The sequence below is a fragment of the Buteo buteo genome, chromosome 4, assembly GCF_964188355.1.
Source record: "Buteo buteo chromosome 4, bButBut1.hap1.1, whole genome shotgun sequence".
NCBI lineage: Eukaryota > Metazoa > Chordata > Aves > Accipitriformes > Accipitridae > Buteo > Buteo buteo.
Window position 1 is genome coordinate 63931039 of NC_134174.1, and position 144179 is coordinate 64075217.

Sequence of the window (144179 nt, forward strand, 5' to 3'; positions counted from 1 at the left end):
CCGGCGGGACCCGGGCCCGGTGGCGCAGAGGGGTCCCGAGGGGCCGGGGTGGGACGGCGCGGCAGCGGCTCCGGCTCGGCAGCGCCACGGGGGCGGGGAAGGGAGGGAGGGAGGGGAAATCCCCAGGATCCCCCGGCCCCCGCGTGGGGACACACGGCGTTAGTCAGCGGGACCCTCCCCCCGTGCCGTGTCAGCCCGGCGGTAGCGCCCGCTCCTCGCTTCCCGCGCAGCCGACGGGACGCGGCGCCTCCGTGAGGGGCGGGCGGGCGGCCGCTGAGGCGGGGGTCGGGGGGGGGGTGTGGGATGGAGGGACCCGGGCTGCACCTCGCGGGGCTCTGCGCGGTGGCCGCCCTCCCTCAGGGCGGCGGGGCGGGCTGCCGGCGGGCGGCGTGAAGGCGGTCGGAGTTGCCCCGGATGCCCCCTCCCGGCCCTCCCGCCCCGCGCGGGGAATGAGAGGCGGCGCCGCGGGGCTGCCGGAGCCCGCCGGGACCCACCATGCGGGAGCTGGCGATCGAGATCGGCATACGGGTCCTGCTCTTCGGGGTCTTCGTGTGAGTACCCGCCGGACAGCGGCAGGGGAGGTGGAGGCGAGGCGGGGGGGGGGGGGGGGACGCGGCTCCAGCGGGTGACCGCCGACACCGCCTCAACTTTCCTTCGTCGCCCGCGGCCGCTCTGGCGCCCGAGTCTTTCCTGACAACCGGGCGCGGATCGCCGGGCCGGGGGAGTGCGGGGTGAGGCGGGGTTGGGGGCGCGGGCTGACGGCGGTTAACCGCCCCGCAGCCCCTGAGGGAGAGCCACCCGCCGGCGGGCTCGGGCGGTGAGGCGGGCGAGCCCCCCCCCGGGCCCTCTCAGGAGCCCGGAGCGAGGCGGGGAGCGCTGCCGCCGTTCCGCCGTCCGGGGTTGGGGAAGGAATTTTTCCCCGGGGTGAGTCGTTGCAAGGAGCAGCGGGGAGCCCCCCTCTCTGCCCTGGGATTTTGCCGAAGACCCGCGGGAAAATTTATTTGTCGGAGAAACTACTGTTTGCGAGAGAAGCGTGCAAAAAGCAAGCAAGCAACCAAAAAAAACCCCAACCAAACCCCAACCCAAAACCTGCTGCTGGTTTCGTTTGGACGATTATAGTTCCTGCCGTAAGGTCTCGTCTGCCGAGGCTGTAAACGCACCTCAACAGCTGGCTTGCAGCAGCGGGAACCCGCAGTGGGTGAGCTCTGGGGCAGGGACCCTCGGTGGGAGAGCTCCGGCTTGGAGCCGAGGAAGGACCTCAGGCTCAACGTGAGATGTAATGGATCGCAGCCGGGTTTGAGAAGCATATCTGCACGCTGGTGGGTGGGAAGGAAAGTCATGACAGTCGGGTTGCCGAAAGATGTGCAGCTATCGCTGCAGGAACACTCTTTCTTTTTGCCTTCTTTAGGAGGAGGCTGTTAGGTTTTATTTTGCTCTGTGTACTCCAGGCAGGCTCCCCCCTTTCTTTTCAGGGCTGTACCTGTTTCTTCTTCCTGGCAGTTTGTGTTCTCCACGCATTTGAACAATGAAAAGTTCCACTCTTCATATAAGTTTGCATTTCAGTTGCTTAACGTTTGAGTATTCTCAATCTTTGTGATCTCTGGGCAGTATCACAGAAACTGGATCGATTCTGATACTGTTTACTTGTTTGTCTACTTAACGATGGATGCTGTTGGTCGCAGGTGCAGGCAGTAATAGTACAGGGCATCTATTAAGCCGTGATACTGACTTACAGCTGGTGATACTGGGATGCTTTGATGCCATTCCTTTTTGATCCTGTCATGGTTAATGAATAACTTGCACGATTTACTGGTATTTGAGTTTTTTCTGGGTGCTCATTTTGCTTGAATATTGATGCAAATCTTTTGATTTGCAACATGTTTGGTAAGTGTAATCCACTTTATTTTAGGATAAACTTTGATAGCTTCAAAAACCTGTAAGGTACCTTTGATACCTTTCAGTTCAGTTGCATCTTACTTTGAAAGTAGACCTGTTCCTCTCAGCAGAACTCTTTTCTGGAATATATGGAATTAAAAGGTGAGCAAAGACCTCAGAATCTGATGCTGCATCAGAACCTTTCTGTTCATTGTGATTGTCTGTGTAATTCATCACTTGCACCCTCCAGTAAGAGATCTCTTCATATAGCTTATTACCATGTAATGTAATCATGACCCATTATAAGTAGTAATTTCTTGGTTATGCTTGTTTTCTGTCTTCATTTCCTCTTTTAAAAGATTCTGTAATTTTCACTATTCTTTATGCTGTTGTTCTAAAATCATCTGAGGGGTGGCTGAAGGAAAAGCTTTTGGTAGAGTTGCCATAATGGCAAATGCCTGTGCAAGCACTTCTCACATTTTCAGATAGCTCAGCTCCTGCCTTCTTGGAATTCTGCGGAATAATTTTGACACTGTAATAGGTCATTTAGAGCAGTCATTGACATCTAAAAGTACTGAACACCACAGTGTTCTAAATCCAGGCTGGTGCTTAGTTTCATGAAGAACTGCACTTTATTTGCCTGTAATGGTTGCAAGAATATAATCTCTAGGTAGACCAGAAGAATAATTTTTGTCTTCAGATAATCTTAACACCAAAGTAATCTTTTGCTATAGAAATAGTATTCAATATTTGTCTTAGTTTTTCTAAAGAGGCAATTATAAAAGTTTCAAAATCTGAGTGTTTTAGGGGCTTAAATACTGTGTTTTCTGTGGTTTTGTAGGCAGAAGGGTAAGGATTTTTATGGAGTGTTGAGTTGACTGAAATATCTCTTCAACAATGAACAATTACTGGTGGATTTGGAAGCCCTGGAACTGGAATCCATGCAGCAGCAACGTAAGGTCTACTGCAGAACCTATTTCTAGGAATGAAAAGGATGTACAGTTCCCACCTCCCTTGGAAAGGAATGCCATTAACATCAATGATTTGAGGCTAGTAGGTCTGAGATTATCTCTGTTGTGAATGCCAGCTGTGACATAGAAACTTGCCCACCAGGAACTGGACTGAAAAGAATTAGTTCATTCTGAAAAGGTATTGATGGCTTTGGGTCACTATCTGCCTTTGTAGTGTTAAAAGTCTGACCTTGAAGGTAATGGTTCCATAGCTGTTTGCCAATCATGAACCATCTGTGCCTCCCAGATGTCTCTTTATCTTCAGCCTACTGATTAATATAACTCAGAGTAATATACTGGCATATTTTGTACCATAAAATGCAAAAGAAAAAGGTGCATATTCCATGTTGTAGTTTAGCTTGGTGATAAATGTCATTTCATAAAAATGGAGGTGTGAAAACTTATGTTGATGATTGCTGAAATTGAATGTATTGCCAATTTGAATGTATTTTACAGCAACAACAGCCATATTTTCTATACTTAAGACTGGCAACCTTTTTTCCCCCCCAGTTACCATAATTAACAACTTTAGTCATCCCACCAAAGGCAAAAATCTATACTTGTTATTTAAGATCTCTTCTATCATGCAAATGAACACAAGTAATAATACACTTTTTTGATGGTTGTGTATTGGTTTGGATGAATTCAACAGACATTCAGGGAGGATAATGATGACAACTGACTCACTTCTAGATGTTGTGTTCTTAGCAATTAAAGACTGGTTTAGGTATTGAAATTAAGCAACTCAAGCTCCTGTGTGTTCACAAAGATCTGTGCTGAAGGGCATTTTAGCCCTTAGGATTTACTACTGTTGAAGGAAGGATTAGTTAGGAGAGATTTATTAGAACTAGAGCTGCCTGAAATTCAGAAGCAGGAGTTGAAAAAAAACCAAACCCAACAACAAAACCCAAACACAACTGTTGGCAGTCAAAAACATGCTTGATGCACACTGTACTGGAAAGGTAAATAGATGTTCTTTTAGTACCTTCAGCAAAATAGCTCTCGAGACACAAGTTACAAACTGTAAGGAGAATAGTGATATTTCTGTTCTGCCCTACAATTTTTCCCAGTTCCTTAACATCAACAAATTCATTTTTTTTTTAGTTTTCAAAATATTTAGCCTTACACCTTTTGACTGGGCTGAATGATCCTAATGAGTGTAGGTGGTTTGCTACTTACTAGGCAAAGAACATTCTCATGCTATAATTTGACCATTACATTGTTACTGCATTATGCAGTTTCAATTATTGTTTCAATTAAACCTTGACTTTAATCAATTCTCACTTCGTATTTTTTGTTTGTTTAGTTTTTTATTTATTAAGATATATCTGATTACAGAACTGGATTTTTTTAAAGTGACATTTTTCATGTAAGGTCTCAGAAGTAGAAATGGTCTGTTGTTTAATATAACAACTGTTAGCGTGTATATGTTTATAGAAGAAATGAAACACTAACTTGAAGAATGATTGAATTAGAGTCTTGCATCTCTGTTTTCTTCATTTTGTACTTATTCCTATGATCTGGAGCATCTTAAGACGCCTGATTAATGCTAAAGCATGTTACACGTGGCCAGTCTTTCAGCTGCTCCACATGGGCAGTGGCATTTGTCGCTTACTGAATGCTTGATGAAAGCAAATTGTTTTGACTGGTTTGGTTTTATCGAGTTAAGGCAATTGTAAAAAGATCTGTGAGCAAGTCTGGTATTTGTACACAGGAGTGATGCCCTTAAAACAAAGTTCTTCATCTGTCCTAAAAATTCGTTGAGTGGTAGCTGAGAGTGTGCCTGTAATTGCCAGTAGGGATGTCTTAGTTTCTTAGGAAAATACGTGTTGTTCTGCTTTAGGTGTCTCCTACAAGGAAAACTTTTTCATCTGTTTCAGAAGTTTTAGAAGACCACATCATTGTCTTGGTAGGAAGATAGAAGAATTTGCATGTGTTGTAGTATATTTAGCCCAATGACTTGTCAACAGCATATCGCTGATGTTTCTAGAGCTGTCTAATTGATTTAAAAGACAGTCTTTCAAGGATTGCTTCATCAAACCTTGAGCTCTTCAGTGAGTGTGATGTGATTAAAATATAAATGTCATTCAGAGTAATTGGATATCTTCCCTACAGCGCAGTCTCATTAGCAGCCTCCCTTGGGAATAAATGTTTATCTGCAGGCTAACATACATATATATTACACACATGTGAGTGTACAGTATTGACTAATGCTGACATCTTTAATGAGTGCGCCATGTTTGGACTCTGGTTTAAGTAAATAAAAGCTGATTCTGTGCATGTTGGGTTTCTTACAAGTTTACAATATTAAGATTTTAATGAAGTTATGAATATGCATGAAATTATTTAGTGTGGAAAGCTCTTTCAAGTAGCTTTCTTTGTCATGGGTTGTGATCTTCTGGATATTCTGCATATGTTGCCTTCATAAATGATACTATGTATTGTCTTGTTAACACAGACAGAAAATCAATTAGCTGAGGAAATTCCACAATGCTGCACTCTGCTTTACTTTTCTCACAGTTCGCACTTGCCTTTTCTCTGTCATATCTACCAGATTTTTGGAGGATACACTGAGCTGAGCATCATGAGCAGTCAGAGATCTGTAGGTAATATCAGCAAAATGGTATTGAGAAGAAATCGCCACTCTGAGACGTTAAGATTTATTTCCTAATGCTGACACAGATGCTGCCAAATTACACAAATCAGTTGGACCAAGATTTCAAAGCACCTTTTAAGCCTAGTCTCTCTAGCTGAACATTTCAAAGCGAAGTAGGTATTTGGCCACATGAGCTTCTTAGTCTTTCTGTGTCCTACATACTCAATTTGTGTCCTACATTCTCGATTTAAGTATCCCGTAATTCTGACTTTGTTTAGAACCTGATTTTTGGCTTCTGATCTTGAAAGTCTTGGACTTCATTCCTCTGTACCCTAATTTCTCATCAAGAAAGGGAGAGTAATACTTCTTTTTCTCACCCTTTGTTCATTTAAGTGATAAATTCTTTGTTGTGAGGTATGTGGACAGTAGCCAAACTCATTGAATGTTGAATATGCTTGGAGCTTTTTCAGTGTTAGTTTCACAAATAGTAATGATAATAGGAAGTGAGAACATCATGTTTGATTACTAAGCTGTTTAAAAATAGGTACTGTAGTGTAAACCATAATTTTGATGATACTAAAATGAGGGAAAGATTTAGTTTCGTGGCCCAGGTGGAAGTCTAGTTCACTGAGTAGGGTTAATGAACAGTTAAGGGAAAGCCCTGCTATAAAAAAAACCTTAGCCTCTCTGGTGCTTAGGATCTGAGAACATATATCAAAGGTTGCATATTGAGCTCCAGTGGCAAGCAACAGACTTGTTCCAGTGCTCAGCAGTCTGTTATACCTTTGAAGTGATGGAAGAATTAGAATGCCATGGAGCTTCTGTAGCTCGGTGAATGCAGCTGATACATCACAAAGTAACCCGAATTTTAACTTTGCTCAGCTCTGCATCCTTGAGAGGTTACTGCAAAAACAGAAGGCCATAAATACCTATTATACCTTGTGTAATATGAAGCACACAACAAAACGGCTGTGTGCCTGTCCTAATATCTATGAAATATCACCAAGCTAACAGAGACACTTGGTACTTGCTGTTCCACTGAGCTGAAGCTTCTGTTTCCACTCTTTTCTTATTTTATTTATTGAAACTAGGGTAGGATTTTACTGACTTAGATAACAGCTATTCAGGAGAAAGTGCGCCTGAATTTTGTTCAGACTTTGGTCTGTGCAAAAGATAGACTATTTTACAGCCTGTTGTATCAATACTTTTAGATTGTGGAACTAAGTTTATTTCATTTGTCTTCCCTGAGTTCCGGGGCAGGGAACGGGGATTTAAAGGCAGGAATTCTAATTGTCCTGTTAATAAGATGAGATTTACAGTTGATGTCCATGGCTAAACTCACAGCTGAACACATGCTAAAAAAGGATGTTATTGTAAACGCCAAAGCATCTGCTCCAGATTTTTGAGGAGTAAATGGTGACTTTGTGTCTCTTCTCATTGAATCCTATTTACTCGCTGACTTTGGCAGTTTGTATTTATCTTCTCCCAGCCCTGATTGAGGATGTTTTCTAGTGAGAATGCTACTAAGACTGACAGGTTTTTTTGTGAGGGAAACTTCTCTTCAAAACAATTGATTCTTATACTTTGATGTAAGCACAGTCAAGCTGTGGCAAAACTGTGTTTCTTATGGCAAAGACTTTTTATTAAAGTACATTCTTATTGCTGAGAATACATTCGTAGCTGGTACGGTAAACCAAGATATTTATAGTCTCCCAATCTGTTGGTGACTTTGAAAAGTGAGTACTCGGAAATAGTTGGCAGAATTATTGATGCTAAAAGTGAACTAAGGATTACACTTAGTGTTCCTTGTAACTTTTTCTGTAGTAAGCACTGTACTGGTACTGAACAGGGGATGTTTGAGTGCCATATCTATATTGACAAGAATTAGTGGACAAAGAGAGAAAGCTAAAGATAACACATATGTCCCTAGTTAAAGTACTGGTTGTGATCCACTAATGAACATCAGGCACTTACACTTGAATGATTAAAGAAAGCTTCACTGATTCCTGAGTAACTGCTTTCAGGTGATCCAATTAGATTGTCTTCATAGAAGAGACAAAGGTGTCATCAGATGTGGCCCTTGAACTAAGCTTTTCACCCTTATATGGGTTTTAAGGTACTTTCCGTTCATGTTTTTCCCTTGCCTTGTAAATGGTAAATTTGTGATCATTGGACCACAAGTCATTGCTGTGCAAGAAACTCTGACTGATCTATATGATTCTGCAGAAAACTAGATTAGGAAAGTTTCTTTGTTGTGAATCAGGTTCCTACAGTCACTGTATATTGTATTTGTTTATTTGTCTGCATTACAAAACACTTTTAGCTTTTACTATCCAAATGGCTAAATATTTTCCTTGTTAAAACACCACTGAATTTAAATTAAAATAGCATATAGATAAAATGCAGTAAGTGGGAATTGTTTTGCTATAAGCTAGAGTAATAGGGTTTACAAGTGGTGCTTTCGTAAGTGACTGATTAAGATTACTTATGTACGTGAATTTCAGAGAGTTGGGGAGGAGTGAGAAAGATGGTGAGAGGGGTATAGAAAACACCTTTTCTGAGAAAAGATAGAAATAATTGAACTGTTTAATCTAGAAATCTGGGAGACATGGCAGTGATCTTCACATGTAAGCAGCTGCTATAAAGATGTATGAAGAAGGCAAGCTGCTCTTCATGTCTTTGGGAAATGTACAGAAAGGAAAGATTTTTAAACTTGTAGCAAGGGAAACTTAGGCTGAGTGTGGGGAAATACAACCTAATTGTAAGGACCTTTGAGTGCTGTGATAGGTTGCCTGAGGCATATGTAGAATCTCCACTGATGGAAATTTTAAAAAGCAACTTACACAAAAGTATCTTGGGAGTATTTTACATAAAGTTTTGCTTTGCTGCACGGCTGCGAGGAGACAGACTAGCTGGCCTTGTAAGCTGGCAAAAATCAGCTTAGTAGACTGAGCTTTATACTGCCTGAGAGTGTCCCGGTGTGCAGGGGAAAGTTGAAAGCCACTAAAGCAAAATTTCTTGTAAGAGATTTTTGGCTCATCTTGATGGCTAGAAAAGGAATCGGTGTTAACCAATTCAAAGTTACTTGGAGAATACTTCAGCCAAGACTGAGCAGATCCCTGAGGTAATCCCTTCTGGCTGGAGGATAGCGCCATGCCAGTTACCACATTCTAAATATTCTGCACTGATGAGATTGTGGGGGAAATGAAATCCTAAGTTAGGTGAAATGTTTCACTGTGCAATCTTGCAGTTCAACATTTTACTCTCTTTTGAGTGAAAAGTTTTACTACTTCTTTAGAATTTATAATGGAAGTGTAAATGTCAGCTCAGAAATATTTCAACTTTGAAGGATTTGTGGCACCCTGCCAAGTGTTGTGAAGCCTTGCAAATCAAAAACAACAGAGGAGAGTATCATTTGATATAAAGTGTTATATTTTCATTAGCTGCCAATTTTCACTAATGGGAGAACAGATCTAATAGCCTGACTGTACTCTCATAGCCTGCAGAGAGGCCATTAATAATTCCATTCATCTAGCGTCCAAGATGCTTTACAGGCGTGTGACTATTGCTATTGGACTTTAGTGAGTGCTACTAAATGCTAAAAGTGATGTTCCTATTCCCCATTACTATATCTTTATAGCTTTTTTTTAAAAAAAAAAATCCTTATTAATGCTCTGGAACATGTAGTTATTCACACAAGTGTTTTTGGATTGAGTGATTTTAATATAGTTGGATTTGATTGTGAATATCATTATGCAGGTCTCTTATTCCCAGAGAATAATGAAGTCGTTGCATTCAGCAACTACGAAGGAAAAACTGGAACAAAATAGCATGCAAATTTGTATTACATGTAGTAAATAACTTGGCCAAAAAAAGTGTCTCTTTATTAATACTGAAGTGTTTTACTTAAAAATGTGCATTTTTAAATGCATTTTTTATTAAAATTAGTTTAATGGATGCTGAAACAAAATATTTCACTTCAGTTTGGGTTAAAATGATACATCCCTGCTTGACCAAAAGTTGTTTTAATTTCAAATAAAGAAACTCTTGATTGAGCCTTCTAGATTGGGCCATAGAATTTCTCCCCTCTGTCACTTCCTTACCAGCTCCGGAGTTTTTAGTCCGAAAAAACGGTCTGAGAATGTGTTTTGGCACTTAGCTCTAGTTGTGGAAAATTTGTTTGATGCTACTTAATCCTCACTTTTATTCAGGTACACCATTATGTGGTGATAGGCTTCACTGCCATACAGGTCCTCTTTCAAGATCATGTCTCTGTCTATCCATCATATGTTTAAAGGGAACATTGGTGCATAGTGAATGGGATACAAATCATAAATGTTCACATAATAAACATTCTAGACTAAATATTACTTGGCAGCAAATTATCAAGTTGTGTTCATATTATTAAAATTCAGGTTCTGGCGAAAAGCTGAGTGAGTGAGAAAGCAAATTTCTTGTGTAGAAGTGGTAGGTTTTTGATATGGGGCTTTTGAAGAGGTTGGGTGGGTGGCAGTGGCTGAAGGGAGACAAGAGCCTGCAGCATGGAGGAACATATTAATGTGTTGCAGACACTGCTCCTGAATAAGCTGCTAGGGCCAAGCTGACGCTTCCAACTAAACCTTGTTCCAAGCAAGATCTTAAAGAGCTATCTCAGGAGGGAAAGGGGTGGAGAAGCTTTGAAGTAACAGTGAACTCCAAAGGACTTCTGGAGAAGGAGTGATGCAAGGACAGAAATAACTGAGAGGGAGAGCTTTGGTCACTAAGAGAAACTCAGCATCTTTGTGACTTTAATCCCTGACTTTCATTTCGGGTCCAAACCTATAGTCAATAGGAGTGTGGCACACAGGTATGAAAACAGAAGAAGCTTTATCAGACTACTCAGCTCAGTCAAACTGCTATGCAGCTAGGATAGTTGTCAGAGGAACTGTTGAGAGTTGTTTGGCTGAAAACAGCTTGAGATGTAATAAAAACAAGCATTAAAAAACATAAAAAGCAAAATTTTGACTGTCCGTAGTGTGTTTTCATTCATTATTGATATGTGCTTAGGTGATTTAAGCCTGTAATATGAATTCTGTTTTTCACTTTAGAATAATGTACAACTACCAACTTTGAAACTTCTAAGGGCTACATCAATGTTCATATACTGATGATTTCCTCTCTAATCCCTCCTCCCCAAACACACACACACATGAAAATGGCTTTTGTGAAATAGCTTACATTATAGGGTATATTTAATAAAAATAGAGCAGAGAGGCAACAATTAATACTATAAATCATGCTTCTTATTAACTAAAATGAGAGATAATGCAATGAAAACAGTAGCCAATAGTTTTCTCTTTGTTGGTATCTGTTATTTCTGTAAGACTATCACTGTTGATTATCTCTGTTACAGTAGTGCAGCTGTACTGGATTGCCTTAAGTATTGTACATTGACATAGTAAGTAGCAGCTCTGACCTGCTTGCCTTGTGCTTGAAGTGCACCACTGCTCCATGTGAGCAGGGATCATGAGAACTGAACTGCTTCAAGAGCAGCTAACTGCCAAAACAAATATCTTTTTGTTTCAGAATGGTGTATTTTGTATTCTGCTGACCAGTAAGCAAAAGATGCAAAGATCACCTTCAATATTAGGTCAAAGAAAGTTTTGAAAATGTAAACCAAGCCAAAATATGTCCATTTGACTCACTTTGCAGTGTTTTTTTCCTGTGTCCGTATAGCCACTCTTATCTCCTGCTCTTCTGTTCAAAGCTGCAATGCAGCATGACCAACTGTTCCCTCTTTGTTCCTTTCACTTTGCTCATTTCCAAATATTCTGCTTCTGTAAGAAATGATGATGAAAAGGTTGTATCTAAGCTAGTTAAGTAGTTTAATGCCTGTATACCTATTTTTATTCTCATTAAATGGGAGTTTTCTAGATTCAGTCACTTCATTCTGGCAATTGATACTCAGTGATACTTGGTGCTACTTGCATTCAAAGTGCTCAGCCCATGAGCAAGGAGAATATATGGATTGGAAGTTTTTGGATTCTTTCAGGCGCAGAAGAACAACTGGCTAGCTATGTCAATTGCTTGTTCTTGTGCTGTTCGTGCATGCGCAGATAATCCTTTCCCTTTCCTCTTAGGTTTAGTATGACTGAAATAATGTCACAGGAAGGAAATGGTTTACCCAGAGAGTTCAAATGCCAGGGACTGAGAAAACAGTAGAGGGTATAATTTAGGTACTAAGGCAACTAACATTAGGTTCTAAAACTCCAGGCTATTCTCTTTTTTTCAGCATTGTGAAGAGATTGCTGGTTCACTATTTCATATTAGGTGTTCTAAGAACATTTGCCTATTATTTACATATTATTTCATAAGCTGCAGGACTCCTGTTATGAATCTACATTGTTGTTAGTTCAAAATCTGAGCTTTTAAATGAGCCCAGACTCCCCAGCTGTTGCCTCCTTGCTGATTCATTTAATTCATATTGTTTCTTGAATTTGGACCAAACAAGGAAGAAAAAAATTGAGCAGAGGGTTTGGGTCTGATTTTAACCTCTTTCTATTCATATGTATATTCCATGTGGGTAAATGCAGCTCAAGTCAAGCGCTGTAGCAGACTTGAGCCTAATCTCAGGTACAACTGATGAAGCCTTTATAAATACAACCCCAGATGCTATATCAGAGAAGGGTCCAGTGGCTCAGTAATCATTGAGAGACGCTGACTGGCACATACTCCATCATCTAGTTAGACATATTCTGTTTGAAGAACATCTCGCATCATGGTTGGCTTCGTTGGCCCAGTAATAGTACAGCTCACCCTGACTGGGGTGCAAGGAGAGTAAAGAGGGTGGCCATTCATCTTTGGAAGAATCATACCCCAATATATATTTGTCACATCAGTGGATATATGAGGCAAATCTGGGAAACCTGCTAGTAAGACTGAAAAAAAATACTGGAAACTCTCCTCTTTCAGCACATCTGGGAAATATGACAGCCATGGTAATATGTATATTTTTAAAACTGCATCAGAATTTATTTTCAATCCCTTCTTAATCAAAATGATTTCTCATATATCTGAAGGGCTAATGTGGGCATATGTGCTAATTAAATGTCACACTGCAATTGCTAGATAATTTAAAATATTCAGAAATATTTTACATCAAGTGATACTGACTCATCTGAAGCCAAACCTACCCTTGAGAACCAGTTCTCTACTTGCCAGTGACATTAAATAAAAAAAACCCAAACAAACAAAAATATTGCCCCTGCCTTTTGCCCTTATCAGTCCCATGATTTAATTCCATTGACTTTTGGCTCCTCTCTACATAAAAGTGCACCCACAGAATTAAAAGTGGGGAAAGCTGTATGCATTCAGATTAGATTATCAAATGTTATCAGGAAGTGGTATGAAGGTTTTGTTTCTAGCTTCTTAAAAATACAGAAATGTAAAAAATTCTATCAGCGTGCACTATTCCCAGAGCTGTATTGGACATTGAATAGGGACTGAATGAGACAATCTTCTTGCAACATTTTTCTTACCATTTACTTTCTGCCAGTATTCCTCTCAGTCTTCGTAAATACTTGTGCCTGCAAACAGAAGGTTACTGCATGTGAAGAGAGGCATCAGATCTTCTCATTTCTATAGCAATAAAAACAGCTTCTGAATTATCTTTGTAGGGTGTTCCTGGTGAATATTAACTACCCTGTCTCCTGCAGGACACTCAAACCCAATAAAGCTCCATATTTGGATTATAGATTATTAATCAGAAGCGGTAGGTGTATACACTGCATGGCATTGTATGGGGAAGTAAAAGTATTTAGCTGTTAAAAAGGTAGAGATAATTTATTGATACAGCTACTTTTGTATCTTTTAGTGTGAATGTAAATTAATGAATTGGTTAGAGTGCAGTTACAAGATGATGGTTATAATAACGTTTCCATCAAAGCCTATGAAGAACCAATAAAACGTTATTTTCTGTTCTGATGTACATGCTTCTTATGCAATCAATATCTATTGCAATATAAATTCTAATATGTTTTAGAATTTAACTCTTTGCTTTTGATTTCCATAGAGAAGTTAAAGCTTTTGCTTTCCTACTTGAATGCTTGTCAGCAGTGCATACTTGGCAAATGTGAATACCAGCGCAGTTAATGAGCAAACTACAGCATTAGGAGTCTTGCTTTGATACTGATACTGATGCTTGCTGGAATGAATTGCCCTACCTTGTCTTGTAAAACAGTCGCAGAAAACATCAAATCTCTTGATACCCAGTGTTATGCCTTAACTATAGGGAAAGTTCCTCTTTCTATCAAAACTAGAGTTTATATTATTGAAGTTATATTTTTAATTCATGTCAGCTTCTTCCTTGGTGAAAGTACAGTTCACCATTAATAATTGGGCCTTGGTCATATTTTTTTGTACCCCAATACATAATTCCCGTCTTGATGGGTGAGGAACTGTAGATTTCTCAAATTACTTTAGAAATTAAATGACTTGGAATTCTTTCCTTATGCCAACCTCTGTGCTAACACAAAGCTATCTCATCATGCTAATATGCATAGACAGCAGCATTTCAGAAACTGAGCTCCTCCAACTCTGTGATGAGCAGAATGACGGTGATAAACCACAGGCATTGTTTCTCATCTCGCCTCATCACTATCCTGTCTGCTTCAGTTCTGTTAATTTTGCATTCCAGGCACAGACCATTTCAAGCTTTTAATATTTTGTCTGTCTTTGCAGGAGTTCCTAAAATAACCACTAAAAAGTGATATTTTTTTCCTTAAAATTACCTATAGGGAATAAACAAGATTAGGTTTTCTCATGGCATGAGAATAAGTTATTCTCTCCAGGTATATCAAATAACATGACATGAATACTTTTGCCACTATTAATATGTTTCAGAATGGGTAAGTTGGGAGTGTTGGATCCAAATGTGAGTAAAGGTGGTGCGCATAAGCGGTGTTCAACGCAATGTACCCAGCCAGTGTAAGCACTGGGCTCCTTCTGTTTAGCCTGTGTCACTTGTTGGAAACCCCTAAAGCAAATTCTTTCAGAATATAATTTTCTTATCTCCACAGCTGTTGTGCCCTGTGATGTGTTCTGCTTTATGGCTCTTCATTCAAAATGTGACTGCAAATCTGTTGCGTGAGAAGCTCTGAGTTATGTATTGTGTATATATTCTGTAATTAGGCCAACCTACACAGAGCCCTACCAATTTCAGCATCACTGATGCTGCTCACAACTCTGCAGGTTTAGTGTTAGGACAACTGATTGCACAATTTAACATGGCAGGTACACTACAAAAGCTTTTACTACTAGATTTGAGACCCAGTTTGGAGAATACTCAAGGAAGTAGCCATGTAAGAAAGTGCACAATGGAGTTCCAGTAGCACAGTTACAGCTAACCTGTTTCTGTGGAGAGGCAGTGGTGAGTTTGCTCACACCGAGTTCTGCAGTCAGGGAATGGTGTTCAGAGCCAAACTTTGTTTTCCACAAGCCCTCAGAGGTGATTTATAAGAGAGGTTTATGAACACCTGCTCTCTCTTCATTACTTGTTCTAATGAGGAATTGCATCCGAAGCCATTTTAGGATCAGATCTGCTTATCAACAGATGAAGCTTAGGAAAGAGGAGGGTTGGTCATTAGGTATCTGGTATAAAAGACTGAGTATCACAGTCACAAGTTCATGTTCATTCTCTTCTGGTGCTTTGTTATGCCATGTGTACTCCTCTGTCCTGTCTTAGTTATTGTCACTTGATACTTGGGACAAGCCTTGTCTTCAAGAGACCAGGCAAGAGGCAAAAAACCCCAACCCTCCCGCCCTCCCCAACACCCCCCCCCCCCCCCCGTACGTCCTTTAGTTGATGCTCAAAACCAGGAAGCAATCCCTAACCTTCCAACGTGCTGTGAACTCTTCTGACGAAGCAGATATCAAAGTCCCCTAGACTGCCAGACCCAAAGCCCCTGTGTGATTTCATATGGTTACTCGCTGAAAATGCAGCTGTTGGCCAGTGGCAGTCCTTGTAAGGCTAGTAAGTGCTTCTGAGGTGAATGCTAGTCATGATTTCATTGCTGGTAGCTTCTATCTTGCTCTAACAGGACACAACGATACAATACTAATGCTGGGCACATCTGTCCTATTCCTGTCCTGTTCTTGTTGCTAGTTTGGGAACATACTTTTCTACTCTTAATATTTAAAGGTTTCTACCTTACCAGCTTTGCCAGTGAAGTACTGCTTATTGCTCTTTCTCTGATCTTAGCAACTTCCAAATGTCATTGCTGCTTGATTTCATGCTGCTGAATGCCAGGGAACGGTAGCTACTGTAAGCAGTTTTTAAAACAATAAGGTGAGGTGCTAAACAATACCCTGCTGTTACTTAGGGGGGATGGAAACCATGGTGGAAGCACAGGTCAAAGACTATGTGAGGATATTTATGCAATGTTTGATTCATTCACTACCATTGAATGGCTTCATAAAAAAAAAATATTAGTCCGTATTATCACAAAACTCCTGTGTACTTTTACCTGGATCAGTCTGTGATGTGGTGCTTGCATAAAAATTATCTTAAAGGGATACATGCTGTTAAATGGAAATGAAGTTAATGTGACCAGAAAGTGCTTGTGTCCTCAGACATTTTTATTTAGTGTAGTGTTGTAGGCAGTAATGTTGGGGTGTCCAAAGCAACCTCAGGCACTTGGGCACCTGTTCCCCACTGATGTTTTTAATGGAATTAGGGTTCCTGTTTCCCTTTGGTTGCTTTGAAGGTCACAGTTAAAGGCTCTTGAAGTTAATGGAAGTCCTTTTATGTCTTAAATATATGTTATCAGGCTGAAGTATTCAAAATATTGCTTGTTAAACTGTTAAAAATGTTGGATGAATATGTAAACATGCAGAAAATGTAAGGCCAAAAAGCTAATACTAAAATTTCATGTACTAATACAAAGTAAGCTTCCTAAGTTGCCCACCTGCTACCATGGGATGTTATATGATTGAGCTTGTATTTTCAGCCATAATAGAAAATGTCTGGGAACTAGTTTTCTTTATCCAAGGACTACATTCATTTCTAATAACATCTAGTCCTTTAAACAAGCTTGTGCTAGCTTATGAATAGTAATAGACTGTACTTTTGGTTAGGGTGAAGGAACATAAATCACTAAGTGTCAGGCAGCTTAGAAACCAGTATGTCCTCATGATTGTTTAATAGGGAATTGCCTTCAACCTAGTGAAATCTCGTATCCAGTCACTGATCGGTGATGCTTCAAAAAAAGAAGAGAATTGTTCTCTTATGAGTCTTGGCATAAAAATTTAATTAGCAGCTGAGCTCTTTCTGAAGATGGAAAAAAAAAAGTGATTTCTTTTTATATAGTCACTTTCCTTTAATGGTTTACTTAGTATTTCTGGATTGTTCACACAGACAAGATCTGCCTTCTACATCTATCTTTTTTACTCCTTTTTTTTTTTCATTATGTTTCAGCATATTTGAACACTGTTCTTGGAAGACATTCAGAATGCAAGTCAGAGGAAGAAGTGGTTACATAATCAGATTTAATATGTGGTGGATACAAAACTGCTGTTAAATAAAATAATACTTATAATAATTATTACCGTCATTGATAGATTTGTTGAAATGAATCTTTCTTTAGAAGAGTACAAAGATAGTGAGTATATACCAATCAGAAAATCGGTCCTCAATTGGAATCAGATACTATTTATGTTGTTTTAGTTTCATCTCTTTAGCATGTGTTATTTTGTCTTTAAAGGAATTAAATCTTATGACTTAGCACGCATTTGTAGTGTCATAGTATGATTCATGTGAGAACTATGAATTTGATTTTTGTTTAATTTCTCAGATTTAAACAACTATACTTTAATCATAGTTTTCTTACATTACAAGGAGGCAGGAAACAAAAGACCAAGAGCCTCAAACCTTTAACTCTGTTGGCATTTGCTTATAATGTCAAACATCTTAATGTCAAATTAATCAAATCTCTGGTCTAATATGACATGTTTTCCAAAAGTGCGCTGGTGCACAGATATACTCTGATCACCTTGAAGCATAAATGTTTGTTTATTGTTTGCTTTTTGCACTTAGTAGAAATGCTTCAAGGCCTAGATATGTCAAAGAATGTGTCTCTGCTTTGGGAACTGCCTCAAAACAGTCAGACCAGCAGATACCTGAGGGAGTATGTCAGAAAAGACGTGACTGCCTGAAAGATGTAGTCATTGAAACTCAGCTGGCTTCTTTAACTTCTTGTATGCCCAGACATGCACGTGCTTCTCTATTTATTTATGTTTAGATGACAGCAGTGAAGTACCTCCTGGCCATGGATCTGGTATATATCTTCATAACAAATGTTAAGTCCTGAACAGTATAGCTGTGAACTTTGCTGTTCAAGTCTCCCAGGTGACACATGTTGGATGTCATACCCAGCCCTGTGACTTGGCAGCTGAACTCTTTTAATGAGCAGTTAACTGCTTCTAGTTGCCGTCAATGTCTTTGAAGACTGAAGGTAAAAATAATATACTTTAGGACTCTCAGTTGAAATTTGGAAACAAAGTTGCTTGCATTGTCTAGAAATCAGCCTTTATTTTTCTAGTTGAAGAGAAAAACTGTAAAATGAATTTTTGAGGTGTTTTATTTCCTGGAAATGGTCATCTTTAGAAATGTTTCCCTCTTTCATGTTTTGCACAAGCCATTGTTTTTTAAAATTGTTTAAAAAAGATTTAAATTTTCATTCTGAAAACAGTGAAACAAAGTGTTTGACACTTCTGAAATTCACCTTGCACCTTCTTTGGAGAGCAGGGTCAGACTCTGGGTTTGAAGAAGCTGAGTATGATAGTAAACATCCTTGCAATACCAGACTCCTTAAGTTTCCAGAAGAATCTGGTTGTCCACGTAGGTCAGTAAGGGAAACATAACTACTGGTACAAGTGACAAGAGTGTGTTTTACATGTTTGGTCCTCAGATTTTGTTGTTTTTCTTTAGGAAGAAGAGGTTGGTTGGGCTCTTTGGAGTAGACAGAGTGTTTGTACCTTCTCTCTAGTGGGAGTCAGGTAAAGGGGTTCAGTAGTAGTCGTGTGCTGGGGGCGTGGGAGACTGTAGCTAATGCAGAGATCATAGACTACAGTGAGAAAACAAAGAACAGGAGGTCAGCCCTCAGAAGGGGTAAAAAGAAGGATTTTCTAAGACCCAGAAGACCGGATAAGGCTTGCTGCTGTTTAGGAAACCACTGACTTGGCTAGATTTGAGGTCTCATCTTCACAAGGGGGAGTTGCATATATATGGTTTAATTTTACTCTGCTTTACAAATTGCTTTGAGATTTTTCTGTTACAAAGTAAATTGTTATAGCTGTTACTTGTATAAACCCTGGTTTTGGAGGAGTTTAAAGGCCTTGGCTTTGGGAAATTTACAGTAAAAAAAGCTTTGGGTCACTACACATCTGTATTCTGGCTCCATGGGCTTACCTAGTAAGGCCAATCTGCAGAAAACTGGTCCCTGTGTCTTCTCTCAGCAGCTATTCTTTCAGTCCTAGTAAACTAGCCCTGAAATGAGTAAAGTGAAGGCAAATTTCCCAGGAAGTCTGATATGACTTCAAAGCTAGGAAGAGTTAAAGGACTCTGCAGAAAAAGGAGTATGATTTAACCGAAGAGAGACAATTTATGTAGTCCTAAAAAGCTTTTGAAACTTACTACAAACATCACAGTTCCTGCTTCCTCTTTGTTGCTGGACAGAAGATACCCACACAAATAATTTAATTTCTATATAACAATGTAACCGTAACATTTTATTTTGATGCTCTTCATTTCAAAATAACATAATTACAAAACTGTGGGGTTTTTTTGGTTGGTTGGTTGGTTGGTTTGTTTAAGAGAGCTAAATGACTTAAGAATGAAATTAAAACAGTCAGTTTTGGTAGAATGAGACATTTCTGCTAGAGCTGGATTCTTCTTAAGCTTGACAGCCAAATCAGAATACTGGCAATCTGAAAAAATAAAAAATGTGTTTCTACAAGCCCATCCTGTTTTAGGAGTAAGTCTCTTTTTGAAATATTCTCTAAAGTTATCTGTTCTTTCTATCAGTAGAAGTAATTGTCTGGGCTGCTTCTTTCTCCCTGCTTTGTGATCCTGCAAATACAACTGTCATACTTCAAAGTTTGGATCTTGACATTTTGTATTCGATATCTGGTATATAATTTCTTCAGTGTAAAATACCTGCTACGTGATTTTTCTAATCCCACAATATTCTTTGCACGCTTTTCCCACAAAAAAGAAAATGACAATTTATTCTCCTGTCCTGGTTGCAGCTGGGATAGAGTTAATTTTCTTCTTAGTAGCTGGTACAGTGTGTTTTGGATTTAGTGTGAGAATAAAGTTGATAACACACTGATGTTTTAGTTGTTGCTAAGTAGCGCTTATCCTAATTTAAGGATTTTTCAGTTTCCCGTGCTCTGCCAATGAGCAGGTGTACAAGAAGCCAGGAGGGAGCATAGACAGGACAGGTGACGCAAACTAGGCAAAGGGATATTCCATACCATAGTACATCATGCTCAGTATATAAACTGGGGGGAGTTGGCTTGGAGGGGTGGATCGCTGCTCGGACATCTGTCAGCAGGTGGTGAGTGATTGCATTGTGCATCACTTGTTTTTTCTTGGGTTTTATTTTTTTATTATATTCCTTTTCATTACAATTATTATATTTTATTATTATTGTTGTTAGTATTACATTTTATTTTACTTTAGTTATTAAATCGTTCTTATCTCAAGCCACGAGTTTTACTTTTTTTCTGATTCTCCTCCCCATCCCACTGGGAGGTGGGCGTGAGCGAGCAGCTGCGTGGTGCCTAATTGCTGGCTGGGCTTAAACTATGAAATCTCCACAGTAACTTCATGGAACTTTTATAAAGTTGTAGAATATAGACTTTTAACAATCATTTTCCTAAGGGTATATTTATGAAGGTTGTATTGCTAGAAAGCAGTGAGGTAGAATAGTAATGTTTTATAAGGATAATTCATGCATGCTATATCATAATTAACTTTGGGGGAAGTTTTAAATCAGCAGGACTGTTTTGGGTTTTTTGGTCATCCTTTCAAATTGTGAAAAAATTGCATCTTAAATTGTTATTTTCAGTTTTACAGAATTTTTGGATCCATTCCAGCGGGTTATCCAGCCAGAAGAGATCTGGCTGTATAAAAATCCTTTGGTGCAATCAGACAACATACCTACGCGTCTTATGTTTGTAAGTACTAAATTTTTATTGGTCATTTGATGGCTGTAAACTAAGTACACTTTCATTTGATTAGCAGTAGGAAATTTTTCAGAAGTATAGGATGTTCCTTTAATTCTAATGACAATTTTTTTCCAAACTGGGGATGTCCAAAATGGCAAAATGTAGGAAATCATGGGGAGTTTGTAAAAAGCAGCATTACCAGGTGACTGAATTTATGAATGTTGATTTTTACAGTTTAAGATTTAAGCTAGTGTTAACTTAAAGGGATGCTAGAGTAGTGATTAGAGAAGCTTTTTGAATTAGCTGGTTGGGTGACCTGGCAAAACCTTGCCATGCTCTTATTAGGTTAAGTGCTTAAATTTTGAAATCCAATTTGTTTTAGGCGTGTTAGACACTAAGATATTTGCCTCCAAATCCCTCTTTTTTTTTTTTTTTTTTTTTTCCCCTATGTAGACAAAACCTTTGTTTTAGCTTCTGCCAACAAGCATACAAAATATATCACAGAGCTGCCCTGCTGTCACTGTTCTTCTGGCTCTCCCCAGCACAGCTCATGTTGACCTGCAGACTGGCTGTCTGACTTTGATGGTTTGTCTGGTTATCAAAATTCATGGTTTTGATAACCTTCACTAGGTTATCAAATTATCATAATAAGCTGCATATATAACTATAAGAGTGCAGTATAGACCACTACAGAAATGCTAAGAAATTATGGGTATAGTTAAGGCTATTAAAAAAAGTAGGTCAATCTTTACAAAGTTTCGTCAGTCAAAGTGTAGATTTTGCAGGAATGGGCATGGCAGATGAGGTCAGATCCTAGTACGCTTACATCAAAGCATCTTTTCCTGTGTCTTCAGTGAAGCCAGGATTTTACTTTTTAGATTAAGGCTTGAATTCAGGATAAATGCAAATCAGCTATGTAATTTGTTTTCAATGTTTTTTTTTTTTTAAAGGTTCAGGCCTTCAGTTACAGAAACTTTTTTATTAAGTAAGGAACACTTGAAGGCGCTTCCTATTTATGAGGCAACAATATATCCCAGCCTTCTATGACAGAGGCTGAAGGCCTGGTTTTAAATTCACCAATATATTGTTTATATTGCATTAAGAAGAAACTCTATTAAGGGCTTTTTCAGCCCGGATGGGTTTTCACCCAATATATGTTTTTCCTGAAATGCAAGGCAGCTGTGTAAAACAAAAAAAACAAACCCCAAACCCCAAAGTTAAATTGTTGTGCTAGGAAAGACTGAGTTTAATTCTGCCATTTTTCCTTATGCTGAGCATTACCTTGCTACATGGTTTCTCTGAACCATGTTTATAACTGAAGAGTTCAAAAACTAATAGTGTATCATCATACAGGGGTTTGCTGCAGTGGTGAAACTATTTTTGAAACCAGTTGGGATCATCATTGGTCCATCCTCTGTTCTCTAGGCAGTAGCCACAGAGAAGCACAATCCTGGGATATGTGTAGTACATTTCCCTGTTAACCACTTCCCCTAGAACCAGCTTTTGGTATACTTCATGGCAGGTGGAACTTCCAGGCAGCTCTGAGTCAGTAACGTTTGTATATTCTGTGTTCTCATTCTGGCTCAGACCATTAACATGTCAGTAACTCAGTGAACAGCTTCTTAAATTAAGAAACATACAGAATTTCTAAATGTTTTTTCTTATTTCTTTAATTAAAAAGAAGAAAAATCCAACTTTAGCATTGATCACAAGCTTTCATTATGTAAAGAATTTCTTGCCACTAGTGTTGTACTCTGATCTGAAACATATGGCTGTGGCTTACTAGAAAGCAATCTCTAGGAATTTATGAACTGCTGGATTATTTTATATGCTGAGAGATTTGAATTCAAGAGAAATGTTGTGAATACTCCAAACCCAGGTTCAAATTAGACAAAGCTGACTTCTGCATGGGTAGCAAGTAAGCCACAAGGACTGGAAAGACATGAGCCTTGTTCTGTCTCTATCAGTGGATATTCCTTGTCTTAGAAAGCATAAGGTACTGTCAGCTTCTCTTGAATGCATGGAAGTATGTGGGAGTCCCTATAACTTTGGCATATCTCTGGCTCGCCAGGATGAATAATGAACGAGAGGGATTTTGTCCATGTTTCACAAAAGCAAGGCAATGTTGGAATGTTTCACTGCTGGAAAAGAAAACATACTGAAATGTATCTGAGGAGAGTATTGCTCATTAGACTGTTGCCAAATCTGTTATGGATATGAGCCATACAGAATCTTTTTGCAAAATAAAGAAAAAGGAGTCTTTAGCAAGCCAAACTTTCTTTATATGTACATTTTGCTGCAGAATAAAAACCACCTTTCAGCTCATGCTTTTGTGTAAGGAACAGCAATGTACTGCACACAGGAATAGTTGTTCATCTCTCTCAAAAATCCATATGCTTGTGAAATATGAGGAAATCTGCAGTTTTACCAGATTTCTGAAGATTGATTGTGAAGTAGTTTGGAACAAGCTGCCACTTGAATTCTATTCTTTGTTGATATTTTCTTCTGCTCCTGCTTGTTCAAAAGATTTCTAACTCTATTAAACCACCACTATAAGCCTGTCAGCCTGGCTATATTTCTACATGTTCTTCAACAGTAGAATGCAGATATCTTTCTTCTTTTCTTTCCTGGTGGCAATCCTTACTTTTTAGAATGAAACTAATAATTCTAGGTTTTGCTTTAACCTTTTTTTTAATTTCACTTTTTGTTTCTGAAAGCAGAAATTAAACTATTGCTGAGGATAGAGAGAAGTGAACATTTCTGGAGCAGTAACGTGACACTGGCACCCTGACTTGAATCTCACACACACTGTAGACAGAAGGGAGTTTTAAGTGGAAATGGTGCATCTTTTTTGCACCAAACCTCGTGCCTGCCTTTCTAGATGTAAAAAAGGGGATCAGACTCCGAACTGTGTTTTAATCTGCATGGCTCACTGAGTTAGATAATATTTTGCAGATGCAGGTGAGGGGAATGTGGACCAAGATGTCCTACCAAAATAACAAGTATAGTACATTTTCTTGTTGTTCCCTACTCAGATGTTCTAAAAGCATAAAGCGAGGACTGGGATTAATCTGTATTATAAAAAGAAGAGAGTCACATGTCTTTTGTCATAACGTGTCTGTCCTGCCTGTTTTTTATTTCAGTGGGGCTGTTTAAGAAGTAAGGCACTGTTCAGCCTCAGTAAAGATAGTATAATCTTACTTAAGCCATGGCACCCCTTGTGCCATATACAGCTTAATTTTTGCCTTGTTTAAAAAACCCCAGTAATTTTCACTTCAAGAGAATAAATGCTTTTGAAAGACCTTGATTTGTTTTTGAACAAATGTGATGGTGAGCAGGTTTGTAGATTCCAGAAAAGAGTTGGTTAACTTAGACTGGAACCAGCAAGAAGCATAAGTGGACATCCTTACCTACAAGTTGCCTTTTACCTCTGCAATTGGAGGTCTGAGACAGAAGGGATGATGGAAGGACCAGCTGGGAATCAAGTCATAGTTTCTATGGTGAGCCACTAATGAAAAACTCCCTGGCATTGTGCTTGGGAGAAACCGATGTGTCTCTCTGGAGAAAGACAATAAATACCTGCTCTGGGAGGACAGACTGCACAAAGTAGGATGCTTTTTGGATAACTGGCACATTTACAGTACATCATCAACCATAGTCCAAATTACTCTGTGACAATGGAGATGCTGTTTGTGGAAATCAAGTGTGTGCACTGATGTGCAGATGCCATTTCAGATTCCTTGTAGGAGGAATCCTGTCCTACAGCACTGACAATAAAAGAATATGTTCTGCTTAATCAATGAGTATACTTGTGGATGTTCAGGTGTTGTTTTTCTGGTTTTGAATAAAATCAAGCAGTTTGCTCCACATCCAAACACTTGTAAATGAAAGAATCATAAAAACATGATCTTCTCAATGCTTTCAAGAATGAGAGTTAAAATGTCAGGAAGTTGGTGTTGGAGTCTGTTATGTTGAATAGGGTCTCACTGAGAGCATAGCCTGGATTGGGCTGCCTTCTGGAGTAATGCTTAGTGTGGAAAAAATGTACAAGATCTGTATGGATCAGTGTATGAATTTTGTGGACCTTATAGACTGTTGCTTTTTCATTTATGAAGCTGACATTTTAAATGCAGCTCCAGGCAATAACAAATCAATTATAACCCACAGTTATATTGCAATTTTAATGTATTCATTGCCCTGTAGTTGCAAAGACAAATCATCCCACTTTGCTTAAGGTCAGGAGTTTGACAAAGATCATTCAGCCTTCCAGTTTAAATGGAGCTAACTGGAACTAATTATTAATCAGTTGGACTGAAAAAGAATGGATGCTCTCACACATGATATTTTTTATCTCTTACAGGCAATTTCGTTCCTTACGCCACTAGCAGTCATTTTTGTGGTGAAAATAATCCGGCGAACAGACAAGACTGAAATTAAAGAGGCTTTCTTAGGTAATATATGCCATACTTCAAGACGGAAAATGTGTGGTAGCTCTCAGAGATTGATTCCAATTGTAGTCTAAGCCTTGAAGAAAACCCGTCTCCGTTACAGTCCATTACAGTAGTTTTCAGTGCAGTTATAGTTGCAAGCCATCTCACAAAAGCCTTTGTTTTTATGTATGTTTCTAAATGTACAAATTCTATGCCTTAATTCCACAATCTAGCTAGCATGGGCCAGAATTCGATCAGCAAAGACAAGACCATCTGAGAGACTGTTCAGATGTATATTTTTTTATCAAAGCCAATCTATTACTTACCTCTTATTTATACTTGCAGCTATTCTAAATTAAGGGTTTGACTGGAAAGTCCTGTGAGACTCAGCTGCTTAGTGTAGGAAATTACTCGTCTTATTGTTTTCTCTGACCTTCTCCTGGAGTTTACTGTTCCCCATCGCAAAATCCGTGTTCATGGCTCAGCTTTTCTAATCACAAGCTGGTGTTTCATCTTAAACTGCCAGTGGAATTAGATGTGCACTTAATCCTGGACTGTGAACTGCTATGGCTGTGTTATGGCTGAAGTCTAATTACAGTTGTAGGCAGCAACTTCAAGCAGAGGAGCAGGCATACAATGGGGATGGTAAGTCTTAAACTATTCCAGCTAATTCTGCCTGCGCTTATCTTTTGAAATCTTTTACTGATATATCCCCAGATCCTTTTTATATGGATATTGCCAGAGACCAAAATTGACTAAAGCACTTTCATTGGCAGATGATACTGTGAAGCACTAAGAAGTGCAAATGTTTTTGTTGGCAGTATGCTTGAAACATGCCTAATTCTGAAATTCTGTTTTACTGGCTAATTTACACTTTAATTTATTGGCTCTTAGATCGTAAGGTCAAACTGATACTCAGCCTTGCCTTAGCTAGATAGGATGTAAATGGCACTATGTATCTGCCTTTGAAGATTTCTTTTGGATAAGGCTGGGTTCCCATAGCTTGTTCTTTCTTCAGTTTCTCTAGCACAAGTGTGAAAAGATCCTGGTTTTGTTTTGGCTGCTCCCAGTCATTTGTATTAAGTTCTGAAATGTCCCATAGTGATATTTTACTGACAATTCCATTCGGTAGAAATAACTCTGATTCACAAAATGCGTACAGTCAGAGTTCTGAGTTTCACTTTCTGTTGTTTAAGAAGGAAAGGACCTTTGGATTAGTTTCTCCATCACTTATTCTTACCTTTTTGTTCTAAGGAGATGTTCATTTTTTCTGCTGTTCTTGGCTTCTGTTATGATTCCCTCTATATTGTCCAGGAGAAAACTTGCCAGCTTCCCAAGTATTGTCCTTGCTACCCAGACTTTAAGGAAACCCAAGCCTGATGTTCTGTTCTACAGGGTATCCCTGTTCAGTATGTGCCATAAGTGTTGAACTTCTTGTGGCTTATTTATGTTCAAGTGTACCATATATTAATATGATTCAGTATGTTAATGTGTCTGGTGATGTGAAGCTGATGTGAGGATTTATTAACTGTGGTGGAGCTTTGCTGATTTGCTGAGATCTGGCACATAATGTTCATAATGAATGATTAGGAAGTGCCTCAAAAGGTGAATTTCTTTAGGCATCATACATAGAAGAGTTCAAAGGTTAACAGGATGTAAAAATACTTTGCCCCTCATATAGCCATTAATATAAAGAAGGTGATTCAGTGCATGTAGGGTAAGGAGTAGTTAGCTTCCAAATGTAGGTGCCCTTATTCCTTCCCCTGGAAGTGCCTACATCTCTCTAATGACTAGATTATATGACTTTTGGTGGGCAGTATGAATCTTGCCTAAAGGAAACAAATTGCATTTGCTCTCATTTTGTTCACCAGCTTACATTCAGTCATTTGATACTTGGATTGCCATTGTAAGGAATATGCAACAGTGAAAGCATGGTTCAGTCAGATATGCAATCAACAATCAAGACAAAGCTCAGTGAAAAGAGTAAACTTTACCATGTGTGTCAGAAAGCAGGTATCTCTACACCTCCCGTTCTTTAAAAAGGAAATGTAGTGCTGTAACATTGCTGGTCATGTGCATTTGACTTTGTGGAAAATTTCAGTTCACTGTGGAATTACTATAAATAACTGAGAGAAAACGATTGAGAAGAAAAAGAGAGCATGGGATTGAATGGTCACTGTGAACATAGGTGTTGAAAGTGGAAGACCTTTTGAACAATATCAGTGTGTCTAGGATTGACTTGTTCTTTTATTTTTGCTGGCAGCTATTGGTATAGTCTGAGAAAACCTTTGTTTTTGCTTTGATGGAGGACCTCTTTTTTTTTTTTTAACTTAAAGAAAAATAGATCCTATAGCACACACATTTTTATGATCTATAATATCCTTAGGCAATGGTTTTATGGAGACAGGATGTGTGCTGCTGAAGTGCAGCATCTGGGGCAGCAGTCCAATGAGAAAAGAACTTGTGTAGCTGTCATAATCAAAAGTTATATTACTATGACTATTCTGCTGGAAATCAGACATTTGCCTGATAGTTTTTCTTCTTAAGGGAAGTAAAATTCAGTGGCTCTTGTGTTGTTACAGGGAGCTACAGTGTGAACTGCAACATTAAATCAGTTTTAATCTAAAAGGAGTGTATGCACTGGGTCCAAGTGCCACTGAAGTCAATGCAGAGATCTCCACATGTAGATGAGGAGGTTCATCTGTAGATGAGGTTCTTTGGAAAGTCTAGGGACTCGGCACGCAAGTACAAATAAAAAAAATGATTCAGTCATACCTCGTATGACAGTTCCTGTTTATTACTCCAATTTTATTAAGAAAATTGGTTAATCCTGGGAGCAGATGTAAGGGGAAGATTTCAAGATTGTTAGTCAAAACACCTACATCCTTTTGAAATAAAAATAAATTTAAAAAAAATCATCCGATTCTAGTTTTAGCCAAAAGGCAACTCTTTAGCGTGAAAGTGGACTGTTTAATTGTGTCATACATATACATATTTATATACATACATAAACACACACATACACTCATGCATGTATATATATATTACGTATAGGTCTATACAGGAATTCTCCTTGACCCAAACAGCATAAGATTTTCATCTAGTAAACTGTACAACTGATAAACACAGTACATGATTCTCTAATAATTGTTTTCATCTGATGATTTATGCCTGTGCAAATGGCATGATGGGAAAACTTGCTTTGTGTAAGGAAATAAGATTTCTCAAGAGTAAAAGCAGAACAAAGTCATGTGATTATTATGATGCTCTGGGGTCTGCCCTTAGTCTGGGTAATAACAAAAACAGTAGGCTGCAAAGATCATTCAGTTTACACTCCAGTAAAGGTTTCAGTCTGTAAATCAAATGCTGTAATGCTGCAATTTATAGCTTGGTATTTAAGTTATTATTGTTCTGTTTTTTTTTCATTCTGTTTTGTAGCTGTTTCCTTGGCTCTGGCTCTGAATGGTGTCTGCACAAATACTATTAAATTAATAGTGGGAAGGTAAGTCTTGTCATGTTATAAAAGATAGCTTTAACTGTTAAGAGAAATGAAGACAGATTGACAAATACAATACACCTTAATAAAAAGATAGCTGCTGCTCCAAAGCACATTGAATTAGAACAGCCCCCTGTGAAGCTGTCCTTTCCCTGGTGCAGGTGTTGCAGTACTTCATTATGTGACATCCAGCTGTGGTACAAATCTACGCCCTTGTGTTTTGTTACTTGTTTGACCAGTTGGCGGATCCAGACAAACAAGGGGTTTGAAAGGAAAGGTGTGAGCTGAAATCAGTTCATTAAGTTGGCAATACGGAAGGAAGAGTCACAGCATGGGGCAGTTCAGATGCCAATGCCCCTGGTCTGCAAATAGAAATCAATTGAGTCTCTATATAACGCAGTGCAAGCATTTTGTGTGAAGCATATTACTGAATGTGGTATTTCCAGGTAATATCAAGGTCCATGGCAGAACAAATCTTGGAGCTAAGCAGTAAGTGGAGGCCTAGGTAGGCCATTTTTTTAGGGAAGCATAAATTTGAATGAAGGGTTCAGAAAAATACTAGCAAACAAACCTCTCTGGAAGATGATTTTTATTATTTTTTTTTAGGTATTTTTTGGATCATTATCAAAAGTTTGAATAATTTCAGCTGAAAAATATATATTTAACTTGAATTCATAACACTATTTAATAGAGTCCAATGCTGCATTTGTTGTTCACCTGTTTTGCAGCTTTGAGGAAGCAGTATTTGTGCTTGGTTTCTGATGAACCCTCTCTGCTACAGTACCGATCCCCTGACAATAATGGCACTTGGCACTTATTTTAAGAGTGCTTTTGAAATATAATTAAGAATGTCTGCACCATCTTCAGGCAGACATGAGCTCATTTTGCCTGCATTCCAAGCCAACTAGTTGCTCTGTCAGCTTGCCTCTGAATCTGTGGTCATTTGCCTTGCTTCTCTATATGGTTTATTAGCTCAGGATCAGTATGACACCAGTCAAACCTACATGCTGTCATTCAGCTCAGAGCAGGGTCAAAAGGAAACTCAGAGGTTTATTCAACACACTTAGAGAGTCAGCGTCAAGGCTGGCATTAGAATTTGGTGGTTGTTTTGGTGCCAATCTTGTAGCATAAGTTGTAGTCCTGTTCTCAGCTAGGTGTGTCGGTAAGACTTGTACAACTTTGTGGGGTTGCTACGCTGCTTTCCTCTGGCACTGGAAGTGCTGTGCAAGATTGATTGCTTTAGGCAAGAGTAACCCTGCATGTTTGTTTTCAGAGACAGCTCCCACTTGCATGCTGCACTGGAAGCTTCCCCGAGAAAGCCTGCCTGCCAAAAAAGTGACCTTAAACTGAGACACATGCTTCAGTGGTGGACTTGGCAGTGTTAGGTTTACTGTTGGACTCTTTGATCTTAAGGGTCTTTTCTAACCTACATGATTCTATGATTTCTGTTGCTGTGTTAAGGCAGGAGGGAATGAACTCTGTATATAATAAGCAGTAAATGTAATAATCACTTTGAGGTTTATTTGTTACTACAGCTTTTATATTTTTAATATCCATGGTGTTTTTTGTAGACCGCGTCCCGATTTCTTTTACCGCTGCTTTCCAGATGGAGTAATGAACTCTGAAATGCACTGCACAGGTGATCCAGATCTGGTGTCTGAAGGCAGAAAAAGCTTTCCGAGTATCCACTCTTCCTGTAAGTTCATTTAAATGCAGTGCCTCTTTTGTAAAAAGCTGTCCTACCTGTGTTTTCCAATTGCTCTTTTTTTGTTAGATCATGAACCTGATTTTTGCGGGAGGGGCCTGGTCTTCTGTGTTAGGTCACCACCCCCAGAAATTTCCTTCTGGAAATAAAATTGTGAGCCTGTGACCATTCCTTATCTTGAGAATCACCTGACTTCACTGAGAGCCATAGCAGGACTTTCAGTAGAGTGAAGCAGTGTTCAAGGTTAAAGAAAACAGTGTGGTTCTGAGGGGGTATCTGTTCCCTAATGCAGACCTCTGTATGCAACCTTTGTCTATATAGTAAATACTTATTTTGTTACATTCCATTGAAGTATTAAATGTGACAAGGCATGTTTGACCTGCATAGTTTTGAGAAGATCTAGTTAGTATCTTTTAAGTACTAGATCTATTAAACCAAAGTTCAAGTCACAAAGACAGTTCAACTGCTTTTATCATTAAGGTTTCTTCGTGGGAGGCTGTATGGTTGAAGGTGGAAGGGGTAGAAAGGAATTCAGTGAGATCAGGTTGCATAATTTGATGCTGTTCATCCTAATGAGTTGGGTACAAAGTGAGGTTCAAGAAGTCCCTATAGCACTAGAAGCTATTGTAATATGCCCGTAGAAGGATTATTCTTTCATTCCCTGTTTTCTTACTCTTTTGACAGTATCCACTGCTGGCTGTGGCTAAAGAAGGGATCCTTGTCTGTGTAGACCTTGATTCTGAGGGGTTCTTATACTTCCATGTTCAGATATCTACTGCCACTAGACTGCTTTGCTTGGGGCACAGGCAGGAGTAAATAGTAGCTCTATTCCCACCTCAAGCAGGCAGAGGAGAATAGATAGAATGTCCTTACTTTTCTGTCAGCAGGACAGCACAGAGGTAGCATCTAATGGGGGAATGGGTGTATCAATAGTATCTTATTTAGAGGAAGAGGTGGCAGGAAACAGAGGTAAATTTGGCACAGTTTGGGGTTTCTGTGGTTTCTTGTCTGCTCCTAGGACAGCACAGTCACTTGTGACTCCATTTGGCTTTGAGGTGGTCCTCAATCTAGGTCTGATGGTTCAATCAGTTACTGCTAGCCTATGCTGTACCCTGACAGACGTTTAGGTGGCTTTATGAAAACTTGTATGTCTGATTTAATTAGTTGTATTAACTCAGATGTTTACAAAGATTCCTTTCTTTGTCTTGAGGAGCTGACTTCTAGAGTGTTTTATGTCAAGTGTCTAATAAAACTTCTTTTCATCTGTAAGATAACTTGATTACTGTGAGCTTTTTGGTTTTTTTTCTCCCGTATTGTTTGTTGCCTTGTGCTGTTCTGTTTCTGAGAACTGCCAATTGAGTATCAGTAAGTCATATCTCTGGAATTTGTTCTTCTGCTCTTTTTTTAAAGTAATAACTTCAGATTGTCTAATTGTGCAGAATTATATATTGCAAACAAGTTGGGTAATGAGATGAATGAAATTCTGAGCTGATCTTGCTCCCTTTTTTTTGTTTGAGTCCCAGAAACAGATAAGGGAGTAGTAGATGTTTGTGGATATGTTACAAGCTTTATAGTCCTAAATAATAAACCAACTTAGCTGTCTCAAATTTTGTTTATAAGCCTCAATTACATTAAAGAGGCAATAGCAGAATATATCATATGCAGTTTAGTACAAATGGTATTTATTGCTATTTGTAGTCTGTCTTCAGATCTAGCTGTCACACTTAATTGCTGTCCTCTAGGTTAAGTATTTTGTCAACGTATAACAACAAAGGCTTAAAGTAAGTGCATGCATACACTGATGTACTAGAATTTACAGAGTAGCCCACAGCAAGTGTTATAGTTGGTCGCTTTCCTTTACTAAAATACAACGGTTTACTCAGAGGCTACAAAGTGTGAGTTGCAGAAGAGACCCATGTGTTTTTGGTGTTGCACAGGCTAGAAACACTGTATGTGTAGCATGCTCTGCTTAGCTCTGGCACACATACTAGTTCTCTCACCGAGACTACTTGTCGCACAACAAAGTGCTTTGTTCCTGTGCCAGTGGGGCAGCCATGGAATGCATATTAGGGTTTTAATTTTAACCAGTATTGGTTTTATAAGCACTGAGTTATGTTACTGCAGCTCACACAAAATTCAGTTGGAGCAGAATGATGGCCCAGTGTATTTAGATCAAAATTATGAGAACAGCTTTCTCCATCACTGACTAATAAAATATTAGCATGTGGCTGAGTTGGCTATATTTCCCACTACAAAGCCTTTTATTACAATGTGATAAGAATGAAAAGATATTATATGTGCAGTAATTTTTATCTGTTGGTAAGTGTATGCTAGAGTGAGGCAATTCTACAGCTGCTTGAAGTAGTTAGCTGTTTGAAGACTGATGTTATAATATCTAAGTCTCTGACAAGACTGTGTTTTGAAGCCTTAAAATCCATACATATTTTAGTCTCATGATGGAGAAGAAAACCATTTTGATTTGATAATCTTACAATGCTAACCTCTGCTCCTTCTGTGTAACAAAATTACTTAGATAACCAGGATTGTCAGTATTATTTTATCAAGAATAGTTCATAGTTTTGATAATAAATTTAGTTTCTTGCTGTTACTTTATCCCCAATAGACTGAAGAGTGAAAAGCAAAAAATATTGTGGGAAATATATTATACTATCTTCCTGGACCTATGAAGCAATGAGGATTTTGAGGATATAATAATTTGGAAATTTTGCTATAATTCTACATTTTCAGTATTTTGTTTTGTGTAATGTATGAACTATACCTCCTCTACCTCCCACTCCCTGTGAAACATTATTCTCTTATCTCAGTTTTAAAAACCTGTCCTTCCTGCCTTCTTAACACGTAGGTAATTGTGAACTTTCCTTCCATAAACTCAGTCCAAAATTTTTTCTTGGCTCCTTTCTCCCTTCCTTCAGCATAAGATTGCTACTAGGTAAAATGAAGGAGTTCTATTCTTCAGATTACTGTCATCCTTTCTCTGTTTGTTGTGGAATTCGTGAAGAAGCACCAAGAAGAGGTTTTTTGTTTCTGTTACTGTTTGTGGGTTTGGTTTGTTTTTTTTCTTTCTTTCTATTTTCATGGCTATGGAAATATAAATGGGGAGGATGAGAGTTGACATAAACTATAGTACCTCTTTTGGAATGATAGTTACAAGTAGCCCACTACAGTTTGGTATTTTCTATTTCACTTGAACACATGAAAAAAATAAATCACTAGTAAAAGCTGCCAGGCAGCTCATAAAGAGAGGTTAGAAGCTTCAGTCAAGAGCCATTTTCATCTTCAAAACAGTTTTTCTTAGGGCATTCCTTGGACAGGTTGTCAATCAAAAGCTTTGTAATACCAGGATCTAAAACCTCATCCATGCAAAATGAGGCCTTTAACAAGAAGGTCTGTGGTGCTGTGAGTGTTGTGCTATAAGAACATAGTGCAGGGATGTATAACAAGAGTGACAGTACTGACACCCCCAGATGGCCTGACCTGACCTTGCGTACTCAATAAAAATGTTGTGAACTACCTGTCTTCCACTGTGACAGTCAACTTGTGCCCTGAAGGAGAGTGTGTTCTCCTTATTAGAGCACAGATTATTTTCTTGTCTTAAATTACCATGTCTTTCATCTCCCTGTGCCAAAGAGTGCGTGTAATACAAATAAGAAAAATGTATGGAGCACAAACCGTTTTGTAAAGCCAAAAAGTGACTTGCAGATAGATGCAAACTATAGCTGCCTGAATAGCTGAGGCATTTTGTACCAAATCAGAACAGGAGGTTGACCCACATGAGGACGGTGTGGTTGTTACTACCTTCTCTGAACGAGGAGTAGAACTCTACCTGAAGTGGCTGCTGAAAACATACTTTGAGCTGGCATACCTCATTCAAGGCTGCTGTCCCCCAGCTCTGTCTTTTGCTGTCCTTTTCTGGAAAGACTGTTGAAGTTAGGTGACCTCTGTTGATAACTTTTTGTAACAGCAACTTGAGTTTAGAATCTACAAGCACAAGCTGACATTCAATGACTCCGTTGAAATTCACCCAGTAGCGCATGTTCTACTGGATCAAAGGAGTCCCTGGACCTTCTGGATTGTTTGGAGCGTATTTTGCCTCTTTTTCAGTTGAGCCAGTACATCTTGTTTGAGGGAACCAACATTTTGGGGTGGGGAGCCAAGACTCCTGCCTGGGTCCAGTAGCTCAGATGTGTTCCTGAGTCCCAGGTTTACATGTAGCTATTCTGACTAAAATGCTTCCAAAATGTAGGTCTATTTTTCCATATTTAGTATTTCCATGGTTTTATAATCCATTGCAATTTTATGCTATTTAAAGCTACTACCTGTGAAGATGCAGCTTCTCTATGTCCATACTTGAATGAAAGTATGTCCATGAAAGAATGATGTTTATTAAGATCATAAATGCAGCATTTCTTCCTCCTGCCTGTGTCCTTCCTGTGTGTCTTCTGTAGAGTCATCTTACAGAGAGCCTTCAGGCAGCTTGCCTTGGAGGTACCTCATGGCATCCTAACCTCCCAAGATTTGTGTAGTAAGCACACATACTCTTCAGGGTTTGTTCTGGATGTACTTTGCAAGCTTGTTATCCAAATAATAAGCAAGTCTCAAACATGGCCCTGAGAATAGTGGGAGTTCTGAGCCAGTTATACCATCTGACAGTGCTGACCGTAGTAAGGACTGGAGGAATTCAGCCATCTCTGTGGTGAGCTTCTAAAGAAATTTTTTATTGTGTTTGGTGAAGTGTGATGGGAACTGCCCTTTGCAGTTTTTTTTGTTTGTTTTTTTTTTTTTGCATAGACTCCCCTCTTAAACCTCCTTCCTGATGTGCAGCAGAAGTGAGAATATACTGTTTCCTCAGGTCACTCCTTGCAGTTGCTGGAAAGTAGATAATGCAACTGCTGATGGACTGATAAAAGACCCTTCACTGTTTTTTCTCTCCTTGCAGCAAGATTCAAACAGCAGCAGCAAGCAACAGATAAAAAACCAATCATGAACAACCAAATGGATACAGACAATAATTTAGTGTATTTAATGAAACAAATGGAACAAATTATGCAGAAATCAGTATAAACCTTTTATTGTCTGGAATTAATAAGTGTAATGATTGCCCAACACCCCAGCTGGTGAAAAATGTCATGTATGAGTAAAGAGTATTTAACTGAATGCAACACATGAAAACTCATTGACAAGAGGAAAAATATGGTGGATGAACACAGAACAGTTAATTGGGTAAGCCACATGCATAGCTGGTAGTTGAAAAGATCACTGAATTTGCAGGCATACATTATACTAATGGGATGGATATAAAGGCTTTTTGTTATTGATTGCTTCCTTTTTATCTCATGACTGATGTAATTTAGACATTTGTGTCAGGCTGACAAGATCTTTCCACAAACAAAATATGAACCTAGAATCCTGTAGTGTTATTTATCTGAAATCAATAACATCTAACTTAGAGTTGTTGTTGAAAAGTTATCATCATGCAGAAGCCTCTTGTTAAGTTTAATTATTGCCCAATGTGTTATTGTGCAGAGAAAATGCATGGTAAATAAATGTTTATAATACCAGGTTTAGATCCAGTTGAGCAATTCCAGGTAGACCAGATATTCAGTGATTAAAAACTTGAAAAGAAATTGGAAGGATTCTTTTCAATATCAGTTGTTTGCTACTTTAAGTAGCTTTATGCATTTGCCAGTTCAAGGGAGATTTCACAATGTGCCATTCTTTATATAGGCTACAAGCAGCAAGTACTTTATTGTCTGGTATTTATGTGGACAGAGAGGTCTGAGTTTATTTGGTGACAAAATTTGGAATTTTTATGATTACCGTGGGATCCTGAGGGAGAAAGTCAGCTTTATAGTCCCTGTTTTAGTCTTAAATTACCACTGTTATAATCAGGTAAATATCTTTGTTTAGAAACTATATCTAAATTTCTTCAGGGAACTTGTTCAGCCTACAAACCATCAGGTTTTTTTCATGCACTAGGAAGACTGATTCTATGTGTGAATAGAAGACTGTATGTCAAGTACGTGTTTAATTAAGGTGCCAGAAATATTGAGCATGTTTTCCATATGAGAGCTCACATTTCTGTAAAGGATATAGGGTTCATGAGTTGCTGCTTACATTTGTTGCAAAGGAAGAAGGGAGAAGCATACCCTGGGACCTATAAAGAGTTCTGGGAGAGGTGCACACAGTGACAATACCAGATGTAGCTGTTCTCCCTAATTCAGTCATACATTATAATTTTAAGAGATAAGTCCAGAGTTCAGCTGCATACCAGTTAAAATTCGGTTCTTTTCCTAAGCACAGGGAAATGTTTTAAAATACATGAAGTGATTAACATGGCCATTCCTTGATTATATAGGAGATTAAACCTTTACTTTCCAGGAGTGGGAGCTATAAAAAGTTAAGTTTATTTGTTGTCTGTCTCTCGTTACATAGTAAACAGTCTTCCAGATCTTTGGCAGGTGTCTATCACAAGGATACTGGGGTGGATGGAAGATGCACAGCAAGTCACTCATCACAGTTGGTTAGAACTTCCATTCACAAAGAACGATGACTTGTTTGAACCACACCAGTGCTTTATCAGCTGGTGCTGACTTTGGTTTTAAACCCCCCTGTGTTCTTACTCTATTAATTGAAGCAGCAAAAGATGCATGTTCAAATCCAGTAGTTTTACAAGTGGAACACATGAACTGCAGGAGATCTGTAGCTGATACACTATGATTATGCTGCTAGAAGAAGTGGTGGTCATGACAGAGAGGCAGAGGAGAAGAAAAGGATATGACCAGTAAGGTAGCTGTGATGTTGCCCTATCACCAGTCAGGTGGCTGTAAGTAGGGGGAGAATTAAAGGGGCAAATTCTCTTTTCGCTTTATGCTCCTGGTAACGTTACAAATATAAACTAGTTCTATCAAATGTTGCGGGTTGTTTCTTTTTTTTTTTTTTCCCCTGTTTTGAACAGTAGAGCTCAGTTAAACTCTTGAACCCTTAATATGCAAAAAATGTTCAGATTTTGCATATGAAGTTTGGGATTATTTGCTATCCTCTGTTTTTGGAAGGTTTGGTCTGGAAGCAACGTACACTGAAATCTTACAGAATTCAGTCTGGAAACAGACTTTGTCTTTCAGGTCCACACAGATTCATAGACACTGAAGATGGAAAAGACTTCTTGTATCATTTACAGTATCAGTTCATTGCTAAATACAGATGTTTCACGACAAATTAAAAAAGTTATTTTTTATATTAATTTTAAGCGTCTTACAGAGTAGGATTTTCCTGCAGCTTAAAATTAGGCTAGTTATTATATGGTTTGTGAATTCAGTCTAGGATAAATACCTCTCTCTGATCTAATCTTGAGCCACCTAATTGGACATTTCTTTTCTGAGCTTGGTGCCTCATTTCAAATTGCTCTGAATTCATCATGTCAGTATGATTCTCGTCTATTAAGCTACAGTTTAATATTACAGTTTACTATGTGTTCCAATAATTTGTTGCATAATTTTTTTTTTCTGTCATGCTAACTTCATTTTCTGTACTTATATATATCATTGGTAGCACATTTGCTTTTTTCTCACCAAGTGTGCTAATAAGGAGTTCAGGAGATAATTCTTTGGGCTACTGCACTGTGAAACTCTCCAGGTATCGAAAACATTGGAAGACAGCTGATCATGTCTGAAAGAAGTATGTGGTAGAACTAGATACAGTGAGGAGGAGGAGGGAGGGATGCATGGTGTCCTGGAATGAGCAGCAGTATGTGAGAAGTTATGTTTTCCCTTGGTTCTTGCGCTGTTCTTGGGGACTGGTGCAAGGAGAGCTGACTGCCAGCTAATACAAGGACCAAGATGATGCTTTAGGAGCTGTCAGAGTATCCCTGATACTCTCTTTTAAAGCCTGTTTCTACATTTCTTGGCAAGTGATATAGAGTGATCATCAGTGCATGTTGTAATTATACATGCTGTAAATTGCCTATGTAAAGGTAAGCTTAGATGTGGTGTTCCTGTCAGATAGTGTCACTTGTGGAATATCCTATGAAGAACAAGTGTTTGAAGACAAATAGATGCCCTGTAAAATAGAAGCTATCACAATATATACTCTAGTCTTCTGAAAATTCCATAAGGCGCTCTATAATGCAAAGCAAAGAAATGAATTTGAGGATGCATTTAAAATCTAGCAATTTTAGAAGTGGAGCAAATGAACTGAAGCAGATTTCCGTTCCTTAGGTCTGAAATCTTTGAAAGGCTGGCCTTAGTGTCCAGTAGAATTTTACTTTTTCTGATTTATTTAACAAAAGAGACTGTCAGTTACAAATAGTTTAATTCCTACTGCCAAAAAATAATTTTATGTAAGATCCTTTGAAGGATCTTTATGGAAAAAGCTACAGTTTTGCAGTGAACAGATGGAGTCTTTGACCAAGAATGAACACCTATCTATTTTACTGGATGTTGTTAGACTATTTCTATTCTGACTGGTCATTGATTTAAAGCACCATTTACCAGGACTGCAGGTGGAGGAGTCGAGCATGCTTTGTGTGTATGATGAAGGAAGACTAGTGGGCAGTTTAGGGAATGAAGAGGTGGAAACTGAGAGATACTACAAAAGACAGGAAAAACAGCTATTAAGGAAAGCATGTTTTAGAAGCACAAATTTATAGAAATCTAAGTCTTGTTCCATTGCTCTCTGAAATTAATTTCCCTAAGCTCTTAGCTGTGAAGATTTTGGCTTAAAATATGAATCCAGATCATCTTCCGAAGTTGGTGATACCAAGTTTTGGGTACAGAGCTCTAAATGAGAGGGAGAAGGACCTGACCCGTGGCATGTTAACTGAGTCTTTGATCCAGAATTCATCTGGCTGAACGAGGACAGACCAACAGCAAGCAAAAAAGTGCTGCAAAAGTATTATGTGTTTATGTTAATATAGTTTAATGAGTGAGCCTTCACCCGTTGCCAAAACTGGGTCAACTTCCTGATTAGATCTGACCTTAAATGTTTGCTTATGTTCATATGTTACTTACCAGAGCAGTAAGTAGATATAAAAATTAAGGGAAGCGGACACCACTGAGCTGGCAGTCAGAAATATTGCTGTACTGCATCCAGCCACATCCTGTGTCTGGTTATGAATGTTGTGAACTGTGATGGAATATAGGGTTGAGGGGAGCATAGCACAGTGATCTTGGAGTGTGGGGCTCTTAGTGTCATAACCTGCCTTCTCTTTCACATTTGTTGATTATTTATTGGGTAGTCATAAGAAAAAATACATATTTTTTTATTATTATTAAACTGCTAAAGTAATGTCCAAAGCCCTATCGTGTACACAGAAAGGGTTTGTGCAGAGACCTGTTTCATATCTCAACTCAACAAGTAATAGACCATTCTGATGTAAATATAGCTTTGCAACAGCAGCAAAACCCATAGTATTGTATTTTGGTCTGCTTGCCATGTAAATAATTTCTGAATGTATTACCTCCTGAAGCTTTCTGAGAAAAAAAAGTAGCATCTCAGCTGTACAGACTTGCTTCAAATATTGTTCAGTAGAATAGGTTGTTTAGGTTAAAAATAAATAAATAACTAAAAAATTCCTAGACAGTCAGATATCTTTCATGCTGACATGAGCGTAGTAATGAAGTCCCTGTACAAGTAAGTATGGGTAAATAATAGTAACATAACACATTTTATTTAGAAACACCAAAAATCCTGTGTGAATGAAATGCCAAATTCTTGACCTTGTTTGCTTTCTTAGAGGAAGTGATTAATTCGTCATGATATAACTCCCTTTAGGCTCTTACTCTACTCAAAACATTTGCAAGCAGATTGCAGTTGCCAGAGTTTTGGCCTCAGCTTTATGTAGAGACTATTTTTAAATGTGTTATTTCTGAATTGGTCAGAACTATTTAAGATATGTTTTTCAGCTAAGGGATTGCTGTCATAAATTTGAGGAAGTTGCATGAAACGGGTTTTGATATCTTTGTGCTGAAGGTAAAAAGAATGGCTTGGTGAGAGTTTAATTTAACATCCTTGGAGCCGGTACTGCTTAGCGTTGGTAGTCAGTGGCAAATTGAGCCCATGATTGTCATGAACACCCACACAGGCATCTTGAAATTGATATGTCTGCTATGAATAAGTGAATAATCACTTGCTAGTCTGGTTTGTATTAGCTCATAATTTGAATCACAGAATTGTTAGGTTGAAGGTACCTCTGGAAATCGACAAGTCCCAACCTGCTGCTCAAAGCAGGGTCAGTGAGAGCAGGTTCCTCAGAACGGTGGCCAGTTGAGTTTTGCGTGTAACTGAATATGAAGATTCCACAACCTTTCTCGTAGGAAAATGTGTTCTAATGTTTGACCACCCTCACAGTGAAAATGTTGTTTCTTATGTTTAAATGCAATTTCTTGTACCTCAGTTTGTGCTCATTGTCTCTCCTCCTTTTCCTGGCTACTGCTGAGAAGAGTCTGGCTTTACTTCCCCCGGTACAGGACTTTGTACTTCCCAGTGTTGAACTTCAGGAGATTCATGTTGGCTATTGATCCCAGGTAGAAAGATCCCAGTTGATGCTAGTGGATTTCACTTCAACTGACTGAAAAACAAACTTGATGAAAATTATTCAATTTAATAACACAGTGGCTGCAGAGATAATTAAACTTACAATTTCATGTTGGATTGGATATATACGTGAGAATAAAATCAATAAAAAAAAATTTTATGTATAAAAGTGCTGTACTAGCAGCAAAATAAATAAAATACTTATGTGATTTTATTTTTGTAGCTGCAATTTAGTTACTTAAATTAGTTTGAAAAGTTGACTTTGGGCTAAATTGTGCTGTTGATTTTCTTTTTTTTTTTTTTTTTAATAGAAAACTTTATTGATTCCAGAGGTTCCTTTTTGCAAGGAACAATCAAATTTTGAAGAAATTAATTTGTGGTAACATCTCAATTTGATTTGTACAGCTTCCAGAGTGAATGTTAACATAGTGCTGTATAAGAGCTTTTATTTCTTGTGTGTGGTCTTTTTGTTTTTATTTTTTTTCTTCTTTGTATTAGATTGGCTGAAAGAGAGTTGTAGCAATTACTGTTGAATACAGCTGAAGAAATCAGAGAATTTAATCAGAAATCTGAAATGAAGCATATAATCAGAGTGTTTGGTTGTGGGGATAATAACAGTGGTTGTTATGTCATATGTTTTTTAATTACCTCCTTGATGAATGAAGGTGTCTTGATATGTTTGAGAGAATAATGGCCTTTTAGAAGTGAAGAAAAAAATTATTTCTCTGCCTTTCAAGCTATAGTTTACACTTCCCTCGCAGTCTCTTCATAGACAAGGTGGTAAATAATATGTAAACACTCAACTTTATGTATTGGTTGATCCCATTTTTATAAGGAATTCATGTTTTTCAAAGAAGCAGTTCCTTTCACTGTGTATTTTTAATAAATTGCACTTTTTATACAAACAAGACGTAGGTAATGATACATCACTGCTAATGTAACCGGCGTTTACAGTGGCCAGATTTGCAAGGTTGTAGCTGGTTGTAGCATCATGAAGAACTGATTTTTCACAGTTTCATTATTCAGGATGAGCCTTCACAGGTATAAATTCATCGCAAATCAAGGTAAACATCCATTTCCAACATAGAGCATAATTTTGCTCTGATCAAAATCAATGCCAGGACTGAATTGTCTGGAGAATTCTAACCTATTAGTAGTCATCATTACTACATCAAAGAAGTCATCAGCAAACAGTGTTAATGGGAGCAGTGACCAAGGAATTGGGATCTTGCCTACTGTGCACTTTAACATAGTGTTAAGAAAACATTGCCAGTGTAGCATGTTACACATTATAGATTGTGTTTATATTAAAAGTAGGATATGCACATTATAAGAGTACTGGATATGAGCTCATCTATGCTTATTTGTTGGGAGAAGGAACAGTGTCTCTAAGAAAGGAAGTATGAACAGCACTAGGAAAAAAGTAATTGGTTGCCCATTTCTGTTGGCATAATAAATGAGATTACATCTTCAGACCAGTCCTGAATAGTAATTTCCTACTTTAATGGAATCTAGCTACTTATGAATGGCAGTAGGAATTGCTCAATCTGTTGTAACAAGCTTAAAAATATGTAAGAAAAATTCTTCTGCAGAGGTCTCCCAGCCCTATCTTCGAATAAGGAGAGAGGAATCCCAGCTGACTTTTTTTTACTGCATTAGCATTCCTTCCTTTGTGAACAAGGTCAGCCCCCACATCCTAGAGATATGAGGAACATGCATGCCTTACCCTCTGGCACTGACATACTTCCCAGAAGTGGAGTTTCTATGTTAGCTTCTTAGGACTGCTCTTTAGTAAGGCTTCTCACAGAATGAAGGAGTCTCTACTGGAAAGCTAATATTACTGTCAGTATTTGGATTTGATGATTGTCATTGAATGCAGGTGGCAGTAGCGGAAATGACCATGTGCATCACCAACCTCATCCTTTACAGAGCATCCCATCTTGTCCAGGAATGGCAGTATACCCAACTTCAGAAGCAATACTCAGGAGATAATTCCCTTATCCAGAATAGAGAAGGTGAATGCTGAAGGTCCGTGCTCTACTCTTTTTCTAGGAAGAACCAACACTTAACTTCCACAAGCTATCAAGAGTTTGAGTATAAAATGGCTCAGGTGCCAGTTTATCAAGCAGCTATAATGCATATTATTGGGATAAACAAGGTGGCTATTTATCTGCCTATTTTCTTTATGAAAAGATATAGCCATGCAGGTATGCTATTCGTCTTTGTCAACGCTTACCACTTATCTGTCTGAGAATATAAAAAATCTTAAAGTGAAAGGAAAGGTCCTTATCCTTCCATCAGTTTCTCTGCAAACAGTAGGCTTGCTTCCAAGCTGTGTAAGAGCTCTTTGCTTCTCACCAGCACCCAGCCTTTTTCAGTAAAATGACTAAAAGAAATGAAGCGTGAGGTGTTACGTCTCTCTGCTATGTAGCAAAATTCAGCAGACCTTCTTGAAGAAAAGCCGAAAGTAATGTGATTCTTCATGGTAACATGTTATTTAGCAATACCAAGGACTGCATAAAAAATCAGAAATTGTACCAGATAAGCCTGTTGCTTTCTTGATCTCAGGACTGTGATTTGCTGACTTGCAGTCCACTGTAATTTGTGATTTACATAGGATACCAGAGAGGTGTGTGTGTGGGGGTGGTTTTTTGTTTGTTTTTGCTTTTCCTAATCTGGAGACCAGATCATCCAGGGAACTCAAGAGTGAAGTGAGACTTCAGAGGAGAGTAAGCAAAAACATGGAATTATCTTGAATCCTGGGTCATTAATGAGGAATAGAATGAATGACTCTGAGTCAACATGGTTCTTCCTCAAGTGCTAGAGAGCTGGAGTTAAAAAGTGAGCTGGTATGAATAAATCTCTGAGCTTAGCTTCAGTAAACCAGTTTTCCCAGCAGCTACTGCTGTTTCTTGGTTATTATAGCTGTTCAGTTTGCTTTCATCTTTGTAGGGAAGAAGCTTAATTACCTTTCAGTCTAATTCTCCCTTTTCTTCTGCCTAACTTCAACTTTTCAGGTAAAATTTGTAAGCTAAGGTTAAGATATATGCTTGATTTCACAGCCTGTAAAAGACTTTGTTGTGGTGTTGTAGACTTTAGCTGTATGTAAAGCTAAGACCATTGTTCTTCTGACTGACCTTTTCAGTTAAAAGGACTTTGAGTTACACTAGAGATCTAAAGATCAATTTTCATCTGTGAACTGCAGTGACAGCTCTTCTCTGGAGCGAAATGGGTCAGAAAGCTCAAGACTAATTTGAAAATGGATGGCTATCAACTCATCTCTGACAGAGGAGGCTGGCACATCAATTTCTGACCATCTTTAAGGAAGAAGTCTCATTACAGCACTGTCAAATATTGAGATTCCTTGAAATTGCCATTGCAGCATAGTGCTGACATCACGCTCTGAAATCCATTTGGTATGGTTTTGTGTAGCATTTCTGTGTAAGAACAAAGCAAATGTAGAGATGCTTCTAAATCAGATGTGGTGTTAGCTCTTCCTTAGTAATATATCCTTCAGCGTGGAGTTTTCTTTAAGGTAGGTAAGCCCAACAGTGGGCTGTTTTAGGCAACACTTGGGAGGTAAGAGAAGGTTGGCTACTGCACTGTATATGAGAAGTGGGTAAATAGCCCAAACAAAACCATGGTTTGGTTGCATGTTCATTGTATTCACTGCATAAATATGTTTCTTTGCTCTCTTCTAACTTTAATTTCAGGTCAAACCTTGGCCTTGTGAAGGATATCCCTTCATCCTCCTCTTGAAAGAGGAGAATAGAGAATCATGGGTCTAGTCAGAATTCATGTTTCTAGAAGCTGATATTTATGTGTGAATTTGCCCCCAGTCCCATCAGCTGTGAAACATTTTGATCAGGAATGACTGCTAGAAGCAGTCTTTGCTCTTAATCTTGATAGGGTAGTTTTCTACATCTGTAGGGACTAAGGGGAAGACTTTCTGTGGCAGCATTTTCATTCTGATCAGGCAAATGCTGTTGAAGATAGTGTTATGACAGTCCCCTCCTGTAGCACTGTGTTTCACATCATGGTGTGGTCTTTGAGCCCACGATAAGAATAAACCAGAATATGTATGAGAGTGTTCTGCCTAAACTAGAGCTACTTGGAAGTAAAATCAACCATTCTGTTTTCATGGGGATTTTAAATCTGTCTACAGGGTGGTCACCTTTATGAATTGAGGTGTGCGTTTTCCAGTCTCCAAGAGCCAGTCGTGATCAGTCTCCAGATGCTCCTGGTTGACTCAAAACCCTTTTGAGCAGCAAGGGTGATAGAGCTGACTCACATAAGTACACGTTCTTGTAATGCAAATAACCCTGAGTCAATCCAGAATTATTTCAACAAAGAGTATCAGCAACAATTCTGCTGTAAGCAAAAGAAAAATAAATCAATAAAAACCTTGAAATTGAATTATGAAGTTAAAATGCTAGGCACCTTTCTTTAGAGGTGGCTGACTGATTTATCAAATTGCAGAAATCTCAGTCATAAAGATTTCTGAAAAAATTAATTTAGGTCTCTTGAAAACAAGGGGATATTAAAAGTCTCTTGAGATAAAAGCTATGAGATAAATGCAGGAAATCAAGCATATTATTTATGCCAGAAAGAGAAAAGTACAGAACATCTGCAGAAAGCCTTGTTTGGATTTTGCTATTACTGTCAGTTCTACATAGAAAGCACCAGCTATTACAGATAAGTAAGTAGGTAATTTTTCTTTCCTTCCTTCTGCAGAGGACTGAGCAAATAATGAAGTCGGTGTTTATCTAACGAAACCTACGCAAAAAATGTTTATGCAAAATATTTTTAAAACTAATACTGCTTTGTTGCAGTCAAGTGATTTCTGTGGAGATTTTTTCTTGAGACTTTTAGTTTTTGCTTGTCTCAATCTGAACTAAGACAGTGGGTTTAGAAGTCTCTGTCTGGGGTTGCTACATTCTGTTTAAACAATCAGAAACTTTTGGAGAATCATAATGTTGGAAGTTTCTGACCACGTTGGAAGGCAATGTAAGTTGGACTCTTGAGTGAAGCTGCCAGTGGATAATAGCATAGGAGATCTTTTTTAAAAAAATCCACTTGCGGGGGAGAAGAGGGGGGAGGAAAAAACCTATGGATGATTTTACTGAGGGAATTAATCAGAAAATAGAAATCAGAATGGTTGACCAGATGTTTTTGATACCATAGCATTTCCACAGACACTTGAGGCTAAACATGATTTGAACTGGTGAAAGGTGCTCAGTGATGCCAGAAGTTCTCTATCATATGATTAGCTATTTTATTCTTCATTGGATTAGCCTGTCTTCTTTGCTGATCTCTTCTGCCTGGTATCCAGTGATAGGACACGTGGGAATGGTTCAAAGCTGCACCAGGGGAGGTTTAGACTGGACATGAGGTAGCATTTCTTTACCAAGAAGGTGGTCAGACACTGGAACAGGCTTCCTAGAGAGGTGGTCGATGCCCCAAGCCTGTCAGTGTTTAAAAGGCATTTGGACAATGCCCTTAATAACATGCTTTAACGTTTGGTCAGCCCTGAAGTGGTCAGGCAGTTGGACTAGATGATCATTGTGGTCCCTTCTAACTGAAAATATTCTCTTACCTGCTCTGTTCTGCTCTGTCTTCCCTACTCTGGCTGTCTTCCTTCATTACTTGCTTGAAATCAGTAAGTTTGTGTGAACACAGCAAAGACCTGTCTAGAAAAATGGAACTACTAGTTGCTTTAAGTAACAAAAAAGCTTAAAGGTAAGGGTTAAAAGATATTTATATTATCAAGCAATAGAATAGTATATCACTTTCTGGTATTGTTTAGTATGGCAAGGAGGCTACAGCCTGAATGAAAAAGAGAGTATCACTATCCAGAGAATGTCTCTTGCAGTAGGATAGGTAATGAGTACAAGTTAAGTACGAGGAGCAAGAGTATAATTTGGATGCGCCTATTTATGGGTCTGGCCTTGATTCTGTTGCCAAAAAATGTTGTATGGCATACCTGGGAAATGCTGGTTTAGCAATTATAGTCTCGATAACTGGTTCACATACCAGTGTCTGCATTTGTTGGGATGTGTCCCATTCCTCCTAGCTAAACTCTGCTTATTTTGGCAGAAAGTGTTCTCAAGATTACTCCTAAATTAGTTTTCTGTCCAGTCCACTCCTTGGTTTGGGGGGGAAAAGAGAGAAATCTCTTGGTTTTTTTCCTTCTCTATAACAGTTATAAAGTCTCTGACAGTCAGACTAGAAGTCTCCTTGGTGTGAGTTGTCATCTTAGACAGGTAAAGAATACTACAACAGTTGTGAAAAGAAATAGCACCTTTGCTGTTGACTGGCTGGTTGGTTAATATTTTATTTTCTCTTTATCTCCACAATTAACTGTTCCACTCAGTGGTGTTTGTCACTGTATAGTGCATTGCCGTTGTATTATGCCCGAGGAGTTGCCTTCTCTGATGATATCAAAGCTGCTTATGCAGTTCATGCTTGCAGCAGATTTGCTTGATGAAGCACTAATTAAATGAATGTAGTATTTGTGGTATGTCTTGCTGTGTCACTAAAAAGAAAAAAGGAGACTGGTAAATATTATGTCTTTAGAGCGAAAGGACAGCTAGCTCCTCCTCCCCCTTTTCACTAAGTAATTGAAATTAGTCAGTTGTAAAAATGAAAAGATTTTTACATTTTAAAAGCCATTCATTTGTTTGAAAAATTAAAATGATTTATGTGCTTCAGAGTGAAGAAATCATTGAATTTCAATAGAATTGTTTGCTATCCTGTGATAATTTATATAAAATATTACTGCAGTACATGTAATTATAGTTGGGTATCTAAATTTGAACTGTTAATTATCTTTAGCTAGTAATTTCATGGAGGATAATCATATTTCCTTCAGTTGAAAGTGAACATTTTAAGTAACAGATGAGCTACAAGCCACAGGTTTTTGGCAGTAATTGCTGCTACTCCCTATTTTCAAGATAAATCTCTTAATTAACAGCTGTATGGCAGTGTCTCTCTGAAATATTTCATCCTTTTAAAGAAGAATCCAGGGAAATAAGGAATGGATTTCTTGGATATGCAGGGAAAAAAATAAAATCTCCTGTGGGGTTTATTGGCTTCTTAATTCAAACTGTAAGTATTCTCAGGAATGGTTGTGTTTAATGCTTTTACCTCATCTCTGACATATTTACCTCTCAGTACTCAATAGCAAAGGCTGTTTGAATTCATGAGGGGCTTGTGAGATGAACTGTTTAGTTTAGTTTTCCAGCTCTAATAATAAATCTACTCTTGCTAGTCTGTTTGAGGTTCAGATTATGTATATGTCTCAAGTTTACTTCCAAAAGACTTTCTGTTTTTCCTGAATTTAAAAAAAAATGTGGGGTTTTAATACATGATATCATACGTCAGTGTAAAACCGTGGTTCCTCATTGGTATTTATTCTACCTAGCAAACATGTTCTATGCATTGTCTTTTACACTGTAGCATTTAACACAATAACATTATTTTTTCTGTGGTAGTATATGGTAATATATTTTCTCCTTTTCTCTGCATGATTAAAGAGATTAATCCCAGTGTACTACTGTGTACTCCAGAATGGGCAGCAACTTTATTTTTGCTATCTTCAGAGGATCTAGACTGAATTGGAAATGAAGATACTCAGTTTCCAGACCCTGATTCTCTCAAGAGAGTTATTTACAAGTTTGGAGCCCAGCACTGAATTCAGTGACTGGATAATGTAGCTGTGCTACTTAAAGTGTGGTTGAAGAAGGCTTAGATTGCTTGCCTTTTTTCCCCCAAAACTACTTCTTTACATAAACCCCCCAGTGATAAGTTCCCCTTGCAAGTGGTGGATAGATCAGGCTTCATTGCTTTGCACTTTGCAGTGTAGCAGGAATACATAACATTTTCCTATTCCTGCTGGGTCTCACAGCATGAAAAGAGAAGCAGAGATCTTCTATATAGCCCTTACTGCTCTGGCTGTGCATAGTCTTGGGGTTTCCCTAGTTTCCTTTTGATGTATATAGGGGGATTATTTGCAGGCAGGACTAACACTGATATAATCCATCAAACTCCTTGACACTGCCTACCATGCTGTGTCTTGTGTTTGACAGAAGCGTTCTGATGCTCCACTGTAAAAAGTTCCTGTCCGTCAAGGTGCTATTGATGTCTTTTAACTGTATTTTACATGCTAATCTATACGCTTGTGCCAATTCGCTTCAAACAAATTTTAAATTAAATGCACATCCCTGAAAGACTGATACTTGGCATGGTGAATGGAAGGACAAGTAGTTGAGCAGGACATGATCCAATATCAAGGGTACTACAGATGGCATATGTATGGCAAAGCAGGAAGCAAGAAGTTACCCTGAGCCAGTGTGTGGGACTTGGTATATTCCAGTGTTGAACTGGAAAGAAAAAATTGCTCTTGACGGATTATTTGTAGTTAGATACCTCATGAATCCCGCAGTGACAAGAATTTGTATGGGAGTTGGAGAGCTGATGATCTAAAGCTTGTGGCTAGATACTGTAGTTATGCTAAGGTCTAGCAGAAAGAGCAATTTATTCTCTGGTTATTGATAATTAACAAGCTGGTAGCTGTTTAATTGGTACTGACCTGTTTGAATTAACCTGGCAATTCTTATCTCAGTTTTAAAAATTTTTTCTCAAGAAACTAGAGATATGGTATCAGGACTTTCTTTCATAAAGGGATGCACATCTGACCTAACAAAAAAAAATTCAGTCAACGCTTGGTATTCCTGATGCCTGTAAGGAGAAGAGTGCATTAGCCAGGCACCACACTAGAGCAGCACCATCATGGGTGTGTTCAAGGACCAGTTGCATCCTGATGTCATTCTGTCCTAGGTTTCAATCTGATCCAAGTTCGTTAGTTGGACCTAATTTCACCAAGTGTAACTGAGAAACATAGAGATCTTGGCAGTGAGTAAAGAGTAAAACATACCTTGCAGAGAAGGATGTCTTTCTAGTCTGATACAGTTGTATGATTAGGGCTGAGTTTACAAGACAGTCTTTTGTAGCTTATATTAATGCTAAGGCTGCTTTGATTAGTGCATGAGTGCTGACCCCTTCTCTTCAAAGTAATTCCAGAATCTGAGCCCTTTTAGGCTTGTCTTTACTGTGTTCTCAAACAGAGGGGATTTGTTCAAGGTTTCTGTCAACAGAATGGCAAAGCAGGCTATGGAACAGGTTCACTTTTAGGACTTCTTATAAATGGCATCATTAACTGAACAAATCAGAACTTAGTTCTCATTTTTTGGTAGCAATGAGATGCACCCTGAGACCACTTTAGATATTTCAGGTGTAATGAGATATCTTGAAAGGTACATGAAAATAAGTCAGAAAAAAACCAAAAAAGATTCACAAGAATTCACTGTGACAGTCCTGCAAAAACAACCTGATGACTAATACTCTAGTTACTTGCTTTTAAGATAATATAGGTCTATTTTTGTTCTAACATGTCTCTGTCTCCAATATCTCCTCCTTGTTTCCCAAGTCCCTGCATACATTTGTATTTGTGATGTGCTTTTCATGTTGCTTCTGCTAAGCTGTCTTTCTTTGTGAAAAGAAATTAATAAAGCTAAGCCAAAGGGAAGGTGATTGACTGTCCCACTTGGAAAAAAAAAATAAAAATATTTTGCCTGTGATAATAAGCTCCAAATGTTCTCTGGGAATTGTACTTCTATAAAATCCTCTTTGAATTGAATTTCAACATTAAAATTTATGCAGCCATTTGGTATCATACTTTTTCCTTCAGGAAAGATAAATATTTCAGTTGTTGAACAGTGTGAAACTGAAAACATTCACCAGTAGCCTTAGCTAAAATTGCAGTAGGCTGCTGTGCAATTCCAGTGATGAATAATAGGTGTTTGCATTTGGAAAATATACAGTAATCACTGCAAGTATAAAGCATTACAGACAAAGAGATGTATCACTTTCTCTGATTGTTACATAGGTCGTTTGAATGGTTGTTTTGCAGTTTCATAATTTGTTGCCACTTAAATAAGTTGAGGATTTTTTTTCAGCTCAAAAACTGCTTAGCATAAAGAAGACATGTATTGTGTGCTTAGCAAAGCATCCATTAAAACTTGAGAAGCTAAAGATCCTCATGGGGTAGTTTAATTTCCAGAAAACACCCACAAAAGCAATTACATTTTTAATGAATAATTTATTTGGGGTGCTTTAGATCAGATTCTTGTTCACAGTTTCTCACTTTATGCATTTCAACTTGGTAATCAGTTTGGTCCATACAGATAGGTTTTTAAACTCACCTAGATCCCCTGTCTGGAGAGAATCAGAATCAGATGTCAGGATGGGCTCTGCAGTGTCTCCAGATGCTATCATCCTCCTTATTTCTTCTGTGAACATTTTTGGTGTTTTTTTTTCTTTTAAAGAAAATGATAGAAACAAACTGAAAGATTGAGTCTAATGTAGTTTTATGTATTGCAGTAATGGTAATGCCCAAGAAGAAGCTGGTTTTTGACATGCTTCAAGTACCACTGTGGTATAGTTTTAAAATGCACCTTCCGATAGCAGTTCCAGATACACCAGCTACATAAAACAAGGTGAAAGGCTCTGTCTTAAGTTGGTAATTCATAAACCACTAGGATGTAAAGGATATAAAGGTCAAAACAACACTTTCTTGTCTTCACACAGAAGTCTACAGCTATCCAGTTAGTTCTAAAAACCTATTCAATTGGGGAGGGGGTTGACTCTTCCATTTTTTTACCCTCTACTGGTTGCTCTTTCATCAGGTCTGCAAGTCTTGGACCTGGTACTTTACAGAGTGCCATTTTTCCCTTCAAGATATTCCATGGTGGCAAGGTTCTGCACCCTTTGATCCAACTGCAGGATGAAGGCTTAGTACATGAACTCCTTGGGCAGAAGGCGTGCCAGGTTTTCATTTTTTTTCTATGAAGTATTTTGCTTGTGTCATTGCTGTAAGAGTAAATAAACACACCCAGATACTTCCTTTCGCTTCTGCTTCAATAGGTGCTTTTAAGAGTGTTTGTATCAATTCTGCATGTACCTGTTCTGATTATTGTGAGGCGGGAGCAGCACTTTTTGTAGGAAGGCTGTTGGAGAGCCTGTCGTGGTTTCACCCCAGCCAGCAACTAAGTACCATGCAGCTGCTCGCTCATTCCCTCCCTACCAGTGGGGAGGGGGAGAGAATCGGGGGGGAAAAAAAAAAAAAGTAAAACTTGTGGGTTGAGATAAAGACAGTTTAATAGGACAGAAAAAGAAAGGAAAATAGTAATAATAATAATAGAATATACAAAACAAGTGATGCACAATAAAATTGCTCACCACCCACTGACTGGTGCCCAGCAAATCCCTGAGCTGCCCTGTCCCCTGGCCAACTTCCCCAATTTGTTTAGTGGGCATGATGTCATATGGTATGGCAAATACCTTTGTCTCATTTGGGTCAGCTGTCCTGGCTGCGTCCCCTCCCAGCTTCTTGTGCCCCCCAGCCTCCTCGCTGGCAGGGCAGTATGAAAAGCTGAAAAGTCCTTGACTTACTATTAACACTGCTTAGCAACAACTAGAACAGTGTTGTCAATGTTATTCTCATCCTAAATCCAAAACACAGCACTATAGCAGCTCCTAGGAAGAAAACGAACTTTATTCCAGCTGAAACCAGGACAGAGCCTTACTAATTTTTTGCCTATATAGCATTGTTTATATTTCTCTTTCTGTTATGTTTTACCGAATTGGATCCTCAGATGAAGATGGCCCATGATGATGGTGGTTTACAATTTGATCATGGTTTTGTCAGTAAGAACTTCACCAGGTGGTTGGTGTTACAAGTCCTCTTGGCTCTGAGATGATTCTCCTCCTCTATCTTTAGATTATTTGTCTGAAAATTATGCTTTATCCAAACTCATATTTTGGTGCTAACTGGATCATTCTTAGTGGTGTGATATATAGGAGGTCAGACAAAAAGAACAGTTGGTCCTTTCTGTCTGCCAACTCTGTGAACTTTTGAATAGCCCTTATGCAGCAAGTAAAACAGGCAGTGTTATCTGCAGAGAACCCCAGTACACTTTATGAACTGGACCAACTTAGAGTGGTGACTTCAAGTTGATCGATCCTATGTGGAACTGGTATTTAAAAGTTTCATTCTGAGAGTGGGAACAGGGGATTCATTTTGATGTACAGAGAGAGACAACGTGCTTGCTCTTTACTGCCCTGCTGGCTTGGATTGTATGATAGAACTTGCAGTACAGTCTCTGAATGGTTTATAGCCATGTTGGAAACAAAATCAGTTAGACACCTTTGACTGGCAGATCTACATAACCAGTAGGTCTACATTATGAAAAAGTGAAACAGCTAGAGCAGGTATAAAAAGGAATGGAAATTGATTTAATTTTTCACAAACTAATGTTTATTCATGACTGAGAGACTATCTAGGTACTGTTAGTATTATCTGGAGAGTGCATATGCATTATTAAAGATTCTTTGTAGACAATAGTTTGAAATAAAACCATATAAATAGAGCAAAACCATAATACACATGAATTCCAGGGATTCCTCTAAAGAAACTCAAAACATGAGTAACATGCACTATGAATCTCAACTCCCCTCAGAATCTCTTCTGAAAGGTCCAAAGATTTGCAAATCCAGGATCTTTACTGATGTTTACATAGTCCCGTTGGCCCTAAACCAATTATCTGATGCTATCAGCAGATCAGGAAATGCAATTAAACAATAAGGGGACAAATAAAATATTGCTTAATGTGTTTTCCTCTCATTTCAAGTCTTTTATCCCCTTTAAGTTAGCTTATAGTAGCTATGCCTGTAAGACTTAAATTTTCCCTTTTCATTCCAAAATTCCCTTCATCTCTGTTAATTTCTTAAGAAACCATAGCTGCCTTATTTAAAGAGAACAGTTCAATAACAACTTTCAGAAGGCAGAGGGAGAAGAGTGAGGCAGCACAAGCCTGAGCTAGGGTATAGACCCTGGGTCTCCAGGAGCCAGGTTTCATTCGTGACTGAGCAAATCCCTGCCGCTCTCTGCACTTCACCTTGTGTCCTTTGCCTTTGTATCTTCAGTTGCTAATCTTTGTGGGACAGTGTCCTCTCTGTGTGTTTACATAGCACTTAGAATAATGGTAATCTTGTCTCAGCTGAGACCTTTCAAAGCTGCTACAATGCAAATATTCCATTTTCTGTCTTTCAATATGTTCATAAAACCTACCACATTCTATCAAGCCCTGAGAGAACATGTGGCTTGTCTCAGGAGAGGTTTTCCTGTGTTCAGCAACTTTTAGCATCAGGACTTCAATTTGAGTTAGCTACACCAATAGTTAAAAATATCTCATTTCTTTCTACTGTGTGTTTGATTCATTCCTTTCTTCTCTTCCAACACTTAAAACCAATTAAATATTTGTGTCTGGAGTTTGCATCAATATCTGTCTTGAGTTAACATTATTTTAAACTAAATCAGACTGATTTTCTTATTTTCATTTGTGTCAATGTCTCCAAAGAGAGCTGGTTAGTATTTTATGTTGCTCTTGCCTTCTTTATATAAACAGATTATTAATTTCTTATGATCTGGGAAGAAACCAACTTAGCAGACGTATTTGCTGATTCTTTGGAATCTGTCATCTTACAGGGAATGATAATTTTTATTGTAACATTAGACAGTATGTCGTATGTTAGGGCATGTGATGCATGTATGTGTGTGTTTGCATTTTTGTTGTGACACAGTGAGATGTTGACTCTAGCTGGTGCAGAAAAAAATGCTCAGATATATTCTACTGATTGACCAATTCTTCAGTGTAAATATCATCTACAGGCCCAGGATTCTTGAAGAGTGAATTGTTTTTCTCAATGTTATTGATTGACAACATCTTCAAAATATAGCTGTCAAGCAAAGTTGCCTACATGGAATGCACAGCAATTGAGTTGTCTTAGAATATATAATTATTTTTACAATGGATACTCCCACATCCCGGAGCGTTTTGCTATTAATTTCATGTTCTTTGCTGCTGACTCTGCACACACTGGGACTGTTGGGTCAAGCAGCTCTTTCTGGGTGTGCACGCTCCAGGGTAAGGGAAGTCAATCTTAGAATATTGCAATTTAAAGCTGCTCTGCAGAATATTAGTTTCATAGCCACAAGCTAGAGCATCATTATATTACTCTTCCATCTTACATTAGGTGTAAGTTCCCCTGGAGGAGTGTTTGTGAGTCTCTTTTCTTCCTGACCTTTAGTTTAGAGGAACACATCAACCATCTAAGGTAAAATCTGCCTTTGTGTCCAGTGCAAGTATAGATCCTGCTGAACTTCCATATTCATTCATGAGCACCTCCTTCTGGAAATGTGGCAGATCCTGTGAAGAACTACTTCTGTGGTTTGATGACTAATCAGCATTCTGTCTTGCCCCGCCACAGCCAGTCTAAAGAAGTGATTTATTTGTGTGTCTGAAGATGAAATGCAAATCTTCAGTAATTGCATTCAAACAGCTGTGTAGTATAAACTTATGAAACCACTCCATTGTACTGTCAGATAAAATTGACCATCCCATAGATTTATCAACAGAACACAAAGTAATTATCACATCTAGCGTTTGGGAATATGAGGAGAAGGGCATTTGAAAAGCCCTAGCAGGAGAATAGAAAAAAGATGCATGTCTGACCCAGCACTGATGGTGGTTTTACCATTAAATTGACTGATAGCAGAATCAGAACAGAATTACATATTGTGAATGTGACTTATTAACTCTTATAGAGGAGCTTAAATATCACAAAGACAAAAAGTATAAAGGTAGTCAAGAAAAAGGATTTCAAATGCTTGGATAAATATTTATAATTTTGCTGTCTGTGGTTTATGTGCTCATGTTCTATTTTGATCTCTGCAGTCAGGAGCAAAATTGAGTATGACATTTGTGGAGAAAACAGAAGATGTGTTTCACAGAGCTACCTGTTCAGCCCATCACTAATTTTCCTATAACAACAACAAAATGTTCAAATGGTTTTTAAAAAAAAATTTAAAATGCATATTTAAAAAAAAAATCCAGCCAGTATTTCTCTGGAAGGTGAACAGCTGCAAGAGGGAAGAAGTTCAGTAGAGAAGCTTGGTGCCCAAGTTCTGTCATCACTGCCAGTTGTGCATGTTGTATAGAAACAGGTTAATGGAACCTAAAAATCTCATTTAAATGTAATTTAATTGCAGTACAAACTGACTGAATCCTTTTCTGCTTTAAACCTTAACATTTTAGAATAGGTCTAAAATCAGGAAAGGCATGCCGAAGTTTAAGCATGAAAGAGCTTTTGTGACTCGAGTTAAAAATTTGCCTCAATGTTTAATTTAATGTGCAAATAAAGTCAGGGATTCTTTCCACAGCCACTGTCTCCCCCAGAGGAAAAAGGTAAATTGCTAAAGGGAAAAAAACCTCAGTTGCTGTTGGAAAGATGAATGTCTAGAGGTACCACAGTATTTGCAGACATGTCAGATTATGTGAAAGCTGAGTATCTATGAGAAGGTCAATTTGCTTTGCAGTGTTCACTTGCCTGATTGCTTGCATTGCTGCATAGGTGAGACCACTGCTGTAGAGAACATACGTACATCATGGATCTTGTGGGAGACTACCTTTTCCCATTCAACCCCCAAAGACCTGTGGTTTTTTAAAGTTTGTAAGATCAAGATTGCTTTATTAAAAAAAACAAAGCAAACACAAGAAAACTCTCTACCTAGGCAATTTGCTACATCCCTTTAAAATACTAAGTTATAACAGCATCATTTATGTGGTTACGTAGGAATCACCCTTCAAATTATGAAACTCCCTCAATTTTTTGCAGATGGGTCTTCTCAACTTACTTTAGCTCCTGTCATCACCCTAGAAAGAAAGTCCATGACTTCTCTGCAGTAGAAGGATCCTGCTGTCATATCTTAAAGGATCTTAAGGGATGGTATTATACAGTGTTAATGATAAAATACTGTAATTATGTTTTTCTTTATCAGTTGCATTTTCAGGCCTTGGCTTTACCACCTTCTACTTAGCTGGAAAGTTACACTGCTTCACAGAAAGTGGCCGGGGGAAGAGCTGGCGGCTTTGTGCAGCAATTCTCCCACTCTATTGTGCCATGATGATTGCCCTGTCACGTATGTGTGATTACAAACATCACTGGCAAGGTGAGCTATGGAGGTACCTTTTTTCTACTTTTTTTATTAACCTTTTTTCCTTGCTCCTGGATTGATGCTGAGGGTTTCAATGTCTGAAAATACTGCAGGGGTCCTTTATCATTCTGCGTTTTTATATACACTATGTACATCATCATGTTTATCTACATCAGTGGGTTTTTTACATCATCATTTTTTCCAAATGTACATCAGTGACATAGCTGTCCTGGATGGATCCAGCTGTAGGCTGGATCTGGCCCATCAGAGTAGCTCTGTCGTGAGGCCTAGTCCTTGCCTACTGCTTTTCCAGGTACCTGCTCGGTACCTGTTGGGTACATGAGTGATTGCTAATATGTGGTTGCATGTGCATTAGACTAGACTGAAGCATGTGCACGTAGCTAGTCATTGCAAAGATTCACTCAGTCATTTGTCTACGTTCTGGTCATTTGATGCACATGATGTAATACACTGTTTTTCATTCAAATCAAAGTATATTGGGCATGAGGTGGGTTCATGGCTCCTCCTTGATAAGTATAGAAACATTGCATACCAAACTACATAGCATAAGTTGTAACAGATTCTGCAAAGTTTGATGTTTTCTGTTCTCTTAATTTTCTTGGCCAAGGTTGTAATTGCTCCCAAGCTGTCAATTCCACACTTTCCAAAGTCAGGTCCTACTTAAGGAAGAGAAATATTTTATCTTCTTGTTACATCCTATTAAAAATGATTTTCCATAGTTTTGGGCTGCAGATATTTTGAGGTTGATTTTGTTATACTGACTAGACGTTAGTGTGATGGATTCAGTATGGTACCATACCTGTGGTACCAATGAATATTCATTAAACTGTAACTGCAAATAAATGCTGAATGTATTCAATATGGATAAGTAGGTCATTGAAGCAGCATGTGGTGTCTTTCTTGATCATAAAGTACATCCACAAAGCTAAAGAAACATGCCACACAATCTTAAATCTTACCTTTGTGAAGAAGTGACAGTTATTGACAGAATGGGAGATGGCTTTTAAGACTCTAACAGCAACATTTTTATAAATGTCTGTTCTTGATGAACATGCATCCTTAAAAGGCTACATATAGTGAACAACAGGCAGTATTCTTAAGTGAAGTGTCAACAGTCTGAAGGATGCTTAATCCTAATCTCTTTTTCTCTTACTTCTTATTGTTTCTAGTGGAAACTTTGGATCTTCATATTATGTGAGCATTCTCATGCAAATGAGGTATATTGCAATGTAACTAGAGCAGATAGCTTTCAGGAGGTTTCTTAGTGAGGTTGAATTAACTAGCACTGACCTTCATAGCTTCAGGGCTATGCCAGAGCATCCTCTCTTCCCTCACAGTGGGCACTTCTGGAGTGCAACACCAGTCAGACCAGCTGCATCTGTCACAGGAAGACTGTTGTCTCAGAGTCCTTTAAAATTCAGGTGTGGCACATAACTGATATAGAAGGCTATGCTATTTATTAATTATATGCTTATATCACTAAGTTACAATTCTATTCATTCTATTAAATTAGAACTATATCATGCCTTACCCTCCCACACTGAGTCTTTCAGACACGGACCTGATGGAGAGTCTGGTAGGTTGCCCACATGGCTTCCCTCCAGTGTCTGCAGGTCAACTTACTACTGTCTGTCAGCATCTACACTGTCACTGTTAGAAAATCCTACCATCTATTATTCCTTTTACCATTTCTTGACCCTCTTTTTTGCCGCCTTTGTACCTGTCTTTCTTCACTCATGTCTCCTGCTAAGTAAACCAGCCTTGGTGTTTGTGATACTGTTATGTAGGTCATCTTGGCTTTATGTGGTATTGCGGGTATAGTACTGCTGCCCTTGCAAATTATACTCCCCTCAGGGTCCTGAGTGCTCCTTTCAATTATTTTGTTCATGCTGGTTATATATTGTTTACCCGTTTTCTAAGACTGGTACGCTGACCCTGGCTGGATGCCTGGTGCCCACCAAAGCCACTCTATCACTCCCCTCCTTGGCTGGACAGGGGAGAGAAAATATAATGAAAGGCTTGTGGGTCGAGATAAGGACAGGGAGAGATCACTCACTAATTACCATCACAGGCAAAACAGACCGAACTCGGGAAAATTATTTTAATTTTATTACCAATCAAATCAGAGTAGGATAATGAGAAATAAAACCAAATCTTATAACACCTTTCCCCCACCCCTCCCTTCTTCCCAGGCACAACTCACTCCCGATTTTCTCTATCTCCTCCCCACCAGCGGTGCAGGGGGATGGGGAATGGGGGTTGTGGTCAGTTCATCACACGTTGTCTCTGCCGCTCCTTCCTTCTCAGGGGGAGGACTCCTCACTCTTCCCCTGCTCCACCGTGGGGTCCCTCCCACGGGAGGCAGTCCTCCACCAACTTCTCCAATGTGGGTCCTTCCCACAGGCTGCAGTTCTTCATGAACTGCTCCACCATGGGTCCTTCCCATGGGCTGCAGTCCTTCAGGCACAGCCTGTTCCAGTGTGGGTCCCCCCTGGGGTCACAAGTCCTGCCAGCAAACCTGCTCCAGCGTGGGCTCCTCTCTCCGCGGGGCCACAGGTCCTGCCAGGAGCCTGCTCCAGCGTGGGCTTCCCACGGGGTCACAGCCTCCTTTGGGGATTCCCCTGCTCTGGCATGGGGTCCTCCCTGGGCTGCAGGTGGAGATCTGCTCCCCCGTGGACCTCCCTGGGCTGCAGGGGGACAGCCTGCCTCACCGTGGTCTTCCCCACGGGCTGCAGGGGAATCTCTGCTCTGGTGCCTGGAGCACTGCCTGCCCCTCCTTCTCCACTGACCTGGGGGTCTGCAGGGCTGGAGCTCTCACAGGTTCTCACTCCTCTCTCCGGCTGCCATTTCTGCACCCTCTGCAACTTTTTTTCCCTTCTTAAATCTGTTCTCCCAGAGGGGCTACCACTATCGCTGATGGGCTCAGCCTTGGCCAGCAGTGGGTCCGACTTGGAGCTGGCTGGCAGTGGCTCTGTTGGACAAGGGGGAAGCTTCTAGCAGCTTCTCACAGATGCCACCCCTGTTTTCCCCCACTACCAAAACCTTTCTACACAAACCCAGTACAAAGACATATCATCCTGTTGGTTCTACATAGTTTCAATTAAGTACAGCATATCTCTGTCCCACTGAGCACTTTCTTATCTCATACAGCAGTCAGCATACCACAGCAAGACTCATCCATGCTTTTTCTTCCTCTGTTTTTTGTGTTCATGCAGCATCCTGTTCTCCCATAGCCGCTTAATCACCAACCGTTAGCCTTGACACGTTCTTTAGGAGTTTCCTGGTTTCCTGCAGACACCTTGTCTTGTTACAGGGCTCATTACTCTTCTTTGCTCACTGATACCCAGAGTCGGAGAGAACCTCCAGCACAAAGCTGCTGAACACGAGACATGCACCTTGCGAGGCTGGCAGGCAGGACAGACAGCATTTACGAATCTCATGCTCAATGTGTGACACTTGGCTGGTTTGAACTCTGTGTTAGAGAGAGGAGTGTGAATGAATGTGAATGGGAATATACAGGTTTACTCCCAAGTTTTGAATGCACGTTTACAGCGTGTACTATCTCTTGCCAAGAGTAAGAATTATTTATGTACTGAAACATGTGCTATGAGGCAGATTATTATGCTGTATTTTTTATATGATAGAAGGAAACTACACCCAAGGGATTGTGACTGTGTCCATTACAGCTGCTCATATTTGTGTCTTTGAATTTAAGGAGATGGAGCTGAAAACTCAGGTCTTCCCAAGCTAAGAACAGTGCTGGCAGACATTATCCTGCAGGTGACATAAGCTTTTACCTGAAGGAACTTCATTCTCAAGGGAGAGACTAATTCACTCTGTAATGTACAGCACAGAAGCTCAGGCCTCATCTTTTATGCTCAGCAGAGTCAACTAATTGTGTTAAATTACTTATGGTAGCTTTGTGATAGAGTCTTAACTATGCTGTGGGGAATGAAAAAGGACCATCAATACAATGTCCAAGACTTAGCATACTGTAGGTGAAAGATGGAATAGAGTATCCTTACACTGAAAAGCCATTGAGTGGGCTCAGAATGTTAATATTATGAGTACTTCCTGAGCCCCCTTCAGTTTGGCTGGAGAACATAGTATTCAAGATCTTAGTGTTGGTATTAGGTTAATATTAGGATATTTCATTATGAATCCTGAATGTATTGACTGCTTTTTAGTCCCTAGATCTCTGTATGGGCTTCTAACTCTGAAAATGTTAATTTACACATGAAATAAGTGGAAATTTTGTCTGAAGAAAATTAAAGATAAATGCTGAGACTGAAAGAATATTCTTTTTCCTTTGGGCAAAGAAAAAAAAAGGGAAAAAAAAGGAAGGTGTGGCTACCATGAGCTTAAACAAAACACAGAAATGTTGTCTTCAAAAACAGGAGTCTAAATAGCTGCCTGTGTGTTTGCTCATTACCCCCAGTCAAGGTCAGTAAGCTAGAAACCTTTGGCATAAATGATGTAGTGAATTTGTATTGCTATGGTGCCTAAACTGAGGCCCAGAGTTGCATAATTTGTGTGTAAATGTTTTGAAAGAAATTATCTAGGCAAGTTGTCAGCAAGTCTTGAAATACCAGGGAACTTATAGAGGACTGGCAGAAATCTGGTGTTTCTCCATAATTAAAACCAGTAATCATAGGCTTGACCCCACTGTTAAGCAAAATTAAAAAGTGTCTGGAACAGTATTCGATCAACCACAGTTGAAGGAGGGTAATCTGAGAATTGCAACCGACACAGGTTTATAGAAAATGAATCTTATCACAATAACTACGTGTTTTACAAGTTGATTGATGCTGTAATAGTATACTATGGTGAAAATTCTTGCCCTTGGTACCTTTTGTACCATGACAGTTTGATAGGGACAGTCTGAACGGTACAAAATCAGTCAGCTTCCAGTATGGGTAGGATAAGATTCTGTCTGCTTGCAAATACTGTGTATGCACAATCACTTTTAAAATCTACTTAAGTCTCTATTACATTTGTTTGTGATAGATTTCTTATGTCCTTTTGCATGTAGGAAGAGAACATAGGATTAGAAGAGATCTCCTAGGTCATTCAGTCTAGTCCTCTTCCTCAACAGACAACTGTGACTTATAATCACATTTCTTAAATTTATCCATCTCAATATTAAATTTTTTAGGTTTTCTTGCCCTAGCTGTTCCTGTTAAAAGGCTCTTCAGAATCCCACTTCTCTGATGATTACAGGCCATTTATCACCCACTGAAAATTGAAGCACATGCCCTTTGTTCTAATGTCTAGACTGACAAACTAGGGCCTTTAATCTGTATTTAAGTATTTTAGACAAAAATAATTTCTATTGATTTACCCTTCTTTGTCATTAAACTCAATGATTCACCGTTTTTATTACACTGTGGTTTCTTTGTAACTGAAAGTAAAATACAGAAACACAGGTATACACAAATGATATGGTTCTTAGTAAGTCTTGTTAAAATAAAACATGGTGTCGAGTCATATTCTAGCCAGTAGCTTTTGCCTCGCTTCCATTATTGTTTGTGTTCAAATCTGAGGCTTTCAAAGTCAGTGTGTATTTTCGGTGAAAATTTGCTCTGGTTGCTTGAAAATGAAATGCAAGATCAGGCAAGTATATTAGTAAGAGGCAGGGAAAATCTGACAACAGAACAAATCCTCTTACCCTTCAGGTGCTATGCAGTTCCCATGGAAAACTTAAAATTGCCTGTGTCTGATAGCTGCAAATATCCCATACAATGGCCTTATTTTATCTTATTTCATTTCTGTAGGAGTATGGGATAGTGAAGAGCATCAAAGAAAGATATTCAAAAGATGTTAAATCATTTAACAGGCATGCTTAGTCTTTGACCTTTCGGGTGCTTTTAGGAAGAATTCACCGAGCTTGAAATTGTTCTTGACAGCTGTCTTTCTCAGGGGCCTTACAGGAGCTGCAAGTGAAAAGAATTATTCAAGCTACAGTGGCCCACTTCCTGAAGGAAGAGAATTTTCCGTCTTATATCCTACCTGCTCCCTGTCTGCATTGAAGAATGCCTTCCAGAATACAAAACAGTCAAGAGTAGACCTGGCACTTAGCTGCTGTCTTTCCTGGGGGTACTTGGGCAGAGACAAGGAGCACACTGTAGTCAGTGCAATAGTTTGAGGTGTACCTGTCAGTGGGAGAGCTCTGGATGCTGTGAGCAGCAAAGTTCAGCTGTGGTGTTCATAAATAGAAAACCTGGTGATGGCCGTTATAAAATCATGGCAAACTGGAAGAAGTGGCCTACCCACAGATGTTGTTGATCAACAGTGAGCTGGAACATCATGAATATTTATTTAATGCCCCATGGAAGCCGTTCTATTCCCCTTGTTCATCTCCTGAAACATAGCCAACCATCTACATTTTGGGTATTCAAAGTGTTGGAGAAGTCCCCAGCAAAATACTGATTTTGTGTGTCCTACATGATTGCGGTATTCGGCTCCAAATTCTTTATGAAAATTTGAAGTTCACATTTTCTGTGTTAAACACTTCCAGGTCAACCAAATGTCTTTTATTTACAGTTGTCACTACTAGCTGACCTTTCCATGGTAACATGCTTCTGGTTTTGTTGCTTTTCTTATCTAGATGCTTTCGTTGGAGGAATCATTGGCCTCATTTTTGCTTACATTTGCTACAGACAACACTACCCTCCTTTGGGTAATACAGCTTGTCATAAATCTTACGTCAGCCTGCTAGATCAGAACTCTGTGAAGAAAGAAGAGAGACCTACAGCAGATAATGCTACTGGCCTGCCTCTAGAGGGAATAACTGAAGGTCCTGTATGACTTTAAGAAATGTGCAGAATGAACTTTTAGCCTTCTCACATTTCCTCCAAACTGGTCTTTTAACATGGTGTTTCTTACTGTACATGTGTTTTCTTCTGTTTCTTTCCTTTTTATAAAGAGAAATTAAGTATTTTATTTTTAATGCCATAATATCATCTTACTTTTAAAGTTAAATTTTCCATTCATATTCACTCGCTGACTTACCTGTTTTCAGTCTACTGCAAACAGATAGACTACTTGAGGGAAGGGGAAAGAACATTAATAAAAACAATCCCGTGTGAAAAATGGTTAAGAGACTAATTTTAAGAAGATGTGCTTGAGGATATAGTAGATCTGGAAACAGATTTTCTGAAGTACTGAGTATCTCCTAGGAAGTTCTGGTCGTCTTCAGCACTCATTGATTTTGATGGGTGGTGAGTACACACAGCACTTTTCATCAGATGTTCAGCATCTGTTGTGGCCAACCATTTCTTTATATAATTTGATAAGTTAGGGCATCATCCTTATGTTTATCTTGTTGCCTTCTAACATTAAAAAAATCTCCACATGCTGGTAGAACTTTGTATTAATTGTCAAGTTTTGACAAGGTCATTCTGAGCTACTAATGATCAAGCAGCCAAGAGTTATGAATGGCTAAGTGTTTGTAAGAGCCAAGCCTTGTGCATTAGTAGTTCCACAGGATGATTCTGACATTCAAGAAATTTCACACTGTTAAAATTATCAGCTTACAATAACATATATATTCATAGGATGGATTAGAAACTTGGTATTACATCATCAGCATTTTTTCAAGAGCTTTTGCAGTAATTACCATCAAAACAAAATGAAAGAAAAGAACACCCATGACATTCAACAAGCTGAAGTCTTTAAAAGAAATTTAAAAAAAATCCTAAAACTGTGAGGATAAAGAAACACAATGTCTTCTGTGAATCTTGGTGTGCCATGTTCATTCTTGTGTAGTGACTCACTGCAGCATTGGTGATCTAAAGAAATGCAAAGATTTTCATTTGTGACTTTGGGCGCACAACCATGGATGCTTGTGGTGGTCTCCGGCCCTGTAACATATCCAGAGGAATGCTGGAGACAGTTCTCCACGAGACCCATTCCACATTTTCAGCTCATCATGTTCTTGAGCATGGTGTTTGCGAAGGTTGGCTTGGTACCTGAATTGAAACTCACCTGAATCAAACCACTGTTGGTATGGAGAAGATTACTAAGTGTATGACTTTAGTTAATTTATTATTGGTAGGATCCTGTTTTGTTATGTATGCACTATGCAGTATATGTCACATTCCTGTGAAATGATGTACCTTTGGATGGCAGAATGTCAGATTCCAGAATTTTTTTTCTTAGCTATCCTGTGAAAATGCAGGCAAATGTTCCAGACCACATCTTGGCAGTTGAACATTTCTTAGGCAGTTGAACATTTCTTAGGCAGAGCTGCTGGTTAAAGCGATCAAGATAGCGTTGATCAACAACCATTATTACGGTGCTTTAGACTGGAGGAGACTGCTGCCATAATTATAATTTATGTGTTCCTGTCGGAATATGTATTGGCCTTGTAGGCATTTTGTGATTCAAACAGCTCAATGTCTTTATGTAAGGCTTGTCATTTACTTTTCTCAAAGGTAAGCTTTGTAGATTTTTTGAGAAGAGCTACTTCCTGATTGGCAATACTTGCATTTTTATAGAAAGCAAGTAAATTAGAATCCCTTTAAAAATAAATGTAATAATTGTGTACAAGAGGATGCAACCTTACTATGTATAAACTTCTATGATATTTGGAAATAACTATAAATAGGAAATTACGTTAAGGAACAGAATGTAATAGGCATGAACCCAGGAGAGTTCTGTAGAAATTAGGCCTGATCTACTTGTAGAACTGATACCAGTTTGACTGCATCAGTTAGAGGTAGGATTTTTTACTGAAAGTTACAGTATTCTGAGCTCTAGAGTAGAGACAGTTACCCAAACATAACTGTGGTTTTGCTGGTGTATATATGCTAGTTCACAAAACTAGCATCAGCAAGGCAAAATTATTCTGGCATTGCATTTGCACTGGATTTGACAGAACACTTCTCTAGTGTAATCAAGGTCTTATTCTAGAAATCCACATGGTTTAGTGGAGGTTTAATCTTTCTATAAAGTTTTTAAACCATCCTACAGAATTCTGTAACAGGGATATCATTTTCTATTACTTCATATGGGAGGATTAATGAAAGCCCTAGAGTAAGGGTATAATGTCTTTACATTGTATAGGGCTTAGCCATTAGCTTTTTCTTTCAGCAGGAACCCTAGTCTTCCAGGTTATATGCAAATGTTAAAAAAAAATCTTAAATCAAAATTACAAGTTTAATACTGATGCATAGAGCATTTTGCATGTTTTTATATAGATCTGGCTTATTCTCAAAAATGAGTGGGGCCTCCTAACTGTGCTGTACACATTCCCAGTATTTTAATGGCTTTTGATACAAACAAGCTATCTTCTTTGGGACGGGAAAAGCTTGTACAGCCCTCAAATGGATAGTGGCTGTTAAAAGATTGGAATATGAAGTATAATGCAGCATAAATACTTACACTGCGAGAGTACTTGGTGAACTTTGCAAAGCAGTAAAGAATAACATTTTAATGGGAATAATTAAATTGAAAGTCATAAAATAGACAATGTAAAAGCTTTGATTAAAATGTAATTAAAATTATGAAAGACTTAATGAATTGAAACTTGTGGAGGGATCTGTAGGCGCTGTAATTACCAGTGCAAAGTCTGTGTAGGGAAGGCATTTTTGTGGATCAATGTATCTTAATCTCATGCTTTCTCAATGTGAAGGAAATGTAATGTTGTAATGCACCAATAAAACAACACATGAATGTGGGTTTGTACATCTGTGTTTTCTCATTTTTTTGACAAGAATAAAAGGTACCAAGTTAGTTTCATTAATAAACCACGTGGAGTATTTCAAAAAACAAGCCCTAACGTGACTGCATTATTGATAAACAGCAGCAGTTCCAAAAGTCATTGCTGATACCACTAAAATGGAACAGCCTTCCTCCTTTAACCAAAACATGCTATCCAACTTTCATCCAGGAAAATGTACAGTATAAGTCTGCAAGGTTGAAATTTTGAAATATTTAACCAGGTAAACTGCAACATCTGTCAAGTTCCATATCTCAAATAATACTAGGAGTGCCATATTTAATAACAAATGTGGGTAGACTAGAAAAGGATAACAAAATCTAATCGAACACAGCAGAAATATCCTGAAACCAAGAGAACCATGAGATTGCGAACCAGTCAGCAAAATGTCCCCATAGTGAATGCATATTTCAGGCAATGTGTTAGTGTTATCAATTAATATGTACAATATGATTGAAATAACCAGGGAGCTGCTCAAGTCCTGTGTACAGCCCCCATCAGTTAATACTTAAAATAGGGAAACAATAACTAGACATGATTTAGGATTTAAGAACTAACTACTAGATGATGGGGCTTTATGTTTATGTCAGAAAAGGTAGTGGATTGCGGTCTGGTCAATAAACCATGAAGAACCGCTTGGAACTGCCAAGATTAGGGAAGAAGTAGGTAAAAGGTAATTCCTACAGAGGGAGATGGTGACAACCGACTCATTGACCACCTACTCCAATGATACTACCTACTCCAAAGAAGACAACAAAGGAAGAAGACAGAGCCTGCGCACTAATTTACATGAGGGGTGAAGAAGAAAGAACCAATCATTAAGGAATATAACAATGAATATGTATTAGTTCAGTGTATAAATGTGAGGATTTTTGAGGCAAGGGTGTGCTGTCTTGAGACAGGCACCCATTCATGCTCATGAATGATATTAATCTGAAAATACCTCGACTCTGTGTGTTATTAGCTTGCACACTGGGTAAATAAACCCCATTTGGGGGACAATATTAGGAATAGAGCCGGAGAATTTATGCCCATTCATTCTCAGATTTTGTTGTGTGCAATTTAGTCTGATTTGGTCTTCTATTCTTTCCCCATGCTTACAGCAAGTTCTTTCTATTTGATGTGAAAAGAGAACCTCATTTTCCCTCTTTCTTTCCATGGCAAAAATTACTGTGCTATGGATTGGGGGAGGGGGGGAAAGCAGCCTTATTTTTGGTTTATGGTACTAAAATTCCATTGACTTCAGTGGAACTGCTCTGGATCACTGAGCACATCACATCCAATAGGTGGAATAAAGCCTTCGCACAGTTTTTGGTCACACTCTTACATTTTTAGTAGTGTATTAGCAAAACACTGCAACTAATTTGTCTGCAATTTTGTTTCTTGTGATAACATGTCTCTCTCCTGAGTTAGAAAACTGCTGGGTTGCTCTGATCTAACAGAAGGCGAAAAGTCTTGAACACAGCAGCATCAGGATGATAGGAGTGAAAAGGATAGACACCTGTTTCTGTTGCTTTTGATGTTCAGAATGTGTTCAGAGTTGCCACAAGCCATAGGTAACAGTGATTATAAAATTTCTGTATTACCTGCTCAGTAGTGCTGTGCCAGCTGGGACAAATATAGTACAGGTCCTGTATTGAAGAGTTACGCTATGCTTATATTAATTCATGGAAAGAAAACAGAAATTCTGCTCTTCATTACACCAGTGTAAACACTGTTGTACTGCATGGAGTTACTTCACAATAAAACTGTTCTTACCGAAGCAAAATTTGAGATTTTGGTCTTCTGTAGGCTGGATCTTGCTTCCAGTAAACTCTCAAAGGTGAAAAGGAGAGCCTATAGTTCCTTTCTGGACATAGGTGTTATATTGCAGTAGTCATCCTGTTGTGGGTGTAGACACAATGTAAAGATCAGTCAGAAATAGTTCCAAATTAGTTAATTATTTAATTGACTCTATTTTAAATACAAAACTAAAGCACCTACCAGGGTTTTATTCCCACAGTTTAAAGTGTGTCTTAAAATTGGTAAGCAGGATCATATTGTTGAACAGTTAAGATTAACACCCCCAGGTATAAGCTGTAGGTGTATTTTCCATATTACACTTTCCCATCTTTACAAGGTATATAATCTCCTACTGTCTTACAGTACACTCCATACTCATCTGGTAAGCAGAATTTCTACATTGCTGTCCTAAGAGGCTAAAACTTAGAAGTTTCCAGTAGGATACACCCAGTTTCATGCAGTTTATTATATAGAGAAGTCCTGTTCTACATGTGTGCAAATCATTCCCTGCTCAGGAACGTGCTCTGAACAGAGAGAAAACATTATCATTTTGCCATTAAATTAAAACTTGCTCAACATGTATGAAACTAAAATGACAAGACTGGGCGGATAATTCCTGATAACACTGAATGGAACTGGGATTCCTTTTACAGAGGCTTGGCACTTTGGCAGAGTGCTACAGGATTTTTGCCTAAACTTGCAGACATAGCCAAGAAATCAGCATTCAGACCATTCAGGCCAGATTTGGATCTTGTTTGAACCCAGATAACTACACTAAAAACATCTGGGCTGCAATAGATGTATGCAGAAGTTACAGAAGTAAAGATCTGCCCATTATTATTTTGCTGCCAGTTTCTGAGAAAACTTTCCAAAGGGAGAACCGAGAGGCTTTTGGGGGTAGCCCACATTGTGCAGTCTGTGTAGCAAGGTGTGAATGGGGCATGAAATAGAAAATCCTCGCTCAGTGCTTTGACTTGATAAAAACAACACAGCGATGCATTCGACCAGTTCATGAGTATTGCAGAACGTCAAGCATGAAACGCAATTCAACCAGCTCTGTAAACCTTAAACCTTTGGACTGAGTTTCTCTGTTAGTTCGCCAAAAAAGCTCTTAATTTCACTGGCAGCTTTACAACTGTCATCCGTTATTCTGTTGACCTACTAGAATTTAACACTTGATATAAAGACTCAATTCACATGGTCTGAAACAAGTTTATTTCCAGGAGTAGATGGGGCTGGGCACAAGGAGGCTCAGTTTTTTTATTCCAATGTTTATATATGGTTGGCTTTTATTTGGCCTCTTGTTCCCAGGTATAACTGTGCTTTTAATTACCCCCACCATGTCCTCTGAGCTCCCCTCTGAGGGTCCTTCTTTTCATCTCCAGAGCAGCTACTCTGCTGATGAAGGGAAGGGAAAGACAAGTGTTTGCTGACATCAACACATACCTTCTCCTGGATGGTGTCTGTCTCCCTCCTCTCCCTCTTCCATCCTCTCCACGTTAATTAGAGGGTTTTAAAGTGGTCTTCTCTGTTGTTTTGCTGTATATTCTCTCGTTCCTGTTTGAAAACTGCCTTTTTCTGAAGTCACAGCTTTAGTCAGCTTGATACAGCCAGCAGACACCCCTCCTTTGGGGCACTGATTTAATTCACAGGCTGCAATGGTTTGACCTAACATTTGCAACTCTGTTATTGCCACGCTCAGGGAAAGCAGCCAGCAGTTACTTTGGGATCAGCTGTTTGGGTTAACTTTCGCTCTTTGATGTAAATGAAATAAATAGGCTGACACTAAGGGATCTGCACATATAGATCGACGCCAGTGAGAGCTCGCAGGATCACGAACACTGCAACTTGAGTCTGCCCTGCGCTTCCCTGGCCCTCCTGGGTTAAGCAATGCAGTGCTGTTCTCCAGGCACCCAGCACGCAGAATGGAAATACCTGCCCCAAATCTCTTCCAGACCTGCTCTGTGCGTGGGAAAACAAAAGTCTCTGTTCCTCACCAGCCCCTGCTGCGGCAGCCCTAAGCAAGCCTGTATGAGGAAACGCTATGTTTAGATCCGCGCATTGGAAAATCTCAGGAATGGAAAAATCTGGAACATCTGCACTTCATATGAATAACAAATGGAGAAATTGAGACCTCTGAGTAGCAATAGTCATACTGGGGTGAAACATAAATTAATAAGGGAAAACCACTGAAATAAAATAGCTTGGAATATTAAGAATTAAATACACATGTATAATAACCTGTCCCAGCTTAACCCCTTATACAGACCCTTACCCCAGAGTGAGAGCTGTTGTATTTGGGCTTAACAGAAGCATTAATATCTATAAACTTCCAAGTCTAATTAATGCACTTATAAACAACATTTACCCACAACACAGAATGCAACTCTTAAGGGACTAGATATCATTACTGAATCAAAACAAGCTCCAACAGGAGGACTCAGGTTGCCATTGTCCGGGACACAAAGCTTCTCACGCTTAAGCCACAGGGCACTTTTAAGAAGTGGCTTTTATAATTCTTAGTATTGCAGTGATAAAGGTAATAAGTAAAGAGAAGTGTCCAAATACACTCTCAAGTTCAAGGGAATTCTTATCCTGATCCACAGCTGGAGCAGAAGCAGATTTCTCTTCTTCACATTTTTGATGTTACAGGTTGAGCGATCGCACATCTGGTCTGCGAGGTGCTGAGTGACGTGAGTGCCCTTCTATGAGTGTGGTTTGGAGACAACGATTCAGAAAAATTCTCGCTTCCTCGGCGATGCCTTCAGAAGGCAGCCTACCAGCGCAGTTACACTCACGGCAGGCTAACGTTTCACTTTTAAGAGTCCCTGAGATACAAAAACTTCTCAGTCTAGCCTATCATCAAACATCCTCAGCCTGGCACAGGTATCGGTTTATCATCCGAGATGGCATGAATCCTGATGTGGCTACTTCAAGAAGAGACAGAGCATACCTAATAAAGCTGCTCTTCTTCAGACTACTGTCTAATGAAACTACGTTGTTAGCACTATTCAGTGAAATAAAAGAGTTTCATAAAAGAATTGGTTCTGATTCCCCTTGTTCTGCATTTCTAGCCATTCAAAGCCTGTTTCTATCCTCCAGATTTTTGATGTGTGGACACTGCAGCGGAATGGAAACAATCTGCGAAATAAAGATGACAGTAACCTGCCGTCATGGGAAGCATTTATGTGAGAACCACAGCTAAAGCCAATTTTGCCACTATTCTAGATAGTGACACTTTCTCAAAGTGACTTTCTGACACCAGTCAGAAGATTAAGAGTGAAGAGATGCTAATTAAGATACATGCCTGTTACACAATTGCTGGAAGAGGTCTAAGCAAGGGAATGTTTGATTTATTAGTCCCAACAACCTTGCCCATTGCCTCTTGCTGGACACACAGAGTAGGAGACTCTCACTGAAGGCTCCCAGGAGTCATATTATTGTCAAAAATCTCCTTGAGCTTTGTATTCAATTCCTTGTATCAGGGTCATTAGGAGAAAGGAGTCCCCACTTTACTGAGGGCGATGTTTACAAATCATTTATTGTTACTCCACAGACTGTTGAATAACTATCTCTCTCCTTTACCAGGCAGGCTGAATATATAATTTTATTGTATTAGTCTGTATTCTGTGCACATAATTTCTTATCAGCATTACAGAGCATTTGTGTATACAAAACTGCATTTCTTCTTCATTTCCAGTCCAATGGATTTGAAGCCACAATAAAAGATTCAGATGCGAGTTCCTATTGAAACCAATATAACACTGTAAAAATGGAAGGGGGAAAGAACATTACGGCAATGTCACAATGTCACTCTAATCTAAGAGGTGTAAGCTTGTCTGTGGAGTGAATGTGCTGGAATTCATATCTGCAGCATTGTCCAACAAAGATAAAGCAACTTAAAACATCCTCTGTATCAGCAAGTGTGAAAAAGACTGGAGCTGGCCTCTTCAAACAAATCATTTCATGAAACAAGGCTAGAAATCATGTTTCTGAGGCTTGTTTGGAAAACAGGAATTCCATTTCACAAGCATGTGATGGGTTAGAAAATAGTTTTAATTCCATATGTTAATAAAACTCAGAATTTTAGGAATATTTTAATGGAAAAAAGCTTACGATCGCTCCGTACAGCTCAGTGTCTAAAGCCTTCTGCCAGCATGTGGAGAGAATGATTTCCACCTTGCGCTTTCGAGGTTTCCAACCCACTCATGTCAAGCAAATGCCCACAGTAACAAGGTTAGTCTCAAGTGGATCATTTCTTCCTTCCTAATTTGTTCCTTTTCTAATTCTATCCTGGGCTGAGAAACCTCCTCCAAAATGTCAGTGCAACTCTTCTGTTTCTGTGAATTGTTCTGATGGGAAATACAGTTTCATTTTAATGTTTGACCAGTTTATTTTTAGCATCAGAGTCCCCTCTTTTTTAATACTAAAAGAAAACTCCTGTGCTAACTAACCCCAAAGAGATGAGCACAGCTGATCTGAGTATCCAGTTCAGGCTAATGGAGAAAAGCACTATCAGAGACAAACCCAGCCTCCTGCATCAACATTTTAAGAGCTGGCAAGCTCAGGAAAAGGTCAGAGAGCTGGCTTATGGTGCAAGAAGAGGTGCTACAGGAACTCAAGACTGGTAAGTGGATTTACATTTTCTATGGAATGATGAAAACAGTGTCTATTCTGTTTGGGAAATCCCAAGGTAAATGGAAATAAATTAGTTGTGAGTGCATTTCAGCTGGGAATTTGTGAAGTTTAAGCACTACCCAGTTTAATGCAGTGAAATTGTGGAACAGCTTTGTGTTATGGTTAAGGGGGGAGCAGAAGAATGGACCTTGTTTCTTGATGGCCCTTGGTTTGTGGAAGGCTTCTGCAGCAGGGAGAATTGGAATTGATCGCCTAGTGAACTTTTCAGCTTTGTATTTTTTTCTTAACCCTTAATAAAGGGAGAAGCACCAGAGTTTGTGTTCTTAAGCATATTCCTATCTGCCATTAAATAAAGACTAGTGTCGAACTTGAAGTGTACTGGCTTATAACCAAACAAGACTATTAATCTCTCCCATCTTTACTTTTATGGAATGATTGTTCTGAAGAAGTCAATTTGGTTTTTGAATATGTATCTATTTAACACTTATAATAGTTTCTAAGGAGTTATACAGAACTGTTATGCAATATGCATATTTTGCCATTATGGTGTCCTTGCTAAAAATAAGAGGAAAAGTTACACTTCTACTACTATCTTCCTGTAAAACTACAGCCATGACAGGATGGTTTATTGAGTTTAATGGCACTGCTAATGGCTACACAATAAGAAGTATTTATAATGTAGTAAATGCAGCTATGAAGAAAGGTGCTTACAAGTTAAATCATAGAAGAACTGCCTCATTATGTTGTGATAATCCACTAAATAGCCAGAGTCACTGCTGTAATTGGTACCAACATTCAGGATCGTACGTGATGTGCAACACCTTCAGAAACTAGTGCAGCAAATCATACGTTTAGGACTGTAAGCTTGCTTTTCCTCTGCTAAATCTTCACTGGTAGCGTTGCTGACATTCACCTAGGTACATCAAGATTGTGAAGAATTTGTTTAAACACCACAACTAACAGGCACAATACAATCTAAATCAATCCTGTGACCTGAATTTCAATGGCTTTGCTAGGAGAGACCAGGACAAAAATACATCTTCTTGTCAGCTGAACTCGACTAAAAGCTTTTCTGTCACTTGCCATGACGCTGAATTTTCACTTAGTTTCAAAGGAGGGCAAGAGGTATAATTTACTCTTCTCAGAGTGTTAAAGGAATAAAGGTTAGGTTCAAAGGGGGAAGCTAATCACACATTGTTCAGGTAAGTAGAGAAAGAGGCACAGATACTTTCCTCTTCTAGCCCTGCCCTCGGTGTAGCATCACAACTGGTGTTTTATGGTCCAGTGATGTGTTTTCATAAAACACACCATGTCTGGCTTCAGGTTAAGCTGCATGTTTATGTTTGGGGTCATTTCTAAATGCTTACATTAGTGTTCCCACTAACTTTGGTGAGCTAATGTTACTACACAGGAAAAAAATGTCTAGAAGCTGAGTTTCTAGGTGTGAGGTTATTTTAAATGGGCTCTCAGCATCTTTTGTGTGCGGTGATTGCTCACTATTATTAAACAGTTATTCCCGAAAGTGATTATTTAAGAAACTGAGATTCTCCTGCAAAGCACTGGCTGTTATGATTTCAGTTAAATGATGGCTTCTTTTTTGCTTTCAGCAGTGCAGAGTTCACAGCTGAGCAGTTCAGATTTTGTTCAGAGAAGCTGGAACTGGCTCATATAAGTGGGGTCTGAGCCAAGTCTGGGCCCTTAAATGAGGCTTAGTGGCTCTGGGCTTTCTTTGTAGTCAGCAGAGCATTCTGTGCTCAGACTGCTCTAGAGGAGGTTTTAAACCTCCAGCTGCAAGTGAATCCCTGACTGTGTTTAGGATGAATACAGATATCTGTCTACAGACCTGATAAGGAAAAGTGTATACCAAAATTAATGTCGTTACTGGTCCCTAAGAAACAGAACTTCCTTTGATCACTGCTGAAATCAATGGAGGACAAATACAGTTGGGGAATACTAGCATTATACCGTGCATTATTTTCTATAAATTTGTCTGTGGTAAGGTGAGCTGGCAGGCATGCTTATGCTCTTAAACAAGTCATCATAAACTCAAAATAGTTCTTTACATGAGATAAACCTCCCTGAAGTCTAAAAGTGGGTCAGTCAAACTGTTCCATTTCAACAAATCTTAATATCAATTATTCACACTGATACTCAAGCTCTGATACAATCTTTCACTCTTCCCTGCTACGCAGTAAATGCAGATTGTGGGATGAATAGTTGTCTGAGTACATATGGGTTGAATCACTTCTAATTACCTATAAAGGTGTTTGTTTTTTTTTTATTCCTGATAACATCCAATGAAGGACATGAAAGGGCTTGAGGGATAAAAGTAGCTCTCATCTTTCCTTTTGCTCTTCTGGCATCAAATTCCACTAGGCAGGAGCTGTTTTCCTGATCATCCTTTGTTCCGTGCTTGTTACAACAAAATCTGTTGATGCTACAGAAGCAAGTTACCGTCTTGGTACTCCGAGGTCCCCCGTGGCTCTGTAGTAACCGAGCCTCAACTCTTCACCTGCAGTGGTGTAAGTGCCAAAGCAACAGAACCTCACCAGCTAACCCTTTCCAGGGTCACAGTAACCCCATGTCAGAACACCCATTAGAAAATTAATATTGCAAGTTATTGACTTGCAGGTTTTGTTCAATGAAATGTCAACCCGACTTGATCATGAGAGGGTTTGTGGTTTTAGACAACAATTCTTTTTTGAGGCCACGTGTATCAGCAGCAAAAGTGTTTACTGCTCAAATCTGACAGAAATAATTTCTAATGTTTAGGGCTGTTCATCCCCACAGAAGTGGTGTCCTAGGAGGAAGTACTGAATTGATGACTTTTTTTCTTCTATTTTTTTTTTATGGTTAAATGAGTCCAGTGAAAATGCCTTCCTCCTTCACATGGTGTGTTCCTAAGGAAAATATGCATGTCATACTGGAGGCATGGCAATATTTCAGACAACAATATTCCCATCAATGCTATCAACTTAAAGAAGAGCCCCTGAATTTATTTGCACTGAGCATAATAGCACCCTGTTATTCTACAGGAAAAGCCTGGAAGAGCACCACTGACTCTCCTCTCTTCCAGAGGTGCCGCTTTGATGTTCGGTATTTCTTGCTGGAGCCCCATTCACTGTGTTGTCTTGCTCATATCCCTTCCTACACATTAAATATAATACTAGCTATATGATCATATTTTCGAAGAATACGTAGTTCTGCTACCCTTTTCCTGAAGCTTCAGAATGGATTTGATCCTGCTGGTATTGACAGATATTAACTCCCCCCAAAAATGTACTCACTTTTTCAAGTCTGTAGCTGCTGTCCACGATCAAGCTTTGCCTCCAGGATGTGGTTGAAGGGCACCTTCCGGATTTTCCCCAGGATTTGTTGTTGGTAGCCAAACTAGTAACTGCTTGAACAGGGCAAATGAATGTGAAGAGTAAACTTAAAGACATTTTAACACCACCACAACAATCTAAGTTACACTGCAGCCTTGGAAAGCTGTGAAGTTTGTATGAGCCCTGTATTTATACAGGCAATAGGTCTGGAATATTCCAAGTCATTAAGTATTAATGCCTAGTTCTAGTTAGAATAATCTAATTTTTTTTTTATTAACTGCTAGGTATTAAATAAACCTTTCTTTCAGGTACTTAAAATCCAGTAGGTTCATTATTGATCATACATATTATGCTTTTCTCTTCCTTAGGTTTTGTGCTCAGCAAAAATCCTGATTAGAATTTGGACATGAAACATGGGGTTACTCCCTGCTTTGTTTGTGGATTGTTTTATTCATGGGCTGTGGGCTTGGGGGTTTTTTTCCCCTTATTATTTTATTGGACAACCGAGGGCTTGTCATTGTTAGATGACTGTGTGCTGTGACTCAACTGTTACCTAAGTGTGCCTGGCTTCAGGGTGGGTTCTTATTTTAGTGAAATGGGATCACAACAGAGGATTGAGCTAGAGGAACAAAGTCAGCAGCTGACTGAGATGCTCTGAGCTGAGCGGTTTGCTTTTGTGTAGGCAGTGGCTCCCTTCATTTTGACTGCCTTATCTTCATAGCTACATGGAAAAGGGAGATGCAGGCAATCTTCAAGGCAAAGGTTTATCTTTTTGAAAACTTGAGCTGGGGAATGGCTGGGGTGAGCCCCAGAGGCTTCTCAATGAAGGGCTGTTTTATCCCTTGTGCAAGGGCAGACTCCAACAGCCTTTCTCTGAAGCAGATAGAGATTAATACCATTCACCTGACAGGGCATAGACATTTATTCTGGATACAGCGAGGGATATAGTAGAAATGGTTTGCCTCAACTCTTTTGCTCATTCTAGTTCTTGCGACTCGTGAGGCTGTAATGTGGAAGGAGGTCTGGTTTTCCTTCTAAATTTCAGTGACCGTACTTCACTTGCCAAGTAGTTATTTGTCATGGACACTTTATGGCCATACACAGTAAGCCATTTCTGCAATAGTCCTTCATTTCTATTTTAATGAGGGGAGCCATGGAGTGTGGAAAAGAACTGTATGCCGTGTGCTATAAACCTTGAGCCTGGGACTACAAAAGAGATGTTCCTTCTTGGGAGAAAAAGGAACAAAGACAAATTGCACTGGAGTATACATGATATACAAGAGAAAAACAGAAACGTTTCCATTTCCTCCACAGTGTAAGCAATCACTAATGACCAACTGCATTTCTGTATGGCTCAAATTAATGTCAGCTAGTTGTAATACAGCTTAGCAAGCCAGGAAACTCTTCACCTGTGAATGAAGGAGAAGATTGATTTGCCATGACGCTACAATGAACTTCAGAGGCTACTTGCTTGGATATGTCAGTTCCACAGGCTTTGTTTTAAATGTAAGACCAAATTAAATTGTTCCATCTAGCAAATTACCTGTGAAATCCATAGAAAGGTGGCTTGGTGCACAACGATGAAATATTGCAAGCATCAGCGACCTGTATAAGAGCTTCCCAGTGTCTGAGCAGGGCCAGCATCCCCTGGGCAGGGACCCATGGAGTGCACATTCATTAAATGGGGGAAGGACAGCACTGACAGCGTGATTAGCCACCAGCATTATTAAACGAAGTCCTGCTGTGAATGGAAGCCTGTGAGACAATGTGTTATCAACATGGTGTGTGTGACTGAGAAACGGGTGTCTTTCCTGGGATTCTGGCTGGGTGTTCAGGAAGATATCCCTCATCCCGTGGGAAAGCTGCTGTAATTTCTTTACGCGCAATAGCGATTAGAGACCTGTTCTACCTTAATATAAGCAGAAATGACTGCAGTGATATTTCTCCCTGCCTCTGGTCTTGATCCAAAGTCATTTATTAATTTAAGTCACTTTTGGAGAACACCTTTAATTTTCCAGGCTTCATGCCTCCTGGTAGAAAAATGTCTCAAAACCATTTTATTGATACATTTGGGATCTTCTCCTTTGTGTATGTTTTGGGACAAGAACATGTGGAGAGCTGCAGACAATGACACTAATAAATGATCCTGCAAACTTTTTCAAACCCTCAAACCATGCAGACTGAATTTGGGTCACTCATTTGCAAATGAATCTGTCTATCCTTGGTTAGATAGATGTACTGTAATGACTCCCTGGCACCTAGCTGCAGGCCATTTAGGATATGGTTAAGCTGCCTTCTTTTTGTGTCTCTAGCTGTTGGCCAAAATTAAAATCAGAGCACTGTGTAAAGTACAATAGTGTTATACAATGTGACTGCGGCAAGAGATCAGACCTCGGACCTTTAAAATATTTGGCAAAGTCTGAAATGGAAAGAAAATACCAAACTGGGAAACGAGGCAGGGTAGTGTGGATTACCTGTCGGAGCACATCCGCAGTAGGAAAAAAAAAAAGTGGTGGCTTCCTTTGGAACCCCAGTCTAATTTTCTAGAAATAGCCTAAAATTTTCATGTTCTACTTGTGTAAAAATAAAAAAAGCACTTACAGAAAAAATAAGCAGTAAAGATTTCCATTGTGCATGGCATGAAAGAAAATATTTCAGGGACTTCCACTAAATACCATTTGTAATTTTCAGCAGAATGAAGAGGAACATATGGGACTAGTTATATTTATTCTGAGCATAACTTTAAGGTCTTAAAGATAATGAAGAATCATTGTTAAATACTTTATTTCTGAAACAGTAGGCCAAATTCTTCACTATCGCATGACCTTTTTGATTCTTAAACAAGCCAGGGTTTTTCTACCCCCAAATAGTTGTCTATAGCATTGCTTTTCATTTTCTACCTGTGGACTCTGTCCTATTCATGGGTGTCAAGAAAATGCACCCCTTTTCTAATGTTCCTTCTTGAAGTGCAGCGTGGAGTGTAATGGTGATGTTCAGCTTATTCTTCACTACAAAATCAAAACTCAGCCCCAGTTTACCCATGTTCCAAAGGGTTTTGGAGTAGGAGTTCAAGCAACCTACCACTTGCGGTAGAAGAGACGAGTGCCTTTGAATAATCCATATTCTGAAGATATGAAGCAGTTTAAGGCCAGGGTTTCAGGTAACAATAGTCCTCAAATCTAGAGCTTTGCTTCAAGTTAGTTCAAGCTCTTAAACAACCAGGGAGCAGGAGCTTTGTGAGGAGCCGAGCTTATTTGTTGTGCCTTGTTGCAGCCAAGTAAATGAGTTCTTTTTAGTTCTGTATCCAAAGACTCAAAACAATGTTCAGGGCATTCGGAAGATGCCCTTCCACATCTTGAAGCAAAAATAAAAGAGAGTCGACTGCAATTCAACAGCAAGTTAGCCATCCTTAGGTGACCATCCAATTTGCTACTAAATTATTCCAGGAAATTCTCTATCACTCTGACCTTTCTATGATGGTTATCTAGAATAACCTTATATATGTGTTGTTATCCTACAGCTATAGCCTATTAAATCCTATTAAAATTACATTAATCCATATTTTTGCATGATAGAAAACACTGCATTGACCTGTAAACTATATAATATCTCCAAGTTAAACTGCTGTTTATCTTGTGTTTAAGGGGGGGAAGATATTGCCTATAGATAAACAAATAACTATTAAAGGTGAGAACATTTATCAGCTAATACTAATCATGAAACAGGGACTGGCTTTCCTGGAAAGAAGCATTTGCTTCCCTAGCTCAGTCAGTTTAATGCTTTTGATATTCTACTCAGGAAACTTCTCTATTTTTTTATTAGCACAGCTATTTTATAAAGATCCACTGTTTGTAACTTATGCATCTCTAATTTATTTTTAGCTTGTATATTAAATTTCATAGAACCTAGCATGTTCCATTTCTCCAGTAACCCGCCCAGTTAACATCAACAGTACTTTGCACATGTCCATCACAACAGCGTATGTTAAAGAGAATACTGCTTTATGAATACAAAATTAATTGTTCAAGGACAGACATTCATATGGCAGCAAATTTTGTAGCTTGCTTATATAAGTTCTAATATTCAGTGAAAGCCTTAATGATACTATTAAAATAGATCATTCCTATGTCTCTGGAGAAGGAAGGGTTTGAAAAACTGAAGATCCCCGAGGAACATGCAGTCGAAGAGCAGCATCGCCTGCAACCCCAGTGCTCCGCAGAGCCGACTGGCTGCAGATGTCCTCTGCTCGCCGGGCTTCTGCCTCTTGATCAGCAAATAGCATCAGATGAGTTTTGGCAGGAGCTCTAAATTTTGGCTTCCTGAATGGTACTTCTGGACCTCTTGAGTTTTTACCAACAGTTTATGTATGAATGGCTTTTATTTCCTCTACATTAATTTGTCATGAATTATCCATTATAAATGATATACTTAATTTTAAATCCACCCAGGGATAAGTCTGGAAATACCCAAGGAAGACTATGGATCAATTATATGGAAAGTTGGCTAAATAATCTACATTTATGTTTACTAATAAATTTTAATGACCGATGGCATACCAATTACTATAATAGTGCAGCTCTTGCATTCCAGAGCAGGTTAAGCAACAGCTTAGCTGCAGTTATGTACCTATGCAGAAAGCTGGCAGTAAAATCTTTCCTACTAGGGACAGCACACATTTGGCACACTGCACATTGACACCTACCTCAGTGTTCTGAGGGATAGTCTTATATAGCCACAAGCTTAAAAAAAACCCCAGTGGGGTCAGGGTCAATATTTAACCCCTGGCTGAAAGTTCTACAACCTGTTATTACACTGAAGGTAGCGGCTCTGAAATAAAAATCAAAGCTTGGAACAAGAACTGGTGATAGAAAGTCTGAGACAAGAATAATCAACCTGGAGAAAGGTACCACTTTCTGAAGTGATGTATTCCTAATCCTTTCTGAGTGATAATTATAAGTAGTAGTAATATCACCACTATTTGAAGGCTATATGTTAGGTCTGTGTGTCTTTCGAAAAGATATGCTCTAATTAAATCTCAGGTTAAGGTGAAATCAGGTTAAAGAAAAATCATCATATTTTTTCTTGTTTAACAATCCATTAATCTATATAAGTGGATGATTAAACTTGAAAAAGTCTCTGGCTTTAGAATTTGGACTCTGGCTGTGATGGGTAAAACGGTCCAAAGGAATAATTTCAGAGAAGTTCCTTAGGTTGGAATTATTTCCTTTTCATCAGTTTGCAAGGGAAGTTAGGTTAGGTCTTTGGGATTTACTGGGAGAGCAAGGATGCTAAGTATATATCATAGACTTATTTTGGTAGTTTTAAACTTTTTTCCACCCCTTTCCTCCCCCTCACCCCCACAGTCTTTTTTGACTGTCAAGTACACTTTAATTTTCCAAACATCTGTTGCCAAAGCTATCGGGAGAATTTTTATTATATTTTTCCCTACGTATTTTTATCTACTAGGAGATAATGGTTTTGGGGGTCTTTTTCACTTTATAATTCAGCAGTGTTAACCTGGTAATGCACACAAGCAAATAGGCATCTATTTTATGTGGTAGTTTTGCCAGCAAAAAGAAATTAAGTGGGTTTTCGGCTCTGGATGCATGAGCTCCCAAGGGAGATCTACCCACTGCACTGAAGACTTAACATGCTAAGTGTAACTTTTCTCCATAACTTATCTCTGAGCCTCTCTCCAAATTGTGGAGCAAGAATGAACCCAATTATTAGATTTATATTCATTTAGACATGATACTAATAAAAATGCCTCATACCCTGGCATCATTATGGTTATTACAATTTTCTGATTAAGTGAAGTCTATATGTTTTTAACCCCCCGAAAGTGGGGATTTGCAGTAGTGATGTGTCTGTTTTGGTAGGGATATTCATGTATCCTAAGCTCCTGCTGGATTGCAGCTAGATAAAATATTCTCGCTCATGCACTGTCCTGGTAGCTCACCGTGCTCTCGGAAAGGATGATACATCTCTCACAGGGGACAGTGGTTATCAGCAATTCCTCTGCTGATATGGATGTTTTTGCAGGAGGCTTTTTTCTTTCAAAGGAGCTTTTAATGCACACATACCAGATACTTCAAGACTTGCATATTCTGCCATATATTTATACACCTAATTATACTTTCAATCATATTTATGCCTCGGGTTGTTGGAGAATTAGGCAAATCTTCCACATAAATAGGAGAACATGAGGGCCAGCAATGTTGTACATGCATAGATTTAAGTTTAGATCTTAAATAAGATGACGTACACTGCGTTACTCTGTGCTGTTTTCTTTGTGAGAGTATACTGTTAGGAACATAATAAGTCCTAGTGTTGTGCATAAATAATGAATAATATATTTGTTTAAAACATCAGCTTAAACTATACATGGGAAACCCAGAGGAAGCCTCGTTTCACATAGGTACAGTTCAGCTATGTTTCCTAGGATAAGAAAAAACATTTCCAATGTGGGATGTGTTCTTATCCCATCAGTTCTCCGGCACTGAAGACTTCCTAAACTTTTGGGTAGCCCTTAAGCTAATTAGCAGTCACTTGTTAAATGCAGCGTGCAAGTTGTCACTGATCACTGTTTCCCAGGAAGAATCCCTCTGGGAGATGTCAGCCGTCCTTCACCTGGCTTAGGGCACAAGCCTTTGAGAAGGCACAGCCCCCTTTATCTTCCTTTTCAGGCAAAATACAGCAATAACCTCCATAAACCCCAACATGGATGAAATACAGAAAGCTGCTGCCTGTAAGTATTTGCTAATATCACCTTGTTTTGCACTCATCTGTAGTTTTTATATTAGCAACACTGCAGTCGGGTAACAAACTCCGTTAGTTTTGGTGATGATGCCCACAGTGCAGCTCTCCCCGATTCTTGAAGTTTGTGTTTCTCAGACTTTGTTGGAAAACCCAACTTAGCATCTTCTACCTCCACCTTAGGGACTGCAGGTGACCTCACCCACTATACTATACATATGTTTGGAGAAGCAACTTCACGTAGCTGTCGGACAACTTTGGATAACCTCTCCTACTGCCTCGTATGAGCAGAGTCACCTATTTTTGAGGCATCCTCTCAGTCCTGTGTTGCAGCGGTGGAGTCGTGACCCCCAAACCAAGCTGTGCTTTGCGTGCTCTGTCAACTCTCGTTGCTCCCAGCATCAGTTCCACCAGAGCCCTTCCAGCTCCCGGGACCTTTCCCAGCCCAGCCAGTGCCTGCAGGACGGTGCTGCTGGTTCAGCCCGTGTGTCCCGCAGGGCTCACCCTCCCCAGATCTGCTGGGAGAGCTGTCCCAGACAACTGGCTGCATTAGATGTACGTGACAGTTGCATCTATTATTGCTGTTTCTGTGGATTTAGGTCAGTGAGAGTGAGCTATTTCCACGAACACCCAGCTTATCACTGAAGCATTGAGACCGGTATCAACTATGATAAGATTCTGCAGCGCTGTTTTAAGAGCTTTTTGACAACTGTCAAGAAAATTTTCCATTGCTGCTGAAGACTTTCCCAAAGCTGCTCTTCCCAACCTTACGTTATTGGCATATTTGTCTCTTCCCTACTGTTACACTACTTGCCGTGCTTCTTTCTGGAGTGTAAAGCATAGCTCAAATAGCTACTACTATATTTTTTTTAAAATTATTTTTAGGGATACCATCCATAACCCCAGTGATGTGCAGCATTTAAATATTTTCATTCCCACTCAGAATTTTGGCCTTTGTAGGCAGCAGGATGTGTTCCTCTGTTTATCGGCAGCTGCTGGATCTATAAGTAAGGGATTAAGTGCTCTTTCCTTATGACCAGATAACACACCGCAGCAGGAGAGCCAAGGCTTATATGGTTCACGGACCACACAGATCCTTTCAGCACTGATCTCTGCCTGCTCGAGGAATCCATCCTTAACCTCTGTATTGGATGCTTTATTCCCCTGCTTTTCTAATTAATTCACCCTTTTCACCCACATAGCAGCCAACATATTTTACTAAACGTCCCCTGCAATATGTTTTTAGGTCCCGTGTTTTAGCGAGAGCTTGCTCTCCAGGCTCCAGCTGGTTGCTTTCTCTTGCCTGAGGCATCCAGCCCCATCCTGGCACATGTACCAGCATCCGACACCATCACGCAGACAGGACACATCTATTCTCCAGCTGATAGTCACTTGTATGAACAGTTTGTTGCTTTTCACCAAAAAAGTCACATTCATTAGAGCAGTGTTTCTGTTTTATTATCTTCCTCTAAAATAAGTGCCCCAACCCCAATCTCACTTTCTACAATTTAGCTAACTATTGCTCTGTCTGCTGCTTTACAACATAGCAGATGCTTTTTGCCTTGCAGCTTTGCAAAAGCTGGTGGAAGAAGTTAGTGTTTTCATTAACCCTTTTGATAGGCAGCTGTGCAGTGTTTTTTCTGTTTTGGGGATCTGTGCTTTGCCTGACCCTCTTGTCAAGTTCTTGGATTTCTACATTTCTAGTGCTGTCAATTGCTGCTTTTTTTTTTTTTGTGTCATTCTTTCTGCTGTTATTAATGAGCTCTTTCCCCTGTGTGCCTGTTCAGCTTAGAGCTCTACACTGAGTAATTTTGTTTTTTCTATTGCATTTATAGTCCTCGATCTGCTGAGACTGACTGGGTCCCTTTGCCTTGCAGGTGCTAATTGCCTTGTCAGGGGCTAATTCTGGGCCAATTGCATTTCTGCGTGGTTTTTCTCATTTTTCATACCAGTCACGGTAAGGTCCCAGAAAAGTCTTGCTTAGCTAAAGTTGTAATATTTTTCCATTCAGTCCAGTGGGTGAAACTGAAGAAAATATCAGTGCCTTTTTGGCTCCCTTTGAAGCACATATATTGTATGCTTCGCGTGAGTGCATAGCTCCTCAAACTCCTGGAACAGAATTTCATTATTTAAACTCATCTTCCTGAATTAACTGAATACCATTAAAACAAGTGCCTCAAACCCAGATATTGTCAGCAACGAGTTTTCTTCTGACTAGATGTGCTAGTATCTGTAGCTCACAGGTGCAGGGTACTTGCATCTTCTGCTGTTTAGCGCTCTTTCCTTCTATTCTTCTGAGGCTTTAAATACCATCCTGCTACTTCTACAATATTCTGCTCAAAGTGTTTTTGTTAATTTGCTTTGCTTCTGCTAGCTGTGTTATTCAGGCATCTCCAAAAGAGACGGACAGATGTTTCTATGCTAAAAGCCTGAATTTCAGCCGTTGGGCTGGGCTGAGGTGAATAAGGTGCTTTGCATAAGGCACTTGCAGTTTCTATCTCTCCTGCTTGTCAAGGTGGTTCTCCAGAGCAACCAGGATTTTTACCCTGAGGATTGACTGACTTATCTCATTATCAATAGAAAAATAAAGGGTTAGATGAACCCTTACAAAAAAAATCCTTATGTGGACATCATACCTCAGAGAGCTCCAGTGAGAGATAATTTGGTCCTTTGTTAGAGTCCAGTTTCTTCCTGATTAATACCAACTTGAGGTTGCTAATTGTCTCAGAAAATATATGTACTGCGGCAATAGTGTGCCTGGCCTTTCTGACTGCATCCAGCTGAAGAATATGTTTGTATTACCTGATGGCTGAGTGAAGTTTAATAGATATCATTACTGTGCCAGTCAATAAAGAAATGAGCAGAAAGGCTTACTGCAAATCATGTGTTTAAGGAGAGTCAACTCATTAATCTCATTATCTACAAGCTCTCTAAAAATGTCTTATTGACTGTGCTTGGCAAAGCATCAACTCGAATATAAGGAATTGCACAGCACTGAGCTGACAAAACCAACCCCCCCTCCATGCAGGCAGTATTTTTGCAAATTCCCAATCTCGTTCCTAACCAGCATTGAGCAAAGGGGAGGTGCTGCCCCTTGGTGCTCTGTGTGAGAACAGAGCAGCCGCTCACAGGAATGTGTTTCTGATGCAGGCGATGAATGATAACTGGGTAAAGAAAGCATCCACCCCGAAGAGAAGTTATCTTGGTTTAACAGTCCGTATGCAAAATGTTTGCTGATGTTATTAGTCTAATACAGTCAGTTGTGAAGTCCACGCTGACTGTCAAGCATTGCGTGTGTGGCTTATCTCACTAAAGGATAAAATACTGGGTAACAAAGCAAATATGTGGGATTTTTTCCGCTTCATAGTGATAAAACTTGGATAGGGCAATCTTAAGGCCCATGAGCCAAGCCTACTGGCTTTTAAACTACAAAGTTGTCCGTGTACCAGGCTCCCTCCAGTTTGTGTTGTCCTTTTTGGAGGAGTAACGGTGTCTCTCGGGGCAGAGAAGTGACCTTGACTCTAAGGATGAAGCCTGGAGAAGCTCTTCAGCCAAAGCGGACACCAGCCAACATTTGATTTCAATCAGCCTAAGCCCTGAGGCTGCTTTGATTTTGATAAAAATGCATGACAACTTTGGCTTTAGGTCCATGCATAGCTGAGGAAGAGCAAGAGCACAAACCCCAGTGGGAGGTGTGTCGGGTTTACTGGCAGACAGTCTGATTGCTTAGCACTCTCGAGGCTTCTTTAAAGCAAGTTTTCTTGATGTTTTCAGTGCCAGTAGGGCTCAATAAAGAATTGCCACAGAACAGACCAATAAGGCAGTAGCCCATGTGAAAATATGAACTTTCAGTATTAGGATTTAAAAGCAACTCCAAGAAGGATGAATGTTTCTTTCTTCTACAGAAGAAAGAACACATAAAAAGTTATGAGCTTACTGGGAACTTCATAAAAGGAACTAAACACAGATGAACATAAAATTAAAATTTTATATAAATGCACTGGATAATTAGTCTTATACTGGCTTAATTAGAACAAATCCTTTCCCATTGCCAATAATGGTAATTATAAAGATCTCGATGCTTTAATACATACACTGGATAAGGAGAAGTTGGACTTAAGGAATATTGAACTATTATCATAAAATGAGGAAACAGTTGTGTGGGGAAAATGGTGTTAGGGAGAGCCCTAAACCATCGTAACGTAGTTCCCAGAAGTGGTATCAAGTGAGCTATGACAACTCGCCCAGCAAGTCCAAGAGTATCTCAAGCTAATGCACTTAGTCCAAAATAAACACAGACATCTTTAATATTCTACAAGAACATATTTAAAATTGGAAAAGGGAAATGACAAGGTGCTGAAAGCCAGTTTCATAATGGAGCTTTAAAATGCACCTGAAGTTCTTGTGAGTGCATGATTTATGCTCTTGCAACCCTCTGCTTACATGATCTAAATGGATAATTTTGCTTCTAATGACATGCTTATATTCAAACAGACAGTTAAATCCTTCTCAGCTCTTTTGAACATGCAGATAGGGACTCCAGTACAAAACAGACAGATGAACCTTCAATTTTCAGGCTATTGAAAATATGAACTTAAAGTAATAGTTTTTCACCTCTAATTTCTTACTGTCTGTAAAAGGTCTGCATTAAATAGTTAACTTTGTCCATCCTGCTAGCAGAACAAAGACCGTACTATTTCCCTTGGGAAAGTTTTCTAATATGAGAGATATTGGAATTAGGAATATTTTCTAATATTTTATTTGAAATTTACTATTTTTTTTAAACTTCTCCAAGTTTTAGTCTCATGTAGTCTCACTTGTTTTTTTTCAGATGTCAGTTCTCATTCTTTTGCTGTCTTGGATATACAGAAATTTTAAAAGGTTCTGTTCTCTTTCAGCATTATCTAAGAAAAGTATAGTTCTTGTATAGTTAAATCTAACAATTTTTTTTTTTAATCCATTGCTTAGGAAGGCAAAAGCATTTCATGTCATCAGTTGTGTGATGTGAATTATTGTAGCTGGATGTAAACAGTTTTAACAGCTTCTACAGTTTGCCTCCTATGGCTTTATCTTAACCTCTGTAGTACAAAGCTCTGCACATGAAGCTTTTTACTACCTTTATAATAAGGATCTGACTAATGTGACTCAAAGTCTTGCACCTACAAGTTCATCTTGAAAGAAGTGATGAGGAACAGCCAAATCCTGAAACTTCTATTGAAGTTGATAGGAAATTTGGAGTGGCTCAGAATGTCTGGGTGGGCTTTGGGTTTGTGTTGCAAATGTAGATTCCATCTTCATTTGTGTTTGAAAGACTGAACCGACCTTACCTTCTGTCACCTTAAACTGAGCTGTAGCTTTGTACCAGGTAATTTGATTAAAAATTTGAAACCTATGACATGGACAAAAGGTTACTTGCAAAATAAAGTTTGGTGGTATGAATAGTATATTCACCAGCACATTTGAAATGAAATGAGATCTCCAGGAATTTACTCAAATACGTCAATAAGTCCACAAATGGGAGTATCATTCTGATTTTTTCCAACCTGCAGAGGCTGTGCTACTTCTGTGTAAGGGAGATAAGAGGAACTTGCAGAGCTTTAGTCCAGACACCAATGCTGTTCCCAGAATCAAATCAGACCTTGTATTTTTTCCATGTTCTTGCACCTTCTTGAAGTATAGAAGGTTGTGGGTATGAGCAGCTGCAGTGGAGTCAGAATGTAGCTCTTCAAGTGATTTTTTTTCAAGGACATGCATGCCGTGGTCCAAACACTGCAATTAGATCTCCGTGTGCTGCCAGATCCATTGCTAAAGGCAGAGAGGCTTGATGCCCACTGGACTTTTTAATTTGTAAGATCTGGGCTGTCCTAAAAGAAAGACCATAACAAGAAGTCTGAGATCAGAACCTAATGGCCAGGGCTTAAATCCAAACTACCCTGAGCTTTTCAAAGATGTTTGGGCTTGTCATGTTTCCATCCAGCCCATGGCAGTTGCTACAAGTCTGTCAACAGCAATCTTCACCAGCTCTAACACAGACTCGCTCGGTAAACGTGTTACTTGAAACTAGAAAAAATGGAGTTGTAGGTAGTTAACACACCAAATTCACGCAGGAGACTGAGGACTGTCCTAGCTGGGTACCACAGCATTGACCACAGGTTCAGTTTTGGCATCCCAGCAAGGTTGATGGGAACATCCCTGGCCTGATCCTTCTGCCAGGGTTGAATTTCTGCAGCAAATGTCCCCACACAATTCCTAACACTGAAAGACACGCGGCACATGGGCATACTTGTCTGGATACTAGTAATTCTATCTGAATACATGGATATAATTTCTTTCCAAGTGATTGGAAGAGGGTGCATTTCTGTCTCACCAGTAAATCACACAAAGTGACTTAGAAGCAGCTTTGTATCACAGAAGGTTAATGAAAGGGAAAATGGAAAGCGTTCAGATAATAGCCCCACATCTTTTTGCTCTGAAAGTGCTTCTGTTTATGCTGTCGTTATCTTGGTCTTTAAACAGACTAAGAAAAAAACCAATATTAAAACAAGTTTATGGAGTAGGAAGCTAACCAGTGAATGGGAAACATTTATTATGAATATTTATATAATGTATAACAAAGACCACATGTGAGAAAGGACTTTATTGATTTATATTGTGGAGGGGGAAGGTCCTTTTGTTAATTTACTAATTTGACAGGATCAAGGCTGAAATTTAGGTACGGAAAAGTGGACAGACTCACCTGAGGCCATGCAGCGAGTCGGTGGCTAAATGTGGAATACAGCCCACAGCTCCTCAGCCTTGTGCTCTGTAAAGGATCTCCATAGGCAGAAACACTCTGCAAATTCACAGGCAGCTAATGCTCCAGGCTGGGATTCCTCGGATCATTTACATCCATCACTTGCAATTTACCGTACTAATTCCACCAGCTCAGCACAAAAACCTGGAGATTTACCACAGGGCTAACGCTATCATTCATCTCGGGATCTCTCCAGTCAGAGCTGCCACCAACTCAATTGCGCCGTAAGGAGCTGCTGCTGAAAAATTGCGATCTGCAGAGAAGGGACAAGTTAATACCAAAACTTTGAGTGGTTTCATCTTGTATAAATATCGTAAGGTCTAATTGTTTATGTGGAGCCTTTTAAGTCTGAACAGCTGCAAGACAACAGAAATAAGTGTTCTTCAATTTCTGTGGGTTTTTTGGCATAAACCTTTAGATGCCAAAGTGTGGAGAAGGGAGACCGAGAGATGCAGATCTCTAAATCACCCTGTCATATAGTTGGGTTTGATTCCTCAGTTAGATGGGGTCAACTGCCTTCCATGAGTCCAGTTCTGTGATATTTTTCTGTGTTTTCTGAAATCTAGCCATGCTCCAAACCTTACAAATCAGCTTTCAAAAAATTTTTTTTTCCATTTTTGATAGTTGTTTGGATGCATTCAAAGGTTTACAGTGCTAGACAGCTCATTTTTTAACTTAGGTCTGTATCTTCTCTTATGTATATGAAAAGTATATCTCTGTATCCCCAACATCTGTGTATATGTGAATTTCAGGCATTATTTAAACATACTGTTAGTAGCAGCAGTTCTGTAATTACAGTCGAGCTTTGAGGGACCTGACAGAAGCGGGTAGACATCTCGGGTAAGTAGGAACTAAATTTTGTCGTCGTTACAGGTAGGGAGAGGTGGCTGTGGTCTCCGCATGCTTTGCTGACAACCCTCCTTCACGTGCTTTCTCCAGGTAGTGAGCAACTACCTTGAGAGCACAAAGTTGGTATTTTGTTAAGGAATTCCAAGTCCTGTTTGGTTGCCAGCTGTACGGATTTTCTTTGCCCACAGCAGAGGGGTATCTCAGCTCTCCGTCTGCCAACTCACCCTTCTGATTCAGTCTTGTGTGGCAATCCACCTATGCAAATGGCTTTTCACGAGTTACATTGGTTCTGCACCGTGTTTTACTTCACTCGGCTTCAGCAATTAATTAAATTGGTTGATTGCATTTTGGTATTAGCAAAGTACTCCTGGGTTTTGAGAGTTTCCATCTCTACAGGGGTTATCTCAAATTTCTCTGTGATGCATGCCAGTCAAAACAAACTTGCAAATAAATTTCCATCAGCATGGATTTTGAACAAAAAGGTTTTTCAGCCAAAATATTTCAATTTTCATTATAATATTCCCAAGGGTTTATAGACCAAAAGTTATAAATTTAAAAAATGAACATATTTTCAATCTTGGTTGTATCATTCATAGGAGAAATACAATTCTCAGCAATGATGCACGTGTTAAAAATATTCTTCTACTTGAACTTAAAAGCATCACAGCACCAAAATATTACATGACCTAAGCTCCCGGTCTAATTTGCCTTACCTTACCGAGCCTCTCTTCAGTGAAATTTGGGGACTATTTATAACTTACATGATTAAGAGAACAGTTCTAATACCTTCGGACTTACCACCTGCTCAGCACATCCTATGACGATGGGGACTTACACTGTGCCTATTCATCCTTCCCACTGAATGTCATTACTCTCTCTGATGGCTAATAAATGAACTTTTTGATAAATGGCAATGTAAGAAAGCGTCCTTTTCTGTAACTTTTTTTCAACATTTAGTGATATATACTGTGGTGTTCTGTGCTTTTGTTGCTGAATGCTGGATGCATTTTAAAAAAAAAAAAATTTCTCAGCATATTCTGTTCTCGTATGGCAAATATTCCTGAATTTATATTAAATATAGGTGGTGGTTCTGATATTCACAGTTAAATGCTGAAAGTGAAGGCTTACGTGAACTGATGAGAGGGAATTGCTGCTTTGATTCAACAGATACTGATTAGCCTAAAAATATTCACTTAGGATAAAACCAAAAGTAAATGGGAGGAAAATCGGGTAATCATGATCTCATAATACTGCAGGATGTGCATGGACTGAATAACAAATGTGGTAGTCTCTGCAAGTATGTAGAAAAATTGACACTGAGGTTGCTCACTGAACTGTTATTAATTAATAATTAGGTGTGATAATATGTTTAGCCTGTACAGTACAGAAAATGGAGACACAATCTATTTGCAGAGGTTATGGCCAAAATACATAATTTTTATTAAATCATTATTTGTGAAGGGTCTGATTTCTCTTGTCTGTTTCTGTGTTTTTCAAGAAAATATTTTCTTTAGCTATTTGCCATCTCAAACAGTAACTCCCACAACAGCTGAACACAAACACTTCAAATAGGCTATTTGAAAAGATAAAAAGTGTTTACAAGAGAAAAAGGGGATGTAAATAAATGGGAGGGCGAATGTTGTTTTACAGCCCAACAATTTAATCATGATACCAAGGACGTCTAGATCAGAGAGACGTATCCAGAGGAAAAAGTATTTCTATAGTGATCTGTGCTCTATAATAAAAACAGTGCAGTTCTACCTATTTTGTTGAAGTTTAATTTTCTTTCCCTCCTTGGAAGATGCCCAAGTTTGCTAATAATGAAACTTCATTTTATTGTCATCAGCTTTTATATTAAGCTGTATATGGGTAAAAGTCCTGACTTGTTCATGTGAATTTGAACTTGGTGTTCTGCTAATAAGCAGGATTCTGCGGTGATTAGCTAGGCAGTGCTTCATGCTAAGGCTGTCTCATGACTTACAATGAAGACTAGCTCACTTTTAAATACTGAAAATGAAAGAGGATTTCATCTCCGAAAAGCTGTTCAAGGTCCATAATCTTGGAATTTAACCTTATTTAACTTCTTCTGTTGCTCCCAATTTCTGATAGATCTCTTCTGAACATTCGTCTCCATTACTCCTTTCTAGAAAAAAGCACAAGTAAAGCAAAAGGATGATTCTTCCTCAGTTCATCCTTCACACTGCTCACCCTTCACTTCACCCTGATTCTTTCAGGCTGGGTGGAATCAGTTTAATTTGACAGTAGGTCTGTGAGGATCTACAAGGGTGTAATGAAACCCAGGTAGGAACTGGAGGGTATCATAAATGTATTAATTAATGCACACAAAATCCTGAGAGTGGCAAATTAATGAAGTAGAGACACCTTTATGGCACGGAGGAAGCTGCTAATTAGTCATCCTAATTGTTTTTTGTTTCTGAAGTACTTGTTTGTTCCTTGAATAACACAGACTGTGCAGCCGCAGGTCAAAGAGAAACGGGTGGGGAAAACGCTGACAGACATTAAAAGTGGAACAAGATGGACGGGACGTGCTAGCAAGATTTGGGCGCGCTTATTTTACTATCGCTTTCATGGTTGTCTCTTCTACGTCCCGGGACCTCCTGGTATGCCACCAGATAGGAGAGGGCTGTGACCTGCTGAGGCAGAGGAGACCTGGGGTATGCTCCGTCCCTTGACCCTACCCCAAGTCCGAATGTCATTTTCACAATCACATGCTTTCATTTCATCTTGAACCTTTTTATTTTTCTCCCCGAAGGCTGCTCTGCAATCTCCACCCCTTCACCTGAATCTGATCACAATTGTCTTGAGCTCCTGGAGTTCACCTGATTACTTTTAGAGGTTGCTTCTCTATGCTACTATGGTTGTCCATTAATTCTTCTTTTCCTTCCATTCTGGTCCTGCAGTAGTGTTCAACGGCTCATCGGTGTTTTTCCTTTCATCCGCCTCTTCCTTCTCTTTAAATGTTAAAGATAAAAGCTTTGATAAATCCCCAATTACACTTGCAAAGACTCCCGATAGCACAGTTAGCTCTTTGAGACATCCTTTTTACTTAGAAAAGCAGTAGTTAGTCTCTTTATATTGCTGCTGTTTCTTTTCTATTTTTTTTTTTAACAGGTTAATTCTGGGCCTATCAGCCATAGTGCTAATTACAGTCCCTTTCTTGCAAAGTGTTCATGGCAGTTTCTTTTTCTCCCAGTCAGGATCTGGTTGCCACAGAGAAGAGTATATATGCTTTTGTCCCTTAAATTTCCTCCAGGCAGATATGCTCTATTGCTCACATAAGATGAAATATAAGAAGAAATTTCAGGGATAGAGGGGTAAATTCCAGAAATAGCTTGTAAGAATTGCACTTGTGAATGGTTTCCTCTGCTAGCTGTGCCCTTTCTAGCTGCTGAAAGCTGGCTTCTGGAGCTTTCATAAAATCCTAGTCACACTGATCTATAACTTCTAGGAGCCTGGAAAAGTGTGAAAATTCAGTGGCGTAATTCTAATTTGTATTTTACTACTATATTTTAAGGTAACCTTTCCTTTAAGCAAACTAGCAGAGTTAGCCTCATATGTTATTTGCTTTTTTATAAATCACTTTGAACTCTATTGGCGCAAAATGTTGCGTCAGAGCTTAGTATTATCATTATTTATGAAAGAAAAATCCTGTAGCCAGGGCTCAGGCATAATATATTACACAGTAGTGATATGGTTTAGAGTTAGCCCTCTTTATTTCTGAACCACCAGTTATTGCACTTCCCGCATCCTGCTTAAAGATGGAGAAAATGGCACATTGAGGGATTAAAGCCAAACGAGCCAAACCATTCTTACTTAGAGCAAACCCCATGGAGCTGGATTTATGGTAACAATAGCAGAATATTTGCTTTCTATACTAGTTATCCTTTACTAACAACAGCTGTATTCTTTAGAAAGATGGTGCTGAAACTTCGAGATATGGATGCAGAGTTAAAAGTAGACCTTCTGCTTAGGAGGCAGGGGCAATGCTTCAGAGAAAACGAAACACAGAGGATGGAGGGAATGCAGAGAAACATCTGAAATCGAGCAGTTCTTCATTTTGAGACAAGTAAGGCATAAAAATAAAGAAAATTCAACTCTATATCACTAGATGCATTGGAGATGGTATTCCATTTGTATAGCAGGGAAAGCCATGCACAACACTTAAAATGATCCATGACCAATATAATGCTAAAGATCTGGAGAGATTCTAGAGGGACCTGGGACACAAAGGAGACAGAAGTTGCAAAGTATTAAGTTGCTTATTAGAGGTCTGTAAGGAAGGCAGCTACAAGTAGGCTGGGGGGCAGTTCTGCTCAATGCACAGCTCATTTAGCTGGTTGAAGAATTTCCTCTAGAAGGGGTGGTGGGGTTTTCTTAGTGAAATTTTTCTTTTACTACAGTAGTGTTTGGATTAACTCTTTTTGATGGGGAAAAAAAGAGTTTGCTCTTCATGGAAATCTGGGCTTTTCATTCCATAAATGGTGAGATCCTGTCCAAAAGTGGAGAGATGGGTGCTTCTCATGCTTGTGTAATGTCTCTAAGAACTGTTTGCTTGACTTACGTCTCCCTCATTTTCCTATTCTGTGTTATATTATGGATCCATTCATGTAGTTCACTAGGTCGGATGTATCCAGCAAGGACTTCCAGTAATAGCTCCCTGGTCTCTAACACACTACTGCTCGTGCTGGGAAACGGACTCTGGTGTGGAAGGTCCTGGGCCATCTGTGGAGTTAGAAAGCATGGGAGTCTTGGAGTGGGCTGCACTGAAGGTTATTTTAGACCTCTCTTTAACCTCAAAGTGCCTCTGCCTTCCACTTCTCTGTCTGTAAATGTGTTCAGCCATTTGTCTGTTTGGATTGTAAGATCTTCAAAGCGTTACTTGCTTTTACCTAAGACAACAGGGCTGAACTTTCCTGTATTTTAATCCGATGATAAATAATCTTTCATTGGCTGCCATGGAGTGACATAAAAAAAATCCACTTTTGCCATCTTCTCTTAACTGATTTTGAGGAAAAAAAGAGATGTGGAACCTTGCTGGGTTTACAGAGGACAGTATTATTTTTATTTATTATCTAAACATCTGAGGAACGGAGGAGGGAAAAGATAAAATTATGCAAACTAAGTGGGAAAATATATGAATTATTACAAAAGAATCTCAAAAAATTTGATTTGTTTTTCCCTTGTATTATCTCTAGGTAACAACATGATATTTTTTACAGCCTCCTTCTCTACTGTTGGTTAATAAAGTAGCTAATGATCTGCTTTGTCTAAACAAAGTACAAATATTTCCAAAGGTCTTAATCTTTCTTGGTAAACATTACATGAAAAGGGATTAATCTAAGCAGAAGTATTTTCTGATACAGAATTAATTTGCTATTTCATACTGTGACCCAATAGATCAACCGAGGATGCATTAATGCCTCCTTCAAACACCTTCCAAAATGTCTGGGAAATAGATTTTATTTTTGCTATTCCTCTGGAAATGTCTGCAAGCTTCTTTTCTATGAAACTAGAACATGGTTTTAATGTCTGGATGCTTTGACTCCTTGTGGAAAATGATGGAGCTGGAATAAACTACAGAATAGAGGAGATTGTTAGGACTCAACCATTTTCTAATGCTGGTCTGGGACACAGAATTTCAGATTTCCAGTCCATAATGAGTCAAGGGAAGTCATGGAACAGTTTTCCTCTTCCTTTCCCTGTCATCTGAGGAGAGATGTAATTTGCCTCTCTTTTATCCCAGCTGTTTGGCAAAGGGAAGGGATGAGTCAGTGAAGAGCATCTGTTCCTTCGCCTCAGGACCCAAAGTGAGCTGGAGGTGGAAAAACAAGGACAGAGGTGTCAATTTTCACCCTTTCCTTCCCTTTGTGACTTGTCATCCATTAGTCTGAGTCATTCTATAGGTCCCTGGGTCTTCCCGTGTGCAAATGAGGATATGCAAAGACAGTATCTTAGGCTGGAAAAAAGTGATGATAAAGTCTGATGTGCATAGGAGAGAAAGTGCCATCTGTGCATCTGAAACGCTGTGGATAAAGGGTCATTCTTAGGACAGCTTGGAGAAGGGAAGTCTAATATTGGTGCAGCTGAGACGGGTTGGTTTGGGTTTTTAACCTCAAGCTTTGGAAAGCCATTCTTTAACAATGTATAGGTATTATGAATTTGTAATCCAACTGATCCAAGGTGTATGGTTACAAGTGAGTGTTCTCCAGATCAGACAAATTAAATTCCTGCAGCTTCCTATCTGAGAGCTTTAACCTTTTGTTCATGGGGTGCTGGCAGAAAAAAAGTAAGGTCTCATAACGCTCTTCTCTGGTCATAATCCCCTTGGTAAGAGGGGTACTCCTCACATCCAAATTTTACCATTTCAGGGGCAGCTTGGACCTCGGCTTGATTGACGTAGATGATTCTCTGCTCAAAGTGTTGGCTCTGCAATGCCTAGCACCTAAATTTTTGGGGGGCACTGTAAACCGAGGTCAAAGTATCTAATACAGGACTACAGATTCCTTTCTGCAGCAGGTACTAAAAGTTAGGGTTTGCAGTACTTGACGTAAAGCCTGTATGCCCCTTGAGAGTTTAGATCAGTGAGTCGCTGTGCAGCTCATGAAAATACTTCTGAAGGCTATAAAAAGTACCACTTTTTATATTTTTAATTAGTTTCTTTTGTTCTTAAGTGGCTATTACAATGAGAAGGCAGCAAGTACATTTTTTTGCATGCAGGCAGAATGCAACACAGAGCATTAATAAGATAGAGCCCATTCCCTAACCGAAGAGTCTTTACTCTGTATTACAGAAGTCTCTAAGTTATCTGTATGCTTATGCAAAAAACCCTCACTCATAAGCCTCTGTTGTTGAAGGTGAAATGTAAATTAGAACATAAAAGAAAACTAACTGATTGTTGGAGGCCCAAGTAAAATTGTTTTCTGAAGAAAAATTGTAAGACTTTTGTATTCCTCATCATGTCACGGAAGAAGGAAAGATAAATCACTGCAATTCTCACAGCAGAATATCTCAGTTGCAGATACACAGACAGAGACATAATCATGAGAAGAATACAGAATTAGTATCCAAGATATCAGAAAACAATAAAAATAGTGATGGCAAAAGTGCTGTAGTGTATCACCTTGTTTTGATATATTTGGGTACAATCTATTATTTTAAATCTCAGATGGATATTGTATCCATTCCTGCATTTAAGTAGTTTATTTGAAAAAGTATTTCTAAGACAAGTAAAGAAATTGAAAACTGCTTAAGTGTTTAATGGATCTTTTAATTACAAATAGACTGGCTATATCTGGCCAGCCAGGCCAACTAAATTATCTGGTGTACATCTGATGCATTTCTTCAGAAAGTATATTTAATATAAACGAATCAAAATGGTCCATTTCAGTATTTTGTAAATGACAATGTTCCTCTAGGATGTCAGAGGACTTGGGACCTAGTGCATCAATTTTGCAAACAATTTTGGTTGGCCTGAATACGCAGTATTGTAAGAAAATAAAAACTTGTCCCAGAATACTTGGGCCAAGTCTGATCATAAGCAGTGAGGGTGTGACTCTACAGGGTGTTTAACAACTCACGTGCCTGCTGCCTCTATCTTGCTGCCTGAATTTTGGAGGCAGGAACTTAGTGATTCTGGTGTTATTTCTAGTTCTAACTTCCTCCACGCTGTTTATGCCACTTTTCGTCTCTCCTTTAGAATATAATGTTTGGTTTGCTTTAGTTTTTGCAGGAAATGTTTTTGTTAGAATGTCAAAGATTAAGAGCTGATGGGCTTTCCTGAGGACTTCTGCGTACACCAGTAAATATTAAGCATCTATTGGTAAATATAATCTCTCCAGTAAATGTTTGCCTGTACATTTGAGGACTACAAAATTGTATTGCCAAACTATTTAGAGAGGCCAATTAACTTTGCTTCAAGCATTTAGTGAGGAAAATAACCAGACTATAACCCTCCAGGTTATTTTAAATTTCATGTATTCACAAGGATTTCCATATCACAGCTTAGCCCGTATGGTGGTTTTTATATCCCCACTCAAGCTTTCTACTCAACAGATTCAGCATGGATCAGATGCTCTGGGTTATACCCCCACTGGTGACAGAATGGAGGGGAGTAGATTTGGTCCATTATCAAGAGTTCACTATACTGAAGTGTATGATGAAGAGGGGGTAAATCAGGTTCTTTCTGATATCAGTCAGGAAAGGCAGAAAATATGCAATGAAAGGAAGTGGGTGCAGTATTACCTGTTACAAGCCTTGGGCCACTGGGATTTAGAGGTACCTTGTTCAGGCACATTTCCCTTTCTCCAGGGTTCTGCGGTTACCCCAGATGAGATGGCTCAGATTGTGGAGAGAATCGCCTGATCTGTATCCTTGCCTAGTGACAATAAATCACCTTCCAGTAAAGCTGGCCTCTCTACTTTAGCGGAAGATGCAGTTGAGCTCAGACTTGGCGCTTGGCATCCCTTGCAATTCTTGGCCAGCAGATGCAATGTGTTATGCCTTGGTCCTGCACAGCTTATTAAAAAGCATTGGGAAATAAATGACAATCAGAGTAGCTGGCAGGGGAACCTGTTCAAAAAGTGGCTAAACAGGCATCCAGTTGCTCCTGCATAGCACCAAGCACATGGCAAATCGAAGTATGGACGGCTAGGAGCTTTGTTAACATGCGGATAGCATATATGGTTACAGACATTCCTAAAGCATCTACATTTCTTCCTAATACTACAAACCTAGTCATTCTGTTCTTGAGAGTAAGGGAACTGGAATATAGGATGTTCGACCCTGAATTTTAGTAAATTTAAGGAAAGCCTCTCACTTAATCGCTTTTGCAATTTTTCCTTTCCAACACTTGGTGGCAAGCAAAAAGTTATGCATATGCATGGACTGAAATTCAAGCTCCCTATATGCACAAACACGTCCACGATGGGGTCCGAAGACCCCATGCTTCATGCTTTGATCCCTGTATGTGAGCTCCTGTGCCTTTGCAATCAAATCTCCATATTCAAATGCTATAACCTCTGCTAGGCTGGTGTGCCTCAGGAACCCCACTGAACAGCCACAACCCCCTCGTTTATTTTAAGTAATCTACTGCAGATGAATCAGTGTATCTGACCTATGAGCCCTCTGTATGTAGCTATAACACTGTGCAATCTTTCACATTATATGCGTTTTAAACAGTCATGTCTTTGGATTATGATAAGTAATGTCTGAAGACATCTCCTGCTCGCTCTTTGCTGAAGCCTGCATTTCCCCAGCCTTATCTCCATGCACACCATGGCTGGTTCTTATGTGCTTGCATAATATTAATACTATAATTAGGTGATGCATTCATTCCATCTGTTAATTTCCCGGTATATTTACTGAGAGCTGAAAAAAGAATAAAATATGTAGGGAGCAAGTATTTTCTGTGGAGACAACCCCTTGAGAAGAGTATGTGACAGCTGACAGATGTCAACTTGCTTCTGGGTTGTGGTGAGGTGCCCTGCCTTGGTAAAAAGCCAGAAGAGCAGTTGGCCCCGTCTCAAGCCTCAGCTGGAACATCAGGAGCAGCAAAGATAAATCTGAAGAGCAATCACATAATAAGAGACCCTATAAGATGGACAAGTTTCATGGCAGTTGAGAATATCAGTCCAATGGGAAGTCCAGTGTTGCTTTTCTTTCCTAAATGCTTAGTATAGAAGTATGGCTAAGTGCAGGTCTTTAAAAAAGAAAAGCCTCTACACAAACATGATTGGAAAATAATTTAAAAAATGTCATTTTTTCTAAAAACTGAAAAAAAAAAATGGGGTGACATCCTTACTTATCTCTACAAACTTCATTTAACTTAATATTCATATAACTTAACTGCTCTGCAAAAATCATTTAACTTAATATTGACAAAGGCAAATGGCTAAAATGTTTAAGATTAGAGAAAGAAATTATTTTGGAGAGAAATTGATTCCATTTTGCTTATTTTAACTTTACTGATGGTAGTGAGAAGATCTATGCAAGATACTGGCATCAGCCCTTTGTTATATTTTGTTACAGAAAGTCACTTTTACGCAATGGTGAGGGAGGATGTACCAGTAAATAAAACCTGGTCCTGGAAATCAGTGCCTAAGATAGGTCTACGCATTTTCCCAACTTTTTTTTTTTAACTCTTCCTGGCCTTTTAGTCTTGCTATGAACATTTTATTTAGCTCTAATTTTAACTTCTATACTTTTTAATGTTTCTGAGAGAAGCTCTTTAAAATACATCTCTGGAGGTTCTTTCCCTTGTGACATCATTCGATTTTGTTCTTCACAGAAATCAGGTTATACCCTTCCTAATTAGATTTTGGTAACTTTTTTTTTTTTTTCTTGAATATAAAATTTTGAAAGGTTAGACTTTTGCTAAAAGCCTATTTTGAGAAACAGTCCCTCTGAAGCCTTATACAACTTAATCTCTCAGTTCATTATCTTTCTGGCTTTGTTGTCCTCTTTTTCCTCACCATGGTTATCAAACCATCTGGGTACCATATAAAAATGTAAAAATTTTCTACACATCCCACTGTTTAAAGAAATCAAGTGTAAAAAACAGAATTCTCAGATTGTTTTGTTGACTCTTTTGTAGTTCTTAAGCATTTTAGAAAGGCATGCATGGAAAATTTAGGTCTAAGTACTTTGCTTGATACAAGTGAAGTAAATTTTGGTTATACTGATATACAGAACTATTCTAATATCTAGAAAACCTACTGGGATCTTACTGTTCATTAGAAAAAAGAGAAAAACACTTTTTTTCCGGTTTCTATTTATATTTCTCTTAGAATGGTTTTTAGTAACTAAATACATCATCGAGTTGCAATAGGAATATAACCGTAGAAAAATGACAATGAATGGAAATGTGAGTGTAAAAGAATTATCTGAATGAAATTTAGTCACATCCATGTTAGAAAATGCTAAAAATTGTCTTGTAAATAGATAATATGTCATTCTTCTGAGCTTTCCTAGAGCTGATGTTTCTTGTCCTCGTTTTGTCAGATGTTGTTGAAAGTACACGAAGTCATAGGCAGAAACTTGGATGGGTGACAAATGTTTCTGCTTTAGCAGTAAAAGATTTTATAGCCCCATGGTTGAGGCTCTGGTGAAGACCATCACTTTTATATTCATGAATGGCTTATTAGAAATGAACTTTTGGGAAAAGTTCAGTTAGGTCCTACCTCTTCTTGATCTAATCTGAAGGTCGAAGAGAGGTAGCTGTCAGGCACAAGTGGCATTGCTTTAGGACTGGCAGACTTGCCATACAAGCAGACATGTCCCCGGTTTGTGTTTCTAGTTGCAAATGTGGCACCTGTGACTGATGACTGTTCTAAATCTCCTTTTCTGTAATGAATGCTCAACTGACTTGTAGTAATCTTATATTAACCCAGAACGAACTTGTTGGTAGGAAAAAAAAAAAAAAAGGTATTTTGTATACCTGGAACTCTCAAAGAAGATCAAAGCCTGGTGATAAATAATTTCAAATCACTCTTTCTAAAAACATCAGAAATCTAAAAATCTGAAAGGATTGAAATGTAGCAATACAAAATCTTAAGCTAGTTGCTGGACTGCTGAAATGCACTTCAAAGCATTGAGACCTTGTATGGGTCAATATGTTTAAGAATTTTATTGACTCTGCCAGCATCCCAAGCCATCAGTGAAATATCAGAGTCACTGAGGTACAGCTGGGTATTGGCTTCTGGGCACAATCTTTCTTTTTAAAGTCTTTGATCAGAAAGGTGGTGGTTCTGGTTATTTCCAGCCTTGTTGTTCTATAAATCAGGAAATGAATATGGGAGCAGATTCTCAATTACACTTATTCCTCAGTGGCATCCATGTGAAGTCAATGTTCTTTCTAACTGCTGGGTGGGTGCCTGGTAGATGAACACAAAAATGCAACTCAGATCCATGTTGAGTTGTATCTGAAAACATCATCTTTACTTGAAAGCATTTCCTTTATATTATTGTTTAAATCTGGAATTGTCAAAAGTCAAGTATATCAAAGTCGTCTGAGACTTAATGAGATTTAGGCTCCTGTTTGAAAATCCCGGCTTAAGTGTTACGTACTTCTGTGCAGAAATTTTACCTTTTGGTGGGATGAAAAAACATTAGGTAAGTGAAACAGTAAAGTTGTACACAGATTTAACATTTGCTCTGAGGTGAGAAATTGAACTGGTTTGTATTCTCTCCTCTCTCAGCAACAAATACAAAGCTAAGAGCTGATCAAAAGTCACTCTGATTCAACATTTGAATACAAGCAAATACATACAGACATCTTAAGAAACAAAGTAGTAATACATACCTCCAGCTTTCCAAAATTCTCTCCGAGCTGAATACAGTGACCACAGCATGGGAAAGCTACTAGGCTGAGAGCCTAGTTAATGAAAAAGTCTTTGGACATGATAAACACTTGATCCCAATAACAAGAGTGGGAAATAGAATTTATCAAAAGAGCAGCAGTGGGAAAGTATATGGTTCTAACAGAACTATAATCACCTTCCATTTTATGTAGTTTTTTGTTTAGCTGGTGCACAAATACTATCAAGAATTGTACATGCTTTGAGTTTAAATGGTGTGGGCTGTAATTTTCCACAATATCATTAATCCAGATGATGTAAAAAAGTAACAAAATAAAAAAAGTAAAACCAGCTTGTACCAACAGCACTTACAATTATACAAATTTGATTATTCTTTATGGGGCCTGGGCTTTCCCAATGCTCAGACTAGAAAAAGTATTACTTATGTTAATTACATTTGCTGAATTTACATGACTGACCAAACAAATTATTCCATCTTGTATAGGAAAGTTATTTTAGCCATGGGCAAGAGTATTATTGGGGATGTATTTACCGAAGTTTAGGTCTGATGAATAACCCAGAGCTAGCAATATAGAGAAAGAAAGAATATGAACCCTTCAAAATTATTTTCATTTTTGTCAGATTTATCTATCACCTGCCACAGAGGACCTCTACTTGCCATCTTCATCATTGTGTGATTTATGGGGTCATTTTACTGCTTGACTAACTCTGAACTGGCCAGTTTGTGTACAGCAGATTTCAAAGAAAAGTCTAGATTTTCTGGTGGGGAACTTCTCTGGGAGAAGGCAATATTACTTATTTCAAATGCACTCTGCAAGCCTGGCCTGACTGGTGCAGTATTTATTCATAAAATTGAAGAAGCTAAGAGACAGTCCACATATGAAATACACTGTTGTAATGTAAAATAATGTCAGAATATCTGAATATTTTTATTCAGTAATATTAGTCACTTTTTGAAACTTTTTGGTATTCTTCTGCAAACACTCTACTGCATGATTTATAAAAATGCACTGGAAAAAATGTTAACATTATCGAAGTTGCCCCAAAGAACAAGATTAAATGATGACTTTCTTTATAAGATTCAGAAGCCTTAATATGGTGTGATGCAAAGTAAGAAAAAGCTTTAGGTGCGATTGACAATATTTATTAGATGTACTACCTCTATTACATATCTTATAACCTCCCCTACTCCTTCATCTTTCTACCTCTCATCTTAAGGTTGGAATTTAAAAAGTGATATGCATTTGAGCTTAGCTACCCTGTTTATGTCCCTGCTGCTCACATGAGCAGAAGTAGAGGCGAGTCAGTAAAATTCCTTTCAAAAATTCCTTCCTCTTCTATTTATAGAAAGATCTTGTGTCTCATCTAGTGGAGATGAGTTCCAACTATACAGACCAAAAACTGAGGGCAAGGTCCAGATTACGGCTGCGTTGTCTGCACCTCTACTCAGTCTTTCTCACATCTATCTTTCCTTCTCAGCTGCTGCCATTAATTCTTGGAGAGAACAGACATTTTTGTCATGGACAGAAATGGGCTTGATACAAGATTTTTCTTAAAATAACTTGTAACCTTAAAGTAAATAGTGTGCAAATTTAGAGAGATATAAGGTGTTTTGTTTAACACGTAAGGCACTTTTTTTTTTTAAGGAGTGTTGCTGTAAATGTTTATGAGGATTTTATTCCACTGTTCTGATTACCTTCGTTTATCCCACCGTTGTGAAGCATTGTGTGAGCTTTCCATCATCAGTGAAACCAATTGGATTTTAGGGATCTTAATGCAGCATATCTGGTGCTTAAGATACAGCTTACCACGAAAAAGTTGTCATGTTACAGCCAATACTTCATCTCAGCCTAGCTTTGAGCTGCTTCCTTCCTCTTCAGCTTTCACTCCTGTATAGGTCAAGCAGCGACCGGCTTTGTCGTTAGACAGCCCGTGTACTCCGTTCTTCAAAACATGTAGGCACACCCCCCAGTTTCAGTGCAGCAATTTCAGATCTGTATCACAGAATCATAGAAAAATTTAAATTGGAATGACCGTCCAGAGGACATCTGCTCGAGTCCCACCCCCCAACCAGGACAGAGCCAACTCTGAAGACAGGTCCATTTTCAAGCTTGAGCTGGTAGCTCGGGTCCTTTCCAGCCAAGGTTTCAGTATTTCAAAGGCTGGGAATTTCACAGCCTCTCTGGGCTCTGTTCCATGCTAAACCACTCACACTGTGAAGAATTTTACCCCAGTGCCTGAAGCAATTTTCCGTGCTTTAACATGTGTCCATTGACTGCAACTGCAAGTTTTACTGTAACCTCCAAGAACAGTCTGTCTCTGTTTCCCTACACAAATTTCCTCTTGACCCCCAATGCTCCATTTCTTTTCAGGCTTTGGTCTCCATCCCCCCCAGATCTTGTTTAAGGCACTCCTTATTCCCTTAACAGCCGTGTTGGCAAAGATGATCTTGCCCCACTTTGTCAGATCTTCTGTTCTCTGTCTGTTTTTTTTTACAATTAAATAGCCCTTTATGATTCCCTCCTCTTCCTAGGAGATACCTGAACATCATTTTCCAATTTTGCTTCCATTAGGGAGGAGAGGAACAGCTCAATTCTTCACATTATATTGCAATAGGATGTGCATGAGAATAAAAAACCTGTTCTCCAGGTGCACCAGTGAAACCTGGGACAAGCCTAGGACCTAATTTCTCAGTTCATCGTGGGATGACTCCCCTTTCTCCAGCCTACCACGTTGTGCCTACAATCACCCGTATACAGGCACAGAGCGGTCAGGGATTCTTATTGTGCAGGCTTTACACAGGCAGAAGACAGTTTTAAGAAGTAGAATCTTTTTCTAGAGCAGTTATTCCTTGTGGATTGGTAGAGTAATAAAACATAATTAATCATGGGTACTTATCAACAAAACATTTGTTATTAAAGTTCAGAGACACTGCACATCTCTTAGTCTGTTGGTTTCCCTCATGTCTCTCCTCCCATGTTTTAACAATCTGTACTATTTTTATTTATCATGATCAGCTAGTCTCAGACTAAATTAAACAAACCACTAGGACGTTAATTTGCCAAGCATTACCTAGGGTTTTTTGTTTAATTAAAAATACTTGAAAGATTCTAACTAAAAAGGCCAGAGAATATTAATCAAAGGAAATGCTATCTAAAAAAGTAATTGCTTATTTGATGTGGGCAGCTCAGGTTAAATATCTCAAAAGAACAGCCACATTTTGAAATTTTGAAATTTCAGCTAAACTACCTTCTAAAAGGAAAAAGGATTTTTCAGTAATTGGATTCAGTAAGATATAAATACATTATGCGTGTCGCTTTACCTGACATCCAGTTACCACACTACCTTTTTTATTTATACAAGCTGTTACCTAAGTATGCTTTAAGCCAAAGACTGCACACAAATATTTCCAGATTTATTTTTTTTTCAGTTATGGATTTAGTGTGCTGATAACTAAAGATCATATTTAGGGAAGAGTCTGAACATTCTGAAGCTGCGGTTTATAGAATAGCAAGCAAGTAAAATAGTTTATATCTGTATCTATACATCTACTCCCAGAAGTTTCCAAAATATTCAAGAAAATATTTAAGTGTATGTATAAGGATTTTGTGTCTGTGCATACTGCACAAAAATTACTTAATAAAATACAACTTATTTAACACCAGAGCTGGTTATCTGTTTAACAAGGCATATAGCAGCTTGCTGCAGTTTAGGATACAAAGTAAAGGAGACTGTTGTTTCATCTGAAACTTCAAGGAAAGGTAGGAGGAAGACATGTCATTATCTGAACAGAAAACAGAAGCAAGAGGAGTATTGACACAGATATTTTTACAAAGGAAGTTCTGTGGTTCCGGAGGGTCTGCCTTTTTCTGTTGTTTTTAACCTCTTTCAAAACAACAGCATCTCTACTAACGTAAAGCCTCAAAATATCATATGGTGACATCAGAGTTATTTAGCAGGGATTCAGAGGGATGTACTGGCAACAACCAAAGTTAAAAATCCGTATGTCTTGTGGACACTATGTCATATATATCCTCAAAAAAAGCAAACTTATTACTAAGTACTCTAGAGCCGTTTCCTAATACTCAGTCTTTTATCTTTTTTCCCATGTCTCATGTTCACATACTTAATTACAACCTATTTTTTAAAATGCCATGTGTGAAAGATGACAGGCAATAGTATTCACTGCATAAACCGGCATTCCCATGGCCTTATGGTTTTGCCTATACAGACCTTTTATAGCAAGAAAAGTGAGCGTAACAAATAGCATAAAAACATTCAGATCATCACCCCATGCCCTGACCCTACTGACCCAGATCAAATACACAGATTACTTGCAAAGGTAGCATTTTCTCCTCATCCAGCAGATGACAGGATAGCCGTGCCAAGAGCGCACAGACTCAAACGCGGACTTTATCTGTATTTCGAAGTAGGCTGTGGTTATTCATTCCCATTTTAGAACCAGCAGATAAATCGTGTGACATCCATTCTGTGAAGATTTCCCTGTAGGATGAGCAAACACACAGATACTGTTACAAGGAAGAAATGAAGTCCAGGTAGGTGATAAGATCAGTTTTCAGTATAGGGAATGTTTCTGCCTTATTTACTTCCAAAATGTTTACCTCTTAATTGAGCCATTAATAATTGTGCGTGAAACAACCCCACAGAGGTGAAAAGTCAAGGATCCGCAGCAGATGATGTGGACAATCTCCAGAGCAGCGAGTTTAGCTGTAACATGGCCTGCTCAACAGTGATGCATTTGGAAGTAAAAGAAACTTTCAGAAACAAAAGATACTTTCAGAGTAGCTAAATTCCTTCATCATATAATTGGTTATCCATTCACTGTGGTATATATTATTGTGGGGACCAATATGTAAGCTACAGCAGAACTGGGCAAAAGTTGTCCTCTATATAAATACCTTTTGCAATTGTAACTTTATTGAAAAGTACAGTTTTAATGAAGTTATTAGACTTAGAAATGTGGGATGATTAGTTGTTTTGGATGAATTAATTGTGGACGAGAATGGAAAATCCAGAATGTTTTATCATTCAATTTTATTTTAGTCTCTGTTGAGTTCAGCCATCTCTATTTTTCCTATATATGAAAAAATTAACAACCCCTTGGTGCTGTTTTCCTTTTCACCTACTTTATCTTCAGACATAGTTTGAAACAGTTAGAAGAAAGTTTACTGATCATGAGCAATTGATCTGGAGAAATTCTATTCTGTAATTCGATCAGTGGTATCAATACGGACAATTTCTAAAGGAATAGTAGGTTTCACCAGAGAGTAGGTTTAACTGGATTTATATGGGATCATTCCTTGAAAATGAGATATGGATTTGCAGATCAGTTGTGCTTGCTCCCCCTAAGTTTGTGGGTCATGATACTATTCTTAAGTAACTGCTATTTGTGTATGTCTTACTTTTAAATACTCAGCCTTAGACGTGAAGAAGCAGCATGATATTCATAAAATGCTAGACGTGATTTTCCTAATGAGGTGCTCGGTGTCTGTAACCACTTCTGAAAATGCTGGTCTATGTTTAATTAATTTTACCAGATATTGTACGATGTCAGGACTTACTACTACCAGTTTTATTTCCTTAAAATGGGACATTAAATCATTATCTCCTGATTTCTAACCCATCAGATATAACTTCATTTTTAATGACAAATTCAGTAAAAAAAATAATTTTAGCTGCAGATATGAAAATTGACACAAGTAAGCATAAACAAATATGATGTGATGTATAATTAGTTACCATTTACTTTTAAATCTTTATGGGAAACCCACAGGAGGATTATAGGTTCTTATAACTTCTTAAGAGATTCTGACCTTATTATTTGCGCTCATATTTAGGATTAGAATTTTTTTCCACATGACGGTTATTGCGGTACGATATAAATCATGAAATTCCATAGGCTACTACTGCTATTATGGTGCAGACCCCAGCTGCCTTCAGCAGTTACTCATTGCGCTCACAGAAGCGGTAGTATTTCTGCAAACATTGTGTCCTACCATGTGTCAGCCACCCCAGATAAGACCACACCACTGAAGTCGGGGAATCCAGGGGGTGGTCTGGGTGAGCAGGTCAGGGATGCTGGGGTAATGACTGGAGCTACCAGGGATTTCAGCGCTGGTCCACGTGGCAACACTGAATCTCCTCTGAAGTATTTTGTCTTTGGCCCTTAAAATGGGAGCCACATTGATTTTACTACAGCCGTAGCAGATGTTCATCTGAAAGCTGCTGGCCCAGATCGGGCAGAACTGACTATTATGTCAACTTTTCCTGACAGACCGTCATCTTCTTGGAAACCCTCAGTGACAAAGACACCACAGCCACCTCTGGTAATCTCTTCCCGTGCTCCACTATTATTAGTCTTTTCCTTTTACCCTATCTTGAACTTCCTCATCATGACTTAAAGCTACTGCTTCTTGTCTTATAGGGTGCTGAGGGAGAATCACCTCTTCTTTCAATAATGTTTTATATGTTTGAAAATCTATCGTGTTTACCCTCACTCTTCTCTGAAGTAGAAAAAAAGGAAAGTAATTCCAGTTTGACAGCCAGCAAGAAAAACCATATGATGCAATCAGTTAACAGAGACTTCAGAGGGGAGTTACCCATGAACCAAGAATGTGAACACCTCTGACTTTCATAGACAATCATGCCAGGTTCAAATTCCTATATGGAACTCTTCGATTGCTTTCTGCAGAAACCTTAAGCACATCCTAAATCTGATATTCAACAGTCTAAAGTAGAGTTTAGAAATAATTAAAGCTTTCTGTGATATTTCTAGACCTTTTCCGTTTGTTTCACAAGCACAGCGACATGATATCTCAATCCACAGTCCTGATACCAAGGGAAACCAATGGGAAGAAGCTTTTTTTTTGCACTTTCCTACCTCCTTGTGTCCATTAAAGCCAAAGGTTTGGGTAGTTTCCTCACAGGTCGCTATAACACCCTGTAATGTAACGCTCCAGATAAGGCTGAAGTAACGATATCACAGCAGGGCTATCAGCCCCGTGTGTTAGTCTTCACAATAGATTTCACAGTTGTCATACGTACGTCTGACAGACTTTAAAAGTCAAAGATAAACAATTATTGAGTGGAAACAGAAAGCAGCTCAAATGTGATATTACCTCAGCTGTGCACAGTGCTAAGCTCTATTTAAAACTGTCATCCATGCAACTGCATCTGTTGAACAAAACCGGTACCGAGGAACATTTTGTTTGACAAAGTAAATGAGAAAAAAGATAAACTACAGAGAAGATTATTCCCCCTGTAGATTCAGTTTGATAACTAATAGTGTATTTAAGTAGGATAAAAGAAACAAAACTTCAATTGTAGGAAGCGAATGGAGGAATCCAGCTTTGCCATCAATATCTCCTCCGATCCATTTCTACCACAGCCCCCCTTGGCGAGAGCGTAATCTCTCAGCAGACGTTGCAGGATTGCTTCTCAGCAATGGTAGGGGACTGTCTCAGGGGCCTCTCTGCTTCTGTTTGTGCCTTCTCACAATACCAGACTTATAATACCATATATATTTAATGAAAAAGAGTAACGGCAGAGAAAGGAGACTGCGCAGCCCCTGGTGAGTCAGGGTAAACGTGAACACTTTCTTCATCAGCGTGTCCTAACTGTTAACCTAACAGGTTAACACTAACATTCTGGCAGTGATAAAAGGTGCAGACTTATTTACTACACACTAAGAGCAGTGATTCATTTTACCTAGGTCTTCAAACAGATGTCAAAGAGTTTAGGTCACTAAAGGTGTATCTAGCAGTGATGTATGATGCTGTGTATAAATACCAATTACTTGAGCTGTCAGGTCTACAGAGAGAAAGATCAGCAAAAGAGCCTATAGGAGAAGCTGAGGATTAGGGGAAAAACAGGAAAAAAGAGGAAATTATACTAAAACACAACCAGCCCTAGACTGGTGACACCCTGGAAGGGCAATTCTTCCCCTTGACGGGGACAGAAATCAAGGTCCCTGTACTCCCCTTCCCCACGGGTGCTTCTGCACTGCTACCTCCATGCTTCCTTCTGCAGCCTCTGCTCACTCAGCTCCCTTAAAGTCTGGCAGTTCCCCATATCTATAGACCTAGATAAGAACTAGTCTGTGACTTGGTAAGTGTTTACCGTGTTAAAAATAATTAGACTGTGTGATTAATGCTCCTTGATTTTTCTTGTTCCTTGTCAGTGCCTTTTAAACAATTATCATATTAATAAAGAATCAATGATATGTCAGTGACTAAAATAGTGTTTGAAGAAATGAGGGCAATGTACTAATCAGAACTCCATTACATTGACACTGAAAAATTACGGCCAGATATAGGCTTTGAACACTTGACTTTTTCTTCTTCTGGTTTGCTTTAATTGGAAATTTAAGAAAATGGTTTTGCCTTTAGATAACATTGCTCAGATTATTTTCAGCTCTGCTTGGAGTGCCACGTTATTATTTTTTTTAATTCTTAAGAGTCAAAAGCTACTCTAAGATTACAGGGAATAAGGGTCTGACTGGTTTCTTCAAAGTCCTTTTCATCAGACTAGTGATACTGTATGGAAAACTCTTGGATGGGGAACAGCATAAAAACTTGGGACAACAGACAGAATACATATAAACCAGAAAAAAAAGCTCACACTTTTCGGAGCTGCTAACTCTTCTCAAAGAAGAATCTTCTGAAGACTTATTCCTTTCTGTCAATACTGTGTTATCCTGAAATCTTTGACAAAGGTCATGCACCGTTATTCACGTAATAAGATATTTTTAAAAATTTATAGTTAATTTGAAGTTGTCTGCAAATAGTTACTTTTAGTAAAATACCCCCGAGCAGCATCCATGGCAGAGGCTGCTGGTTTACAAGGCAGTTGAGTAGCAGAGTGATAGCTGCTGTATGAAACTGCTGGCTAGGAAACTAGACCTGGTATCGTGGTGAGCCTGATTTTCTATTATTTGGGTCCTTCTCTCAATCTTTTTTTTTTTATTATTTTGTAATGGATCATCAGGCAATTATACTTGTTACCTCCATTACCTATTTCTCAGGAATGTTGTTTCGGATAGTTGCTTTTTTAACACATAGCAACCAGCACTCCTTATGAAAATATTCACATGCCATGACATACATGGAGAGAAAAGGCCACCAGCATCTTTAAAGAACACTCCTCTACTCAACATACACGAGAATTTGGTACCTGTGAGTGTGCCAGTTGTGCAAAGAGGAGCACACGGAGGGAAGCAGAGACTCCTGTTGTGATCTTGAAATGTAGTTGGTGTGCTGTCTGACACGTCATTTAAAAATAGATAGAAGGGATCCTCAGGGGTCATCCAATTTATCTTTCTATCTCCTTCTGTCTAAACTACCTGGCCATTTTTTGATTCATCTCTGAGCAACTTTCAACAACACAGATCCTGCCTTCATTTATTTTGTCCTTTTTATTTCCACCCACTGCCACCCCCAGCCATCCCAGGTGATGCATTTCATACTTCACCTTTGGCGTACGAGGGAATTGAAGGCTGAGAGAGGTCCTTCAGGTCACCTCGCCTGATGTCCTGGCACATCATACATCGCGGATTACAGCACCAGTTTACTCTGCAGCTGTGCAACAAATCTGGGCCTGAAAAGACCAAACCATACCTGATCCCATTACAAGCCTGAGGGGAAAGATAACGTTCTTCTTGGCAGCTGGACACTAACTTCCACAAAATGCATTAAAATGTAGCCCAGCCGTTGCTTTTATTTCTCTTTAGAGCATTTAACCTTTTAAGTACGCTGAAGTGTTACTGTAAAGAAAACATTCAGAACCTATATTCTTTAAGCACCGCAATATAGCTATTTTCAAGTATGGTCTGTGAGCTGGCACATTGCCCAGGAGAGCAGCTTATAACTGCTCTCACAATGAGTTTTGTTCGTAAAGTAAGTCGGTCTTGATATGTTTTCAGGGAACGTCCAGGGTGAGCATAGGCAGCCCAGGTAAATAATTTCTGATTAATCACAGTTCCCTCACTCCATTCCTTGCCTCTCTCTCTGAGCTCTTTCCTTGACATTTCGGTGTTTACTTCATCAGTAGACTTGAGAGGATGTAGTCGGTATTTCTAACTTGAACCTATTAAGCAGAAATGCTTAACAGCAGCAATAATTTACAAGATAGATAGGAAGGCAGGGAGTGGTGACAAGACTTTCCGAGCAAGTGCAATATTAAACCAAGCCAAAGTTTCACCTAGAGAAAAATGTAGCACAGCTCCAAGCCAATGTAGACCTGTGCATCGTTTCAGGTCAACATCAGCTTTTTTCAGCAGAGTCATATGCAGTATGTAATTTATCTTAGAGAACTTGGGCTTGTTCTTGGTGACGATTTTCTTTTTAGAACATATAGCATTATTCCCATTGCTTTTTGTATATGGGGAAAATACCACACACCACGTGTACATCCAACAAAGTCAAATAAAGCTAATTTAAATTGTGAATTAATACTATGCAAAGGCAAAATTTATTTGCGTGTTCAAATTAATAGTCCAATATCCAAATGTGCAACTCGGAGTGTCATCAAACACAATGTTAATGTCTCAGTCACTCAACTGCCTATTTTATATCACATGGTAAAAGTTCCTGTTGCACTTTATCCTTGCGAAACCTAAATGTTAATGCAAAGATAAGCTTGCTTTTTTTCCTGACCTGTATAGCTTCAGTAAAAGTGTGAACTAAGTTCTCGTTACAGAATCCTTGATAAGTAATAGGTAAAATGTTAGCACCATCCACGATATTGTCTGCAAAGATGGCAGTTAGGAAAAAAAGCTACCAAAAACAAACCCAGGAGTTTTTGCATCAAAAGCTGAAGAAATCCAACTTACAAACAAATAAGATCTCTCTGCTTTTTTACGCTTACTCATTAGAATATAACTTCCATTATCTTTATATGGTGGCTATTATATATGCTTCTAAAATTTCAGCAACTTTTATAAGATAACATTTTTACAGCCGAGGTGGTCCTCTTGATACCGGATTTGATATAAATGCATCAGGCAGACTGTTATGATTGACAGGTGCCACTTCAGAGCTCTAGTTTGCCAAAAACTTGATGGGGAGTAATTTTTGTTTGGAAGCAAACGAGCACTTTGTTTTTAGCCACTTGGTACTCAAACCAAGTTGTTAATTGCTGATTTTGTAATGTTCCCTGTTATTCCATGTAACTGAGGATCCAGGAATTTTCCCCAAATCATGCATTTATAAGAGCTGAGCATTGCTTTTCTTCGTATTTATTTGGTAAATTGCTTGTGCAGTTCTCAGGTCTACTTCTTATTAGTGATGTCTGGAGGCTGGTTTTTAGCAAGATGTAAAGCTACTAGGATTGAGGTTTATTAGCAAATAAATCAGATAGGCTGGTTGAATTCATTCAAGAGAATTAACTTTCCAATCTACTGTAAAGCACCCACCAAAATAAGGATTGTGACCAGAGCTGCTGCATTCTTCTGTCCTCCGTGGTTTCCTTCTTGCTCAGTCCTTGCGTACATCTGATGGTAACAGTGGGTTGGAGGCTGCTTCTCTAGGACAAGATGTGCACTAAAATTCTGATGAGCAAGAAGTCGTTACGAGGATGTCATGAATGGGTGATTTAGATTGCTTAAAGAATCACCATCAAAGCTATTAGCGAAAGTGGTTTTAATATGATGTTGTAAAAGTGTGACTCAATAAAGTTTGATGGCAAGGTTCACTGTATTACTGTACAGCACAACCATTTGAACAATGATTCAAAAGTACCAAGGCACACATCAAAGTTACCATACTACAAGTTTATGCGCAATATCAGTTGCTTACCAAGGATCTGCCGTTGGTAAAAGGTCTATTTGCTTCGAGGAGTGACCTTGAGAGGTGTCCCAGCTCAAGGGGAGATCACCTCCACGCAGCCGCGCTGCCTAGCAGGGAGAGCTCAAAGAAGGCTTACTTAGGCTGTAGTATTTATGGAATAAAGTGGTTGGCTTGTAGTCAAATTATACGCGATGGGAAAGGTATGCATGAGACTCCTTGTACCCACAACTTTCTTTGCTCCTTGATAAATAAGTCTTGGAAAAACCACCCCACTATTCACGTGTTAATCGCATGATGGGTGTTCCAAGCTCATATGCATCGATGCTCCTTTGTGGGTTCAGAGAACAGATTGGAACTAGCGGAGCTCTTGGCCTGGCTGCAGCTCAGGTCTTTGCCTCCTATAAAGCCTGGACCAAACTACGGCTAGTTTGGTTAAGGCATCAAATGCATCTGTCATAGAGAAACCTGGAACTTCTCTTCTTCATCCCAGACCAAAGCAAGTCCTGGATTTGCTACTCCCACAAGTAAGCTACAAAAATGATGGGTTTAGTGAGAGGTTTTTTGATTAGTCCATAGCTAAGGAGTAGAAGACAATTTTGTAACTGGGTTGGCTGAGTTAGAATAGATTTGTTAAAGATCTCTGAACACTCGGAGAATTTTATCGACCTCCCTGAAGCTATTGCTTTATGTGGAATACACACATATCCTTTCTCCAACATCTAAAGCTGGAATAGGCAAAGTAAAACTCCAACTCATTTGCATGCAGAGATTTGTTCATCTGTGAATCCCCCAAACTCCTTCTCTAATAAAACCCAGTCATGTGGCTGTTTGCAGATACCAGCAAACAACTGAAGTTGCAAGAGGGGGTTAGACCAGGATTTGGAATTTTTGCAACACAGTCATGCATAATTTTTCCTCAATTGATTGAGGCAGCTGATTATCATTGAATAAAACAATTTCCTGATTTGAACTTATACTCTACTTATGTTATTATCAACTATTTCTGCTGTTGGCCATGCCATACTGTAATTGTTCACCCCACAATTAAATGTGGCTTTTTTTTCTCCTTTATGCTATTGCCTCACTGCAGATGCAGCCTTACAATGAGCTAGTCTGGGGTGCTCTCAGAGTTCTGGTTTCTGCTTAACAACTTGGAAAACTAAACAAACAAAATGTGTCCCTGTAAACCCCTCAAGGCTGACAGGCAAGCTGAGTATGAAATTTGCTACGTCCTAGCAGTTGTGCTGTCTGCTGATGAGGAATGCTATCTGTCAGCTTTCTTTTGCAGCTAATTTCTTAAAAATCAACCCCGTGCTGCAAGGAGGAGGTATGGAAGCTTTACCAAATAAAAAGCAAAAAGCTTTTGTTGTCTGGAAAATATGATGCCATTCCTGCTTTTGTTCTGTTTCACCTGTGAAAAAAATAAAAGCACCCCAACTCTGAAAGAAGTGGGGAAAAAACATGAGCAAGAATCAAATCTACCCCATGCTAGTAAGATCATCGCTTTTGTTCCCTTTGTGTGCTTTATTGAAGCGCTTAAAAAACATAGCATCTCCTGAAACTACAAAGAAGTTTCACTGACAAGTGTAATAAAGCAATTTGCAGTAAACACTGGCTTCTCTTTATCTGTTTCTGCTTAGGAGAAGAACAGAACAGCATAATCTGACTCTCCTTCTTCAGTCTTTTCCATACCCTCAGTTATCTTGGGGTAAGTTTGCGGTGTCAGCATTGATTTAAAAATTAATTATCATCACAGTGCTCGCAACACTTTGGAACAGTTATTGAGAAGCTAAAAATGAGGATGAACTTCTAAGTGTCCATCTCTTCATGGCAGACATCAGTGAAACATCCCAGTGACCTATGGGCAGCCCACTACTGGAATGGTCCATAGGTGGGAGCAGAAAGCAAGTCCTGATCACAGGGAGACATGTGGATCCTGGCCTCACAGCAAACTGTTGCTCCCAGATTTATGGGAACTGTCTCTGGCTTCTTCACAAAATGCAGCATTTTTTCTACCAGAAAATTTAGTGCACAATGCTTTTGCTTGCCAAGGTAGATTTCAGAGTGAATATAAAGCCTCCAGCAAGGTAGTAAAAATTTATGTATAAGATAATGGGAATAGGTTAGTAAAGTCCAGGAATTGTAACACAAAAAAATTTCTTTTGCATGAGAAATAAAAAGCAAATGGAAAATGGTAATGTGCATTTTGACCTTAGAAGACCCCTGCATAAATTGCTAAAATAGAAGAGTTCTTTGCTATATTCATAGTTTTCTTAATCAAAGAGATTCTTTGGGCAAGGAGTGCTTTACAATGTTTAGACGAGGGTTAGGAGGACACAGAGGCCCCAGAGAATTTTGTGTCTTCACCCTTATGCAAGCTGTTTTCCTCTTATGGATGTTTGCTGTTATCATGGGATGCCTGATTTAAACACAGATACCTAAGGCTGTGCTGTGCTTAGCTAAAGCACATGCTGGAACACCGTTTTCCCGATCAAAGCGTGCTCTCACGTCATTCTTCTCATCACTTCCCCACCTCTTCACCTCGTACCATCATTTATGCTACCCCCTGCATGTTAGCTTTTCTTCCAGCATTGAAAACAATTGGGATGTGATAGGCACCCCTCCTTTAGTCCCCATCCACCCTTGTATATGCATTATTTTTGGACCTCACTGGAGTGTCTTGAATTTATTCAGTTAGGCTGCCACTTACCCTTTTCCCTCTTTGACTGATGAGCTTCCATTATATGTGCAATTTCTGTTTTTATTACCAAACTGTAGTATTTTATATTGTCATATTTGGAGTGATTATACGTATTGACTATGTGCTTTCCTGATTACAAGCTTCCCTTGTGAAGAGTTCCATCAGCACCTTGATTTTCTTTCCTATTTTTTTCTAACCATCTCAAAATCTGAGCGCTTTACTGGGTTTTTGTTAGCAGTGAACTTGACCTTGAGATGGTATTCAGATATAAGCTTAGAGTTTCTTTTAGGTACACGTCAGTTGCTGAGTGGTCTATATTTTCCACTAGTAGAAAGTGAAATACCTCAACTGATGTCAAAGGAAGAAACTACAACTCAGACAGAATTTTTAAAAACTTAATTCAAAAGCATTTTTTACAATTAATTCATTACTCCCAGTCTTTCCTGATTTCAGCCACTGGAGGAAGACTGCTTCTAATTAGAGTCTCACTCCCGAAGGGGAGGAGGAGCAGAGATTCCCCTGCAGCCCGTGGTGATGAAGACCACGGTGAGGCAGGCTGTCCCCCTGCAGCCCAGGGAGGTCCACGGGGGAGCAGATCTCCACCTGCAGCCCTATGGAGGGATCCCATGCCGGAGCATGGGAATGCCTGAAGAAGGCTGGGACCCTGTGGGAAGCCTGTGCTGGAGCAGGTTTTCTGGCAGGACTTGTGACCCCACGGGGGACCCACGCTGGAGCAGGCTGTGCCCGAAGGACTGCAGCCCATGGGAAGGACCCAAGCTGATGCAGTTCATGGAGGACTGTCTCCCGTGGGAGGGACCCCACGGTGGAGCAGGGGAAGAGTGAGGAGTCCTCCCCCTGAGGAGGAAGGAGCGGCAGAGACAATGTGTGATGAACTGACCGTAACCCCCATTCCCCGTCCCCCTGCACTGCTGGGGGAGAAGAGGTGGAGAAAACTGGGAGCGAAGTTGAGCCTGGGAAGAAGGGAGGGTTGGGGGAAAGGTATTTTAAGATTTGGTTTTATTTCTCATTATCCTACTCTGATTTGATTAATAATCAAAATTAAATTAATTTTCCCCAAGTCAAGTCTGTTTTGCCCGTGACGGTAATTGGTGAGTGATTTCTCCCTGTCCTTATCTCGACCCATGAGCCTTTTGCTATATTTTCTCTCCCCTGTCCAGCTGAGGAGGGCAGTGGCAGAGCAGCTTTGGTGGGGACCTCGCCTCCAGCCAGGGTCAGCCCACCACACCACACCAGCTGTGGCCCAAGAGGGCGATATATCCAAATACATTAGTGTTGCAGAAAAGATCCAAGTTGGGGAGGGGAGAGTCTGCATTTTAAGAAAACACCGAGATCCCAGGGATTGTGATGTATTTCTCATAGGACTGTGAGAGCCTGTGTAGGTCTTAGTGTCCTCGTGAAGTAATTTCACAGCAGTTCTTTGACAAGGGACAGAAGGACCTGAGGCAGCCTATACCAGGGAATAAACACACGCAGCAAAGTCATTTTACTAAATAGATTATTGTGGGAAAATATGATTTTCATGACAGGTATTTGTTGCAAATTCAGGTCTGGTGTAGACAATAGCTTAAGGAAAAGATGAAAATGGAAATATCCTTTACAAGTTAAGATACTTTCGGTTTTAATCTTAAAGCAAGAAATTTAACAACAACAAAAAAAAATTAAGAGGTTTAAAACAGTTGTTCTAAAACAAAGTAACATGGTTTTGGTCAGCTTTTGTACCATGTAATGGTCCCCATGCTTCAGACACAGGACAAGGAACAGTTGGTGGTTTTCATTTCTTGGGCAAGCGAAGTAGGTGTGCCTACAGATTTTTGCCTTTACTTCTGGCAGTCCCAGTATAGAAATTCTCTAATCCATTTCAAGCACATAATTATTCTGAGAAACCTACTGAGGCTAGAAATGGAAAAGCCTAAGGTATGGAGGACCTGCTGGGCTGACATTACATGCCCAGCATGCGACCAGCATCGGGGAGACTGCGGCACTGTGGCCAGTACAGGGAGCCCTGTGGCTGTTGGCTGGAGCCTATACATGTACATTAGGAAAGGAACAGCTGCTGCTCAGAGAAGAAAATGATTTTGAGGGCTGCCTTATATGGTGTCAGCTTATAAAGTCCATGTTTATTCAGCCCTGCTTGTAAAGCCCATGCTGGTTGTACTGGCTGTGACAGGAAATGAATGAGCACTGGCGAAGAAAGCCTTGATTGAGGGATGTGACAGTGTTCAGTTAAGTTATCGTTATTAATTTTATTCTTGGTAAATGTCCTGCTCTTCTCTGAGCATTGGGAATAACTTTGGGAGGTGGGCTTTTAAAACTTTTTTTTTCTCCAAAACTTGTAATACAATCAGTTATAAAAAAAAAAAACGCTAATGAAAATAATTTTAAAAATCCTTCATCTTTTTTTTAAATCATATTTATACTTCCTTGTATTACTGCTGTGGTGGGTGATTTGGAGTTCCCTGTGCAAATCTGGGCACACAAATGGGCAAAGGAAGGTGAATGTGAGTTGGAACAGGAGCAGGAGTAAAGAGCTTGATTTATGGGGGAAGCTTAAAAGAGAACAAAATTATTTTTGTGAGGGAAAGCAGCTCCCCACTCATCGCACATCGAGGTAGGATGAAACCAGTACAGAAAGCACAGGACCAGCACGTTAACACCAGAGCACAAGAACAGGTAGACAACACCACGCCTGAAGCTGAAGGACTGCAAGACTACTGACGTCTTCATCCAGCCTTTCCCGCAGGAGCCATGACTTTTGCGGGTAAAGGGGAAGCCTGGCACAGAGACAGCCGGTGTCGGAACCTGCTTCTCCAGGAATGGGACGTCGAGCAACCTGGTCCAGTGGAAGGTGTCCCTGCCCATGGCGGGGGGTTGGAACTAGATGATCTTTAAGGTCCCTTCCAACCCAAACCGTTCTATGATTCTACACCTTGGCAGCTCCACCTTACCATACCCCGCACTGCTGAGAGGCACTGGCTGTAGCCTTGAGCAGAGATCTGGAGGGTTAGTCAGGATTTTTTCCTTTATAAGCCATGGCTCCAGAGAGCTGAAATTTAGAAGCGCTGGTGATAAACATGTTGAACCTCCCAGCTGCAGATTTTTGTTAGACAAGAGCCAAGAAAAAGGGGATGAGCGAGATCATAAGCAAAGGAATCCTGTTGTGAGAAGAAAGATGCTGTCATATCCCATTTACTGTTACATGCCTATTCTTGCTAATGTGTTTCCATTGCCTTCAGAGATCAAAGTAATCGTTACAGGGACTGGAGCAGAAAATGCTTAGCAAGACCTCATCTATATGCTACTGTTACGGCCGTGCTTGTGTGGCAAAGTCATGTCTGCACATAAGTGGCTTTTTAGCAATGTATTTTGGGAAAATCGAGGTAGCTTTCCCATATTGCTTCAGTGAGAAAGCAAGAAAGAAAATTGTGTGTATCCAGAGAACGAGCGAACGGAGCAGCAGCACTCAGGGGGGGCCTGCGACAGGCTCCCAGCCAGTTTTGTGGAAGCATTATGGGCTATTCGAGTTTTTCTGAAAGTGAAAAATCTCAGCCAACCATATTATATTTCAGCGATGCCTGCTAGGCTACAGAAAAGCACGTTACAACCTAGCTCAGTAGAGAGCACCCAAGCTAGGCAGGATGATTCATGATTAGCTGCCGTATTTACTCGTATAAACTATGTTGTGCATGAGCTTAAATTAAGTCCTACTCTCTCAGTCAGGCAAATCAGGTGCCTTATTGTTTGTGGATGTGGACAGGGACATCTGTCAAACTTCAGCCTTCACAATTCACAGACCCATTCTAATATTTGAGTCTTCTTCAGTGAACAAAAGCTCTTCTTCTGGAGAGAGAGGGCCAGCAGACATTTTGTCAGGTTAATTAAATCCAACAGTGCTGCCAATGTCAGAAATTACAAAAGAATCAGACTTGTGTAAGGCTAGGGAATCAGTGAAGTATTTTATGGCTTATACAAATCTTTGTAAGAATAAAAAAAAAAATCAAAGTGGGGGGCCAAAATGTCTAAATCAAAGAACTTTTTCCGGCTCAATCTTTCTAACATCTTGGCTGTGAACCTGATGGATATTCTTCTCCCCAGCAAAGTTGTACTGAATGTAATGAAATAACTTACAGTACTTAGGAGCAGACTGCGGAAACTTCATGGAAAACCACCTGAAAATTTACAGTCTTTTTGATAAGATGATGCTTAATATACTTAATGATGCTAGTGTTAAATAGCAAAATCCTTTACTGTCCTGAGGCCAAAGTTGCTTTAATAAACGAGAGAGAAGCAGCAAAAGATGTTGAGCCATGTCTCTCCTGTCAGCCTACATAATTAACATTGAATATTAACTAAAATGTTAAGTAATCATCTCCAGTAAATGATATGGAAATGAGTATGCTTCAGCTAGACTAAATTCATTGATACACATTAATATATTCATATTACCTAGTAATGCTCTAGTGGCTCCATGTTTTCAAGCTTCTTTTCCTTTCTTTTTCTACTCATACTGACACAACACTATTCCTGAACATCAAGTCTGGGTTCATCATTATAATAGTTCTAATCCTAATAAATGTCACCCTATGTTAGAGATAGGTACTTTTTTTATAAATTCTATTTCTTTGATTGAGCTTTCCCTTTGTCAGGTATATTACTTATTTTGTGTTTAAAAAAATCATCTTGAGCAATATTTTGAAAATATACTTTTATTGGTTTCAACCCAAAATCTCAGATTACAGGTGTTCTAAATTTTGAGTTGTAGCTAAATGATCCAATCAAGAATAATATTTTTACACTTTTGTCAGGCATGGAGACTAACTCCTACAAAATGCTGCTTAGACTTTTGGCATATATGAAAAAGCGTCAGTATTTTATTTGTGGTTAAATACATTTGTATTTAATTTTCCTGCTCTCTCAGAAACAGATTAATTTAATTCACAGAATTTTATTTCTTGGGTAAACAGTCAGAAGTAATCTGTAATGAGTTGTTGTTTAGAGCTTTGGAGCTGAAGCTGGACCTGCCTCAATTTATCCAGTGCCTGTTTCTACATCTTAACTGCCAAATCCTATTAAACTTTGTCAATTCAATGATATTGGGCCATTTTGGAGGGAGAGTGGTGTGACTTTCTTTTAGTTTTCATTGGAAAACAGTGGGCATATTAACCTGAGATGAATTGCTAATGTCGATATTCATCCATGCTTTAATGTCCATGACCAGGGACAAGGAACTTGCAAGTCTGCTTGGTTTTGATGTGAATTTCATTATTCTCAGAAGTGCTTGAGAGTAGGAGATTGTTCTAGAGAATAGTCATGTTATCTCTTTTCTCCAGGTGTCTGATTTTTAATGTTTGTAGAAGAAACAAGAATGCCATTTTGTAGGATGGACATGGGGATTCAAAAAGTCTTAATGACTGTATTTGTTATAAATGGCATTTCTGTCCAATTATTCCTGGAGACTTTAGGGAGGATGTTTTGAGGGGAAGCACTGGAAATCCCACAGAATGACAAAATGATGAAAGCTAGATGTAGTATGGGGCTACCTTTATGTTTTCTGTTGTGGAATTTCACAGCAAAACGCAAAGAGAGAAGTGACTGCACTTACAACGGGGCAGAGAGAGAGATGTCAAGTGTGGAAAATCCAAGCTCTCTTTGAGCTGAATGTAGGAAAATAATAGAAAAGATAAGTGAAACCTTTAAAAAATAATAGAAAAGATAAGTGAAACCTTTAAAAATCATAGGCATAACAACATGTTCTTCAAATAGGAATGATTTAATCAGAATCTTCTGGAAATCCCTACAAGACTCCTTGACAGAGAGGGAGAAACTTTTTACAGCTATTCCATACAAGGTGCAGGTGTGGTAACATTTTATTGTCCTGCCTTATACCTACCCTTTCTCCACCCAGAACTGTGTGGTAATGGGCTCCTTAAGTCTTGGCTCCATATAGGTGAAGAAGAGATATATAAATAGATATTTGAAATCTAGATCCCTGGAAATCACCTGCATCCATGGCCATAGCATCTAAAGCCCTGTGTTACATTTTCAGCACAAATATAGTAGTTCCAGGGCAGAAGTTAACTCAGTATAGGTGTGTGTCTTTCAGAATGATCAGCGATAACTGCCCAGCTAATAAGTCAAAAAAAGCATTTGGCGCTGCAGTGTTACAGCCATGCCTTTGACCAAATTGAGCTCGGTTCAGTTGGGTGTGTATGTTGCCAGCAGGCCCCTGAAAAAGTTTCAAGTGCCTTTATCTCTCTGTCAGTTCAGCAAGAAATAAAAATGTGCTCAGATCTTTGCAAGATAAACCCTTGGCAGACCATTTAAATTAACTCTCTGCCTGGATGCAAGTATTACAGGCTATTGAAAATGTTTGCTGCAATTTCTTTTTTGTTGCATAAAAATTGATGAATTTTCAAAAGTCATTATCTTCATCAAAACCAACCTGTTCTAATTAGACACACTTCACTTCAAGAATAGTTGATGTTCATTTGTTTCTGGTGCCATCTGCTTTTACTGCTACAATAGATATTTCTGGGAAATTGAATATGGTAATGCTCTTTTTTTACCTCTTGTGTAACAAGAAGTTATTTTAACATGTGACCAAAATAAAGAAGGAGAAAAAACCACAAGAAAAATTTATCTAGCTTTCAGTCATAACCTGCTACTCTAAGCCGTTTGAACTTTTTTTGTATTTTCTCAAATATCTGGTAGCAAAGGCCTATGAAAAATGTCAAGCTATCCATTTTTATTACTTCTAGAGGGTAAAGGCTCTACTGTCTGTGTACACTGTCAGCTTTCCTCTTTAGACTGATGAGGATCAAATGGCCTTTATGAGAATGAAATTTAAGAGTGAAACTCTTCTCGTCTTGCTTCCACTTGAATACATATTCAAGCTGTTTCAGCTGAACACCCCAAATTTTATTGTAAACTTTCATTTGGGTTATTAAATGGGGAATCGGTATTTGTCCTTTTTATTTAAAGGTATCATAATGAAGTGCCATAGCCTATTCAGTACAGCTGAACTGTCCTAACTTCCTGTAGCTGAGGTTGCCAGAAGAATAATCTAACCCTTAAATATCATCATTTTCCTTTTGCTCTCTGAGTAGATTTTGTGCTGTCTTCTTGAATGAGAGTGAGCTCTTTTGAATCTTCATGGCCAGGCTGTTTTCCATGTTTTTATCATCATTCTTGTTCTTGTGTCAAAACCAAAACTGAACAAGGGGAAAATGTCACTGGCTTAATTTACTGTAGTGTCAAAAGTTATGATCAATAATAGAAAAGAGGGCAGATTGATTATTTTGGAAACAGTTTCCTATAGTCTAATGGGCAAAGTGAATAATGCAAACGAAATAACTGTCTATGAAAGCCCAAATAGGACTGTCTCACTTTCTGTGGTATGACAAGATTATTATATATGAAAATTAACTTAGTTTTAAGATAGGACTCACTTGGCAGACACTATGTTGAGATAAACTACAGCTTAGTTCAGCCAGATTCAAGGACTTGGTGTCATGGATGAGTGATTTAGGATCCTTAAAGAATCCGTAAAAGTGCGACTTAACAGAGTTCAACGGCAAGGTTCACTCTATTACTTACTCTATGGGAGAAACATAAAAAGTAAAATAGAGTTAGAATCTATTTTCCATTATTTGCACAGAGATAGGAGATGCAAAAGGGTAATGGAGGTTCTCCCATTGAGTCACGAGGTCCAGAATGGACCCCCTTCCTTTCTAAACTCCTGATGGAGCTTAGGGGCAGCTAGGTCCAATCTTAGTCTTGGACTTGGTCAACAGTTTATATCCAAGAGACTCAAAGGGTAAGGAAAACCTCCTGTTGAATCATGAGGTTCAGAATGGACCCCCTTCCTTTCTAAATTCCTTCTGAGAGGAGTCTAGGTGCAGCTGGATCCAGGCTTAACCTCAGTCTTGGTCAACGGTTTATGTCTAAAATAGTATATGTGCAATTAGTCCTTTATATCACGTAGGATTTCAAAGTTTAGCATGCTATTAATCACTTAGCGATTCGTCCAGGTGTCCAGTGTTAGTTTGCTCCAAAGCTCAAGCCCTTGGTTTCCCGAAACAGACTCTCAAGCATCAAGACTTATAAAAATAAATGATTTAATAGAATGGTGCAGCAGGAGGATCAGCTCGAGCTTGGTGCCCCTGGAGGGGGTGTGCAGGGAGGGGAAGCAGAGGAAGGAAGGACCTGAACAAAGAAATCCCTGGGCAATTATACCCTTACAGACTCTTCACCTGTCCCTCACACATTCTTCACTCTCTCTTCGTGTGTCTTCTACGCACCCTTTGGTCCCATAGTGATTCTGGCCTGACACCTTCTGACTCCTTACTGGATTCCTTCACTGGCTCCAGACAGGCCGTTCTCTTGTCGAGTTGCAGGTGCTGTTGACGGTTGTAGCTTTGAAGCCTCCTTATCTCCTGATTTACGTTGGCTCTGGAGGGCCCCATTTTGACTAAGTAGGTACATATTCAGTAAATCTAAGTGAAAGTTTACAGCTTGTGGCCTAAGGCTTCAGCAAATCTAGCTACTCATGCTAAGTAAGTGAAGGTAAGCAAACAGCATACTAAATCACACAACGTTGTAACTTTAAGTGATTCATTCTACTTAAAACTTAGTTATTTAAGCTAAATGACTAATATCGCTTAACATTGCGAGGTGTCCCTGCTCAAGGGGAGAGTTGCCTGGCATGCAGTCCAGTTGCCGTCCAGGGAGAACTCAGCTTGGGCTCATCCAACAATCCGTCAGTGGTAAACGTCTCGTTGCTGGAGATCACCACCATGCAGGGAGGGCTCAGACAAGGCTGTCGTATTTATGGGACAGAGTGGTTGGCTCATAGTCAAATTGCATACAGTGGGAGAGGTATGCACGAGACTCCTTGTACCCCCAACTTTCACTGTGTCGTTCTGCTCCTTTGTGGGTTCCCTAGAGGAGTTCTTGGCCTGACTATGGCTCAGTCCCTCCCTTCCTTTGGAGCCGGTACCAATCTGCTGCTGGTTTGGTTAAGGGTGGTTGAGCGCATCCGTCACACTTGGAAAAATAGCTTCGCAATCCTTCGGGTCAATGGGTGCAGAAAATATCCCCAGATGGTAATGGTTGACTAACAGCCCAATCTGGTGTCCTCTAAAGTCAAAGATAGCCCATATAGCCAGTCAGGGTACATATGTACCTGTTTGGAAATAACCTTGCTGCAGTTCATAGGAGCTGCGTGCTTCTATTCCAAGAGTCGCATTCACTTTTAGAGCTAGCATTAGGTACCAAAAGACTGAAAGTCACAGACAGATAAACTAGTCCTTCATTCTCTTGTGAAGGAATTCCTCATAGGTCTCCTTCAAGATGATCTATCTAATCAATGGGGTTGATGACTTGGTGTTAATTTTACCCTGCTGAGGATACATGGAGGATACCACTACACAGGGTGACTGAACTCCCAGCTAGCATCGGGTATTTGTTAACAATTCCATAAACTTCTGAAAATACTATACTTCTGTTAATTTTATCTGTCTGATAATGAACATTTAAATATTCATAGCTCAAAACCTGATGACCACAGAATGAAAATAATATGAAAGGACCATCTTTTTTCCCCTTTGTAACAGCAAAAAAAAAAAAAATCATTATTTGAAAAGATGAAAATATACATAGCAGTGGCAAACATCAGGTTCTTTCTTTGCTCAAAGACCCATTAAAGTTCAGTATATGATAGTTACTTTACTACATTAATGAATTCCTGTGAGGAATGTACTTTTATCTCTCATAATAAATGCAGTCATTTAAATCTTTGAATTTAGGGGGGAGTTTATTCATCACAGTATGTTTATAAAAAAGATCTTGGGATGTTCTGCAGAATTAGAGGTTTAGCTTTATTAGGTTCTGAAAAATGGAAGCCAAAATTGCCCATCAGTTCTTTTCAAATACCATGTAGACTTTGAAATCCATGCTTAAACACATAAATGGCTTGGTTTCAAAGATGATTCCAGCAGACATCTGTGGCACCATGTTTTAATATTTAATCACTTTGACTTAGATTACCAAAAATGCAATTAGCAGTCTTACCTACAGATTAGTTTTGGAAACATTACCCAAGCTGTTTCAAGAGCTTTGCCTGCAGTATGCATATGACTATGTCTGATTTCTTCAAATCACTTTCCGCAAATCATGATATCTTATTTTTCTCTCAACCACCCCATGATTTAAATTAATCAGAGCTAAACTCTCAGTTCTCAGTTCTACATTTAGAACCTGAAATTCTTTAGGTTTTAAAATCTCTGCAACTTCTCTCTCTAATTTTTCAGACCCAGAACCAAGGTTTAGAGCAGCTGTGTTCTGTTCTGTAGGAATCTCTGTGATTTGTACTTTTGCTTTTTTTTCTCAAAGAAATAAATTTTCTATGGTTTTGGTGCAAACTTGGCTCCCTTTCCTTCTGTCTATAAGGAAGTCACGTGCAGAGTTCTCGATGTTCAGGTAAATTCTGGTTTTAGCTTGAATTAATCTAGCTTTAAATCTAGCCATATAGCATTTCAATTGAAGCAGATTTTTCAAGCCAATTTAGACTGCCCCACCTAAAAGTAAGCCCCTGATCCTGTATCATATCTCCATGGTACTGGAGCCTAACTTTAAACCAAATAAGTTCTTTGAAAGTTTTAGGAAATCTTTAAAGGTGTTGGGTTTTTTTTGTTGTTGTTGCTGTTTTGGGTTTTTTTCCCACAAACCCTATACAATTTTGTCGTCTTTATGCCTTCATGCCCTCTACTGGATGTGAATGCTCTTGTCCAGACGTCTGGTACTGGGGCTGAATCCAATGACAGGTACTCAGCTGCTTTCTGCTCCAGGGTTAGGATCCTCTCCCCACTCATTCCCCTGTGCCGTTGCATCTTCTTTTGAGAAAGCACCACCTTTCCATCTCTTGCTCCTCCTCACCACGGGAGCAGAGCTGGTTTATTTTACAGCAAAGAGTGGCAAGACAATTTTGTTCTTCTGGTTGGTAGAACAAGGTTTAGCAAGCTCAGGTTGCAAATGAATTCCTCTTGCTGTCAACTGCTGCTAAATCTTTTTATCTTTCAAACACTTTGTAGCAACTCAGGACTTACGCAGTCAGTTATATCCCATTTCTGACTCGTTCTGTCCTTCATCTTTTCTCCCTGGTAGTCAGGCTTGGCAGTGATGGGATTTACTAATGCAGATGAACGTTTTGCACTCTTTTCTTAGACCGTCTGACTTTTTAGTGCAAATATTATTAACAACATCCTGAAATCCTCCCTGTCTCTTCCATCAATTTCAACTTCTGACACAGATACTTATTAAAAGTAATTACATTAATGTGTAGAGAAGAAAGATGTCTCAAACATATGCACGTGATCAAAAATTACATGTCTTCATCCAAGGAAGATCTTGTCACCCAGAGGCTGAACTGTTTTAGAGGAATTTAATTTAATTTTTCCATACCTCAGTTTCACAGCTGCAAAACAGGAATGCAATACCAAATCCTCACTCCGTCTAAGCTGCTGTTTGTCTATTATATATGTTTGTATATCTAGATGCTGCCTTCATACCAATTCTTTTCCTGAATCTAGAACAATATATCAGGATTCCAACATTCTTTTGATGTTGAGCTTTATAAACAGAAAACCAAATATATGATTGGATATTCTGGAGTCATTCAGAATAGAATCTCTGCCACCGAAAGAAAAAATATAAGGCCATAAAGCCAGGGTCTTTCAGCTGAATTACAATTATTAGTAAAATGCCAAAGTGCATCCTTCTGTTTCAGGAAATAAAGGTTCTCGACAGCCATCCTTTTAGCGGCTCATACTTCTCCTGAAATTCAGAGCTAATTATTACAAATCATAAGGGTTTGTCCAGGTTCTGGGCTGCCTCATGAGGAGAAGCAGCTGAATGGGTAGCTAAAGGACGTCTTGTGTTAGTATTATTAAGAATGATGTACTGTGCTAAAACCTAAGCATCTCAGTCATGGATCGGGACATTTGTACTAAGCAATCTCAAAAATTGAAAGGTAACAAGTTCAGTCTGTTACGTGGATGCGTTTGTGTTTCTGAGCTGTTTTACGAAAGGCCACCCTGGACACCTCAAGGGGGCTGGAGTTTGTCAAGGTGCCCTGAAGCTTCAGCACGAGCTCCCAGAGCCGTGCCGACAACTCGGTGATTCAGGGCATGCAGGAGCCTGCGATGATGATATTTGTGCAGATTATAACCAGCATTGTTAATTATTGCTTGGCAGGGCAGTGCTGCTAGAACAAGCCAAGGGAGGTTTCTGGCTTGGACTACCTGTTCAAATTTGGCATCGGATGATATTAACCGGCGCTCTCTGCTGATGTTTGCAAATAGGGTTTTTTGTTTTGTTTTAGGGGTTTTTTTTCCTTGGGTTTTTTTTTTTTCTTCTTCTTCTCTGCCCTCCCTCTTTCATACCTAAAATTTTACTTTCATTTCCATGTTAACTTAACTGCTAGCAGTTTCCTTCATCAAGAGTGTTTTTAATCTTCTTAAAAGTGATGCATAATTTGTGAGATTTTGCAATAGACCACATTATTTTTAATAGCTTCTGTTGAACACAGAGGGCAACAGTACCATAATTTTTCTCACCTTATAGTAAAACATTACAATAAAAATTCATTGGCATAAATTTGTTATAACCTGTTGAGGAATCCACCAGTCAGATTGACTGTCTATAACATGCGTTGTTGGTAGGTTTACTTTCAGGTGAGGTTTTTTTATTCAAAGGTAAGTGGACGCTTCTGATATCTGTAGGCACCTGAGGAAACCATGATTCAAATTAAGAATAAACACAGTCTGATTTCCTAGGAAAAAATATCAAAGAGGTTTCGGAATCAGACCACAAAGGAGACAGGCATTCATTTACCAACTGTTTACTGTTCAGCTCCACTGCCATCTCTCTACATCGATTTTCTTTCACAATAACATACTCCTCGTCATTGACAAGTCAATTCCAAATAGCAAATCCTCCTTTCCAAATGTTCAGCCTGTGTTCCTCTTGGGCTTCAGAAATGCCTGGTCTGGTTTGATATGAGGAACTCAGAGTTTCTCCCTGTCAGACCTGTCTGATTTGCTGATTATCTGGCATGCTTTCTCAATCGCCAAGACAAAAATTAACTTCCCATTTTGACATACCTGATGAAATAAATGTGGGTTAAAATTCAATGAGTTAGCTCTCAGCTTTCACATTTCAAGGTCAGTCATGAAAATACTGTTTTTCCTGCACTGCCAATCACAGTGTAAATCCTTCCAAATTTTTTAGGCTAGGTTTTTCAATTCCATATCCAAAGAAAATTACAAAAATGCAAAAAATAGTAAATATGCAGTTTATGTCAGGTGGGAAATTTTTAAATGTTTTTTTTCTGAAGAGCTCTCCCGAATCTGGAATATTAAAATAATAATATCCAAATGTTGGCTGTGGAAGAGGTTTTGCTTTTAAATTTATTTCTACTTAAATAGGACTGTTGGCAAACAAGCTATGTGTTTCTGGTGATCACTTTTACTCCTGAGTTTTTCATATAAATGTGGCTGTAGTTCAGGAAACCTCTAAAGCATGGCTCTACTGGATCCCAGTTCAATGCAACAGCTGCGATGGATCTCGAGACAGCCATTTAACTTCAACTTGTGCTTAGATGAGGAATATATTCATTTTCTTGACCTATAGCTCCTGTTTGCAGTCTCCAGGCTATCTCAGCGTAGAGCCACACCTGAGGCACCAGTGTCTGAAACAGATGTGGATTGCTGAATAATTCACTCCCACCCTAGCACACCTGTTTTTAGGACAGAAAACTTCCAAATCTGAAGCAGAAAGATGGTGTGATGTATTTTGTTTAAATAAGGACTTCAGATTGGGTCCTTAAGGTGTATTTTGTGACTAGTGAGTCACGAGAAAGCAGAATTGCATATTTCCCCAGGTGTACTCAGGACTATCCTCGGATTAAATCACCATGTGGCTTCGGAATACAGCAGAAGGATGGGTAGGGAATGAGTGTACGACTGCCCAGACACCCCCTTTTTAATCAAAAGATGTGGTTTCTTATAGTGTGAAAAAGCAGCATTGTGCTTTCTCTTAGCAAATCTGTGAGAGAGAGCCTTCTCATGAACACACTCCTTCCTTTTTTAACAGAGTGAGAACTTCTCTCCCCATTCCCTTCTGTTTTACCCCGTAAACTCAGAGAGGCTGGTCTCAGCATCGTGGGGGAAGACCAGTAAGAAGCAGCAGGGCTTGGTGCTGGTGGCTGGGGAAGAGCCATCCACTGCCCACACCATTCAACCGGGGGGTTGTCAGGGGCTTTCACGAGTGGAACACTGACCCTGGTAGGGCGGTCGCTGACCATTATGGGCATTTTCTTTCTACTGGACAAGCTGTGGTTTTCAGTAGCTAGGGCAAATTGGGTAAATGTTTCCACATCCCGAATATTTAAGTTGGATTTTCAGTGTTAGAAAGTGATTGTCACAGTGAAAGCCCTTGATGACTGCCATTAGGGGACTTTTGAATGAAAAGACCATCTCTGACCTAAGCCTTGTTAAAGGCTGGAAACGCCAAGCGCTTTTTCCAGCTAGAGAGAAAGAGCAATCAAGGCCCATTCTGCAGGAAAAACAGCTGCGGATTGCAAGAGTGGGTCAGAGTTAAACGCTGGATCTTCACAAACCGAACTTTTGTTGTTCAAAATGGGCAAGAAGCAATCGTGCAGGGCCTGACCAACTAAGCTGCACAGCAACTGGTGTCAGAGGAGAGGTCACGGCCGCTATTTGCTTTACCCATCATAGTTGCAGTCACAAGATGCGTGAGAACACCCTCGGTTGTTCATCCGAGAGATCAAGTGGTGGTTGCGGTGGGCTGGAAGCTGGTAGAGCACTTGGTGATGCAGCTGGGAGCATGCATGGTAGGTGGGAGGATGGGTCTCCTGGTTCCAAACATACTGGAGTGCCTCGGGGTTTTTAAGATAGGATTTTAGTTCCTACTGTGTTCGAGGACAGAGGACGTTGTGGAGAGAATTGCTTAAACTTACATGGCATTGACTCTCAATTTAGATAGAAAAATGCCACAGTACTGTATGTGTTTTGAGAACTCAAAAGTTATTAGTACGACTGTACAATGGGAAAAAAAAAATCCTAATTTGCCTGAAGATGGCAGTGCCTTAAAAGCAGGAATTCATTTTTAAATACCTTCAGGTTTATCAGACTCCACCCCAAGCAAACAAGCAGGACTAAGATATTCTGGCAATGATTTATGGCCACAGAACGCTTGGTCTTTGGTTAAAAATCAGGAAAAAAAGCAGAGTTTCTCAATTCTCTATAGCAGTTACAGGAAGATGTGACTTGCTCATTTGTCATAATTTAGCCCTGACTAATGGAGAAAACCATGGCATTGCAGAGAAATACACAAGAAATATTAAAATTGGTCTAGATAAAAGTGTGAATGGTAAAGTTCATGTGCGAGAGCTCCAGAAGAAACAATAGAGCGGGTTTAAAAGGTTGGTATGTATTGATAAATCTTGCTCTGTGTTGCATACCCGTGACACTGGCCAGACAATTTTGATGCACACGTTTTGGTGCTTGTGAATACATGCATACAAAGGAGCGTGATAACTGAGTTTGAATTAAACTAAATATTACCTTCACTTTCATAACATTTTGCAGTGAATTTTTCTATAGCAGTTTCCTACAGCACATAACAAATCAGCAAGTTGTGGTTTAAAACAAAGTAGGTGGTTTGCTCCTATATAGTTTTTTTTTTTGTGTTAACAGTTAAATCCTGTTGGACCAGGCTTCAATAGTCTTGGCTTTTCTGGGGTCAGATTATTTTACCTTTTTCTTTCATCTTTCCTATAAAATCCATCCTGGATCTGGAAAACCTTCATGAAAAAATTTCATCAAAATTGTTTTAATCTCTAGGAATAAAGTTCTGTCTGGCTCTAGTGCAAAATGTGACAAAAATCAAAACCTACTTCTCACTGCTTTGCTTTTCCAAACAGAAATCGTTCATTATCCGTGCCAGTGAAAAAGATTTCTGATGGCAGTCTGGAGCTGTCTGAAGCAGCAAAACAGAAGACACGATGTTTCAAACCATCGTGGCTGGAGACAGCTGAGAAGCCAACTTTCACCTCAGGTAGCCCCGTGGAGCCAGCAGCAATGTGGCTTCCACAGGAGCATCTGCCAAAGACTTATTATTGCTGAAAGCCAAAGGTGATAGCCCTGGCTATATTCCCCACGTATCTGTATTTATTTCAAGAGAAATGGGGATTCACTGCCTTCAAATTTTGAAAGATCGGAAGGGGGTTGCACCGGAGCAAGTAGCGTTAATGCTGTAAGAATAAAGCAATTGGGTGAGAACAAGTTGTTTAATTCCCTGCCTCCTGCAAGTCAGAGGGAAATGTGGCACGCTATTCTCTTGAATACGCCACAGGAGCTTAGGAGAATCAGTTAACATAAATGAAACAAAACAGTACAACTTTGGAGGTATCTGCTGTGGGCATAGCAGGAACAAATAGATATTAAAGAATTGCTGGCATGACTTAAGATCTGCTAGTGAGCTGGCTCATGGTGATCAGTCTGCACCAGTGGGGCCCAGAGCCCTCCATTGGGGGAAAAAACCTGAATATTTTGCAAGTGTTGACAGAGCCAGCAATGAAACAAGCATTAACAACAAAATAATTCTGCCAGCAGGTGACTTTCATGTCAGGCAGGCTACAAAAGAGACTGGAAGCAAATAAATAGGATCCTTTCAGAAGCTATTTTTTTCCCTCCCAATTAATCTTTTTCAAACTACCACTGATATAAAAATATCTCTGTGTATGGTGGAAGTGAGAGGAAGTGCTTTTAGCCTAGAACCACAGCTTGCAGCAATATTTGACTCTAATAGAGCAGGGGAATTGTATGAAGAGCTGAGAAAGCTGTCGCAAACTGTTCTTACCTGGCAGAGAACTGAGGAAAGTGGATCTTTTCAAAGCACATATTCCTTCTGCTGGGTTATGAGGGAATCAGAGACCCTTAATGAGCTGGAAGGACTCTATGAATATGAGCTAAAGTACTCTGGGTATTTAAAGATCTGGCAGAGCCGATGAAATGAAATGTCACAGAGCGAGCTGTATGCCTTCCCTCTTCAGCCCTAAAGGTTTATTGCACACAAAGGCACGGACTGCAGCTCTCCGTGATGAGTGGTAGTGTGCTGAAAGACAAAACCCACATCCTGGAAAATTAAAAAGTCCCAGAGGCAGACAGTCAGAAGAAAATTGAATCAGATAGCAGTGGCTGAGAGGGGATATTTGTTAAATATAAAAGCCTTCCAGAGATACTGTCTGCGCCCTGGAGGAGTAGCCATACGTGGGTTAAGCACATGAGCTATACATGTGACCACTGGCCAGTGATTTTTTTTTTATGGAGGTGAAAGTTTTACTATGTTCAGTGGAAGGTCATCTGGACAACTAGCTTCAAAATTAATTCTAGTTAATCATGGACTTGGTTCTTCCTAGAGACATTGGTGCGCTGAGTCACACATTTCCATCAGTAAACACTTGCCAATCTCGGTGTGTCGTTGAATAAATTACCACAAAAATTGTTGTAAGAGCACTACACCTTTATGCTACCTTTGATAGCAAATATTTACTAACCCAAATCTAGTCTAAGTAAAAAGTGAACTCCCTGTGACCCAGACACACACTGGAGAACTCCAGATAACCTACTAATCTACAACTCAAGCTATATGGCTTTGCCAGATTTCTTTTTAAAAAAATTGTAATACTGTCTCTTGTTCTCCTAATCCATCCACACTGTGTGCTTCTGATTCCTTCGGAAAAGCAGGAAACATGGGGATAACTTAAACCCGTATTTGTGCAAGCTGGAAAGTTTATTGTATCAGGGTGAGGGCTTTTGGGTTCTGGCTATGCAGTGCAGTGTGTGCGTAGAAAGCTACGTTTAGGATTTCATCTTTTTCCCCCTCTGAATTTCTTACAGATGCCTCTGTATTTCCCATAAACAAACATTTTCTCACTAGAGTACCTAATCCTGAAATAGGGTGCCCTTTGCAGTCTTTGGCAGGGATCTTCATGCCACTGTTTTGAGGACCAGCTCCAAAGGAACTTGCTCCCTGCTGCAATAAAAGCGGATTTTCAGCCACAGAACCGCTGCAGACCATAGACTGTGCAACGCTCAAGGTGAACGTCTGATTTAAACCCCGTCTGCCGTGAGTTACTGTTCATGCTTTGTGGTTTTGTACGGTGTCTGGTCACCTCCCCTCTTTCTTCGCTGCAGACCCAGATACCTCAGCATAGACATTTTTGCCTTACACCACTCTCCATGGCTGAGCTCACAGAGCTCGTAAACCATGGCCAGGAAGGAGAAATACAAATCCCCAAAGCAGAAGCAAACTTGCAATGCAGACTGCAGGAAACAGCTGCTATAAAAACAGGCAGCTGAAGTCAATAGGAACCCACCTGTGCCAAAAAGCATGCAGAACGGGGATATAAAGAGCTCTTCAGCAGGTGTTGCTCTTGCTTCAAAGACAGCCTTTACACAGAAAAAGTTCTTAGCTGTGTTTGTCTTTTTGGTGTTTTGGTGGGTTTTTTTTGGTTTTTTTTTCTAATTAGAACATTTTAGGGTTGGTTGGTTTGTTGTTTTTTTTTAATATGTTCTTTCGACTAGCCTTAGTACTATTATTTTTAAACCAGCACAATAGTACACCCTCCTGCTTTCTTTAAGACTCTGTCTAATGATACAACTTTGATGCGGTAATAGAAAAAAAAGTAAGTTCATTTTAATTCCATATATACATAATCTGAAAGCAACAGGAATGGTATTTGTTTTGGTTTCTACCAAGCTCTACATGTGTTAAAAAAATAACCTTTTCCCATATTAAAAAAAAAAAAAATCTCAGTGGCTTTAATATAGTGTATGTTGATGCTAGCTTAAAAATTACTGCCTTTCTGCAACTCCTTTTACAGACGCTTGTGAATTTTCTGGGGGAAAGAAAAGTTCTCAAGGGCAAAGGGAATTAAATTTTATAAGCTAGTTATTAATTTTTAAATGTTGTATTTGTGACTTGTGTAAGAACAGAAGAGAAAAAAGGAAAGATTTTCTTTTTTTCTTTATATAAATTCTGTGTACTTGTGAAGAAATAAGCTCATGCTGCTTTTCCCCATGCTCTTCACCTCAACACTTCTATCCCCTGCACCCACTGAGTTTCTGTTTTCTTCAAATCTAGAAATTCTGACTTATCCTGTAACTTTTGGTTTGCTCTTTATGTGTACCGGTGTCAGCAGATACCGAATGTGATTTAAGTCTGCAGCACTTGTAACTGGTAAGATCAGAAGATGTGGAGCAAAATGGGGAAAAGCTAAAATGAAAACCTGAGCTTGCTCAATGATGAATGAAACTCTTCTATGAATCCTAAGGAATGGAAAGCAGTGGAAAATTTAATTTTCTAGTTGGAAAACTAGCCCTAGTTAAGTATTATTTTTTAATTATTTCTGTTTCTCTGCATATTTTTTTCCTTAGAGTAAAGTTAATATGTGGTTGCGGATGCTTTGCGTTTCCAGGGTTTCAAGGGTTTGAGTAAATTTAACCTTAACCGCTCTGTGTGTATGTTTAAAGTTCTTGAGATGCAATATCTGTGAGACTTTACTGTTTAATGTGTGCTTAAAATCTTAGTTTCCACTGAGTATGATGAGAATATTGGAAACTTGTGAGGTCAGGTTGGTGACAGATTTGTCTGAGTTTAATATAACCAGGAAATATTGTGCTGCATTGCACATCTTTTTGAGCGGGCTTGGTGATCCCTTTTAGAAATAGGAAAAGAGGGGTGTGATCCGGTTGGAGAATGCTTGTTCTGGTTATTAAATGGAAAAAAAAAAACCCAAAACAAAAAAACCCCAAACCTCTTAGAAAAGAAACCATTGGCAATCCCAAATCTTTGGTCATATTGGTACATGTACCTATGAAGAGGTTTTTTCTGAAATACATGCTATGTCGAGTAATTTATCATTGCTTATGTATGGATTGCCTGTGTGCACCCACCCTTGAAGGTGTGCCTTAGTCACAGGAATGTTTTTAGTGTCGGGGGTGACTGGACAGCCCATCTCTTCCCATAAAATATTGTGAAGTTCTCTCCATCAACCTATAGACAGCAGATTTATGCCTTATTCTGTGGCTTCTGTGTTGGGTGCATAAGATCCCAAGGCAGAGTGTTGTGTTCTGAGCTACCTCTTCTATATGTCTCGCTAACCTGCTCTCATCCACAAACTGGGAGGTTAAGAGAATATCCCTGCTTGCTCCTGTATTCCTTGAAAGCTCGGGAGGAGTGGGATTCTTCCCGATGCTTGCTCTGGGATGCTGCATCCCCTTTGTGAAAGGTAATCTGCTCCTGCCCCTCTATGGTAGAGCATTTTTGAGCGGAATGCATGGTGACATCTGTACACAGCAGGGATCAGAGCCTGAAGCTTGTTGTTTCTGTGTGATAAACCATTTTCGTTTAATCAATGTTTGTTGGCAATGGCTAGTGAGACTATTGAATACAGCTGAGGTCTGCTGTGGCATGTTAAATAAGAGATTGGAAAGTGAAGTAAATATTTTTAATTAGTAGTTGATGACTGAGAGCTGCAGCAGCCTGAGCAAGTCTGTGTACAATGAAAGAGCTAGTAAGTGCCTGGTGAAAATGTAGTGGCACCGATGCTAGAAGCTGCCTCAAGTCTCTTCTTTCTCGTGTCAGGGGATTATTCTGAACAGTCAAATGCCATGCTTGTTGGTCCTAGATGTCTTCCTAATGCTTCAGCTCAGTGGGACTATTGGGGACACATTCAAAATTCTACCCCACAGTTGTTGTTTTTGTTTTTGTTGTGGTGTTTGTATGGGTTTGGGGGTGTTTTGGGGGGGTGTTGTTTTTTGTGGTTTTTTTTACTCCTGAACATACGCTTTCTGCACTTTCTTTACCGTTGCACTTTTTACTCTACTGGGATGGGGAGAAACAGTCTTAGGTAATACGTTCATCAGTCTTCACTCACCCTGGGCTTTCTGTAGCTTGCTTAAATGATGCCAACCCATAGAAGACTTGTGATGGACATACCCATAGCCACACACAGCGTGGGCACAGCCTCATCACTTTTTCTGACCGGGAGGTAGAGGGACACTGCCACTTGTCCTTGTGGGAAGACTCTGCTGCTGTCCCTTAGGATGGGGACCAGTGTCTGGGAGGATATCTGAGGATATCCGTGCTGTCCTTGACAGCGGCCACTCAGCTAGGCAAATAAATATCTGGTCTTCGGCTGCCACGCTCTGTGTTATGTGCCCAAGAGTGTGTCTGTTTCTTTTGGATGTACCAGGTGGTGTAATAAAAGTTACTGCATTTTCCTACAAACTGTGCTTGCTTTAGTATTCTAAGGACATCTGAAGAGGAAAATAATAATAATAAAAAAGTTGGCTCCATATGTCTTTATCAATGCACATCTTCAGGCACTAGACCAAGAAATCCAGCCTCTTCTTGCTTTACTCTTGATATGCCCGTTTGAATAGAAATTACTGTAATTAACTCCAGATTTCAACGTATCAACATGTGGAAGTGTTTGTGTACCCTCTAAATGAGCGCTGCTGGAAGAACACAGACATTACAGGATGCTGAGATAATTCCTGTTTGCTAGGCAAAGGAAAATATTAAGGAACTGAAAATAAATGGAAAACTAGATCTGTAAAATTATCTTAAATGAGGGAAATATTAAAGTAAAATGAAACCATTATACTGAAATACAAACAATTCAGCTTAATGGGGACAGCCTTATTTGATTAAAAAACAAGCCAAGCCCTGTTATTCATTATTGCATATGCTATTATGGTAGCACTGAGTGTCTTTACCTTGAGTGCAGGCAAACTAATGGAGCTGAGAAACTGGCCAGGTCTGAAGAATTGCTGTGTTCACTTCAGTGGAAAGATGTGATTTTTATAGCTGCTGTAGATTTGGATATGAAGAATCAATATGTAGCTGAACAGTGCTATGGCAGGGGGGAATAGGCAGAGATCCCAACCTCTTGCAAAGAGTCCCTGAGCCAGCAGCCAGCTCAGGCTGGTCAGAAAGGGGCTCATGGTTAATGGCTTCAATTTGCTTTAACTTTTTCTTTCTTTTTTCTCCACTCTTTCTGAACTTTTTTTCTAGGACTCTCAAAATTGACCCTATGATTTCACACCCTATTGGCTGGTCCCAGCTCTTCTGTGTGTCTCTTACCTTATATAAAACTCTAGGCTCAGGGGCTTGGACAGAAATGATACCATCTGAGTAGAGCTCACAGTGTCTTGGACACCGAAATCCTGAACCCTGGCTGTGGCAGCCAGGAATAATCATTGCAGAAAATGTAATAATAGCTATTACATAGCTGTTTTGATTCTAACCAAAATATTAGCACAGATAACAGATGAAATGAAAAAAAAACGACATAGAAATGGGCTGAGAGAACACAAAGTTGGCTTCCATCACTGGACTTAACAGCTAACATATTTTATTAGAAACAAAATAAAGTTAAAGCTGTCTAATATCATGTGTTCTACTCATGATTGGGCATAAGGATTCCTCTGGTGTAAGGCCAAGTATCAGTTAGAGGAGCATACAATCAGCTCTGCTCTTAATGGTCTGGCTAGAGTCACTGGCACAGGAGAGCTGGGAGCTCCATACCTGAAAGGCAACAGATGATGGCTGGATTAGCCATTACTTGGAAGGAAAATAAAATAACACAACTGACCTACAAAAAGGATCCAATCTGGTTTCACTTTGCCTTCCCTTTTGGAAGGGCAAAACTCACCATGTTGACATCCTGGGTTTGACTTTAAAAAAAAAAAAAGTAAAAAGTAACTTTTTAGAAGGTAGTTTACAAATGTAAAACTAACACTGACTGTTGCACCAAACTTTTTATTGTGACTTACAGAGCTGTTTCATCAACAGAAGTATCTGAAATCTTTGTAATGGCAAATAGCCCAGTTTAGGTAAAACACTGGAAGGAAGGATGGAAAACAAATGCTCCATGCCCATACATATGTTTCCCTTCGTCTACTTTTGAGCCCGCCTACTGGTTCAGCAGACGTTCTCACCAGTTTCCTTCTCGTGATGATCTTCAGTACTGTCCTATCATCATTTCCATTCCCTTTCTCCCTGGAAAGTTTTTCTCCTGTGTGTGCTGACTGTCTAATCCAGCAATTAGCCAGGCTACTTCAGAGAAGCGCAATGCCGGTCTGAGGCCACCTGATCTCACGGTGTGGTGCCTCAGCTGTGAACCAATTTATCAACTGAGCCACTGTTGGCAGCTACCTAATTCTCATCAGTCACCTCTGAGACGAGTATACAGGACATCAATACTTAAAGAGGAGATTTTTGGATGCGGTACCAGGGAATTGCACAATTTACCTTGCTCCAGTTGTGGGCAGCACGTGGCTGCAGTGCTTGCGCTGCATTGCACGGAAAAAAGTTCAACTTGTGTGCCTTTTCTGTTGAGAATTGTCTAATGTAATGATGGTGGAACCCAAGGGCTGCCTGGGTCCAAGGCACAGGAAGACTGTGTGTCTGTGTGACATGGGATGGAGTCGCCCGATTGTCCTGCCAGTGTCTTTAGGGCACGTCAGAGAGACCTGGGAATGCAGAACTGAATCCTTGCTCTGCCGCTGGGATGCCACGGCACCTTAACCAACGCTGCTTCTGCTGGACACTGAAGACGGAGCCACCTTAATAATACTGTAATGGTTTAAAAGTGCAAGTAATGTGAAAGATTTTGCTATGTAAGTTCTAAGCAGAATAAACTGAAAACCCGTGAGAACCCAAGCTGCACTTTGGTATCTTCATAAATAATGGCCTGGGTTGCTCTTTCTTAATACAAAACAAAAAATAAGGGCAAAGCTAAGTGGCTTATGTTTTATGTTAAGGGGAAAGGTCTGATGTGGGCCACTGTTTCAGTTGTCCTGTGAAAACGATGAGAGAACTTGCTAAAAAAAATCCTCAGCCAAACTGAAGGATCACAGAAATGTGATGTTACAGCTCAGTGCCACTGTCTGAAGTACATGTGAGAGAGAATGACCAGGATGTTTGCTTAATGGATAGCATTAAGCACACAAGAGAATAAGTACATTTACTGCATGATAAATTTTACACCTTTACAAGAAATAAACAGAAAAGCTTTATTGTTACATATTTCTTTTGCAGCAGATATTGCTTGCCAACAGAGCAGGTTTAAGCAGTGCTGGCTGTGACTCGTATTAGATTCCCACAAATCCTCCAGGTAATCCTTGTACAGAGCGAGCGATGGCATCTCTGCAAATCTTGCTCCCAAGCTGAGAACCAACAAAATGAGGAGTGGACAGTGAAAACGCACGTATTATTTGCCTATCTTAACCTGGGAACTCTGTAGCAGAGGTGCTTAGTGGAATGTGAAAATGGAACAAGTTGGGGGGGCGGGGGAAACAAACAGTTCTTCATGACTTATTTAAACCTTTTCCACAGTGTTTGTCATGGAAAGTTACTCGGAATGCAGAGGGGAAAATATTGTTCTTCTAGCCATGCTAACCAGATTAAGTTTTGGGGCATGAAAATGCAGACCAAACACTTCTAGCCTCTTAAATGAAGCTGCGCTAACATGATTTTTTGGAGTCTAGGGGTTTGTATACCATCTGCCCAGCCATTATCAACAGGCAGTGTTCCTACATGTATCAAGAAAGAACTGAGTATTAAAGCATGAGATTTAGCCTGGGTAATCCTATTTGAACTTCTTTTGAAGTTTTATTGTTCAATTCACATGCATAAGTTTGGAAAAACTTCAGGGTTTTAACATCCACACAAACTAAAGCAATCCTAAAAAAGAAAGATGCAGAGTTTGTTTACAGTTCTACATCTAATCTTCTTAACAGCTCAGAAAAGTAGATTTCTTCAGTGGTTTTCTGGGTTTAATGAGTTTTCTTTTCCTTGCTACAAGTGTCTCTCTCTTGCTGTAGATTTTGTGGATGCTCAATAGACCATCTAAAAGTCATGGTCTAGTTAGGACAACTGCATTTGAAAATGTTGGCACAAGTGGCAGGATCAAGGGCACATAAAAAGCTCATGGCAGAGGAGGGAAATGAGCACAGATTTCCAAGCACTTTGCCTCCTGCTTTCGCGATAGAGAATCCTTCCCTCATGAAATAAAACAAAAATGAATGGTTTGTATCCAAACTATTCATATCCTTTCTGTTTCCAGCCAAGTTTTGGTCAATGTTTTTTACTGGCTATTTTTTATCTAAACCATTTACCCTACGTTATTCTTCTCCATTTTAATGTCAAATGTTTCTTCCATCCTTCTTCACCATGCCAAAACCTCTTCTTTAGCTATCAGCCAAGTACTTTGTCTGCTGTTGTCTCATACCCCTCTCTATAGTTAAAACACTGGACTCTTCTATTACCCAAGTTCTTCAATTGCCTTTCCGATCTTGTCGTCTTCCACATCAGCTCTTCTCTAAACTCAGTATTAATTTTCTAAATCTCTGGTATTTATCACTAGAGCCCTAAATGGACAAGCTTTAATTCCCCCCACTGCTGCTTTCCTCAATTAAATTTCATTTTCAGTGATGAAGAGGAAAGATGCCAAGTTTTATGGTAATTCATGTCAACTACTAATTTGAACCTGTCAGTATAGCACCACACATTGACATAGATGTACCTCTGGGAAAATCTTCGTCTGCTGATGAACTGAAGACAAGAGATGACAAACAATAACTAAATGCATACTGTTGTCAAGCGCAGTCATGGAAGATCATCTGTTAATTGTTTGCTTCCAGTACCTTCTGGAAAGCATTTTATTTTTTGCCAGACAAAACAACTAATTCTAATTGGCTGCTGGATGGAAACAACGTCCTGATATCTGTATGGAAAGATCCTGATTAGAACATTTAATATTCAGATATCAATATATTAAGGACAACCAGGTGAATGGAAAGTGCAATGAAGTATTAAAAAAAAAAAAAAGGCAAGATTGTTTTCTGGTTTTTGACCTCTTCAGCTGGCCAAAAGGTACCTTATATTAACTTTTCCAATAACATTGCCTAAGATAGCTATGAGCTGTGGTAGGCAATGTAGGCAGGCAAGACAAAAAGAAGGGAATGTCAGGCCAGCTTTCCTTCACTGCTTAAGTGCTTCTCCTGAGTATAATGGCAATTGTCAGCTGTGGGAGTTAGTCCAGCAAATACGAATGTTCAGTGCAGCTATAGAGGAAAAGCTATAAAATATCTGACTGTACCAAGAGCTGTAAGAAAGGTTTCCTTTTCAATGAAAAAAAATAGTAGCAAAAGAAAAGCCCCAAACCGTAGCAGCACAAAGTTTTTCATCTGCCTTAATTACTTTCCATGGGGAAGACATTAAAAATCCAAATGGTCCTTGTCAGAGGGTTACAAAATGATGGCGCAAGAGCCCCAGGCGCCGCTATGTGAATGGTTA

The 144179-nt window shown here is 39.3% G+C and overlaps 1 protein-coding gene across 1 annotated transcript; it reads left to right on the forward strand.

The window, feature by feature from the left end:
• The first annotated feature begins 424 nt into the window (after window positions 1–424).
• On the forward strand, window positions 425–66680 carry PLPP4 (phospholipid phosphatase 4). Its single transcript, XM_075026517.1, has 7 exons — window positions 425–551; window positions 20589–20697; window positions 25049–25139; window positions 28557–28620; window positions 30186–30310; window positions 56829–56999; window positions 63613–66680. Exons 1-7 carry the CDS (start codon window positions 496–498, stop codon window positions 63810–63812), a joined length of 816 nt encoding a protein of 271 aa, XP_074882618.1. The 5' UTR covers window positions 425–495; the 3' UTR covers window positions 63813–66680.
• Window positions 66681–144179: the final 77499 nt, after the last annotated feature.

What these genes read in the sequence shown, in the direction of transcription:
- PLPP4 (XM_075026517.1), top strand. Translation starts at nt 496, where the DNA reads ATGCGGGAGCTGGCGATCGAGATCGGCATACGGGTCCTGCTCTTCGGG. An exon ending in CTGCTCTTCGGGGTCTTCGT is followed by an intron (nt 552 to 20,588) that starts GTGAGTACCCGC and finishes TGTTATTTTCAG; the next exon opens with TTTTACAGAATTTTTGGATC. An exon ending in AATTAAAGAGGCTTTCTTAG is followed by an intron (nt 25,140 to 28,556) that starts GTAATATATGCC and finishes TCTGTTTTGTAG; the next exon opens with CTGTTTCCTTGGCTCTGGCT.